This window comes from Callorhinchus milii, unplaced genomic scaffold (assembly GCF_018977255.1).
Source record: "Callorhinchus milii isolate IMCB2004 unplaced genomic scaffold, IMCB_Cmil_1.0 Scaffold19, whole genome shotgun sequence".
In the NCBI taxonomy this organism is placed as follows: Eukaryota; Metazoa; Chordata; class Chondrichthyes; order Chimaeriformes; family Callorhinchidae; genus Callorhinchus; species Callorhinchus milii.
The window spans coordinates 10,764,038-10,889,683 of record NW_024704760.1 but is presented as its reverse complement, the minus strand read 5'-3'; the positions used below and the strand labels follow the sequence as shown (position 1 = coordinate 10,889,683).

The window sequence follows — 125,646 nt, the reverse complement described above, 5'->3', positions numbered from 1 at the left end:
CATCCTTCTCTCCTCCACCAAGCCCTCAACCATACTCTACCGTCCCTGCGAAAGGTTACCCCCTGAGACCCTCGCAAAGTTGCCCTCACATCCTCAAAAATCCTAGCCCTCTGGCCTTCCACCCACAGAGATCCTGAAGCAGCTGTCCAGCTGCTCCATGATTGCCTTTCCTTCACCTTCAACTCCCTTGTCCCCCTGAAATCCAGGACCATCTCCAATCCCACCCGATCCGCCTGGTATAACAATCATCTCCGCTCCCGTAAAACCCAAACCCGGCTGCTTGAGCGCAGTTGGCAGAAAACTGGCCTGACAGTTTACCACCAACTGTGGCTCAAGCATCTCCACAGCTACCGCTGTTCTTTGACGCGGGCGAAAACGGCTTCTACTCCAACATCATCTTGGAGGCAAAAAACAATCCCAAATCCCTCTTCCACCACCCACTACCTCCTCCGTGCGCCCCCTCAGGCCTCCTCAATCTTCACATCTATTGCCAAGTGCGAGGATTTCATGGACTTCTTTTCATCCAAATTACATAACATCTTCCAGGCAACTTCATCCGCCTGCCTCTTGTCACCCACCACCTCTCGGTCTCCCTCACCCTCTCCATCATCAGCCCCTATCAATACCCCCATCCTACATTCCTTCCTCCCCATCGCTCCTTCCTCCCTCTCACCCACCATCAATTCAATGAAACCCACCACCTGCTGCCTCGACCCCCTCCCCACCAACTTGCTGGTAATCCAGCTCCCCCTCCTCTGCCCACTACTGGCTGATGTCATCACCCCCCTCCTCAAAAAACCTTCCCTAGATCCCTCAAACCCCAGCCACTACTGCCCTATTTCAAACTTACGCTTCCTCGCCAAAGTCCTAGTACGTGTTGTTGCCAATCAACTCTGTGCACACCTCTCCTCCCACTCCCTCTTCAAACTCCTCCAGTCTGGTTTCCGCCCACAGTACAGAGACTGCGCTTGTGAAAGTCTCAAACGACATCCTCTCTATCTGTGACCAGGACTCCCTCTGCCTGCTCGTCCACCTGGACCTCTCCGCCGCCTTCGACACAGTTGATCACCCCATCCTCCTCCGTCATCCACCTCAGTGGGACCGCACTCGCCTGGTTTAAGTCCTACCTCACGAACCACCAACAGTACATCTGCACAAATGGCTTTTCCTCCCGCTATCACCCGATTACCTGCGGGGTACCCTAAGGATCCATCCTTGGCCCCCTCCTCTTCCTAATCTATATGCTCCCTCTTGGGGTGTCATCCACAGACATGGGGTACACTTCCACATGTATGCGGATGACACCCAACTCTATTTTTCCACCTCACTTTGCGACCCCCAGTCCCCTGATGTTCTGTCAGCTGCCTGTGACACATAAGGAGCTGGATGAGTGCGAATTTCCTTCTTGACAAGACGGAAGCCATACTCTTTGGCTCTCGTCAATGTCTAAAATCACATGGTTCTCACCTCCTCCACCTACCTGACCTCCCCCTAAAACTCTCCAACCCTTACGCAACCAAGGTTCAACCCCCAATTATCCTTCCTCCCACACATCCGGTCCCTCACCAGCACCACTTTCTTCCACCTCCAACGCATCACCCGTCTCCATCAATACCTCACTCCAAAAGCTGCTGAAACCCTGGTCCATGCCTTTGTCACCTCTCGGCTGGCCTATTCAAATGCCCTCCTTGATGGTCTCCACTCCACTGCCATTCACAAAATCCAGGTCATCCAGAATTCTGCCGCCTGCATTCTTACCCGCACCAAACTCTGCTCCTCGATTACCCCAGTCCTTGCCAGACTGCACTGGCTGCCTGTCCCTGAGAGGATCGACTTCAAGATCCTCACTCTTGTCTTCAAATCCCTCCACTCCTCTGCACCCCCCGACCTCTCTGACGTCCTCTCTTCTCACAGCAGTGCCCGTTACCCTCGCTCCACTGGGTCTGGTCTCCTCCTTGTCCCCCGAATCCTCCGCTCCACCATCGGCGGCCGTGCCTTCAGCCACTATGCCCCGAGGCTCTGGAACTCCCTTCCTCACTCCCTTCGTCTCGCTCTGAGACGCCATTCGGCTTAGAGGGAGCTATATAAATCCAAGTTGTTGTTGTTGCTGGTACCTTTGTTGCTGTCATTGAAGTTGTTGCTGCTGTTGTTGATGATGATGTTGAATTTGTTGTTGCTATTGCTGCTGTTGTTGCTGCTCTTATTGTTGTTGATGTTGTTGAATTTGTTGTTGCTGTTCCTGCTGTTGTTGTCGTTGTTGTTATCGTCATTGTTGCTGCTGCTGTTGTCGTTATTCCTGATGTTGTTGTCATTGTTGCTGTTGTTGATGTTGGTGCTGTTGTTGTCATTTTTGCTGCTGTGTTGGTGCTGTTGTTGTTGTTGCTGATGCTGCTGTTATTGATGTTGGTCCTGTTGCTGCTGCTGCTGCTGTTGTTGCTGCTGTTTTTGTTGCTGTTGTTGTTGTTGCTGATATTATTGTCATTGTTGCTGTTGTTGATGTTGTTGCTGTTGTTGTTCCTGGTGCTGATGTTGTTGCTGCAGTTTTTCATGTTACTTCTATTGCTGCTGTTCTTATTGCTGCTGTTGTTACTTTTGTTGTTGCTGTTGCTGCTATTGTTGCTGCTGATGTTGATGTTGTTATTGCTGCTGCTGTTGTTGATGATATTGTTGTTGTTCCTGTTGCTGTTGTTGTTGCTGATGTTGTCGTTGTTGTTGTCATTGCGGTTGTTGTCATTGTCACTGCGGATGTTGCTGCTATTGTTGCTGCTGTTGTTGCTGTTGCTATTGATGCTGTCGTTGTTGTTGCTGGTGTTGTTGATGTTTTTGCTGCTGGTGTTGATGTTTTTGTTGTCGTTGCCCTTGATGATGTTGTTGTTGCTGCTGTTGATTTTGTTGTTGTTCTTGATGTTGATGTGGTTGATGTTGCTGCTGCTGCTGTTGTCGTTGTTGTTTCTGTTACCGATGTTGTTGCTGTTGATGTTTTTGCTGTTGCTGGTATTGTTGTTGTAGTTGATATTGTTGTTGTGGCTGTTGATGATGTTGTTGTGGCTGTTGATGATGTTGATGATCATGATGTTGTCGCTGCTGTTAACGTTGCTGCCATTGCTGCCATTGTTGATGTTGTTGATGTAGTTGCTGGTCTTGTTGGTGATGCTGTTGTTGTTGATGTTGTCGCTGCTGTTAATGTAGCTCCCGCTGCTGTTGATGCTGTTGTTGATGTTGATGCTGTCTCTTTGCCTTCCCTCACCTCTACACCACCTCTCCCCCAGGGCTCGGGCCCCGACAGCTGACTGTTCAGCGACGTGAAAGGCGCTCTCAATAAATGTCATTTTGTTATTGTTGCTGTCACTGTTGTTGCTGTTGTCGCTGTTGCTGTTGCTGCTGTTCTTGTCGCTTTGTTGCTGCTGTCGTTGTTGTCGCTGTTGTTGTCGCTGTTGTTGTTGTTGTTGTTGTCGCTGTTGTTGTTGTTGTCGCTGTTGTTGTTGTTGTCGCTGTTGTTCTTGTTGTCGCTGCCGCTGATTGGCTTATATTGCAGCAGCAGGTGGGGCACCTGCAACCTGCCTGAGTCCGCTCAGCCAATCAGAGCTCCGTCGGCCCGACGGCCGTGGAGCCAATCGAGAGGGGTTTGGCATAAGGCGCGGGGGGAGTCGAGCCAATCACAGGTCCCGTAGCTCCCGAGCCCGGCCCGGCCCGCGCGCGCATGCGCCCGACAGTGGTGGTAACAAGATGGCGGACAACAAAGGTGGGAATGGCGGCGAGGCGAGCGGCGCCGAGGAGCGGAGCGCTCCGCCCGACAAGGACGGCGACCACCGAGACAACCCGCAAGTCGACGCCGAGGCCGCCGGGGCGACGTCCGTGACCGTCAGCGCGGCCCCCGCGGTGCCGGCTGCCGCTGAGCCGCCTGGGCCCGGGACCGAGCCCAGCCCGGGCCCTAGTGTCAGAGCGGAGCCGAGCCCCAGCGCTGGTCCCGCGGCGGCGGCGACAACGGCGCCTGGTCCGAGTCCAGGAGCTGCAGCTGCGGGTCCCGGGCCGAGCACAGTCCCCGGAGCGGGCCCGGAGAAGGCGGCGGCCATGCCCGGGGCGATGGCCGGGGCGGCGGTCACCGAGGCGCTGGTGGCGGAGCTGAGCCTCAGCCTGAGCCTGAATCTCCTGGACGAGTGCGCCGTTTGCCGGGACAGCCTGCAGGGCCGGGAGCCCAAACTGCTGCCGTGCCTCCATTCCTTCTGCAAGCGCTGCCTCCCCGAGCCCGAGCGGCAGCTCAGCGTCCCCGTCCACAGCAGCAGCGCCGCGGCACATAACGGGGAAGCCCCGGTCATCCAGCAGGGTAAGCGACCCCTCCCCCCGGGGCAGCGAGAGCGGCGCGGCGCGGCACGGGGGGCGGGAGGGGGGCGGCTGGAACCCCATCATCTTTGCATTTGATATAGAGACGTCTCGAAGCGCTGTGTGTTTTGGGGGCGGAAACGCGGCGCCCAACAGCGTCCCCACAAACGGGCGTGAGTTGAGTGACCGCGTTATTATTATTTTTTGAAGGGATTATTACTCCCGGAGAAGGGATCCGCCAACCGACTCATAACCGGGGGTTCCTACTCACTGCGAGAGGTAAACACAGGCGTCAGTGTGGAGTCAGGGAAGTGAGCCTATGTGCTGCTCTGCCCGGGAGCCGAGCCCAACCCTGTCCTGTCCTGTCCTGTCCTGGGGAGCGCTCTGACCACTGAGCCACAGGACTCCACAGCGGTCTCCCAACACTTGTCACTCTTCACTTCTCTGTGAAGTTTTTTTTTCCGGCGGGTCTGACACCTCCAAAGATGATCTGTCTCACTGAAGGGCTGCCCCGGGGTCTGTCTTAATTGGGTTTGATGCCTAATAGAGTGACACGTTCAAGTGGATTAATAGATTCTCTGGAATCTGAGAGATTTAGTGTCAAACCTTCACACAGGCTTCAGATTTTCCTGAACTCCTTGAAATTGGAGCGGAGAAGTCAAGAGAGAGTTTGATTATAGCTCTGAACCTTGGGTTGTAAATGAAGTGGCTTTTTTTTTGTTTGTATTTGCAAGTGATGTGGGTTTTTCCTTTGTTGATGATGTACTGGTGAATAACGGGATTCAGCAGCTGAACAAGAGAGGCAAAATTCTGGTCATGAGGGGAGAAAGGTCAGGGGTTGAGACTGCAAGCTGGTATAACAACTTGCTAATATAGTGGTGTAATAATAATAAGTGTAATGTGAGGTCACATGAAGTGAATGACTTCATAATACAGGCTGACCTCGGTATAACAACCGCTAGTTATTATGATCCCTCATGTTATAGCAAACTCAACATTGAGACCTGTTTTTAGTAAAATAGTTTTTAATTATCACATCATTAATCAGAATTTTGCTCTGTAATCGAGTGAAAGTGTACTGAACTTTTCTGCAGTGAGGTCTTGACAGGTTTTGAAGTGCCTTCACATAAATTTTCCCATAGGTGAGTGCTAATGTTATTGTTATTCATAGATCCATCTGATTAATAACACTTCTGTCTAGAATGTTGATAAATTTCTTCTCGTTGGGTAATTGCCCACTGCTATTCTTACCTTTTCCTGAAGGCAGTGACATGTACTAGGTTCAGTGCCATCACTGCCATGGATTCTCTGCTGCCTTGCTAAAGGATTGGTGTTTTAAGTATCTGAATGTTGACAGGCTATTCAACTATCGGTATCTGTGGTTTGAAGCTTGGCCTGTTCTGAGTTAACTGCTGTCAGCATGGGTGGCACTTGGGGTGCTACAAGGCGATCAGTGCTCTTGGTTTTGCAGGGAAAAAATTGTGGTTTTAATCACTACCTCTGCTGGAGGTATATGGATGTCAGTTTAGGAGACAATAACAGACATTTTTTTTCTATCCCCCTCCTCTATCCCCCCGCACACACACACACACACTCCCATTAAATAGTCTGTCAACAATGATTGTGACATGAATACTGGTCATCTCCTTGTGGGCCCATATCTCAGTAGTGGAATCAAATATTGTTTGGTTGTGGTCAGGGATAACTGGAGAAACACTTCAAAAATGGGTCTGTGATCCTCCTATGCTTAAACAGCCTTTGGTTAAATGTGTGTATCTTTGCAGTTGAGGGGAGATTGACAAGCTCAGTGCAGATTGTTTTTGGCTTCTTTTGGCTAATTTTGTACACATTCATCAGGTGATCAGTTACAGCTTTGAGTGAAAACTTCAGAAGTGCAGTAAGGGGAGATAAGGAATTAGTATTTTGATTAATTTTAACTTTTCCCAGGACGCATCTCTAAAATGAAATTATTCAATTTTCCAATGAGGGATTACCAGTATTTACATCACTGTCAATTGGGAATCTTTATGGGTGTTATATGCTGTAAAGGCTTCATTGAAACTGCTGGGAATTGATTGATATGTAGAGAAGTCAAATAGACACTCTTGTGTAATTTCAGTGCAATCTATACTAATAAAGACAAAATGTCTGTCTCTGTGTATCCGCCAAGCAATAAGCGATTGACGTAGAGACATGATTTATACCTCATCAGAAAGGTCTTGAATGGGGAAGTGTCATGGGCATATTTTTTCTGCGGGCATCTCCTATTGTAACCTAAACAAGCTCATCACACACACACTCCAACCAGGAATCCTCCAAACCAGGAGACCTCCCAAAAGGGTATGTGTGTAAATATGTGAACAAGGGGTGCTAATGAGTTCAGTAGCACATTTTCTTAATCTTATGGGATAAAGAGCCTAAGAACCGAAGATCAAGCATATCAAGGACAAATAAAAATGCCAGACGAAAGTGAGAAGGCTGATTAAATGAAACTGGTTGCAAACATAACTGCAACGGGTACAGCTAGTATGATTATAAAAGTAATTTTTCTGTTTTGGATCGATGCTATCACAAATGTGTAACACTAGCAGTCCAAGGTCATTTCAGGTCTCGCTGACTGTCAGATGTGACTCTTGACGGACTGTCATGGTTGACATTGAACTGGTAGTTGTCAGGGAAACCAATTCAAGGTACAGGGAGGACCGATGGAGATTAAGGGGATGAAAGACAACTTTGTCATGATAGAACCCTTTTCCAAAGGAAGCAGTAAAAATGCAGTGTGCCAGTATAGTTGATGAAGAAAGTACATTTTTCTGAATTTGGGTTATCATAAACATAATCATGCTTACTAAAAAGTGTTTTTTTAGAGCCTTTTATTAAAAACCTCTCTCAAACCAAAAACAACAATGACAACAACTTGTATTTATTATGGGGCCCTTCATAGGTAGCATCACAGAGTGCTTAACAGTGGTGTGGTTTGATGCTAAGATGAAAATGGGCGAGGGAGAGGTGATCAAAGGCACAGTTAAGAGGAAAGGTTTCAGATGTGATATGAAGATAGGTAGAGAGAGGGAGCAAGATGGAAGGATTGAGGTAAGGAGTTCTAGAGACTGAAAGCACGGCTGCTTGTTGTGGAGTAGGGGGGATGAGGGACCTGCAGCGCAGTGAAGGCGATGGGTAGAGGAGAAGGATGTGAGCAGATGGGAGAAGTAGGGAGGTGCCAGGCGTGAATCTTGAAATTGATGTGTTCTGCCACAGGGAGCCAGTAGAGCCTGGCAAAAACTGGGGTGATGAGAGTGCAGAGCCTGGTGTGAATGAGGACACGGTGGCAGAGTTTTGAAGGATTTAAATCTTGTTAATAGTGGGTCTGGGGGATGGGTCCCCAGTGGAAAAATCAAGGCGGGAAGTGACGAAAGCATGAACGAGAATTTCAACAGCATTTGAAGAAAGATGGGGTGAAAGTGAGCAATCGGTTAAGGAAGGCGGTCCTGCCAAGTGCTTGAGCAGAGTGGAACCCGGACTGGAGGGGCTCAAGAAGGGAGAGGGAGGAAAGGTGTAATCGAAGTTGGGTGGCAATGATGCATTTGAGGACTTTAGAAAGGAAGAGCAGGTTTGAGATGGGCTGGTAGTTAGTGAAGTTTGACGGATCAAAGTTTTTTGAGGATAGGGGTGATGATGGCATTTATTGGGAGGGGGGGGGGGGGAATAGTGCCAGAGAAGAGGGACATGTTGATTATCCATCAGTAGGGTGAGAGGAGTGGCATTTGGTCAGCAGTTTATTAAGGATGGGGTTGAGAGAGCAAGTGGTAGATTTCATCTGATTCATGAGGGTTTTGAGGGATGAGGTAGAAATGGAGGCAAAGGAGTGTAGGTTGCGGCAGTGGTTGCGGCAATAGAAGAGGAAATAGGAGTTCTGGAAGACAAGGATGTGGCGGGTGAGGGGGAGAAGAGGAAGCAGCCAAGCAAATGTGAAGAAGTTCAGGACTTCTTTGCATTTGGTTTCTGAGGTGAGGATGGACATTGCTTAAGGAGGGGCAGGAGCTTAGGATTGTTCTTTGGCCATCAGGATAATGTTGGAGGAAAATGTGTTTTTGGCTTTTTTCAGAGAGAGAGAGAATAAGTTCAGAGGTGTTCAAGCCAGGTCCAGTGGTGAACTATGAGGCTGATTTTGTGCCGTCTGTGCTTGAGTGCATAGGTTTGGATTTAAAGGATCAGAGGGAAAGGGGATGTGGGAAGAGGGGGAAACGAGGAAATGGTCTGAGATGTTCATGTCCACGATGGAGAGCTCAGAGATGTCAAGACCTTGGGTAATGATGAGATTGAGGGTGTGTCCTTGGTTGTGGATGCGGGCGGAGTCTATGTGGATATTAAGGTTAAGGGAGGTGAGAAATCGGAGGAGGTGGGGCAGGAGGACTTAAGCGTAGGTTGAAATCAGCCATTATGAAGTGGTGCTTGGTGTAGAGGAGAGAGGAAATATTTGAGCCAGGTGCTTTGGGGGGTGGTAGACTAGGAGGATTTTGAAAGAGAAGAGAGGGATGGTACATACTGATGTACTCAAAGGAGAGAAAGGAGCCAGAAGAGTAGGGGGATAAGCCGAGGGCAGTTTGGGAGAAGATGGAGATCAAATGGAGATCTGTTTCAGTGAGTCCAATGAGAAAATTTGACTTGTTCCGAAGAGGTTTGTGGACGGTGAGAGCTTTGTTTTAAAGGGAATGATCTTTTGGAGGGAAATGTGATAGAGGCACTGGTGGGGGAGGGACGGTGGTAGGGGATTGGAGGGGGGTTGGATTATGGGAGGGAAGGCCACTGTGGAGTTAGGGGTAGGAAGAGAGTTGGGTGTGGTGTGGGTGAGGGAAAGTGGGACCTTGTGAAGAGACGGAGAGTGCCACTATGAGCCGGCTGAAGGATGCCCAGCCTGGAATAGAGGGAGGTTTTGGAAGGGTCCAGGAGGGAGAGATTGCAGAAAGGTTGATAGGAGAGAAGAACTGAGGAGTAGCGAAGGGTTAGGAGTAGAAGTGGGGGGAGGGGATAGTTTGGGTTAGAGGCAGTTGTCGAAGCTCATAGGCTGAGACAAAGAGCAAAGAAATCAGTGGTACATGGTCTGCCTGTAGTTAGGGAGGGCGCTGGAGGAGATGGTGTAGACGGGTGAGAAAGGGATGTGGAGTGCTGGGAACGGGGGAGAACATCTCTATTCTTTCACTCCTCCCCCCAACTCCGGCTACCTTGGTCCTGAATCTTGCCCGAGGTTGTTTGGTTACATCATTGTGGTGTCTTGTGGCTCCGTTGAGTTTGATGGATGAGAGTTGAGTTTGGACCAGCCTGGGAGCCTTCCAGAGCCTGCTGACCCTGGGAACTACAGCACCAGCTGGGTGTTCTGGCATGGTTGACAATATTAATTTCCTGGGTTGGATCCTTTAGGCTACTTGCCTGTTAAACAAAATTGTTTGAATGCTCCTATTGGCCTAGGATAGGATGATGTAAAAAAAAAGTGAGGAATTCCTTGAAACTTACATTCCCCACTCCCCCCAACACAAACACTGCACACGCACACACCTAGGCTGGGAGAGTGGCAGCAGCTATAACGGCACAGAAAAGCTCTATAACTATACAACAACTGAGCTTGATGCATCTTGCTTGCTAACATTCTCCTATTCCTGTGCTGAAGATGGTGGTTCTCTTTAAGGTTCAGTAACACCTCTTCGAATAGTGGAATCTTTAATGTCTACCTGAACATCTCATCCTAAGAATAACACCTCTGACTATGCAGTGGTCCCCCAGCACTGTATTGGGGTGTCAGCCTACACTATGAACTGCAACCCTGAACCAACAACATTCTGACTCTGAGGCGAGGGCGCTTTCCATGAGGCAGGCTGAGACCTGTTCAAGTATACAACAGACAGAACTTGTGACCTGCACTGCTGTGTTGTAGCTAGTGCTAATTGTGTAATTGTTTTTTCTAAGTTTATATCTGTGAAATATTGTGAAGAAATGGGCACAAATAATAGTGTTACAGAATGATCCAAAAGTGGATGCCTTTTTGAGTGCCACTATTGGTGTAACAGGCAGCAAGACCAAAGTCTACCATAAATTGAACCTGTATATGTTTTATATTAAAGCAGGCAGCGTTTTTGCCCCTGGAGACATCAGCGGAGCTGATTCAGAAATACTATAGTTACATGGAGATGAGTTGAAAAATGTACTTTTCTTTGGTACACAGTGTAATACAGACCTAGGGCCTGCTGGGGTTTGTTGAAGCAATGCGACTCGCCGAGCTGTAAATAATTCATCAGGAGATAACTAGAATGCAGAAGTAGGGATGGTGCTGAATGGTATTAAACTTCATAGTACATGAAAGAAAAGTGTATTCTAGCCCAGTAGGATGCGGTTTGTGAGAGAACTTGAGGGGTAATGTGTAACTGCGTGAGGTGTAGCAATTTAGAATATTGGACTCTGGTGTGAAATAGTGCTTCAGTTTGGAAAACGAGATGTGAAGTGTGTGATTAATAAAACCTGATATTTCTTGGCTGGTAAGTTGTCTCCCACATTCCCAACCTGTCAGTCAAAGTTTGCAGACATGTAGCCCATACTGTAGTTTTGGTATATAAACCCAATGGGCATGTTTTTTGCCAGTGCAGTTTTTAATCATGTGTAGCATGAAACTGGGAGACGAATTAGATGATGGACAGAGACTCTAATGATCTGGTGAGTCATTGAAGCCTGGAGTGTCACTCTCCCACACACACAGAACAGTGGGCAGCTGTGGCACTGGGGGTCTGAACTGTGCTCTGCTGTGATCACACAAGTCCTCACAATTTAATCATGATATTAAGCTTTCAATATTTAAAAAAAGGCCAAGTCAAAGCTGAAATGTTTTTTTGCTTTGTAATGGATTCTCAATCAACGTTTCGGTGAGGTCTGAGGTTCACAATTCCCATAGTATTTTCGACTTTGAACTGATTGAATTGTATATAGTATTTTAACAACGATGATGCTGGAAACTGTTAAAAGTGTGATCGTCTCACCGCCACCTGTGTGCGCACACACACTATGACCTCTAGCACAGGACTAAGCCGTACAGATTGAACCTTCACCAATGCCGTTAGATTAGGTTGAGGACGTATCAAGTTCGTCTGTGGTGCTCCATGAGGTTGAAGATCTTGCTGATGCTCACGCATGATTTGTGGCCACTTGGGAATTGTCAGTCTATGTTAAGGATATTATATTGGAGGGCGACTGCAAAAAGAAAATTGCATCTTTTTGTAGCATGGCTTCTGTCTTTAGGAGTGGAAGTGGCAAGATGCTTCTCAATGGAAGGAAAACCTGAGCATGAGAAATCTGGTGGTGTCATCACTGATTTGCCAGTGGCTGACTTGAGAGAGTTTGGAAACCTTTAATTAGGCTGATGAATGGCACATTGGTGTGGAATGATGGAGAGGTTGAGAGAGAGAGAGAGCGTAATGTAACTTGCATTTATAACTAAAAATAACTTTTGCATTTGATATAGTGCCTTAGCACGTGTTGTGATATCTCAAAGCGATTCAAAGAATATACTATAAAGTGAATTTACTGTATATTTTGTGAGCAAAGCCCACCACCCAACTGTGCATAGCAGTGTCCCATAAACAATCGTGAGTTGAATGACCAAATTATTATCTATATACTATATATTTTTTAAAGGGATTTATAACTTAGCTTTCATACAGCTGACTGGAATCCCAAGCTTTTTGGAGTGAGGACTGGCCAAATGTTGCTACTAAAGTCGGTTTTGAATGCATAGGGAAAGGGGCAAGGAGGAGGGACTTGTTGATGGAGCTCTTGAGAGCGGTGGAATAAAGTTTGAGAACATCATCTCTCATTGACTAGAATGTAAATCAGTTACTGTGGCCAAAATATTTTTTTCCTATTTTATCCATCAATTGTAATTCTTCTTTCAGAGGCCTAATGTTGTTGACATGTTGTCTTTCAATAACCTACAGTGGTAGGACATACAGCTGTGTTTCTGGTTGAGGGGGTTTTATGGAATCTGCAATAGATTAGATTTAAATGTGTATGGACACTGTGCAGCAGTCTCTTTGTCAATATCACTGCATGTGGTGTTTTTTACATTTGGGTTCCCTATAGACTGTTTTGGGCTAAACCCACTCCCTCATCTTCATCCATTAATTATATTGGCTGTTATGTTCTCATGTATTGTTGTGTATTTCTCTGCTGCCCTTTATGATTCCCTTGCTATATTTTTTAAGGAACCACAGGGAATTCCTGAAGCCAGGATGGAGGTACAAATCAGTATTTCTGCTCAAGCCTTTCTTAGTTGTGAAATCTGGATGATAGAAGGATAGTTAGTCGAATGAATCTTATCACTCCAGTACATTAATACAATCAGCATCTACTTGAGTTGAATGACATCAATGTGTTCGGTCGGCTTAGATCATTCCAAACATTTAAGTCTTTTCAAAATAATTTTCTATTTTTTACCTTTCTTGGCTTACTTTGAAGCCAAGAAAGGCCAAGTCCACCTTCTGTCCCATTTACTATTGTGTGCATTTTGACATCCTTCTAATCTCTTCCTTGAGCTGTTGCAAATGTTCTCATCTGACAGTGACTTCAGCTCATTCTGTTGGCGAGTTCTGCAGCTCGGAGACCATCTAATTTGGGTATTTCTGAGTGTGAACTGTGCTGCCTGAAGGAACTGAGGAGACCTCGTCCATATATTGTGCTGGTTTTGTTATGCAGAATAGTCTTGCTGGAATGGTCAAGTTTGCAGTTTGCACAAAGAGATGCGTGGTTGTGTCCTGTTCTATACTAATAAAGACAAAATGTCTGTCCGTCAAGAACGCAATAACCAATTGATTTATATCTCATCAGAAAGGTCTTGTATGGGGGAGTGTCATATGAATAATTTTTTTCGGGGATCTCCTATTGTTGATGGGCTGTATTAAAAATCCATTAAATAAATGCTTTAACTAAGTGCCCAAAACAGTATGCATGGTATTTTGCAACAAAGTAGGAACAGAGGTCACACACCCTTCTACAGAGATACAATTATACTAATAAAGACAAAATGTCTGTCTGTGTGACTGTCTTAACTGATTGATGTAGAGACACCAACAAGATTTCTCCCACTGAGGCCATCCACTGAGTCCTCCCAGCAGGAGTCCTCCCAGCAGGAGTCCTCCCAGCAGGAGTCCTCCCAAAAGGATATTTTCAAATAACAAGGGATGCTAACAAATTGAATGGCACATTTTCTTAATCTTAAGGGATAAAGATGCCTAAGAAGCAAAGATCAAGCCTTTCAAGGACAAATAAAAATGCCAAACGAAAGAGAGAAGGCCGATTAAATTAAACTGTTTGGAAGCGTAAGTACAACGGGTACAGCTAGTCATAAATAACTGCTCCTGCAGACACTAGGTGCTTCCTGTTCAAAATCTCAAGACAAAAATGGTGCAGTCTTATTGTTCTCTGTGTGCCATTTCTCCACAGTGCAAAGCTAAGGTTTAGGGTGCTATTTCTGAATTATGGTCCTTTGTTCTGAAATTGAATACTGTAATGCAATAAAAGATACATTTTAAAACATTAATATGGAGCATTGCTGGGCAGGATACTAGGGAAATCCCATATTTCTGTTTTGAATACAATCACCGGATCTTCAGCATCCACCTGAACATACAACACCTGACCTCCATTTAATGTCACATTCAAATTAATGGCATCTCCCTCCTTTCCCCTCCCAAAACGATGACAATTTATGTATTGTTAGTACATGTTCAGTTCTATGCACTCAATGGTCGAGAATTGTTGCAATTATTGAAGACCTCTGTCCTCCTTATTTTCATCCATATGGTTTGTTCTGCATGCTGGAAGATCAGGATTATGATATGACCTACACAATAGCCTGAAATTAATCTGAAAAAAAAGCTTCTTTTGTGTGTACATGACAGGAAAATTCAATGCAAGATACTCAACCTTGTTCCAACTGGATTTTGTTTGGGTTGTGAAGAGCTGAATCTCCAGGGTTTACATTGCAGACTGCCTTGACTGCAGTTGGATGGCAGGGGGTATTAAATTACCTGTCTTGAGTGCATGCACTGAATCTTTATTTCCATCTGAAGTCGGAAGGAGCTTTGCATTAGATCTTTGTACTAGCTTGATTTGAATCTCCTGCTGCTTGGTTCGAGGCTACTCTGAGGTCGAGCAATGGACATTTTGCTCAGAAAGGCAATTGCGACTAAATGATTCCGCCATTTATATTTGACCGAATGCTATGATTTTACTGCAAATTTGCCAGAAACATGAATAATTCACCACTGGAACCTGGGTAAATGATTGCTTCAAGGGTAATACAGTTGATGGAGTTTTTAACTGATTCTAAAGAGTCCTTTAACCTGGTTTTAATAATGGAATGTCAACAATTCAAATCAACATTTGGAAAAATTGAAGATTTTGCATTATTTTCTTATTCCCTCATGGGTTATCTCCACATGCTATGTCTAGTACTTATTGTGTGAGATCTTGTGCATTGCATACCTTTTGGTTTATTTTACCTGTCAGTTCTTCAGTGTTAGATATGAAATGAATAATACATATTGGATTAAATTTAAGATGGGGACTTGCACATTTTTATTGGAGTCTTGGAAGCTGAAATTTGGAAGATGGATCTAAAGGGAAAGATTAAAAAAAAGTTAATCAAAGAATCATATAATTTTTACAGCACAGAAGGAGGCCATTCGGTCCATCATGCCTGTACTGGCTCTTTGAAAGAGCTACCAACTAGCCCACTCCCCCATTCTTAACCCATAGCCCTGCAAATTTTTCCTTTTTGCGTACCTGGAAGTACCCGGTACCTGGAAGTATGTGTACCTCCAAATTGTTTGTAGGGTCCTGTAGCTCAGTGGTTAGAGCACTCGCCTCCAAGTGAGTAACCTGGGTTTGAGTCCCGGCAGGGCGAAATGTTTGTGAAAGTTTCCTTACTCCACACCTAATAATAATCGCACAAGAAAGAAAGCAATAATAATTTTGTCACTCAATCCACGACTGTTTGTGGGACACTGCTGTGCGCAATTTGGCTGCCGCGTTTCGCCCACAAAAATACAGTTGATTCACCTTATTGTCTGTTCTGTGAAGCGTTTTGAGACATGTCGAAGACGTGAAAAGCGCTATATCAAATGCAAGGATTATTATTATCTATCTAATTCACTTTTGAAAGCTATTATCAAATTTGCTTCCACCACTCTTTCAGGCAGTGCATTCCAAACCATAACAACTCTGGGTTGAAAAAATTATCTTCGTCTACCCCCTGGTTCTTTTGACAATTATCTTAAATCTGTGTCTTCTGGTTACCGCGCTCCCTCCCAGAGAAAATCAGAATCTTAGTTGCATGCACGTTGTTAGAAGGCTAGACCAGCCAATATTTGAATTGTGTTGATAAATGAATTGGACAAGATTGAACCTGTGATTAACAGGGAAGAGGTCACAAACATCCCAGAAATGTGATTGAAATCTATGAGTATGGCAAAAAAAGGGGGCAATAAGTTGGTTTTGAGCTGAATGCACTTGAAACTTCATTTTTGATTCCTTCCGGTGTGGATGCTTTAGTCTCCACTCCACATTATAATAATCCCGCATTTGATATAGTGCTTTTCACATCTTCTACACGCCTCCATTACATCTCCATTAAATTGGAGTGCTCGTGTGGATTAAAATTAAAATTTATTTAGACCTTTGAATCTGGATACTATATCAGTGTTCTCACAATCTTCAACTAATTAATATAATAATTATCCTTCCATTTTATGTAACATTTTATCGCTGTTGAGACGCCTCAAAGCACTTCACAGGATTTTATGGTAAAGTCCTGTGACTGATATTGCAGGTGAATGTGGCAGCTACTTTGCACTCACAATGACCCACCACCGTCATGAAGTGAATAACCAATTCTTGGCCAGGAGACCTGGAGAAGCTCTCTTTGCTTTTCAAATAGTGCCATGGGATCTTTAACAGTCACCAGGACAGGCAGACGAGTTGTTGGTTCAGTGTCTCATCCAAGGATGGAACCTGCAACAAAGCAGCTCTTCACCAGAATTCACTGGAATTCAGCCAAGGCTGATGGTGAATGTCTTGTGAGGAATATTACAGCGTTCTGTAACGTGTTCTAAAGGCTTTTTTTTTACCTCTTGGATAAATATGTGTTTATACTGGTGCCAAAAGCAATGCTGCAAAATAAACCCGTCATGTGGGGGTTTTAGTCTGCTTTACCACTGATCATTTGTTAAAACGTTAAAGCTGGATTTCCTGTAGTTGTCAGATACTTGCAGTTCTCATTTTTTCCAGAAAGGCAAAGGTTCAGATAATAGATCAGCATCTGTTTGAATTAATTTGGGACTTCATTGTAGATGGTGTTTGCTGATGGGTATGTGTTTAATTACTGTGTGTGTGTATGTGTGTGTGAGAGAGAGAGAGAGAGAGAAAGAGAAGATATGGAAGAATGGTGGATTAGGATGATTATGCTTGTATATAAAAGCTGAGTTAATTTATACAAAAGTAATAAACTAATTCTTACATTTGAGTAGTGCCTTTCACATTGATTGTTTTGCCTGATTTCTATTGTCATAGTATCTGGAAATGGTAGATCACGTATGGTAGTAACACTGATAACAAGAGGTTTAAACAGCTCCATGTTGGCCTGTAATCCAACCACCAATGTGTAATTTTCACTGCAAGTTGCACTGTTGTTCCAGATAAGCAGAAAATGAGCATTTGCACTCGCACACATGGGCAAATATAAAGTACTTTTGATAGTGGTAGAATTAGGAGGACTGTTGGCTGACCATTTGTTTTAGCTGCCATGGACTGCGTTTCCTGCTGCCACAATTAACAATAGCAGTATAGTATGTCTTCTGACAATTTCTGGAAATCAAATTCTGGTGTGTTATTATAAGAGGAACCAAACGGTTACAGTAAAAGCTGCAGTCTTTGCTGCTGTTGACCCAGTTGAATTGTTTTCTTTCATACTTTCTTACTTAGGGTCAAAGACTTGGATTCTTGGTCTTATGGTCACCAAAAATATATATTTTTTTGGTCAGCGTAAGCTCATCTCTGTGCTTAAGAGTATCCAAACCAAACTAAGATTTCCATGCATTCCACCTATACGTGGGAATCCCAGAGATAGATTGTTGGAATGGATCACTTTACAGCATATTCTGTGAAGCGCTTTGAGACTTCTAGAAGACATGAAAAGTGGAGTGGAGTCCTGTAGCTCAGTGGTTAGAGCACTCGCTTTGCAAGTGAGAGACCTGAGTTCAATTCCAGGCAGAGGGCGAAACCTTGGGCAAGTTTCCTTACTCCACACAGAGCCTAATAATAATCCCTCCAAAACAAAAAACAATAATAAAATTGGTCATTTTCAATCTACGACTGTTTGTGGGACATTGCTGTGCACAATTGGCTGCCGCGTTCGCCCACAAATATACAGTCAATTCACTTTACAGTCTATTCTGTGAAGCGCTTTGGGACGTCCTCCCGACGTGAAAAGCGCTATATCAAATGCAAGGATTATTATTATTATTATTATTAAAAGTGCTATATCAAATGCAAGGATTAATGCGCACTCTCTCCCTGGAGGGATGCATCTTGTTTACCTAATTCTGGAAAAGTGTTAACTGCAGGTTGGCAAGAGCCAAGCCTTGGGGACCCCAGAGAGTGCATTGAGGTACTGCTGGCACCTAACCAGTTAAATCCACATAGCTTGCCATTGATAACACTCTCTGACAAGCTTTCCTGCTGCTTGGGCCCATTTGGGCTTTGGCTGCAGGGTTAACAGGAGTTGAGTGGGATGACTCCCTGCCCCCAGTGACTGGTCTGCCCTTCCAGGTCCTGCCGATAGCTCAGGGCAGACATGCAGTTCATCAGTCTCTGGTCGATTTCAAGATCCTCACACTTCTTTTCAAATCTCTTCAGACACTGACACCTTCCTGCCTCTTTTGCTTAGCCCCCAATCCACAACCTGCTGCCTCCACTGGACTGTCTCCGTCCTTCTGCATGTCCCTCGTGCCCTTAGTTGCCCTCAGCCACTATGCCCGAAACTCTGGAATACTCTTCCTCTATCTCTCCGCCTTGCCCCTTCCGTTCCCATCTTCAGGTCCTTCCTATTCAACCCTGCCTACGGTCACCTCCCCCTGTCTTTGATTACTTTGAAAAATATTTTACTCCAGTGTGTTGGAAATAAGAATTTATGATGCAAAACTGATGAGATATTTTGGGTAATCCTCGCTGAAGAGAATTAATTGCGTGTTCTGGGTATACCAGAGGTAAGTTTCCCTGGGCGCTCCCCGGGATCTTCACAAAGTATGTGGCTGTTCTCGATTTTGTAAGCAGCAGAGCCGAGACTGACCTTTTCTAACATACGGACTGCAGCTGGGATCACTGGACGGCTATCAGGTAGGAATTTTGTAGGAATAACTTGAACCTCGCTCTTCGTGCTTAAATGCCTGAAATTACTGTAATTTGTCTTACTAAATGTGAAGAAAGGAGAGGGGGCAAGTTATTTAAATTTACCACAACACAAAACTGGCCTCAGGATCCACAACTGGCTCAACAAACAGAAAAGCTGACGAGACTTTGCACGTAAGAGTGGACTGCATAATGTATTTGCGCTTCTGCTGTAATAAAACCTTTAGTTGTGTAACAGTATTCCAATACGACATTTCCCCTTACGCTGTGAGTGATGTGACTCCTAATATTTTAACATACGTGGGTAGAGTTCACATGACTGTTGGGTGTTGCTCAGTTGGACTGTTGCTGAAATTGAGCCTGTTGGTGATTCGATTGCACAAAACTATTGTAGGCCTCATTATCTCACTCTTGATTCCTGTTTCCTCTCTGCAGTTACAATATTAATCAGCAAGAGAACAAGTGACCAGAAGCTGCTGGATCCCGACTGAACTGGTTCTGTCTGGTTCTGAATGTAGCCATGCTTCGCTGGTCTATGGTAGATCCCCCCCAACCCCCCCAACCCCCCAGTACTGTATGGACTAGAGGAACTAACCGGAGGGAAGTGATACAACATAATACAAACCTAAAATTGGAGTGTAGAAGAAGTGGAAATTAACGTTCGACTTTTTAGAAACCTGCGTGATATGCTGTATTTGGGTGTCAGTTTGCCTCAATTGATAGCCCTTTGGGTCAGAAGATCGTGGGTTCAAAGCTCCACATTGGGACTTTGATCTTATAATCTAGGCCTCCCCTCCACTGCAGCGCTTGGGGAATGCTGACTGGTCAGAGGTGCCAGAGACGTTAAACTGAGGTGTATGGTCAGGATTCCATGATGCTAGTCTAGAGAAGAGAATTTCACCCAGTGTGACGGCCAGATGATTGATTATTAATTTCATGGCTATTTGTGGGAGTTGCTGTGTGTGAATTGGCTGCTGCATTTAGTAATTCTTGCATTTAACATCTCAAAGCGCTTCACAGGATTTTTATTGTGAAATAGTGACTATTTGTAAGCTAACATAACAACCAGTTTATTCACAGCAATGTCTGAGCAACAGCCATGATGTGAATGACCAATTTGGCTAGGGCGTATTGTTGGTTAGAATTGTTGGCTAGGGCACCCCAACAACAACGTGGATTTATTTTGCTCCCTTCATGTGGGGAGCCTTTCAAAGCAATTAACAGTGGTGTGGTTTGGGGCTGAGCTGGACAGGGAGGGGAGGTGAACAAAAGCACAGTTGAAGAGGAAAGCCTTCAGTAGTTATTTGAAGACAGACAAAGAGGGGCCATCCCAGTGGAGAACCTGTTTTGTGTTGGCATTGTGCCAGGCGATCTTTAATGTCCACCTTGTCAGGCAGATGGAACCCTGATTAATGTCTCATCCAGTTAGCTAGCTGACTGTTGCCTGACAGTGTATTCATTATACAAATGTACTGTCCTTTCACCAATGTGACTTTTTATCCTCCATCTGAAATAATGCCTAATGCCTGCTGGGAGGGCAGTACACTGTTTTAGTAATCTGATCACGCATTGAAATTGAGGAGTGGTGTGTGTACACTTCATCAATTCCATGCATAATTTTAATTTTCAAATATAGGAGGAATCTGAAAGCTTGTCAGGTTTGATTGGCTATCATAGATATTTACTGGAACGTAAAACTTTTTTTTACATAGATTTAGACTATATTTAGCCTGATGACATACCATGAGTCAGTCAATAGTTTAGTGAAGAGAAACAAGCATTCCCAGAGCTAGTAGTTTGGTCGGTGACTATATAGACTGTTATAAAATGTTCAATGAGAGAGGCCAAATCAGCAGCACAGACAGACTCTTGAAATGATGAAGATCATCCTCCAGGTAGGTTTTCTATAAATGAATCGCAGTAAAGCATTTAATTCAAGAAGCTGTTATTTTAAAATGGAAAATCCAAGCTTTTGCATCTTCCTCTCTCGTCCACCCCTGTCCAATTGGTTCTGTCCCCCACCAATAATTTATCTGATCAGTGTGAAAACTGATGAAACGTATCCAAACTACAATGAGGACAGTTGAATGACAGACGTACTGTGGGCTACTAGAGCTTCCTTTGAATGAAGTACTCAGTTGCTTGAGTTATTTAGAAGCAGTATATTCTTTTGAAGCTTGAATTCTGAATGCCAAATTCATCTTCAAAAAGAAAGTTTGGAACTCGAATTCTCTGAAGAATCTCCTGAGATTGCTAGTGAAAAGATCAAAGTGGAAACAGTTGGCAGCAGGCAAAACTGGAGTTTGGAAATCTTGTTTCCATTTGAATGGTTGAATCCTAATTATTCTTTAGTACTGTGAAGGCGATGAAAAGAAAGAGTTAACACGGAGAAGTCATACCATATGAAGTACCAGTTAATCTAGTAAAATTCTATGGACATTTCGAGATACAGATGGATGTGTTATCTCTTTCTTATTTAGTGGGATATCATCGCAGGGTCCACAGCTTTGGCTGAACGTGAAACAAGATGGCACCTGTAAGTCCTAAGAATGGGTCTTTTCTGTTTATCCATGGACCTGAAAGGATGGCTCTATGAGCTCAGGGGCTGTTTTAACACCTTTAAAGAATGGTTGATGGATTCTTAACTGTCACGCCGGTGATGGATCTTTGACCTTACCTTCTGACCTCACTTTGCCATCACACTAAGTATTGGTGGCCATCAGAGAGAGACGCCTGAAAAACGCAGGTGAAGATGACATGTTAGAAGCTTGCTAAGGCACCAACCTCTCCCAGAGAAGGCAATTGATCACTACTAAACTCTCTGAGTTAATTGCTACTTAGTTTATATTTTTAATCTAATTTGTTGTACTGTATATGTTTGAAACCCTGCTGTATGAGGTCTTGGTTTTCCTTAAGTAAACACTTATTGAATTGAACCATTACTGACGTGGTAGTTGTGTCATAATGAATCCTACAGCATGGATCGCTTATTCTTTAGGCCTGTGCAGGTGGGTATTTACTCAGGCGGAAGTGAGATTTCCAATTTTCTTGAAAAAGTGCGACCACTCGACTAACACCATGCAATCGTTTCTCCAGAGAACTTGTGTACTCTGACTAGGTCATGTCAGAGGTATTTTTTTTGTTCAGACAGCTGTCTGCCACATGCAGGAAAAACCCTATCACCATGCATAAGAGTATCAAAACCAGACATTCTTTTTACATATGAACATATGTAACTGGCCAGACACAGACAGCTAATACATAGAAGTTGAATGGTTGGGTGGAGTAATAACCCTCTTTTGAAATTGTGAAATTTTGCATTGGAGCTATTCAATGTGATGGTGACTTGTGGAGTTAAAATGGTCACTGACCAAACTACTAGCTCCGGGAATGCTTGTTTCTCTTCACTAAACCATTGACTGACTCATGGTATGTCATCAGGCTAAAGCACTGACTCATAGTGTGGATCATAGGCTAAACCACTGACTCATGGTATGGGACTACATGACTGATGCATGGTGTGGGATAACAGACTGAGCTATCGACTGATGGCATTATAACTGCGGAGCTTAACACTGACTTGATTGTAACCAAGGCTTTTCTGTACAGTTGTGCAGTGTTTAAATGGCCATTTTCACATTTGGGCAATTGTGAATGCTAGGAAATTAAACATTATAGGGTTAATTCTCCTTGGGTCTGATGCCAGATGTAAGAATGATGACTTACAGACAGCAATAGACAATGGAAACATACGTTTTAGCTCATGGTTAAATTATCTCTTTTGTAAACATATTTTACAAACAGAACATTAGATAAGTGCTTTGCAATCCAGATTCTCTCATATAAGTGAGTTCTTACAGTTAACTTCAAGGACAGCTATGGTGCTATTGTGTATTGAGTGGAGGATAAGTGTAATGAATTCCCTTTCATGAATGTGAAGCTTTCTTCGGCATAGACGGCGGGTGGGGGCTGGGGGGGGGGGGGGGGGGAGTATTACAATAACTTTACGAATCACACAGTAATAATCCTTGCATTTGATTTAGTGCCTGATCACATCTTCGAGATGTCGCAAAGCGCTTAAAAGTATACTGTAAAGTGAGTTGACTGGATATTTTGTGGGCGAAATGTGGCAGCTAATTGCACACAGCAATGTCCCATAAACAGTCATGGATTAAGTGACCAAATTATTAATTTATCAATTTATTTTTTAATTAACATCAAAGAACTTCACCAAATGAAAATAATTGGAAAAGAAGTGAATGGTATATAGGTGAATGCTGCGTTTAATTTGCACCAGCAGCGTCTCACGATGGGATGAGTAGCCATTTAACCTGTTTTTGGTGGGGAGTGGTTGAATTTTAATGTTGGAGCAATATTTGCCTGGATAACTGGGGGAAACACTACTTTTCTGGAAATAGTAACAGGGAAGTCCTTTAATACGCATGCAAATCACAAAGCAGACAGAAACTAGACTTAGGAAGAGAGATGATTAATTGTATAATAACTATTAAATATGAGTGTTGCACACAAACACAGCAGCTAGTGTGTGCCAACAGAGCCAGAAATAATGAGATGCATATCAATTTATTTGAGTTTTTTTCCAGATGAATTTGAATAAGGGAATTACATTTACAATTAAATTTTCATGGAAGTAAAGGGAAATTTAAAATATTTAGAATGATCTTGACATTTTGATACTTCATCTCATCTTCCTTTCTCATTAAACTTTGCACTTGGTGCCAGAAGTAAGAGAACTGTCCTGTGCTATTTTTGAGTTACCGCAAGGCTATGTTGTAATCAGAGTGGGTTTGGTTATGTATGTTGTAGAAGGAATTTAATGCAAATCATGTTTCGCCCACAAAATACAGTCAATTCACTTTCTAGTATATTCTGTGAAGCTTTTTGAGATGACTCGAAGACGTGATAAGGCACCATATCAAATGCAAGGATTATGAGACATTTTAATTTCCTAAACCAATTTGGAAACAAGAATCTTCCAGCAACTTAAAATTGTGAGCATAACTAAGTTCTTGAATTGCATTCTTTGACCTACATCTTTGGTCTGTCGTCGTATTTCCTTTGTGACTATAGGTGCATTGATGTACACCTAAAGATGAAAAAGCAAAACACAATTTCATTACAAACATTGGTTATTTGTCATTAAATGAGTTTGTTGATTGCCAACCTTTCTTGTCATAAAGATTATAAGGGAAAAGTCTTGCTTAATTCGCCGACAAAACATCCAGTCAATGCGCTATATAGTAAACTAGCTGTACCTGTCGCAGCTATGCTTGCAACCAGTTTCATTTAATCGTCCATCTCTCTTTCACTCGGGAATTTTATTTGTCCTTGAAAGGCTTGATCTTTGCTTCATAGGCATATTTATCCCTTAAGATTAAGAAAATGGGCTGTTGTTCACATATTTGCACACATATGCTTTTAGGAGGGCTCCTGTTGAACATGTAGATGCAATGGGTATGCATAATTTTTTAATATAGCTCATCAACGATAGGAGATTTCCCCCCCAAAAAATATGCCCCTGACACTCCCCCATGCAAGACATTTCCGATGAGGTATAAATCATGTATGGTTATTGCGCTATTGGCAGACACACAGACATTTTGTCTTTATTAGTATAGATAGATTCTGTGAAGTGCTTTGAGACATCATCATCGTCATAATAATAATAGAGCCTTATCACTGTTGGAAGCACGCTTCCAACTTCCACTGGCTTCCTATCACTCAGAGGATACAGTTCAAGATCCTGGCCCTCACCTTCAAAGACCTCCATGGCCTTTCTCCCCTCTACCTCTGCGACCTCCTAACCCCCTACTATCCTGCCTGCTCCCTCCGCTCAGTGGGCTCCAGCCTGCTTCATGTCCCCCGCCTCGCCTGCCCCACCATTGACGGGTGGGTCTTCTGCCACTCTGCCCCCACCCTCTGGAACTCCATTCCTCAGTCCCTCCGCCTCGCCCCCTCGCTTGCCTCCTTCAAGACCCACCTGAAGACCGTGCTTTCATCACTGTCTTCCCCACTTGCCCTCCACCCTCCTCAATCCTGACTCCCAGCTCGGTTTCGAAACACTGACTGTCCAGTGCCTTGGGACGTCCTCCTGACATGAAAGGTGCGTTATAAATTTTGTTGTTGTTGGCTCAAAGCGCTTCACAAGAATTAGTGTGAAATGGTATGACTGTATGCTTGTAGGCAAATGGGGCAGAACTATTGCACACAGCAATTTCCCACAAACAGCCATGAAATGAATGGCCAATTTTTATTTAGGGGATTGTTGGCCTGGACACCAGGAGAGAAACACTCTTTTTAAACAGCGACATGGGATTTTTAACGTCCACCAGAACAGGCAGTTTAACATCTCATCCAAAGGACATCGGTTCAAGTTACTAGCATTTAACTGTCGCACATTTATAATCGAACAGAGTAGAGACATCATGAGGTGCAAGTTATATTCATTTAACCACATGGAAAACAGTTCCTGGGCATAGTGTGTTTAATATACACATCTACATCATTATGTTGTCACTCAAAAAACATGTAACAATTGAGTATACTTGTTTTTGATGATTCAGATGAGTAATATTTTAGATGACCATTTCAAGTGTGACTAGAGAAATTTTTACATATAACATGTTTAAATAGCCGTGCACACATCTCTAAGCAAATTGTCAGCGGACGCATGCTTTCTGCTGAAGCTGAGGTGCATTTGAGCCACACCGAGACCCTTCATGAGCCATATGTGGGCTCTGTGGTTCAACACTGCTGTTCAAGCTTTAGATAGCTTGCAGCTATGGTAAAAGGAAATACAACAAGCAACTTCTGGATGAGGATACTTGATAGCTGCCCTTAATTGTGTAATTACCAAACAATGAAATGGAATACTGGATCCTTAATGTTAATTACATAATTAAGGGCACTTGTAATTCCCTCTTTACATGTGTGGTTAGACATGGTTAGCGAAGCTTGCAAATTAGACTCCAATATTTGAACAGAAATTGTACATCCTTGTCAGTGATCAAACATAATTAGTTTTACTTTTCAGAGACGGAGCAATGAATTGCAGTGTGGCAATCTACATTGATTACCCAAATATGTGGAGTCGTATAGCTCAATGATTAGAGCACTCGCCTCCCAAACAAGAGACCTGGGTTTGGTTCCCGGCAGGGCAAAATGTTTGAGAAGGTTTCCTTACGCCACACACCTCTGTTTACCTGGTAGTAAGTAGGAGCCTGGTTGTTAGTTGATTGGTGGATCGCTTTTCCGGGGATAATAAGTCCTTATAAAAATAATAAATTGGTCACTCAATCGACAACTATTTGTGGGACACTGCTGTGCGCGATTGGCTACCGCATTTCGCCCACAAAATATACAGTCAATTCACTTTACAGTATATTCTGTGCCATGCTTTGAGACGTTTTTAATATCAAATGCAAGGATTATTATTGTTGATGGTATTGCGATAACAACTTATATAGTGCCTTTCATGCAAGGTGAAGTCTCAGAGCATTTAGCAGTAGCGGAACGTGACACCAAGCCAGGGAGTGAGGTGACTGTAAGCATAGTCAAATAGTCACAAGTTGTTCATTCAATATCTAACAAATGTAGATTTGTGCCATCACTGGGTGGCATAAGGCACTACTTCTGAGCCTCTTGGGGTTATTGGTGTGTGTTTCTGAGAGTGGTTTCCAGATAATGCCTTCCAGCAGCTGTTATCCCAAACCTCAGAGTTTATTCATCAACTATTCAACATTCATTTGCAGAAGGCTAGCCATTTGATATTCTTGAAGTCCATATCCGTTGCTGTGAAGAGGTCTTCTCAACATCAACAGTTGAAGGATTCTGAGATGCTACACCTGTGAAGGGTGCTATATAGATTCATAGATTCATAGAATGTTACGGCACAGAAGGAGGCCCCTCTCGACTCTCTTCCCCCTCCTCGCTCCCTCCCTTCCCTCCCCTCACCCTGACCATTTCCCCCCTCCTTGCTCCCTCCCTCCCCTCCCTCACCCTGACCATTTCCCCCCTCCTTGCTCCCTCCCTCCCCTCCCCTCACCCTGACCATTTCCCCCTCCTCGCTCCCTCCCTTCCCTCCCCTCACCCTGACCATTTCCCCCTTGCTCGGGTCATGACCCAACTGTGCAGCGCCTTGGGACGTCCTCCTGACGTGAAAGGCGCTTTATAAATGGAATTTTGTTGTTGTTGTTGTTGAGGCCATTTGGCCCATCGAGTCTGTGCCGGCTTTTTGACAGAGCGTCACTTTCACTAACCCCAATCACCAGCTTTCTCCCCATAACCCTGCAAATCCGTCTTCTCCAGATACCTATCCAGTTCTCTCTTAAAAGCTGTTATCGAATTCAAGTCGGGTCTCCTTGGAGCTGAACTGGCTCTAAGGCGACATGCTTGGCACTGGAATGTCGGAATCGAATCTGTTCTCTGTCTCAGTAGTCCGATCCTGAGCCAGGCGGATCTGCAGCATTTCAAAGCACTACTGATGACAGCACAGCCAGCCCGGCTCATCAGTGGGACCTGGAATGGCAGACCAGTCACTGGGGCAGGGAGTCATCCCACTTAGCTTCTGCAGTTAACACTGCAAGCCAAATCCCTAACAGGCAGGGTTGTCCTAGCTGGATAAGCAGAAGGGAAAATTTGCTCGACAGCAAGATCAATGGCACACTATGTGATTTTAGCTGGTTAGACTCCTGCAGCACCCCAACCCACACTCTGGGGTTGGCTCTTGCCAACCTGCACCTAACACTTTTCAGGAATTGGGTAAGCAGGATGCCCCCGTCCAGGGAGAGAGCGCACTCCATTCCAACAATCTATCTCTAGAATTTCCATGTGTAGGTGGGAGGCGTGGAATCTCAGCTCGGTTTGGATACTCGTAAGCACAGTGATGGGATTCCGCGTATATCAAGCATGCGGCTGACCAAAAAAAAGCAAATTGTTGTTATCCAATCAAGCTCCTCATATGGCTTGTGCTCACTGTGAAGCTGATTCTACTCCAGGGTGTTGAGCTACAGGTTAATGCAGGCCAGGCTGGAGCCCACCATCCCTGCAGCTGCTTCTCTTTATTTTGATCATGAATCCAGAGTTACTGCTACTTTTCTAGCCACTGATTTTGTTGGTAGGAATTGGGAGCTGAATTTTCATGGATTGGTGTAGGAGACTAGAATTCAGTAAGAGCTGGTAGTATTGTAATTATGATTTATTATTCTTCCTGAGTGGAGTTTGATGATTTCTGATTTGATAAATATTATAATAGGCAAATCTTTGTCAAGTTTCTGCTGTCTGAAGTCTGATTGCGTCTTTCGATGAGAGAAATACACAATGAGGAATCCATAGAAAGTTGCCTTTGTTTCCCTTTCTCAACTGGAGCAAGTAATTCAGTTCCCATATGCATGCTCTTTAAATCCATTTATATATTTCATACACAAATGTACAGTCAGTCCACTTTACAATATAAACAGGAGTTGCTGGGAACACTGAGCAGGTCAGGCAGCATCTATGGAGAGAGGAAAGTGAATTAGTGTTTCAAAATTGACCAAAGGTCATCGACCTAAAATCTTAACTCACTTTCCTCTTTCCGTAAATGTTGCCTGACCTGCTGAGTGTTCCAATGACTTCTGTTTTTATTTCAAATTTCCAGCACCTGCAGTATTTTGCCTACTTTACAATATATTCTGTGAAGCGCTTTGAGGCGGGTCAACGATGTGATAAGGTGTTATATCAAATGCAAACATTATTATAATGATTTTTTTAATGCATTTACTAACTTGGGAATTCTACTCAATAACTTTGGCAACCTGACATCTCCACAATAATGTGTTGTGGCTGCATACCATTTCTTTGAGTGATTTCTCTCTTGGCAAACTGAAAACTTCTGTGTTGACATCGTGCTAATTTTTCTGGATGAATATTAAAACGTGGGTGTTGCTTTTATAAGTGAGATTTTATTCATTAGATTCCATGGCTGGATTGAAAATGGATCTTCTTCAAGTCTGAAACTAACCCAGTGATTATGCGAGAAATACAATTTTAATACTTTGTTAAAATATTTTCCAACAATTATCACGTACATTTGAAGTGCTGCTTCTTCGGGCTAAAGTTTGTTTGTTTTTTTACAGTGGGTGTAATTCGCTGCCCAGTGTGTCGACAGGAATGCAGACAAATCGACATGGTGGATAACTACTTTGTGAAGGATTCCTCGGAAACGGGGAACAGCAGTAATGAAAAGTCATATCAGGTAGGACTGCCCTTTTTCATTCTGATGTAGAAACCCAAAACTGATTCAACAGAAAGCTTAAATTAGTAAATAGGAAATTGGTAAATGGTTGGGATTGACTAATCAAATGTAGTTTGGACATTCAAAATGAAGTCCTCAGTAAATTAAACAGTAAATATTAATTTGAATGAAATTAACTAATCTTAATTTAAAATGTATGCTCAGTAGATACCAGCTTGTGCTTGCTGAGGGGTGGGGTACACTGTATGAACCGTATATATAGAATTGCCAGATGAATTTAGTAAAGAATAAGGGTAAGTATTGTGTGAAATATTTTTACTTCCTCCTACCTTTATAGATGAGTGTTTTGTACGAATAGGCATAGCTTCCCGTATTCCTTGGCAAGAGTTAAACTGGTTTGCAACTTACCTGCAAAATGGTAGGTGACAGTTGAAAGTAATTGTCAAAATACATCATCTGCAGAAGAGCAAAAAGCTATGGAAAGAATACTGACTTCAGTTTGACTTTCAGGCAGTTATGTCTGAAAGACATTGCTGCCAAAGGAAGTATTTTCTTATTGCGTGCTGGGGATATCATGACTGCTGAGATGGATCAGACATGCTGACATGCATGATCAGACATAGAATACATCAGGGCATTGATGAATGCTTTTCTCAGGCTGTTGCTTTGACATTATCTCCGACACAAATGCGTGAGTTGGAGAAAGCTGTAGATCTTACCCTCTTCTAACTCGTGCCCTTGCTCTTCCAGCTGATAAACCTGGATAGCTCTTTTACAAATGTAGAACCTTGAAAATTCTCTCACCACCAACTGCAGAGGCAAATACTGTGGAATAGGTTGCATAAATCTTGTCAATTGTGCGAGGTGGTAGAGTTGCACTTGTGGTATCACACTTGTGTTAGAGCCAGCTCTAGCCTTGATTTCAGCGGTGTTCTCTGCAGTGGGGTAGAAGATTCCCCAAGAGGGATTTTGTTCAGCCTAAGAGAAAAGGAGAAACTTCAGCTAGGTGCTTACCTGTTTGAATGATACAATTTAAACCTTTTAAAGAGTTAATTTTTATGGCGAAACATTTAGTCCTGAGATGCAAAGGCAATTGGCCATTTTTAAAATAAATTCCCCATTTCCTCCTGGGTAACAGTGAAGAGAAAAGGTAAGACGAGGAAATGTTGTGCCCGCTGACTATGGAAACTTGTGTTCTGACTAACATGCTAATGAGATTGGGCAGCTTGTTAAGTATACCCTAGTTAGGCATCTTCGATTGGCTACAAATGCAGTCCCTAAACTTCACAATAAACTCCTGTGAAGTATTTAAACATCTCAACAGCTTGATCAGGCTATATCATCAGATGTTAAAATTATCATAATAATGCATGAAATTGGCTGATATCTTAGAAAGATTAAGTATAGAATTCCATTCAGAGAACCAAAGTCTTTTACAGTGAAGACTTGGAACATTAGAATATTTTCACTGAATAAATGGAAGTGACTTGCTTTATGTAGGATGAAAGACCTGCTTGAACAAGATGCTGACTCCTATCTCCTGGAGATATGTGATAGCTGTATATGATTTCCATGGAAATGAAATGATTTCCATTCTGGTTATGGTGGAACATTCATTTGTATTGCTCTTTGATCTTTCTCCCTCTCCATATAAGAGGTTCTGATCTCGCCTTTTCCCTTTTTGATAATGAACAACTCAAGGTGATTTCCTTACCTTCAAAACTGGCACAACTTGAAGGTTTCCTGTGCACAAGTTTCAAGTCAGAAAGCAAGGGCTGCCAACATTGCTTCTTGCGTGATGCAAGATTATGCACTATTCCCTGTCTCCACTATTCATTCCTCACCTTCTTGGGTAACCTTTTCCTAGTCATTGAAAAAATGATCCGCTTGGAAGTACAAAGAAAACTTGAACAGCGAAGAAGTCAAATGAGAGAGACTGAAAAAAAAGTATAGAAATATTCCCCCCTTTTGATAAAATCATGAAAGTGTTCTACTTGCAACTTGCTTGTGAGATCTGAAGATCTCATACTAGTGTGTGAGATGGCCGCGGGACCTGTTCAATAGATAGATCTTTCCCAGTGACCTCCAATCCATCCTTGTGGAGAAAGATACATTTTCCTTAAGAGGACCATCTCTGGTGTTAACTAAACTGAGGAAGCAATCGTGCGTTAATGCTGCAGCATCTGTTACATGCTAACATAAGAAATGCTAGACGAAAAAAAAACAAGGTCCATCTAGTTTGCCTTCCATATTCCTGGCGGTCACACGCACATATGTCCCGAACTCCCTATGTACTGTATCCCATAATGTTATTTCCTAAAAGCAAACTATCTAATCTGTGTTTGAAAGAATCAACACTTCAAATCTGCTAAGATCTATTCATTAATTGGTCCTTGGAATACTGATATTTAATTTTGTGTTCACAGGTATGCACAAGCTGTGAAGATAATGCAGAAGCTATTGGATTTTGTGTGGAATGTGTTGAATGGCTCTGTAAAACTTGCATAGAAGCTCACCAGAGAGTGAAATTCACAAAGGATCACACAATAAGAAAGAAGGAAGACGTTTCACCAGGTGGGGAATTAACTCGACCAAACAGCACAACTTTAATTCTGGTCTTCACATGAATCTTCAGCCTAAAGCTGATTTACTGGAAGATACAGTGAAGTTACTGACAGAATTACACCAGTAAGCATAATACACATTCAGAGGCCACAGTTTAATAGTTAAACTTCTTAGATCACTAACTCAAGAAGACTTGCTTGAAGGCCAGGACAGACTGCTGTCAACGTACAATACCACATTCGTTATTAGTTAGATATCCAATAGTGGATACTTAACATTATGTAGAGTCCTGTAGCTTACTGGTTGAAGCATTTGCCTCGAGAGGACATGGGTTCGATCCCTGACAGGGCGAAATGTTGGGCAAGTTTCTGTTTGCCACTGTTTACTCAGCAGTAAGTAGAAATCCAGATGTTAGTCATTTGGCAGATTGCTTTTCCGGGTGTATTAATGCAAAAAAAGATAATAATTTGGTTACTCAATCCATGACTGTGGGACACTGTGGTGCATAATTGGCTGCTGCGCTTTGCCCACAAAGTATATAGTCAGTCCACTTTACAGTATATTCCACAGAATGTGTTTTGAGACTTCTCAATGACGTATTGAGGCGCTATATCCAAATGCAAGGATTATTATTATCACGTAGTGAGGCACTGCAAAGTGCTTCAGCTTTCTAAATGCATTATTTTCATTAGCTACAATGAGCCCATACACGGTCTCTAACTGTGAAATTTGTATAGTCTTATTTGGGTTAAGTTTTCTCTCTTGAACAATTGGCTGGATGAGAGCTAACTTTCTCCAATTGAATGTCAACAAAACAGAGGCTTCCCTGCTTTGCTCCTGTTAATGCCTTGACACCTCAGGCGCTGATGGCATCACTATACTTGGATGCACACCAACTCACTAAACCAATATGGAACCTCAGTGTTTTGTTCGACTCAATTATCCTTTAAACCCCATATCCATCCCTTAACCAGTTCAGCTTTCCCCCATCTTTGCAACAATGCTTGCCTCTCTCCTCGGGCTGCTGAGACCCTTATCCATGCTTTTGAATCATCTCCAGGCTTGCCTATGCTAACTCTCTGCTCACTGGTCTTTCTAACTCTTCCCTCCACAAGATGCTGATGACTCAAAATTCTACAGCTCATGTCATCTTCCCGAACCAGGCTCTGAGCCTATCACCCCTTTCCTCGCCTGACCACACTGGCTCCCCATCCCCAATAGGATTGAGTTCAAGATCCTTGTCCTCATTTTCAATGCCCTCGACTGTCTTGCCCGTCCCTACCTTTGTGACCTTGTAAAACCTTAGCAACTTGCCCTTTCCCTCTGTTCTGCAGACACAAATCTGCTTCACATCCCACACCTTGCCTGCCACACCTTTGGTGGTCGTGCTTTTAGTCTTTTTGCCCCCACTCTCTGGAATTCCATCCCTGAATCCCCTCGTTTTGTCCCTTCCCTCGTCACTTTCGAGGTCCGTCTTATGATCTTTAACCATGCCTTTGGTTATTTTCCCATCTCCTTGGCCCCCACCTCTCTTGTATCCAATCCCCAGCTCGGGTGCAAACGCTCGATTGACCTGCCCCTTGGGAAGTCCTGATGTGAAGGACACTATATAAATGTAATTTGTTGTGGTTGCATCTATAATTGTGTATAATCACTTCGATACCCAGAGGTAATTTTGTCAAATGGGAGATCACAAGATTGAAGGCCCTTTGTCCAATTGGACTCATCCTTCCAGAATATCATCCCGACCATCGTTCCATTACAGCATCAATCAATCAAATCAATCCTGGCCTTTATTTTTATGTAAAGAAATACTTTCTGATAAAAAGTTCATGTTCCATCCAACTAGTGTTGGTGTTTATAACTCCACATGACCCTCCGTCTCTCCTCATCCCCCTCAATAACCCCCTTCCAATATCCTTCTATTCTCTTCGCCCTCATGTATGTATTAAGAATAATTGAAAGGAAACGTATCTCCCATTTCCTCAATTTCTTAACTAGTTTCTTTTTTAAAAAAAACTCCTCTGCCATAACCGTGGCATTACTAGTAGCTGTGTTATCTTTAGACAATTGTTCTATTGTCAGGTGCATGTTAAAGATCCTGTGATACTACAAGGAGTTTCTCCAATGTCCTTGGCCAATAATCTCCCAAATAAAATTAGTCATTCGCTGATATAAAAACAGAATGTCCCTGGGAACATTCAGCAAATCAGGCAGCAATTATGGAGAGAGGAAAGTGGGTTAATATTTCAGGTCGATAACCTTTTGACTTCTGGTTTGATGTCTTATTCTACGTTCAGTTGACTTGGAGAACCTGTCATCATGGCCTAATCTGACAATGACCTGGAATTTTTGGCCTGAAATGAACAAAAAATATATTCAGATGTGCAACCCTTGCATCCCACTTCTATACAATGAGTTTGTAAGCAGACATTTCTCTTAAATGTGGTGAAATGAATCTTGAATGCTTGTATCTTGGGTATGATCCTGAAGAAAAAATAATTAAATAATAATTTGGTCACTCAATCCATGACTTTGTGGGACATTGCTGTTCACAATTGGCATTTCGCCCACAAAATATGATCTGTGAAGCACTTTAAGATGTCGCTAAGATGTGATGCAAATGCAAAGATTATTAAGAATACTATCTCACTATTAGAATACATTAACAGGAAATAGACTTTAAGGTCCTTATTCTAATGTGAGTCAAATAATTTTTATAGTTACTTGAATTATTATTAAACTGCGAGGCTACATTTTGCTGGTGAATACGTAGGGATATGCCCGATGAGGGCATCGCTGGAATATTTCTAAAAGTGTCACTGATCATTTGAATTCTTGGGGAAAATAGATGCACTCAGAACTGTGCATAATACTAAGAAAAAAAAGGTATAATAAGAAGTGGCTAATTATGGTGCATTAACTTTGAACGATATTTTGATCGAATAGAACATTATTGTTAAATTATAACTATAATTTGTCAGGTGCTCCAAAGCCTCAGTTTAATGTCTGAGAAGTAATTGATGCAGTTGGAGAGGTGGGGAAGGGGTAATTTAGCACCTACACAATATTTGATTAAAATTTAACAGCAATTTGGGGTGAACAATTTGCATGAGGCCAGGTCTGTGCCGAGGTGTACCCACTGTGATCAGCTGGCTATAGCATTTGTGCAGAATGGCTCCTAACATGTTATTGATGTGCTGATTGTGTGACTGAAATGTCTTTGGCTAAATATTTTTAACAAAAAAACAAATTTATTTAAAATTTATGGTGTCAAAAATCAAGACAACATCCAGCACAAAAAAATAAATTTCATTCAAAAAAAAAACCTGAATAGAAGAGAATAACATCATGTGGGATGTGGTGATGGGATTGGGCCTGGGGTAACCTATCTCTCTTCAATTCCAGAGGTGATGGGGGTGTCCAGCCAACGACCTGTATTTTGTCCTGTCCATAAACAGGAGCAGCTGAAACTCTTCTGTGAGACCTGTGATAAACTGACGTGCCGGGACTGTCAGTTATTAGAACACAAAGAACACAGGTATGTCGCCATTCATTGCTCCACACTGAGTTTGTTAACGGTTTCTTAAGAGATGGTTGTGCTTAATTGTTAAGTCTTTTGTAATCGTATTTTTGAAACTTAATGTAAGTATTTGCAGTATTTGCTTCAATAGTAGCTAGCTTTCCCAGGGGTGACTTTGAACCACGATTCATATTGAGAAGAACTATTTTTACTTGAATTTGCACGGTTTGATTTGCAGGAGAAAATAAGGAATTGAGTTTGACAATCTATGAGTATCAGTATATTTGGAAGTTAAAATGTGTTGTACAAGGCAATAGGCACAATGGGAGGAAGTAATTCAATTTGAAGCAGTGCTTTAATTATGTAATGCAAGTAGATCTTTTCTAATCTTAAATGTTGATTATTTATTGTGTGTCATTTCTGCACTATGTTCCTGGACTTTTATATGGAGAGAGAATTGATTTGATTTGGTTCTGCACAATCTTTATTCGTAGTATTTCATTCTTAAGAATTAGAATTTCTTAACCTAGAACAGCCTTGTCATTTTATTAGTTTTAACACTAAGAAAGGCTTGCTCGATGATTCAACAAATGGGTAGATATTTGCATTTTCAATCCTGGAGTTGCCAGTGGCGCATACAAGATTATTTTATTCAAGACATTCTTTCCTGTCACAGTATAAAGGTACATAGATCCTCTTTGCCTCTGACAATCTTGTCTCCTTGGTCTCCTTAATCTCATTGCTGCCTTTGACACCATTGATCACCCCAGCCTCTTCCACCTTGTACATCCGTCTGGGAGACCCTGTCATTTCCTAGATTCAGACTCCTAGACTCCTGCATGTTTCAGCGTCTTCACTTTGTCTCCTCCAATGGCTTCTTCTCCTGCCCAACATTGTCACGTGCAGCATTCCTCAAGACTTTATCCTCGAGCCTTTCCTTTTCCTCTTCTACATGCTACCCTTGGTGACTATGTCCCTTGGCATGGGGGACTTCTGTAAGTATGTGGATGATGCCCAACTCTTATCTTTCTGTCTCCACCCTCAACTCCAGAACTGCTGCCCTTTTGGCAGACTGCCTGTCAGATATCAAGTCCTGGATGAGGCTGAAGTTTCTTCAACTCAACATTATCAAAACCAAGGCTGTCTGGCTTGGCTCCCGTAAGTGCCTCCTCAGCTCGCTTGCTGACCGTATTCACCTCCCAGTTGCTCACTTCCAACACACGTGCAGAACCTCAGTGTTTTGTTGAATCCTCAACTCTCCATTAAACCTTTTATCTGGGATTCCTCCACCATTACCTCAGCCACTTCCCTCTCCCACCCTCCACACCGCCCAAACCCTCTTCCACATCTTTGTCTTCTCCAAATTCAATTTTTCGAATACCCTGTTTGCCGTCTTTCTCAGTTCTACCTGCCAGCATTCTTTCCCCTTGTTTATTACTGGAAATAGCCTAGGAGAAAGTTCTGCAATATTAAACTACAGTTTTTTTAGTAAAATATTAAACTATTATTAAACTTATGATGTTTTCTCTTTTGTTTTAACATTTAACATAAATTGGAATAAAGAAGCCTTCAAAGCAATGGGTTTCTGGTTGCGTTCTGAAACTCCATCAAACTGCCAGATGGTATATAAATGGACTATTACATTAGGTTTGCATTAGCAAATACTGCACATATTCTTACTTACAAGACAACAAGGCAGCATGCAAGAGGGCACAGGTTCAGGAGGTGAAGTGCTTTCAGGACGGACACCAGGCACAAAGTATAATTAATTAATTAATACATAATACATAGTCAATCCATTTTATGATATATTCTGTGAAACGCTTTGAGAGGTCCCAACAATAAGGCGTTCATAAGACTCTTATCAAATGCAAGGATTGTTGTTATTAATGGCTGGAATGGGGTTACCAGGAAGTATGGTTGGGGCCAGGATCTGGACTCATTTCAGAAATAACTTGATGTTGTGATGGGGAGATGGTAGAGTGAGTATTCTGGAAATATACTTTGTTTGATAAAGTGCTACATAAGAGATTTGTAAGGGCAAAATAGAAGTTCACGGTATTAAAGGAACAGTGCAGCATGGATACAGAACTGGTTGGAAGACAAAGCAGAGAGTGTGGTGCACAATGTTTTCTGACTGGAGGGAAGTGTGCAGTGGTGTCCCCCAGGGATCAGTAGGGATCAGATCTATATAAATGACCTGGACTTGGGTATAGGGAGTACAATTTCCAAGTTTGCAGATAATGCTAAGAGAGGAAAAGTAGTAAATGGTGAGGAGGATAGTAGCAAACTGCAAGGGGACATAGACAGACTGGTAAAATGGGCAGATGTGTGGCAGATGAAGTTTAATGTGGAGAAATGCAAAGTGATGCATTTTGGAAGGAAGAATGAGGAGAGGCGATATAAGCTGATGGTACAATCTTACAGGGGGTGAAGGAACAGGGAGACCTGGGGGTTCATATAAGCAAATCTTTGAAGGTGGTAGGACAGGTAGATAAAGCTGTTAAAAAAGCATGTGGCTTTATAATAACAATAATATAATAATCCTTGCATTTGATATAACGCTCTTCACGTCTTCGAGATGTCTCTAAGCGCTTCACAGAATACACTGTAAAGTAAATTGATTATATTTGTGGGCGAAACACGGCAGCCAATTACGCACAACAGCGTTCCACAAACAGTGACCAATTTATTATTTTTTTCTTGAGGGATTATTATTAGGTGTGTGGAGTAAGGAAATTTGTCCAAGGTTTCACCCTGCTGGGAATCAAACCTATTTATTTATAAATAGGGGTATAGAATACAAAAGTCAGGAAGTTATGATGAACCTTTAAAAAAAATACTGGTTAGGCTTCAGCCAGAGACTGTGTTCACCTCTGGACACCACACTTTAGGAAGGATGTCAAGGTGTTGGAGAGGGTGCAAAGCAGGTTTACCAGGAATGAGGGACTTCAGTTATCAGGAGAGGCGAGAGAGCTAGGATTATTCTTCTTGGATTAGAGAAGGTTAAGAGAAGACTTGGTAGAAATTTTCAAAATTATGAGGGGATTCAATAAGTGAACAAGGAGAAACTATTCCCACTGGCGGGAGGGTCGGTAACCCGAGGACACCGATTTAAAATAGTTAAAAGAAACAGAGGGGAAGTGAGGAGAAATTTTTTCACAGAGCGAGTTGTTCAGATCTGGAATACATTGCCTGAAAGGGTGGTGGAAGCCGATTCAATAACAACTTTTAAGAGAGAAATAGATAACTATTTGCGGAGGACAAGTTTGCAGGGCTATGGGGAGAGCGCGGGGGAGTGGGATTGATTTGGAAGCTCTTTTCACAGACAAGATGGGCCGAATGGCCTCCTTCGGTATTGTATATTTCTATGATTCTGAGTATGAGATCAAATGGGTTATAGTTTTTTGTCACTCAATCCGCGATTGTTTGTGGGACACAGCTGTGCAGTATTGGCCCGTGTTTCGTCCACAAAATATAAGGTTAATTCACTTCACAGTTTATTCTGTGAAGTGCTTTGAGACTTCTCAATGATGTAATAAGGCACCATATCAAATGCAAGGATTATTATTATTAAAATGTGTTTATTGTGGTTTCTTTAAATAAATTATGTGCATATAAATGTTATATTTTGTTGGGGTAGGGGAGTGGTACATTTTAGAAACGGGTTATACACCTGAGCTGCACTCTGGTAAGATTCCCATCTGATGGTTTCTACAAGTATCGACCCAAAGGAGCGCCAGGCGGTTTTAAAAACAGGTCTGAAAGGGTAGTCTGCATGTTCAGAGAAAAAGGCTTTGAGGGTTTTTTTTAATGAGAGTACAGAATACAGAATGTGTGGTAATTGCTTGAAGGACTTAGACCAGAGTTGAGAGTGAAAATCGAGCAATAACTGCAGGAAGAGGCTTAGCAACAGGAGAGATATGCAAGGTAAATCCCCAAACCAAATTACAGATTAAGGACCTTAAGCAAATCTGCCACACATGTGAGTCATTTTGCCGTGTTCTTGCAGTCCTTTCTGCATCCAAGTCCTGCTAGGCTGTTCTTTGAGCGGGCAATTAATTTTGCCGTGTGCTTGCATGCCTTTCTGTGTCAAGAGTCCAACTGTGCTGTTCTTTGTTCTTCAGTTTCATTTAATTGGCCCTCTCTCTTTCGCCTGGCATTTCTATTTGTCCTTGAAAGGGTTTATCTTTGCTTCTTGGGCATCTTTGTCCCTTAAGGTTAAGAAAATGTGCTATTGAACTTGTTAGCAGCCCTTGTTCACATATTTGCACACATCCTTTTGGGAGGACTCCTGTGGGAGGACTCCTTTGTTGAGAGGACTCCTGTGTTGAGAGGACTCATGTTGGTAGGAGTAAAGAAATAGGAATAACCTTTCTCCAGTCCCCAGGCACTCTTAAGTATTTGATGATTTCTAAAAGGTTTGTGCCAGAGTTCCTGCAGTTTCCTCCCTTAGTTCCTTAAGGATCCTTGGATGCAATTTATCTGGCCCTTGGGATTTGTTTACCTTAGGTTTGCACAGCTGTTCAGCAACCATGTGATGTGACTCGTGTCGCAACATATCTCTACAACACCCTTGAGTTCTCTTTCCAGAATTGCATAAGTTAGTTGTCTCCTCCTTAACAAAAACTGAGGCAAAAAACTATTCAGTACTTTTGTAGCCTGTGTAGCATTATTTGTCATGTTCTCACCCTTCAATGGGCCGATTCCATTCATCGTTTTTCTTTTTCGTAACTAAAAAACACTTTTTATTGTTAACCTGCAAATCTCTTGCCATGTTCAGTTCAAAACTTTACTTTGTCCAGCGCCTTGGGACGTCCTCCCGACGTGAAAGGCGCTCTATAAATGGAATCTTGTTGTTGTTGTTGTTTGCCTTTCTTACAATCCTGGCATCGCTTCTGGTAATGAGTCCAATCCTTCTTTCCTCTGCCATTTTCCTTCATTGCCTAAAATGCCTTTTATTCCCCTCTTTATAAGTTACTTGGTGGGCCTGCCCAACCAGGCAGGCGTGCCTTTCAGCTTGGTACCTTTACCTTGCATGGGTACAAATTGGTCCATTATGTATAGAATCAACCAATTCCATTTCACATTGGGAGGACATCTCAAAGCACTATTCGTCTTGACAGCTTTACACTTGAGCTCGATCCTGGCCATTCCGTATACTTGCATGTTCTTTTCAGCAATGGTACGGTAATTGATGTTTCTTTTTTTTTCCTTCTTCTTTTCTTCCAGCCACCTTTAAGTCACTTTACAGCACTGAGATGTGTACAGATTATGGATCAAACCAGGGCCTTTCATCCTCTGGTTCAGCAGCAAACAAAGGAGCAACTTCACTAACAATCCACTAACATTGTTGAGCTCCTCTCGGTTTCCTCTTCTTGTTTTGATGGTGTTTTTTGTAGGATGTTTTGGGGTTACTTTGCTAATTCCTCTTGATGAATTTTCTCTTCCATATTTTATGCCTGTATTCCTTGATTTATTTGCCTTTTCACAAGTTGAGGTAGTGGCAGGTTGTGGTCTAATTCAGATGAATAGAGGCAGTTTTTTTCATACTCCATTACAAATGAATCCTGTGTCTAATTGTTCCAGAGGTCACTCACACCGAGCAGTATTAAAGGGTTACCACTGCAGCTATCATAATGAAACAAGCTCTTAAACGTGATCAGGAGAGAGAGGATGTTAATGGATTTCATTTCTTAAAACTTTCAGGAAAACAAAATCAATCTCACAGTCAAAGAGAAGAAACACCACCATATGGTTGATGAACCACTTGATTAAAACAACTTAGGGCAATATCACAGAGCTGTTTTTCAATGGGTTATTTAATAATTATATAGCATGTCTTTCACAAGATGTTTGTATTGCTGAGTGACAAAGTGCTGATTTTTGTTTAAACGTTTTCACATGCCATTTCTCCTAGAGTTCCCTGGTAAAATATCCTTTCTTCATGTTCTCTTGAGATTTGTGTTCTGAATAGAGGACTTGTGCCTCCGCACACAAAACCTAACCGCTAATCTGCCTGACATGTAGTTTTAGGGCGAGTCCAGATGTTACACATTAGGGTCTGTTCCTCTGTTTGCTTATTTTAAACCGTTGGCCTTGACATTATATTTGGATTTTCTCTTGCACCACATTCATAATACCCAGCGACTGACTCCACACCTGACTCATACATCGTGCCTTCCCATTGATTCTACTTAAATAATAGAACTAGGTAAAAAGTTGGGTGTAAAGTTGTCTGATATTCAGGCAGCCTATGTGTCACGGTTATTTTGGCATTGGTTGATTGTGGAGAAACAAAATTTATTCAAATATATGTATCGTCAGCATATTATTTCTTTAATGTTCCTGCAAATTCCGTGCAGGTACTGAAAAACGATGTGGATTATATATACTGCAGAATGTCTTCCGAACGTGCTGAATTATTGAATCAAATGTGCAGTAGTGGGGACATAACAAACCGAATGCCCTCATGGATTGAGCAATGTTGCAACAGTATAAAAGCATGTTTTAGTGCTGGGGCATTCACCACATTAGGGTTAGAGCTTCTATTTAATTTCTTCTTATTTATTTGTAATAGATTGATGAAAACCAGTTAGTGACAAAGGTGAACCTTCTTAACCACCCCCCACAAAACCTTTTTACCAGGGCTAATAGAAAATTATGGCAAAATTGTGGGGGGGAGTGTGTGTTTGATGTTATTGAGGGTATATTTTACTGCCAATATTGTACTACATGTTTTCACTTTATTGATAAAAACTAACATGAAGAAATAACACACATTAAATTGTTGTTAAAAAAATTATTAATGCTTTCTTTAACAAAAAACGAGCGGTCCATTGGGGTGGGGGTGGGGAGAAGGACACCAGCATAACCAAAGCTCTGATACAAGTCAAATGATTGAAATAATCAGGTGTGGAGTCAGATGGTAATATGAATGTGCTACGGCAGAAAATCCAAACACAATGTAAAGGAAAACGGCTTAAAAGTCAAACACTGAAGATAAGCAACACAGCAACCGACCCTAATACGTGTTGTGTACTCTTTTGAATCCGGCTATAAACCTGGTCAGAATTTGCATTCTAATAAGTATATGCTTTAATCCATTTTGTTTTTATTTAAAATCTAACAATTGAAGTAGTTGGCCATGTGCCTGCGGCTGTTCACACAGAACCCCAGAATAACATTGCCAGTTGGACTGTCAGACTTTGCCAACATGTATATTGACCATTGAATCGATTGTAATTTGAAATCCTGTCGTGTTTGCCAGCAAGTGAACTCCTATAGTGCTTAGGTATGGTAGCTATCAGAAGGCCTGCCTGCTCTTTGCTTCATCATTTAGTGGCTTTTCAGTCTGGTCAACTGTCTAAAAGCTGATGGTGCTTTGGTGTAAAGAAGTCAAAGATAAACTATTTTTTAAAACATTCTCATGGTGTTTTCTTCCAAAGAAATGCAGTATTATGCTGTGTATCTGCACAATGACTTCTTGCACCAATTCGTGCACTGACCCACACCGACTGACCGGGCTCTGCAGGAGGAAGTAATCTCGGGGCTACAATAGTGGCAAAAGTATTGGGTGATTTGAAAAGTTGAGCAGGGACGGCTTACAGGGGTTCTGATTTAGCTATGCAGAACGGCCAAGCCAGGATCGCAAAGATGAGCGTTTATGTAGCAGTCTGTGCCAGGTATGATGTAGGCTGACAGTCAGAGTCATAGTGGGAGAAATTCAGCGAATGAGATGGGTATGTCACGGCGCAGATGAGGGCAAGTCAGAGGGAGGACATCTGAGAGAAAATCCTTGTGTCAGAGACAGTCAGAAAGAGAGAAGAGTTGGCACAGTGTTGTACTACAGTGACAGGATCACTTCTGGTTGAATTCTTTGCTGATCATTTCAGATGGAAGAGTTCAGTCACGATGGCTGCACAGTTAATGTAGAACGTCATCTTGTCTCTGAAGTTTGAGGTTCACAATGTGACAGATACAGACATTGTAACCTCAGTTACTGAGCTCGAGATGAGTTTTTGTCACTTGTTGGACAGTTCAGCTCAGTGTTGCATGCCTTCTGCCAAAAGTGGAATAAAGCCTTGTGTAAGCAGAGCGCCATGTTAGGTTCGGAGTCGGCAAATTCGACAAACGCACGACTAAATTCCAATTTAGTGAAACCAGCTCTTAAACGTGATCAGGAGAGAGAGGATGTTAATGGATTTCATTTCTTAAAACTTTCAGGAAAACAAAATCAATCTCACAGTCAAAGAGAAGAAACACCACCATATGGTTGATGAACCACTTGATTAAAACAACTTAGGGCAATATCACAGAGCTGTTTTTCAATGGGTTATTTAATAATTATATAGCATGTCTTTCACAAGATGTTTGTATTGCTGAGTGACAAAGTGCTGATTTTTGTTTAAACGTTTTCACATGCCATTTCTCCTAGAGTTCCCTGGTAAAATATCCTTTCTTCATGTTCTCTTGAGATTTGTGTTCTGAATAGAGGACTTGTGCCTCCGCACACAAAACCTAACCGCTAATCTGCCTGACATGTAGTTTTAGGGCGAGTCCAGATGTTACACATTAGGGTCTGTTCCTCTGTTTGCTTATTTTAAACCGTTGGCCTTGACATTATATTTTGGATTTTCTCTTGCACCACATTCATAATACCCAGCGACTGACTCCACACCTGACTCATACATCGTGCCTTCCCATTGATTCTACTTAAATAATAGAACTAGGTAAAAAGTTGGGTGTAAAGTTGTCTGATATTCAGGCAGCCTATGTGTCACGGTTATTTTGGCATTGGTTGATTGTGGAGAAACAAAATTTATTCAAATATATGTATCGTCAGCATATTATTTCTTTAATGTTCCTGCAAATTCCGTGCAGGTACTGAAAAACGATGTGGATTATATATACTGCAGAATGTCTTCCGAACGTGCTGAATTATTGAATTTAATGCAAATGTGCAGTAGTGGGGACATAACAAACCGAATGCCCTCATGGATTGAGCAATGTTGCAACAGTATAAAAGCATGTTTTAGTGCTGGGGCATTCACCACATTAGGGTTAGAGCTTCTATTTAATTTCTTCTTATTTATTTGTAATAGATTGATGAAAACCAGTTAGTGACAAAGGTGAACCTTCTTAACCACCCCCCACAAAACCTTTTTACCAGGGCTAATAGAAAATTATGGCAAAATTGTGGGGGGGAGTGTGTGTTTGATGTTATTGAGGGTATATTTTACTGCCAATATTGTACTACATGTTTTCACTTTATTGATAAAAACTAACATGAAGAAATAACACACATTAAATTGTTGTTAAAAAAATTATTAATGCTTTCTTTAACAAAAAACGAGCGGTCCATTGGGGTGGGGGTGGGGAGAAGGACACCAGCATAACCAAAGCTCTGATACAAGTCAAATGATTGAAATAATCAGGTGTGGAGTCAGATGGTAATATGAATGTGCTACGGCAGAAAATCCAAACACAATGTAAAGGAAAACGGCTTAAAAGTCAAACACTGAAGATAAGCAACACAGCAACCGACCCTAATACGTGTTGTGTACTCTTTTGAATCCGGCTATAAACCTGGTCAGAATTTGCATTCTAATAAGTATATGCTTTAATCCATTTTGTTTTTATTTAAAATCTAACAATTGAAGTAGTTGGCCATGTGCCTGCGGCTGTTCACACAGAACCCCAGAATAACATTGCCAGTTGGACTGTCAGACTTTGCCAACATGTATATTGACCATTGAATCGATTGTAATTTGAAATCCTGTCGTGTTTGCCAGCAAGTGAACTCCTATAGTGCTTAGGTATGGTAGCTATCAGAAGGCCTGCCTGCTCTTTGCTTCATCATTTAGTGGCTTTTCAGTCTGGTCAACTGTCTAAAAGCTGATGGTGCTTTGGTGTAAAGAAGTCAAAGATAAACTATTTTTTAAAACATTCTCATGGTGTTTTCTTCCAAAGAAATGCAGTATTATGCTGTGTATCTGCACAATGACTTCTTGCACCAATTCGTGCACTGACCCACACCGACTGACCGGGCTCTGCAGGAGGAAGTAATCTCGGGGCTACAATAGTGGCAAAAGTATTGGGTGATTTGAAAAGTTGAGCAGGGACGGCTTACAGGGGTTCTGATTTAGCTATGCAGAACGGCCAAGCCAGGATCGCAAAGATGAGCGTTTATGTAGCAGTCTGTGCCAGGTATGATGTAGGCTGACAGTCAGAGTCATAGTGGGAGAAATTCAGCGAATGAGATGGGTATGTCACGGCGCAGATGAGGGCAAGTCAGAGGGAGGACATCTGAGAGAAAATCCTTGTGTCAGAGACAGTCAGAAAGAGAGAAGAGTTGGCACAGTGTTGTACTACAGTGACAGGATCACTTCTGGTTGAATTCTTTGCTGATCATTTCAGATGGAAGAGTTCAGTCACGATGGCTGCACAGTTAATGTAGAACGTCATCTTGTCTCTGAAGTTTGAGGTTCACAATGTGACAGATACAGACATTGTAACCTCAGTTACTGAGCTCGAGATGAGTTTTTGTCACTTGTTGGACAGTTCAGCTCAGTGTTGCATGCCTTCTGCCAAAAGTGGAATAAAGCCTTGTGTAAGCAGAGCGCCATGTTAGGTTCGGAGTCGGCAAATTCGACAAACGCACGACTAAATTCCAATCATTGAATTGCAGAGTGAAGAATTTGAAGGAAGCTTGAAATGGAAAAGGTTCTTAGTTGAACAGCGGCGAGTTGATTGTGCTTTAGTTCTTTTGAGGTCCAGGTTTCAAAATAGAATTTATTATGAAGGCGCCTCTTTTCTGACAGACTACACGCCGATCAGAATGGTGACCAGATTTTGCAGAAATCTTTCAGAACTAAAACTTTCAGTTAAATTAACCACTTATCAAGTGTGTGCATTCCGTTTCATTGGATATTGGCTATTGTGGATCTATGACACAGCTCCTCCTGTATAAAGCCTTAGATTGTATGGGCTTTGAAACTTGTCATTCGAGAATGTGGGACACAGCACAGAAATTAAATTAAATTAGGTAGTTCTGGTATAGTATTATAATGTGCATAATTGTACTGGTTCATTGACCCAGCATTTGAGTTTAGTCTGTGGGATTAACAACAACAAAATTACATTTGTAAAGCATCTTTCACGTCGGGAGGACGTCCCATGGATTAAGTGAATCATTCTGCTCCAAAATGAATTTACCTCTGCTCGTCTCAAGAGTAAGGTAACAATAAATCAATCCCCTTCACCAGTTACAAATCCAAATAGATGAAATAATAATGTAAAATAGTTCTTGCATTTTCACATCAGGCAGCCTTCACGGGATTTACTGTAAAGAGGAGTGCTTGTATTTGGAAGCGAACATGCAGCCAATTCACACACAGCGATGTCCCACAAACAGACCTAAACTCCATGTCAGGATACTGGTTTCACATCTCATCCAAGGACGGCAACAAAGCACCACCAGCCTGCAATGGAGTGTTAGCCTAGACAATGTGAGCTCAAAGGCCCAACGTGGGGCTTGGATCATCTATATCCAAATAGATTAAATGTTTTAAATGTCATTTTGTGCTCTTTCTGTGAGATTTCCATCTTTGCTGCTCACTAATCCATAGCCCTGTATCAATGCCTTTTCCATTGACCCGGTGAGGGGATCGAGAGATTCGTTTATTTTTGGGACTAATTGTTCCTTTAAAAATTTCCTCAGAGATTCTCTCCGCGCACAAATAAGTCATCAAACAATCCAGTGAACAGGGAATCATCGGGGGATATCTACCACCTTACTCTATTGTGGTGACACCAGTTCCCTTTTTAAAGCTGGAGTGGTTATGGCATCCATCACATCCATGCTGTGTATCTTTTGACTGCTGTAATCAATGTGCTGTAAAAGCGCACTGGGATGATACCCTGCATAAGAGGCTCTATATAAATACAAGTTGTTGTTAATTCTTGGTATAAGTAGGAATTTCCCTATAGTGATTCCACACAATAGATATGTGCTTCCTTCTCATCAAGGGTTAAAATATAGGCCAATTGCTCCTCTTAGTAAACACTGTAGGAGCATTTTGTTACTAAATTCCTCCAGTTCTTTAATGCCACTTTTTTGCCAGTGTTTCTGGAGGTGGAGATATTGTGCACTATTTGTTCAGTACAAATATTTTTAAGAAACAAATTCTACATGAAATCCTTTTTATCCAACTGTTGCTATCCAGTTGTTACATAGCACTTTGTGCTTTAACAAGGACGTTCAACACCAACAAGTTATTTCCATGTGCACTAGAGTTGAGTCTTGCATTCGGTGCACGTCATCTGTTTAAGTCTAGGCCTTTGAGAAGATCCTCAGACAAGTATAAAATGTTTTCAACAGGAAACACGACTATCCTAGCAATTTTCAGTGCAGTTATAGTGTAAGCCAAAAATAGTAATCCTTGCTTTTATGTAGCATCTTTCCCATTAGGAAGATGTCTCAAAGCGCTTCATAGGATCTACCGTAAAATGCAATGACTTCATATTTTGTAAGTGAACACCGCAGCCAATTTGCACACAGCTGTGTCCCACAAACACTCATGAAGTGAATGACTTTTTTTCGGGGGGAGGGAATTGTTGGACAGGTGGTAATATCACAAATCTTCAAGTTCTAGGAATTGATGCTTTGGAGCTTTTGCAAAGGTGGAAGATGTAACCCATCAAGTGGTTAGAATTCTACTTTAAAGAGCTAAAATTACTAGCCCATCAGCGCTGGGAATGTGTATCATTGTAAACCGTTCCTACCTTCAAGGTCCGCCTTAAGACCTTCCTCTTTGACCGTGCATTCGGTCATCCTCCCACCTCCAAACCACTTGCCCTCCATCCATCTTGACTCCAACCATAGCTTGGGTGAAAACCCTTCACTGTCCAGCGCCTTGGGGCGCCATTCTGACGTGATAGGCCTGATATATAAATGTAGTTTGTTGTTGCAGCACCATTCTGTGGGGCTGTGGTACTCAAACTTTCAGAGTTCAGTCTTTGATGTGCAAATTAAATGTAAGAAGCATGAATTGAGGATATTTGTCTGATTGAATACATTGTAGTGCATTGTGAGGTCTTTAAATGATTTGCAACATGTAGCTGGAGATTCACTGTTTTAATTACCTAACTGAGCTTTTTAATATACCTAAAAGGAGTGTTCAGTACTGGAGTTCCACAGTTAATACTGTGAAACATGCCTATGGCGATTACCTTTGGGACTGGTTTAAGGTTCTTATAGTCAGCTTCCTGCAGATCTCGAGTTTGAAAGCCAATAATTTATTATGGATGCTATTACAGCCACCTTTTCAACAGGATCATACACACACATATATATATGTTATATATGTATAATATATACCACTTTGTTGCATGAACAGAACAAGGTATATTTTCTTGCAGCCGCTTATAAGTTATTCGAACATTCTGAAGTAGACTTTACTGTTCCTTGTCTTATTGGGATGAGATATGCAACATTAAATCAGTGATTGCTTCAAATCTGTTATGAAGTGTTGCACCCCAGGTGTTTACTGGGATCTTTTCTCTCCTCGAGACAACCGTTTTTCCTGTTTATTTTATGAGAAGAAATTATAGTTAATTCTTTTGTGGCAAACTCTTCAACTTCTCCTTCACAGGTATCAATTTTTAGAAGAAGCATTTCAAAACCAAAAAATCATCATCGAGACGTTAATGGCCAAACTTCAAGAGAAGAGGAATTACGTGCAGTACGCAGCCAGTCAAGTTCAGAACAGGTAGGGCCACTCACAGTCAGCTACCTCAGCTCCTGGGCTGAACACGATAAAAACACATTCCAGAACAAGAGCCTTGGGACGTCCTCCTGACGTGAAAAGTGCTATACAAATGTAATTTTGTATTGTATTGTAAGGGGGCACCATCTTAAAATTAGAGCCAGTCCACTTAGGAGTGAAATCAGGGGCAGATTTTCACCCAAAGCGTAGTGGAATTCGGGAACTCTCCCCCAAAAGGCTGTGGATTATGGTTGGATCCATTCACATTTTCAAGACTGAGGTAGTTAGATATTTGTTAGGTCAGTGGATCAAGGGATATGGGGCAAGGGCAGATAATTGGATTTGAGGTACAGGTCAGCCATGATCTTATAGAATGGCGGAACAGGCTTGAGGGGCTGAATGGCCTACTCCTGTTCCTTTGTTCCTAATTAAGATCTTCCTTTGTAAAACTGTCAGGGAGCAGTGGTCACTTTTCTGGGCTAAAAGGGGATTCCTCTGGAGCGTCAAGAAGTGACCCCTGAATATTCACATGACTTCAGGTAAGTGCGTGTTCGATTAATCGATAGTGTGTTCCCAGGTTTTTCTTGGTTGAATATTTATTGTGTTAATCAAGAAATATTCGGTCAAGAAAATGTATTTTGTTGACTGATAGAAACAGATTGGCCACCACTATAGAGGTTATCTACGGGCTTCTGCATTACTGTGTTTGAATGCTCATGATGGGGAATGTTTGTGTTACATGTATAACACCTGAATCAGGGCCCTTCCTCCAATCCTTGGGCTACTTGTAGTGAAACTTTAGGTGTGCAGGCTCTGGGAGTTGGAAATGAGCGTTGGCAGCCACTCGACTATAGAGGGTGTCACAGCCGAGCCTGACGTCTCTCCGTCTGGCTGCCAAATGCACACAGCCATTAGAGAGTATTCAAGCAGGACCAGGAGCCAGAACGCTGGCTGCTTCTTTCCCTAACGCCGAGGCCACTTTCGCTTCCCGATATTGCCCCGGTTGAGACTGGCAAACTCAGTACAGAACAAGATTTGAGCCGGCAATCTCCTGGTCTGCAAATTGCAGTCTTCTCCATTACACCTTCAAGGCTGCCCCTTGTTAATTACTTTTGTCAGTGCTGCCCCTTCTTGCAACAAACTGAATGGTATCGTTTGCACTGTAGTGTGAGGATGGTCACGTGGGTTTTCAAGGTGAAATGTTCCTAAAGGGGCATTCCCTGGGTATTTCCTGCATACTATTATGTTAAAGGTTGAATTTCAGTAAAAGAATGGGAGGTTGGTAATTGAGCAGGGAACAAGAAGCATTTTATAATTGGGGCTCCAGTGTGTGGAGTCCTGTAGCTCAGTGGTTAGAGCGCTTGCTCTGCAAGTGAGATACCTGGGTTCAATTCCAGGCAGGGCCAAACCTTGGGCAAGTTTCTTTACTCCACACGCTTAATGATAATCCCTCCAAAACAAAGCAATAATAAATTGGTCATTTTCAATCCATGACTGTTTGTGGGACACCTCCGTGCACAATTGGCTGCTGCATTTCGCCCACAAATATACGGTCAATTCACTTTACAGCATTTTAAGTGAAGCGCTTTGAGACGTCGAGAAGACGTGAAAAGCGCTATATCAAATGCAAGAATTATTATTATAATCATATGCTTGTATCGATCCTTAACATCGATACAAGGCACGGTCCTCCTTTCTAACTCCTAGACCGCTGGAATTAGAAAGGATTACGTAATCTTGCTGTATAAGTGTGCTCATGATGATTCTAAACAAGCTACGATTACATTTTAAAGGTTATAATAACAATCCTTCAATTTGTTAAAGTGCTTCCATCACCTCCAGAATGTCGCCAGACTACGGCACTACCTCACCCCTCACGCGGCTGAAACTCTGGTTCACGCCTTTATCACCTCAAGGCTGGACTATGGGAACTCTCTCCTCGCCGGCCTTCCCGGCCCTCCCTCCACACTGCAGGTCATTCAGAACTCTGCAGCTCCTGTACTGTCCCGCACCAGGCTTCGGGACCACATCACTCCCACCTTCACCCTCACCCTCGCCCTCGCTCGCCTCCACTGGCTCCCCATCCCCCAGAGGATCGAATTCAAGATCCTCATCCTCACCTACAAGGCCATTCACGGCCTCGCTCCCTCCTACCTCTCTGACCTACTATCCCCCTACCTACCTGCCCGTACCCTCCGTTCCTCTGGCTCCGGTCTGCTCCACATCCCCCGCCCCGACCGCCCTACCATCGGTGGCCGGGCCTTCAGCCTCTCAGCCCCGAGGCTCTGGAACTCTATCCTCCAGTGCCTTCGCCGCCTCCTCCCTTTCCTCCTTCAAGGCCGGTCTCAAGTCCTTTCGCTTTGACTGTGCCTTCAGCTCTCCTCTCGACTCTCTACCCCCTCCTCGCTCCCTCCCTTCCCTCCCCTCACCCTGACCATTTCCCCCCTGCTCGGGTCCTGACCCAACTATACAGCGCCTTGGGATGTCCTCCCGACGTGAAAGGCGCTCTATAAATGGAATCTTGTTGTTGTTGTTTATCATGTCTTCGAAACATCTCAAAGTGCTTCACAGAACATACTGTAAAGTGAATTGGTTGTATATTTTGTGGGCAAAACACGGCAGCCAATTGTGCACAGCAGCGTCCCCACAAACAGTTGTGGATTGAGTGACCAAATTTTTTTTTTTCTTGAGGGATTATTATCGGGCGTGTGAGGTAAGGAAACTTGCCCACGGTTTTGCCCTGCCCTGTCCTGAGCTACAGGACTTCAAGGTTAACATGTATTTTTTTTTTCAGGTTAAATGAAGTCTCGGATACGAACAAGAAGGTGGAGCATGACATTAAAGTTGCCATATTTACACTCATCAATGAGATAAACAAGAAGGGCAAGAATCTGTTACAGCAGCTGGAGGTATGGTACACAATGACTTTGCATAGATACAGCCCAGTGCTGCTCTAACGTGCTTTATAATTTACTTTCATGACTTTGTTCTTTGTCTGTAGAGTGTAACAAAGGAGAGGCAAATAAAATTACTGCAACAGCAGCAGGATGTTACCAGCCTTGCCAAGCAGGTGGAGCACGTGATGAACTTTGCAAAGTGGGCCATTTCCAGTGGCAGCACAGCTCTACTTTACAGCAAGAGATTGGTAAGGCACAGCTACAGCAGCCTTTCAATGAGATTTGTTCAGTAAAATGTGTAGCTTTATATTCAGCGACAAACTTCTAGCGTTAAGAGAATTGATACTGATGATTCATTCCACTGCTTGGAAAATTGGTAACAAGAACACGTGTATTTAGAGTGGGGAGGAGGAGAGGTTCGAAGCACCCTCATGTGGAGGCAAATCAGAGTATGGAATGCCTGGCCACATGCAGCAATTGATGCTGAGACCGTTACATTTACAGGCTGACCTTGGTTTAACGAATGCCCTGGGGACTTGGGGGAAAAAGAGCATTATTTTAATCCACCTGGGTAATGAGTATTTCTATAAATTTGTACTCTTCCATTGAATCAGCATTCCAGAGAGTCCAGTCTCACAAACAATGCTGTGGCCTTGATTATAGATTATATTATAATATTGCCTATACATTTGATTATTTGATTATTATATTATTCCTTTATACATTTGAGAGAAAAAAATTCTGTCCGGTGAAAGATGGCCAGGAGCTTCTCAAACTATTGAGGATATTGTTGCCATTCTAAATCTAATCCTGTGAGCTGACCTGTAGTCGGGAGCTTTGAAGATGTTGGAAATTGATTTTGCTCTGCAAATTGAGATCGGAGGTGTGACTGATGACAATATTCAACTGTTGCGATACTCATCTGTTGTTTGCATATTTGTTTTTCTATTGTATATACAAATGTAATCTTGTTGTTGCATATAAACCTGAGTGGATTCGATACCTATATCCAAGTTTTAATAGATAGCTGCAACTAAATCTAGAAACAAGGTAGTTCCAACTCAACTAATAAGCCGTACATTATAAAGACAGACTAAGTTGTAAACTAGATTATGGTGTGATGTAAATTGGTCACCTCAATCCATGACTGTGGGACACTGCTGTGCGTAACTGGTTTACCGCGTTTCATCCACAAATATACCAAATATACAGTCAATTCACTTTACAGTCTCTTCTGTGAAGCGCTTTGAGACGTCTAGAAGATGTGAAAAGTGCTATATCAAATGCAAGGGTAATAATAGTAATGAAAAAAAGTGCTATTGTCTATGTATACCCTTAGTTGAGAAATGACCCTATCTCTGATGTTCTGTAGTTACCCCAACACTGTAATTGTATGCTGGCTTTTCTATTGAAGTATATTACATGATGAATCTAACTACATTCTACAAAGCATCTGATGTAATTGAAGGGCATTTTCATTATTGTAGAGTCAATTTCTTATAATTGTTATTGCATTTAAATTAAACATTTTTGTTATTGATAAGCATTTTCAGTTAACTCGCTTCACTTTACATCAATTCCTTTTAATGTGCTTGAAGTATTAATATGAGACCCTCCATCAAATGCAAGGATTATTATTATTCTGGTATAGAATAGATATATAGACATAAAAGGGAAGAGTGGCAAATGGGGATGTTTGGTCTCCCAATGACAAACATTATAAGCATGAAATAGTTCACCTCTGCTGTTTATGCCAGGTTTCCAACATCGGAATTATGTCTGAAACAACAGCTAAGTAAAATTGAAATGGGTTAATTTTTAAGGTAAAATAAACAGGTTGTGTTTTAGTTGTAGGAAAGAGAGTGAAAGCGAGTTTATGATGCACCATTATGCTTCTAGGATAAGAGTGGTAATAAGGGACCCAGATTGGTAGCGTCTGTGTAGATGTTTGCAGACCACTGTCCAAAGCAGTTTAGGTGTTTAGTACAGCTCCTGACCGCAAATCCAGAGAAAATGTGAATGTAATGCTTGAAGCTATAGATTGATTGCTGCGGTAGTATAGGTAGGTTTAGTTACATCTAACTTGTGGATTATTTGGGGATAAATTGGGCATTTCCTCTGAAGAGTAGCACAAAATTGCATTTGTTTCCTTTCCATAATCCAGGGTGAATTAATATTACAGAGGAATAAAGCGTATTGGGAGCTGCTGCCAGCAAATAAAATGAACATGACCAATCTTTCTAGGGTGGATCGTTGTAGCACTATTCCCCCATGCTCTAACTTTGGCTCTTTACAGCAATCTATTATTTAATGCATCAGTTCTCAAATTCACAGAAATTTCTAAATTAAGATTCCAGAAATGTTTCTGCAGCAGAAAAATGTAACTGCAGTTTTTGGAGGCTGTTTATAATGCTGCTCTTGAAATATGCTTTATGATATTAATCTTTGCACTTGATTTTGTGCGTGCTATTGAGTGTAGTGGCTATGTATTTGTACCTGGTAGCCATTTGTACACAGCGATGTCCCACATTGTGACTTATTTCAAAATAGCGGCGTGTATATAATGAACCTGAATAAGTTATTGCATTGCGACTTAAAAAGGAAAATATATGGATCAATAAAGCAATACATATAGGTAGAAGAAATCACTCATTGAAGGTATCAATTAGCTGCTGCAGTTTGTTCATGAAGTATACGGTCAAAATATTCTGTGAAGCACTTTTGAGATGTCTCAACAATATGATGAGGACTGTATCAAATGTAAGTATTATTATGATCTATAAGACCCATTAGCATTCGCAGAATTCGATCCATCGTTATGTCTAGAGTGTATAATGCCGATCTGTCTCCTTGCACATTGTTCCACATGTACAGCCCAGTGAAAATAATCACATCTAATTGCTAGCAGATGTAAAATTCACCGACCGATAAATGTGATGGTTAACACTTATTTCTGAGCACATCCCTCACAGGAGTGGGAAGTCTACACTTGTCCTTCATTTGTAGTAGCTGGCCTTCTTCACCTTCATTTGATTGATTTCAAAACGTACAATGAAAAGCGGCAGTCAAGTGCACCCAGTCCTTTGTGGGCTGATGTTTGAGACACAGTGGAGAGTGACCCAATTATAATGCATTGTAACACTGGAGTATACTGTGTATACTCCTGGCTGTCTGCACCAAGCATGCATGTTATGCACAGTCAGTGTTGCTGACATCACTTTGCAAATGAGCTGACATCAGTGCCATTTCCTGTGGATACCGTGCAAGCCGTAGGAAACTTCAGGGACAACCACGGGAAAGCTGACCGGGAGCCCTTTCTTTCAGCAGCCTCTTTACAATGGGGGCTTATGCACCTAAACCTCAACTACAACAACAAATTACATGTGTACAGCGCCTTTCACGTCGCAGGCTGCCCAAGGTGCTGGCTGGACAGTCAAGGATTTGCACCCGAGTTGGGGGCAGGGAGGGTGGGGGTAGGAGAGTGACCGAAGAGGAAGGTCTTGTCGATCTTTTCAACTCTATAACAGGCTCAGCCTGCAGCAGTGTCAAGCTGCTTTTGAACATGTCGGTTCAGGCATTCCTGGTAATTAAAATTTGATTTTATTTACATCTATTCCTTTGAGTAGAAATAGAAGCTTGAAGATGCATCTTATCTGTAGCTTGAAGATGTACTTATCTGTACGAGGATCTAGCTCATTTTGGGTACACAAACCTTGGAAGAGTGTGACACACTTCTAATGTCTGTTATTAAAGAGTGCACTGACGCGTGTTTGACTGAACTTTTCTATCATCTTGTCTAGTTTTGTCTGTGAAGTACATTAGTCAGATTGGCAACAGTATCACGGAGAAATACACTAGAATGTCAGATTTACTGCCACCTCCCCTTCACCCACCACATAACGCAAGATGACTGAGGACTTTGTGTTTTTTATCACCAGCAATAACATTGCATTTATATTGTGCCTTTCATGTCGGGAGGACGTCCTAAGGTACTGTATAGTTAAGGATTTGCACCCAACCTGGGGATTGGAGTCAAGGGGTGGAGGGTGGGGGTTTCAGTGAAACAATGACTGAAAGCACGGTCAAAGTGGAAGTCTTGAGATGGGCCTTGAATGAGGCATGAGAGGGGACAAGGCGGAGGGATTCCGGGTTGGTGTTCCAGAGGGTGGGTTGGGGGTGTGCAGAAAGGCTGAAGGCCCAACCCGCGACAGTGGATTGGGCAGGGCGGGGGAGATGGAGCACGCCAGTGCCTGCTGAGCAGAGGTAGTTGACAGGTCGGTAACGTTTTAGTAGGTCCCAGAGGTAGGGAAGAGCAAGACCGTGAAGGGCTTTCAAGGTGAGGATGAGGATCTTAAATTCGATCCTTGTGTGGGATAGGGAATCAGTAAAGCTGGGCGAAGGTCCATAATCGGCTCATGGAGCTTAGTGTAGGAGGGGACACGAGCTGCAGAATTCTGAATAATTTGCAGCTTCTGGAGGGAAGAGTTGGGTAGTCCTGCTAGCAGGAAGTTAGTAGAGAACCTGTGTGTAATGAATGCATGAATGATGGTCTCGGCAGCCTGAGGGAGAAGTGATGGTGGAGGCAGGCAATATTGCGGAGGTGGGGAAGGCAGAATGGATCATGTTATACGGATGTGAGGTTCAAAAGACAGTTGAGTGTCAAATGAGACACCAAGGTTCTGAACTGGTTTAATTAGGTGGAGAGTGCATTACTGAATAGTGATGCTGTCAGCGCCTGAGGTGAGGAGGCACTGCTGGGAGCCAAGCCAGAAAGCTTCTTATCGACATTCAACTGGAGAAAAACAAACTTTTAATGTGAATAGTGTTAAACTATTTTTGCAGGCTGAGCAAAGCGCTACTTGGTGAATATTTACAGGGACAAATTGAATTATTTTTATGTTACAGATTACATTTCAGTTGCGCCATATTCTTCGAGCTCGGTGTGACCCGGTGCCGGCTGCTAATGGTGGAGTCCGTTTCCACTGTGATCCTACATTCTGGGCAAAAAATGTTGTGAATTTAGGTAAGCAAAGCTTAATAAAATAATTATTTTTGTCTTGAAAAATAAGTATATTTCTCTTATGTTCCTTCCCATCCTTCCTCCCCTATTCCCCTCCCGCTATGAAGAGAGGGGATAGAGTTGGTTTTACAGATGCATGTAACCCTTAGTAGCTATACAGGTATCTAACAGTGAATTACACTGTGGGGTGGAATATCATAGATCTGTATTTGTCCTAGTAATTATGATCAGGAAGCCTGGCTTTCTAACCTGGGAGGTGTAGTTCATCTCCTTTAATTATCCATTACCTGTGTGGTATTCTTGTGGCTGTTTTCCTGCTCTTGACATCGCTGACTGATCTCCTCTCAATATATTACTCTTATCTACAGCTGGGCTTTATACCGCTGGCCTTTATTTCCTGACATCATTGATGTAATTTTAGAGTTGGATATTGTTTCTGAATAAGAAGGGCCAGTGGGGGCAGGATGTTGAGCATTGATGCAGCGCTATGTTTCAATGCTAGAGTTAGCGCTTTCTACATCCCACTCACTTTAAAGGCAATTTCAACATTGTATCTTGCATGTATTTTTTCGATGGCCTCTTCTTTTCCCCCTATAATTATTCAGTCTCTTCCTTATATTTTTAATCTGGGTGAATTTTAACTCAAGCTACTGTTTAGAGCTGTGGGGCTATGCTGGGTATCGGACAACGGTCACCTTTGTTTCTCAAATTGTTCGTTTGAAAATAAATGTAAGACTGCAATCTAGGATCACACCGTTGCATGTAAGATGAGGGAACAAAGCTTTTGTCCTGTGTCTTGGCCAATAGAATAATGATACTGAAGCCTTGGATTGCTTGTGAATGAGTGTACTGGCAATCATTGCACTTTGGGCACTTAGTCTGAACAGTTGCTTGGGGTCTTGTTGGGACTGGGAAAGACAGTATAGGTTATGTTGATTGGCATCCTAGTAATGTGATAAAGTACCTCTTAAAAAGTAAATGGCTTTATTTTCTCTGCCTCTCTAGGTAACCTTGTGATTGAAAACAAGCCAAATCCTCCAACCTACACGCCCAATGTAGTCATCGGGCACAGCACCCAGGTGCAGGTGCCAGCAAGTGGGAAACCGCCGGGGCAGATTAACCTCGCACAGCTGCGTCTGCAGCACATGCAGCAGCAGTTTGCACAGAAACAGCAGCAGATGCAACAGATGAGGTTGGCTCACCCAACCTCACAGCAGACCCGAGTGCCCACAGCCCAGCAAATGGTTCAGCAGCAGGTACACCTCCTATTAGTTTAATGAAATATACCACATCTATTTTATTCAACGAAAAATAGGCTATTACACCAAAAAGGTAAAGAACCCTACTGCAGCTTTTTATACAAAGTTGAGGTTAAAATATTTTATGGGGCAAATAATGTCAGGCAGACAGTTGCATCTATTGAATTCTTTGGTGTCTGAATGCATAGCCCCAATAATGGGGCAGAAAGATGGCTGTAACAGTCGGATTGCCGCGTGTTCTGTACAACTCATTTATCTTGGATATATGGAGTCCTGTAGCTCAGTGGTTAGAGCACTCGCCTTGCAAGTGAGACACCTGGGTTCAATTCCAGGCAGAGGGCGAAACCTTGGGCAAGTTTCCTTACTCCACACAGAGCCTAATAATAATCCCTCAAAACAAAACAATAATAAATTGGTCATTTTCAATCCACGTCTGTTTGTGGGACACTGCTGTACGCAATTGGCTGCCGCGTTTCGCCCACAAGTATACCGTCAATTCCCTTTACAGTCTATTCTGTGAAGCGCTTTGAGGCGTCGAGAAGACGTGAAAAGCGCTATATCAAACGCAAGGATTATTATTATTACATATTGAGTCCTTGTAATCACTTGTAATGCAAGTAGGAATTTTATTAATTATTGCAGCCTCATTTGCAAATAAAACACAGTACAGGACTAGACAAGCCCAAAGGTATAGAATTGTAAGTACTGAAGAGGTAATTCCCTCCTCATTCCCATTCTTATTACCTTCAGTGTTATAATAAAAATAATCCTTGTATTAGATTCGCCCACAAATATACAGTCAATTTACTTTACAGCATATTCTGTGAAGCGCTTTGAGACATCTGGAAGATGTGAAAAGCGCTATATCAAATGCAAGGATTATTATTATAGATATAGTGTCGATGTCTCAGAATGCTGCACAGGATTTTACTGTAGTGACGGTGCATTTGTAGTTGGAATTACATGTTTCGTGCAGAGTTAGTACTGTTATTTAGCTGGCTAAAATTGCCATTTAACACTTCCATGTCTGTTGATAAATTCTCTGCCTGGGGTGAGAACCAGTTGGAATACTTCTGAAATGAACTTAGCTCTGCTTTAATTGTCTTTGAGGGACCTCACTGTGTGCAAATGTAAAGGCTGCATTTCTCTCCCAACAGATGCACTTAATAATAATTACGATAAAGCTCTTAAAAGATGTTTTGACCATATACGGTGCGCTGCAAATGCTAAGTGAGTCTAGATTCTGCCAAGTCTGATTATTGTTATAACTCTTTCAGCCTCCTCGGTTGATCAGCATGCAGACCATGCAGAGAGGGAATTTGAATGGTGCTGCACTTCAAGCTCACCAGGCCCATCAAGCCCATCAGATGCGAATGGTGCAAAATGCTGCTCGCATGGCAGGGATGACTCGTAACAATGGGCACCAGTATCCAATGATGCAACCACAAATCCCAAGACAGGTAAAGAGATTTACAATACTCTAAAGCTACAGGTTTATCGCCCAACACCCCAATCCTCGCCAGGCTTCCTGTCTCCGAATGCATCAATTTCAGGATACTCATCCTCATATATAAATCCTTTCACACTGCAGCACCTCTGACCTATTCGTATGCCACTCCTCTGCCCACCGCTCAGTAAACACAGGCATGCTGCACGTCCCCTCAAACCCTCCCTGTACCATTGGTGGCCGAGCCTACGATCACTGCGCCCTAACCTCTGGAACCCCCTGCCACAATCCTTTTGTCTCTACCTTTAGATCCTACCTGAAGACCTACCTCTTCAACTGCACCTATGGTCAACTCCCCCTTACTCTCTTGTTTGCATCCAACCCTGCCATTGTGCAGTGCTCTGAGGTGCTATCCTGTGGATGCAAGTTGTTGATTTTGGCTGCCATTGTTATTCTGGGGACGACTGACATTACTGTTGGGGACTGGTGTTTTGCTATGATGGTTGGAATACACACTAAGCCAGGCAACAATGCAATTTGCCTTTATTTGAGCATTGCAGATGGTTGCAGTGACTGTGGAATTATAAACATAACCAGACTGGCTCTTGGAAGCTTGTTGTAGCCTTTTTCAACCTCTTTCAGTATCACTGAAGAGCAAATTCAAAAGAGTTTATCAAGTGGGCTGTTACTAACCCAATCTGTTACTTCTGTTTTCTAACAGCATTCAAATCCTGGGCACACGGGACCCTTCCCTGCGACCACTGTGCACAACAGCATTCCCAACCCCACCAGCCCCACCACTGCCAGCTTAGCAATTGCCAACCGGGGGCCCACCAGTCCCACAGTCGCGACCATAGAGCTGATTCCTTCAGTGACGAACCCAGAGAACCTGCCTCCGCTTCCAGATATCCCTCCCATTCAGGTCGGTATCATTTAATTTCTCAGGAGTATAACGGACATCGCCCTGTAATGTCAATTAGTGGCCATTTTACCAGCAATCAAAACAGCTTCAGCTAATTACCGAGCTTTTGCTGTCTTTATAATTTATACGACTAGTGGAGTTCTGCAGCTCAGTGGTTAGCACGCTCGCCTCACAAGCAAGATGACCTGAGTTGATTCCCGGATGGGGCGAATCCTTAGGCAAGTTTCCTTACTCAACACATTGCAGTTCATCTAGCAGTAAGTAGGAACCCTGTTGTTAGTTGATTGGCCGATCGCTTTGCGGTGATGATGATCCATTCAAAAAAAGTGCCGTCACTCAATCCACGACTAGAACACTGCTGTGCGCAATTGGCTGCCGTGTTTTGTCGACAAAATACAGTCATTCCACTTTACAATGTAGTCTATGAAGCGCTTTGAGACGGCTCAACACTGTGATAAGGCGCTATATCAAATGCAAGGATTATTATCTGTGATCTGTGCGACTAGTGAGGGATTGTTCCTGCGCAAAATGACTTTGTGCACCACTTGTTTGAATTCCATAAAATGACAGAGACTGAATTTTAAGAGATGTGCGATAAAATGTTTAATTTCTGATTTGTAAGTGTGGTACTGAATTCTCCATTGATGTGGGCATATCTCTTGATTTGGTTCTGTGCTTAAGCGCTGTAATTGTTTTTTAGGGAGGGGGAAGCTGAGGGTAGTCAGTGCACCACCCAGGATTGTTGGAGTTAAAGTAAGAAAATATTGGGGTATGGAAGAAGAAGGTTTATTTTATATTCTCTCCCCCTCCTCCCATTCTGCAAAGGAGCACTGTGCCAGCTGAGATCAAGACCTAATCCTTCACTGTTAAGCACCTCATTTGCACCTTAATCACCAGTTATTCTCAGTGAGGCTCCATTTGCACTAATTAATTATCACACTGATTAATTATCACCGTGATTAAATCTCACACTGATTAATTATAGGTAAAGGCTGAATTAAAAATAAACTAATTGGTGGTTATTTATTGGGCAGAGAACTTTGTGCTAATAATCCTTACATTAGTGTAGTGTTTGTCATGTCAGAAAAACATTTCAAAGCACGTCATAGGATTCATTATAGTGTCTGTTACATTTAGGCAATTGTGACAGCCAATTTGAGCACAGCAATGTCCACAGACAGCCATGGAGAGAATAAACAGATTTTATTTGGGGATTCTTGGCCAGGACACCAGGAAAAACTAGTTTCGAATAGTGTTGTGGGATCTTTTAACATCCACTGAACAGGCAGACAGGAATTTGGTTTAAATTAAATTAAAATCAATTTGCCCACCTCAAAATCTTCCTCGTTGATCGTGGTTTTGATCACTTTATTTGTTTTTTTTGTTTACTTTGGTTACTCTCCTACCCCCACCCTCGCTGCCCTCCACACCTCCTGATCCCAAATCCAGCGCAGCACAACCTTGACTGTCAAGCGCTTCCTGAGGGGCATTGCTAACAAGTCATGGTGTAACCAGAGTAGAACTTCAGTGATACACAAGGGTTAATTCTCTCTATGTACATATTCGATTGCTCACAGACTGGCTTTAACCAGCACCTCAGTGGGAAAGGCTACGTTTAATCTACAAATATTAAGGCGTGTCACAGTTCAGTCAAGGAGGCTTCTTTTTTACGTGCACGCACTTCAATGGAAGACATGATGTAGATTTGCTACTTTTGTGAAATTGACATCTGTTAATTATGTGAGTTCTGAGACTTGCATTCTGTCAAACTGATGCTAGTGAAGCCCTAGGATCTTGCCAAAAAATCATACTTGACTTTTAGTCGATATCTCAGTGCCATTCTGTTATCCTTTATCCATCCACATACTGGAGGCAGCGTAAACATAAGAACTTGCTGGTGACAGAAGACCAAGGTCCATTCGGTTCACCTTCCACCATCCTGGCAGTCGCTTGACACATCGTGTCCTAAACTATTTACTGTATCCTGAGATATTATTTTCTAGCAGAAATCTATTTAATTTGTTTGTGAAACAAAGAACACTTTCTACTTCCACTGACTCCCTGGGGGGCCTGTTCCATAAGTGTTTCCGCAGATTGGTTTTGAATTTACCCCCCTTCAATCGCAGGCTGTATTCTTTGGTTTTGCTGCTCAGTACAAGATAAAACAACTTATCATGGTCTACAATATCTAATCCTTTCAGAATCTTAATGACCATAAACGATTCAGAGTATTAAAGTTTTAATTCTCATCTCCCTGGAATGCTACATCAGTGGAAGCTGGATTCGAGTTGTTTCATGGCTTATTTTCTTTCATGTTATGTATGTTTGCAGCTGGACGATGCTGGATCAAGTACGTTAGACCATCTGCTGAACAGATTTATCTCAGACAGTCATCACCAGCCACCTCTGCCACCATCCTCTAGTTCCAACCCATCCCCTGGACCCTCCGCACCATCACCTGGACCAGCAAGTAAGTGCCCGCAGAAACCAACACGCTGGGGCTCTCTGCAACCACACTGATGCACAAATGTAAATTAAACTAAGATGTTTTCTCAGAAACTCGGGTAACTTAAAGTGATGGTAATATACTATAGTTACATAGTGCTTATTTATAATATTTTAAGCTATGTTGATTACATTTCGGGTCGTTTATGAAACTTCAAGATTTGCAAGGTTTAATTGTCCTTAAGCCCAGGTTATTTGGCTATGATTAATGCATTAAGTTGGCAATTAAAATATTATTAAAAATTGAGGGAAATTCATAGCTAAATTATTTCCTTATTTCTCTTACTGTCTTTTTGCGACTTGGTATTTTGATGATGAAAGAAAACTGATTGTATGAAACTGGAAACCCACACAACAGCAACATTGCATTTATATAGCGCCTTTTGTGTCGTGAGAATGTAAGAACATAAGAATTAGGAGCAGGAGTAGGCCATTTGGCCCCTCGAGCTGCCCCGCCATTCGATAAGATCATGGCTGATCTTCTGGCCTAACTCAAATTACCTGCCCTATCCCCATATCCCCTAATCCCTCTATTTTTAAAAAATCTATCAGTCTCAGCCTTGAAAATGTCCCACGGCACTGGTCAAATCTGGTACACGTGTTGACTTCAATAAGGTTTGTGCTCCAGGAGATTTGAAATTGAATGCTTACGTTTATTCCATATTAAATATTCATGTAATCTGAGGATGGTTATTGGTGATACTAACATCATCTCAGTTTCATAGATCTAATTGGATTTAGAGGTGGAATTGACCAGTTTAGCATAATCAGCCGAAAAGACAGTATCTGTGGAGTCCTGTAGCATATTGGTTAGAACACTTGCCTCGTGAGTGAGAGGACCTGGGTTTGATTCCTGGGCAGGGTGAAACCTTAGGCAAGGTTTCTTACTCCACAAGCAGTAAGTAGGAACCTGGTCGATTGGTGGATTGTTTTTCCAGTGGTAATAATCCCTTAAAAAAATACTAAAAATATAAGAATTTGGTCACTCAATCCACGACTGTTCGTTGGACACTGCTGTGCGCAATTGGCTGCCATGTTTCGCCCACAAAATCTATGGTCAATTCAATTTACAGTATATTCTGTGAAGCGCTTTGAGACGTCTTGAAGACTTGATAAGGCGCTGCATCAAATGCAAAGATTATTACGTATTTACTGTTCCCCCCCAGGAATTCAACTCCCATAAATCTAACCTGGCATTTAAATGCAGTACTGGGTTGTGCTGCATTGTCAAGTGTCATCTTTCGGATGAGGTGTTGAACTGAGGGCCCTGTCTACCTGTTCAGGTTGACATTGAAGATCCCATTGAAAAAGGGAAGGGAGGTTTTGCCAGTGTCCTGGTCAACAATCCCCCAAATAAAATTAGTCACTCACTTCATGGCTATTTGTGGGACATTGCTGTGTGCAAAATTGGCTGCATTCACCCACAAAAATCACAGTTGCTGCACTTTACAGTATATCCTGTGAAGCACTTTGGGAATGTCCGCCCAACATGAAAGGCCTTATACCAAATGTAAGGATTATTATTATTTATTATTAAAATGCGCTTGTGTTAGTTCCCTTTGCTATCACTGCTTCCATAGAGCTTTAGAGTGAATGAATGCAAACGTACTAAGGAATTATTTGATGTATTTCATTTTCAGCCATGGTAATGCTTAACTCCCACATGCCAGTCAGACCGTCAAGTACCTCCAGTACTGGTAGCAGAGGCAGGTAAGTGCTTTGCTTCAAAAGAAAATCCACATAAACAGCACTTGTGGTATTAAGTACATTTTCATATCTTGCTGGATAGCTCCTTGCATTAAATTACAAGGAAAAATGAAAATTAGTGGTGGTGTTCATGATGGTTTAGTAGGTAAAGAGAGTGCTCAGCCAGTCGTAGATTCAATACCTCACCCTCACTGGATGACAGTACAGAGCTGATTATCTGCATTAATTGGAAGCAGTCCCAATGTGCAAACAGTGCAGACTTGGCTACACTGAACTACAACATTGTTCCATCATGCTTTATACAGACCCCTTCCTTTCCTTTTCATTCTAAAGACTTTGCACTACACAGGAGCTTACTTGTCATGTGAACCATGGAAATCATGTCCCTAGTAATCCATGTGCACAATAGAATGCTTTGCTATCATCGTGCAACTACCTGCCAGCTGTCACACTGGACCTCTGTGTGGATAAATAGGCATGCAGATAATCAGCATTGACCCAAGTTGGTCTCAGTTGGGAAGGTACAACTGGTCTTGAGGCCTCTGAAGTAGGGAGAGAAATAATCAGCTTCGGTTAAAACTACAGATCGCCATCCACTGATGTTTGATGTAAAGTGGATGTTGCTTGAGTTCAGATTTAAAGCCCTCCACCTCCACTGCCTGTTGACACTGTGTGGACATGATGTGAAAAGTAGCCATTTGGGCAGTGTGCTGGAGGACTATTGGCGCTGAGAGAGAGCACCCCATTTGGTGGTTTCGAGAGAAGGGGAGAAAACTCACACAATATTTGGCACTGAAGATATTTTGTATTTTTATTTTAAAAATTCAGTCTGGAGTAGAATTGGGAGCGTATGTTCAGACCCTGTACCTACTAGCACTTTCAACCATAACCAATCCGTGGATTTCTTGATTTTTCAACTTTACCTCAGCACTTAATTGTGTGTGTGCTTCCTTACAGCTGTAGCTCCTCTGGTAGAGCTCACTGTACAGAGAGGGGAGTGTCAGTCTTCCGACCAGATCAAGTGAAGATCAAGCAAGAGCCGGGCACAGAGGAGGATGTGTGCAGCTTCTCTGTGGCTACTGTAAAACACGAGCATTTGGAAGATGGTCGGAGAAGCGCCTGTATGGTAAATTTGAAGATTTGCAGCTATTTAGTTACATTTTCTGGTGGATAATCTGTGATCAAGGGTTAAGTCTGGTTAATTAATGACATTACTTTTATAGCCGATGCATAGAATTTTAATACTGGCGAATTCTGCGGCATTGTACCATTGACTCCCGACGTGAAAGACACTATACAAATCTAATTTGTAGTTGTTGTTGATAGCGAGTTAAATCTGTGACAGATGTAAACCATGGCATTTGCCAATGGTGTTGTATAGTTTCAGTACAGTGCTAACTATTCGGCCATAATAAAAATTCTTGCATTTGATGTAATGCCTTTCACGTTGGCAGAATCTCTCAAAGTACTTCACAGTAATTACTGTAGTGTAAGATGTAGCGACTCAGTATTTTGTAGGCAAACATAACAGCCAATTTCCTCACAACAATGTTCCACAAACCATGAAGTAAATGAGTAATAGAGGATTCTGTTACAATGGATACATGTGTGGACTGAGCAGAGTGTGGGGTTGATAAGCTCTTGCATCAGGTATCACTGGAATTCAGTAATTCAACCTTCAAGTGTAAAATAGAGGGAAGATGAGCTGTGGACTTATATAAACCAACCATATTCATCAAGAGGTGTTCTTAGGCCCAGTTTCTCTTTTCCCATTTTGTTTACACTTACAGTCGGTAGTCTGATATTGTCTTGGTTTCTCGATTGTACCAGAGTATGTTTATATAATAGGCCGCAGGAATGCACATACCCAATCCTAACCCTCCCATGGCAGGACGGATCCCAGTGACCTCTTCTGTCACCCCATGGTATTGTTATAATGATAATTTGGTCACTCAAACCATACCTGTATGTGGGATATTGCTGTGTGCAATTGGCTGCTGCATTTCGCCCACAAAATACAGTCAATTCACTTTACAGTATATTCTTTACAATATATTCTGTGAAGTGCTTTGAGACGTCATTGAAGTTGTAATATGGCGCTATATCAAATGCAAGGATTATTATTATATTATATAATTTGGCAGTAGCATTTGTAATTTGTTCTCCCAAACTAAAATAAAAAGAGTGACAATTGAAACGTATAAAGTAGGAATAAGTTACAAAGGTGTTACCGAATCCAGTAGTTCAGGTGACCTTGCCTTCTTCCCGTGGTTTTGAATGCAACTCGAGGTTTTAGATTAGCGTTACAGCCATGTAAGGAACTCCTTGATATCAGTTATTCTATATAATCCAGGGCTGTTATTTTCAGGATACATTTCATTATAGTTTTTTTCACATTCGGATCCCACCTAGATGAGAATTTAGTTTCCTGAAGGCAATGAATATTTAATGGGTCATGAGCTCTGGAATGGTTAAAACTTATTCCAAGAGATGGGCACATGCTTATTCCCTGATGTTCTGATCTGAAGATCCTGGAGATATCGCCACACTCTGTCTTGGGCTACTTTGCAGTCTACAAAGAGACCTACAATGAAGACGGTTAAAATATATCACTTGTCAAAATTCAAATAATGTTTAAATATAGTTGGAAAGAATTTGGGGGAAGCGGAGAAACCGATTCGAGAGTTGATGATGTGAGAAACAGGATACTGATTTCTGTGTTTGTAACAGGGTGGAACAACACAATGTTTGCAAGTCTTGACAATCCACACTGTCACTGTCAGCCTGGCTCAGTTGGTAGCTCTCTTGGGTCAGAGAATTGTGAGCACATACGCCACACCCACTTCTGACAGTACTTTTGTGGAGTCCTGTAGCTCAGTGGTTAGAGCACTCGCTTTGCAAGTGAGAGACCTGAGTTCAATTCCAGGCAGAGGGCGAAACCTTGGGCAAGTTTCCTTACTCCACACAGAGCCTAATAATAATCCCTCCAAAACCAAAAACAATAATAAATTGGTCATTTTCAATCTACGACTGTTTGTGGGACATTGCTGTGCGCAATTGGCTGCTGCGTTCGCCCACAAATATACAGTCAATTCACTTTACAGTATGTTCTGTGAAGCGCTTTGGGACGTCCTCCCAACGTGAAAAGCGCTATTATCAAATGCAAGGATTATTATTATTATTATTGTGACAGGGTCACAGAGTAGGATGAACCTCCAAACAGCACTGAGTAAGGCTACATTTTGTGAGATGCTACCCTTTAGGTGAAACATTAAACCAAGCAGGGTTTAATGCCTGTGTGTGCAACTAGGTGTGACTGGGTGTTAAAGATCCCATGGCACTATTGGAGAAGGGAGTTTCTCCTGGTGTCCTGGCCAACAAATTTCCAGATAAATTAAATAATTGTACATGAGTCATGAGATAAATTAAATAATTTATGTGTCATGTTTGTGGGACCTTGGTGTGTGTAAATAAGCTGCCACATATGCCTACAAATGCACACTCACTACACTTGACAGTAATTTTCTGTGAAGTGTTTCGAATGTTGTATCAAATGCAAAGGTTATCAATTCCCATTGTTATTTTGAAGACCAAAAACAGATCATCCTTTAACGTCCGCCAGTAAGAAAATTCCCACGGAATATAACCTAAGGCTCTTGAAGTGGGTTATTGGATTTTAGGAATTGGGTTCCACAGTGTTACTCAAGGCTGAGGAATAGTGATAGGATGTTAGAAATTGCCTTCTCTGCAGGAATGGAAGGGAAAATCAGCAGGTTTTTATCCAGGTCCAGGTGTGAGTGAAAAATTCCTATTGTCGTGCAACAACTAGAGAATGGTTAATGGGTTGTGGAGTTCTGGTACAATATAAAAATGACAACACAAAATTACATTTGTACATTTGTTCACGTCGGGAGGACGTCCCATGGTGCCATATGATGAAAAGGAAAGCCTTCCTTTTGATCAGCCGGGGAACTCATGTGGAAACCCATCACTATTCTTAAGTATATTCAAACCTGACTGAGTTCCACATATGTACAATGAAATTTCTCTACGTCTGGAGTGGAATGTGCACTCTCTCTGGAGGGACACAACCTGCTTACATAATTCTGGAGAGTATAAGGTTTTGGCTCGAGGGTTGACAGGAGCTGAGCGGGAAGAATCCTTGCTCCCAGTGACTGGAGTACTGCCGATGCTCAGGATTACCGGGGCTGCCACAGAGGATTGGCTTGATTTTGACATTCTGTTTGCCAAACATGTTACCTCAAAGCTAGCTCAGCTCCAAGGGGACTGTGCTTCTGTTCCCCCTGAATCTCAGGAGAAAGCTCACAAGTTCATCATCTGGTGTCTTAAGTGCAGGCCTGAGCCCTCACTCCATGTGTAGTAGTGAGGTGGTGAAAGTCTTAAAATCTAAAAAGTTTATACTGATAGCTTAAACCGTTACGAATGCACAATAACCATACGTGAACAAACTTGCTGTTGTACAGATGAGCAGCCCTGAGAGCAGCCTGACGCCTCCTCTCTCCAACAATTTACACTCCGAGAGCGAAACCGACATCGAAGGTCTACGCAACCTTGAAAACCACGTGAAGATTGAGCGCACGGAGAGGACCGGGAGCTGCAAGCAGTCTGGTGTCAGCACCTTTAATGGCAAGTCGCCCGTCCGCAGCACTGCGCACCGCTCGCCACGGACCGCGGGGGACAACAGCAACAAGGACGATGACCCAAACGAGGACTGGTGCGCAGTGTGTCAGAACGGAGGGGACCTGCTGTGCTGCGATAAGTGTCCCAAGGTTTTCCACCTGTCGTGTCACGTCCCCACACTGCTCACCTTTCCCAGGTAAGTCTGTGGCCTCCTTTATACCTGAGTAGTGGTAGGAGCAGTGTTTTTCGCACATAGTACAAGACCATTGACGTCCACTAGGCTCAAACTTAGATGAACTGCATTTATCGTGGGGAAAATTCACGTAATCCCTGTTGAGCCTGTTATCCAGTATTGTTCTAACATTAAATATACTTCCCAAGATTATTCACTTTTGCTGAATTAATGATATTACTTCTGAACTCTGGGGGAAATGACTTCTCTTTTCTAAACGCAGTATCAGCTGAAAGCTTTATTGATGTGAGCCGAGTCCATATAATCTGCAGATGCTTTGTGCTGCATTTAATCTGTGTAGTAAGATATTGGTGCACGGCTGTGTGTATGCCTGGTGTACAAGTTTTTTTGATGTTCATGTTATAAATTATGCAATGATACCTTTCCTGAAAGCAAAAATAGTTCAGTCTTACGTCTTAATAGTGTTAAACTGTAGTAAGGTAATATAGCCACCGATGAATGCAGTTTGCCCTCTACATATTAGAGAGAATGCTCCTGAAGTCACTGATGCATTTTGCCAAACAGTTGCATTGAAAACGCAGTACGCAACAACAGTTTATATTTATGTTGCACTTTTCATATTGAGAGGACGTCTCACAGAGCTACACAGAGCTGACTTTGGGGGGGTGGGCACGGTTGAAAAGATAGATCTTACTATCTTACTTACTGAGGGTGTGGGGGGGGGGAAGACGGGGCAGAGGAATTCTGGAATGGAGTTCCTGAGAGTGGAGGCAGATTTGATGCCAGGACTTTAATAGCTCTCAGCACCGGGATAGCACAAACCTCAACACTTTCTTGCACAACAATAGTGTATTATAACTTTTTTCATTGGTTCAGCTGCATTGTGGCTTTTCGATGTGGCAGTGGGGGAAGTAAACAGCAAAAAAAAGAACACAAGAGCAGCTGAAAGGAAGGAGAATAAATACAAGCAGAGAGAAACCGGTAAGAAAAGAGAAAATGTGGCTCAAAAATGAGAAGTGAAGTAAGGAAGAAGGGGATTTTTTTTAAATCAAAGAAAAGCAGAAGGCAAAAAACGATCATATTCAGTTCGTATCTTCAGAGATCTTCACCGAAAATGAAGTTTTTTTTCCATTTCTCTTTTGGTTGCCTTCTGCTTTTCNTTTTTTTAAGTAAAATCCCCTTCCTCTTTTGCTTCATGTCTCACTTTGGGACCACGTTTTCCCTCTTTTCTTACTGTTGCTGAATTGGTCAGGTTTTTGACATTTTGCACATGTAATAAAGGATTCCTGAGCTTTCAGATCTGTCTGATTATCTGTTTAATAGTTTGTACATTGTGTATCTAGTGAGCGGGGAGGTGTTCTATAATAATCCTTATAATCATCCTTGTATTTGATATAGCACCTTATCACATCATTGAGATGTTGAAAGTACCACAGAATATACTGTAAAGTGAATCAAATGTACATTTTGTTGGCAAACCGCCGCAGCCAGTTGTGCACAGCAGTGTCCCACAACGGTCATGGATTGAGTATCACAAAAATATTTATTTATTTATTTATTTATTTATTTGAAGGGATTATTACCCCCAGAAAACAATCTGCCAATCAACCGGGTTCCTACTACTGTTAGATAAACAGGCTTGTGGAGTAAGGAAACTTGCCCAACGTTTCACCCTGCCCGAGAATCGAACCCAGGTTCTCTCGCTTGCGAGGCGAGTGAGCTAACCACTACACTACACGGCTTTTATAATGGAGCATTGACTGGTATTGATGCGCATTGCTTTTTCTGGCATGACTAATAAAACTATTTTTGGCTCCTTTTTCTTCCTCTCGTTAAGCGGGGAATGGATCTGCACATTCTGCAGGGATCTGTCCAACCCTGAAGTAGAGTATGATTGTGACAACCTGCATCATATAAACAAGGGAAAAACAGGCCCAAGCCTGATCCCAGTTGACCAAAGGGTGAGTTTTATTTATACAAATTTAATAAAAGGTTTGTTTAAGTGTTTTTATTCCTCTTACAGTTAGATTACCTTAGCACTTGGCACCAGGTTGTATTTAAAACACCTCATATCGGTTTCTGAAATATTTAAGCATTGAATTGGAACATCAGAATAATTTTTAATGTGAAGTGTTAGATCCGCAGTGTAGACGTTTATGTTTTTTTGCCCTATTTGTCAAAATGACTGTTTTGTCGTATCAGCTTTGCTTCCCCCCACCCCCCCGACCCAGCTCGGGTCTGAAATTCTGTACACTGTCCAGCGCCCTGGGACGTCCTCCCGACGTGAAAGGCGCTATAAAAATGTAATCCTGTTGTTGAGGGATTTGGGGCTCAGTGTAATTACAATGGTGGTACTGGCTATTTTCAATGCCAAAAAATACCGACCGGCAAGTGCCGGCACCGGCTTTGTAATTGTTTGAATCCTGCAAGCGGAAGATATCCAATAAGCGGATTCAAACTGAGTCAAAGTTGTTATGCCCGGCCACTGAAGACCAGCGAGAGTGGTGAGGTGGGGGTAAGAGGGTGGGCCAGTGGGTGGTTACACGCGGGCAGGCTGTGCAATTTTACACGTTTTCCTATTTCAGGCGTGGTATGAATTTCGGATACCCAGAGTCTCTCTGTCCCCACCCTTTGGAACTCCATCTCACAGTCCCTTCACCTCGCTCCGCCCTTTGCCTCCTTCAAGGCCCATCTCAAGACCCTTCTCTTCAACCGCGTCTTTGGTCACCCTCCTACCCCTACCGTCCCTCCAGCTCGGGTCCAAATCCCTGACTGTCCAGCGCCTTGGGACGTCTTTCTGATGTGAAAGGCGCTGTGTAATTGCACGTTGTTTTATTATTTAATGAATTTGCAAAGTGTTTTGAGACAGGATGCTACAAAGGACAGTTTCTGAGCAATCAGCCCTTAGGGAGAGGAGGAAGAAAGAAAATTGGCAAAAAAAGATTCGGTGTTTGCTTTATTACAGGGAGATTTTAGGTTTGAAACATTGAGTCAGATGTAACTCAGCCCTATAAGATGCTATAAATCATGTCTGCGTGTGCATTCACTTTCCTGTTATGTGCTGTAAAATTTCATGTTGAATGCAGCTTTATTAACCAGTTGTTTCTTTTATTTACTAGAAGTGTGAGCGCCTCCTACTGTATCTCTTCTGTCATGAAATGAGTATTGCATTCCAGGAACCTGTACCTTCCTCTGTAAGTGCCTCAATTGGGACATTCTCCTGGACCTGTATCCTGTTCCTCAAATCCTTTTGCCATTTCAGATTATCTTCTCTTTTATGTCATGTTCCGTTGCAAAGTAACGTGCTTATGTGTGTTATTGGTGTAAGCTCCTCAAACCAGTGCAGAAACTATCGCAGAAACTGTGTAATACTGGTTCCCCATCAGTGTTGACGTGAAGTAAACATGACCTTTGTTCACCTTTGGTCATGATTTATCCCTCAGCAAGTGACTTGTGCAACCATTCCCTGTGCTTGTGTACTTTGAATCTGAGCTCTAAATGTATGATCACTTCAGCTATACATCGAGCGAGGTTTAGCTGTACATGAAATAGCTCTACTAACATTGCTCTAGATGGATGTGAGCATTATACATGTATTGCCGGCATATCGCAGTAGAGAAGGAATTATATTTGCTGATGACAAAGTTTAACTTCCTGAAATGAGTATCTTGTGCTTCCGTTTGATACACAGCAACTCGAATCCTGCTTCTTTGCAGGTTGAATTTCAGCACATTCATGGCTTTTATTTTTTCCGTTTTGGCTGGATTTAACCGAGGGCAGGGGTGCTGCGCAGTGTATGAGTTCAGCTGCACAAGATGTAGAGTTTATCGGGGAAAAAGGTCAGGCTCCACTGATCAATATGCAGGGTAAATACAGCACCTATTGTCATCATCCACCGTAAAGCTCAATACTTGTCAGGTCCTGAGCTTGATTCCTGGTCTGGACTGACTCAGGACAGGAGGAAACAGACCCTTGTAAAAAAATTGTACACTTCGCTTCCTCTGGTCCTGTACTGCATTCTGGGATGCTACCCTGCGTGAGGGGCCCGATGTAAATGCAAGTTGTTGTTGTTGCACCTCTGGCTGGATGGTCTGGCTGGTTTACAGGTACTGAAGTACTGTCAGTACTTCAGTACCCCTTGCGATTCAATGATGTGAAAGTGATTTGGATTATTTGGTTCCTTGAACGAGCAATTTTAATCTGATCAAATACTTATTCCACCTGTGTTCTAGCTAATGTCACCTGCTTTGCTTCCATTTCTAGGTTCCAGATTACTATAAAATTATTAAGAAACCAATGGATCTATCCAAGGTGAAAATGAAGTTGCAGAAAAAACACTCAGAACATTACCAAACGGCCAAGGACTTTGTCGCTGATGTGAGGCTCATTTTCAAGAACTGTGAAAAGTTCAATGAAGTAAGTGGCATTTGTGAGGTTATCTTTCTGGCTGCTGCATGTGTTGCACCCAACGCCTGTGATCTGAGTGCTGATGGGTTTGGTGATCACTCTGAGGGGATTCCAGACAACCTTAAGCACATCAGGAAGAGTTTAATTTGAGCTTCAGGGCTGAGGTTCACCCTTTACTGAAAGAGGTTGTGAACAGGAATACATCGCCCTTTGGTGACTTTGTTGTAATATTGTTTAACTGCTATAAGACACCCCACCATTTTATGGTCTCGTTGTCTACAATAGACCGACCACCTGATCTCAAAATTAAACTCTTTCCTGGACTTTGTACCGTCTGAACATTAGTAAATCTCACCTCTGCACCTCTTTATTGTATAGTCTTTTCTTTCTTGGATTAATTTGCTGTATAATGCAACTGCATTGGTGCCCCCAGACCGGTGCAGTGACTCCCATAGCAGTCAGGTCACCCCTGTCTTTTCCCACAACATTTCCAAACATGTTCAGGCAGACTGCTTGTAACTGATTGTATCGCCGTCATTGGCAAAAGTGAAGGGTACAAACCACCAGACACCCACTCAAATGAGAGTGAACATGATTAAATGACCCGTGAAAATATCAACTCTAGATATGTAAGATATAAAGTAAAATGGAAAGGGTACGGACAACAATAATAATCCTTGCGTTTGGTATAGCGCCTTAACACATCTGGGCTTCACAGAATATACTATAAAGTGGAATAACTGTATTTTGTGGGCAAAATGCAGCACCCAAAATTAAAAGTAAAGGTTATTCAACTAGTGAAGGTGCCCTCTCATTGCTCCACTGCCCTCTCTTACCCAATACAGTACCCAGCTGCTTTTCCTTTGTTCCTAACCTTTCTGCTATCTGATCCAAACACGTGTCTCTGACTAAAGCTTTGAAAGTATTTTTCACTATTTTTAACTTGTATTGCTTTGCCCTACTTTCCTGTTGGGTTTACCACATCTCCACCATGGGATTATATTTTCCTCTATAAGGTGGTGCCTTCTCTCTAGATAGTAGAGACTGAGTTTCTTTAGTGTTTCCCCTTAGTGTGACCCTTTTACACTGGGAGCACTCTTGCATTTGATTTAAAGACTTTACAAGCAAGTAGGTACACGTCTTGTGTGCTAGGAACACAAAAGTGGTGCAGTTTATTCTCGAATTTCTTTCCATTAACCGCTGTTCTGAGGGACTGCATTGAGAGTCTCCTGGCTGGATTGCTGCTTTTGTCTGCTTATTTTGCTTCTGTGTGATGTTGGTTGTCTGTGGGGAGCTTTTAGTGGTGTGAGATCCTTTTGTGTATGCGTGCCATCGTGGCTGGCTTCAAAGACCTGTCCATCTACTCCATCAATGGGATTCTGTTGCTATTTGCACCATAACAAAAACATGACAAATCAACAAATCACTTACAAAATTCAGTGCCAGAAGACTTGGTTTATTTAATGGCTTGCATGCTGCTAATAACATTAAACTGAAAATGATCCCAAGGCACCGCCATCATCAAGCAAGCTTATGGCATTGGTGCCAAGTGGTATTATCTAAAGATACCTCAAGAGGTAATATTAAAATAATTTGTGTGCATTTTGTATCAGTTTCCCTCCATTCAGTCAGAGTTGAGTTGTTTGAGCTGGAGGTGCTGCTTTAACCTCAACCAAATTCCACATCAGTTCTTGAATTTTTGCTCCTAGATAACTTTGGAAAACTATCTATTGAAGGGCAAAGCTAGGTGTGCAGCTAATTTATTATAGTATCAGAAAGAGTGGTCTATAGGCATCTCGAGATTCAATTTAATTCACTTGTGGAGGACTGACGTTTCATGTCTGACTTCACTCCCTGAGCCTGGTTCAGGTTACAGGTAAGGGCTGAGTGAGCCCTGTTAGTGAACTGGAGATCATTGCTTTTGATCTGCTGAAATATAAATCTATAAGTTGTCAACTCCAGAGAAATTGATGTTTGAGGGTATAGCAGTAGCCACATGGTTTAAACGCTGTATTTCATGCCCCAGCAGGCTGTCAGATCATCTTGTGGGGAAGCTAATGTACACTGCACCATTGGAGCAGCAGTGGATGCAAGGCGCGGTTTCCATCAGAGAGAAATCAGTGATTTGGTTGAAATTGCAGATATCCTGAAGATTGAAGCATGAATCAAACACTGTTCAAAATTCAGGAAGTGCTGATTGATGCTTTGAGGTCTCGATCTGGCTTGTGTAAAATCTGCAGTTCCTTAATGGCTTGATGCCTCAAGCTCACTCACTGCTTGAGGTAGCACTAGCCAATACCCATCAGAAGATTGCAGATTTAATTCCTGGCCAATGCTGAGTTAGCTGATCTCACCTGGGACTGTTGTAGGAGCGCTACAATTGACTCCAGTGCCCCTGGGCTATGGTTCCTGCTCCTGGCTTCTGTCAGTGATTCCTGTGGGAAAGGAAGGTATGAGGTGATGCAGGTGATTTTGTCTGCAGTCAAATATTCTTTCACTGTCTTGGCCTAACTCACACATGATCAATGGCCAGGTACTGAGGTACTCTGAATGCCTGTGGGACTGCACTCCAACAAGACTCAGCACCTTCAGGAAAGGGAGGAAGAAAATAGGTTCCCATACAAAGGCTTTGCTTTCATTCTCATCTTTGTTCTATTGTTTGGATTGCTTATGTGGAAAATGTTTACCATTTAGTCTTAAGATCATTTTTCTGGGTTATTTCATGGTGAAAATACTCCAGGTTGTGCGCAAAGATTTTCTGATATTGGAGAATGTTTCAAAGTGCTTGACTGAAGTTGAATTTCCTCCAATGCGGTGTAATGTGTAATGGACAGGCCTGGCTCCATCACATAGGCTCAATGGCATTTATTTTCCCTTAAGGTTCAAAATGAACTGTTCCTTCGCTATCACAATCAGAATATTTAACTTACGAGTTGCTCTCAAAGATATTTAGCAGCACTTACAATTATCCACTCGCCAAGGAACGTAGAACTGGAACAGGAGGATACCATTCAGCTCATCCAGTTTATTACATTTTGGCAGATTGTTTTTAATGTCCAGTCATTTCGTCACACCTCTACAGCCCAAGGTACTAGGACTGAGGGACAGTGATTAACATCGAGTACAGCGCCCTTCGTTCAGCATATGATTGATATCCCAAAAGCATCTTTCTCCATTTTGTTTCCCTCCCTCCCCACGTGCTGGGCTATGGCTCTATGGATTTATTTTAGCCTCCTCCCCCCCTGGACAAAAGGTGTTGAGATGATGGCACTCCCTCACCCAATATCCACTCAGCTCCAGCCAAAACTCACTGGCTGGTGGGAGTGGAACCTCGAGCAGCCATCCCGCTTCCCATTTTCCCTTCTCTTTCCTCCCCCCCTGACCCGCACCCCCTCCCACTCTGATCCACACCCCCTCCCCTGGATCCCCTCCCCCGCACCGCCTAAGTATTAAGTGCCCAGTACTGCTCCAATGAAGATGAGAGATCAACTAACTTAACATAGGCCAAGGATGAACATCTGACACGTTCCTGGTTTGTTAGACAGAACACCCACAATCTATGTCTCTAATGAACAATTGGAGGGTGGTGGGAGGTGGGAGGACTGACAGCACCCCTGTGAGCAGTAAGCAATGGAGCTCATTATAAAATGCAGTCTAAAAGCTCTGAGAAAAGGGCTATTTTTCCCTTTTGCAATAATGTGCCAGTTGATTGCGCTGATCGCAGCAGCGTTTCTGTACAAATTGCCGTGATTATTAAAAGTGGCAAATTTTCACTAATCTTTACATTTTGCGCTTGGGGGCACGTTCCTAAAAGACAAAAACCTTCATCGCACATGATGGACCATCGTTTAATGCACCAGGAGGCCACGGATATTTGTTTCCATAAGAGAGAACGAGAAGATCAGCTCATATCAAAATTACACTTCAATCAAGAGATTTCTGGTCTGGATGTTTGAACGAGTGCAGATGTGGAGTAAACTGACGATCTATTAAGAAAACGTTATGGATGTCTTTACATCATTCCGTGCAGCATATACCAAATTTACATTATCCATTTTATTGTCTCATTAAGGTTACCCTATTACCAGGGGTTCAAAGTGGTCCTCACATCCTCATGAGGACCAGAGACAGTGAAATGAGAACCAAGGTAAAAACCCACCCCTGCTATTGACAGACCTTTTTCTCTCTGTTATGTATATCAGTTGAATTTATTTCCAAAAGCTCCACGTGATGGATAAGGACCAAAAGACTTGTGCCTCACTGAAAGATGTACTTAAGGTTCTTGTTGAATTCTGCCCTGTTTCTAGCACATCAGCAACGTTTTGAACAGGACTAGGTGCCGCAGTAGCTTAGCTGTACAGTGCATGCTAACTCTCACTTGGGTTTAAATTCTCCTCTATCCAACAGCTGTAAGTTTCTTATGTATAGTGAGCTTGAGCTGTGAGTGTGGGCAGAGGCTTGCTGTGATAAGCCAGGAGAATGTCTGGTGTGGGAGATAGAACACATTAATATGGTGCAGTCAATGTGATATACAGACGGGTGGGGAAACGCAGGACAGATTAGACTGAGCTTTTGCTCTACATTAATTGTGCTGCCCGGAAATGGCAAACATTTCCTCTTTCCAGCATTATCATCCCTCATGATAATAAACACAATGTTGTCACCCAAAATATACTGAACTCGATTCCTTAAATCTCAGGGGAAGTCCCATCGACCTGCAGGAATAGATGTAGGTTGGGTTGGAGCAGAGTTCTGTACTCCTGGTTAAGAAATCTATTTAAAAAAATGAGGCAAAGTTGACCCGTTTGTTTATTATTCCCTAGAGACCCAGTACAGCAACAATCGGAGCATTCTGCTATTTGAGTTCTAGCCAATGAAGTGCCAGCCTGATTGAGAGTATTACCAGTGTCGGCTGCTGGTGTGAGAGACGTGAATAACAAAAGTAGATTTCTCGCTGCGAGCCCTCCTGTCTGCTGCTTGAGCTGAATTGGTTGTGGAGAGAGAGAGAGAGAGAGAGAGAGGGGTGTATACCTGGGGAGAGGGAAAAGCAGAACAGAAAGGCATTGGAGTATGGAAATTGTGCATGGAAATGTTTGGCAGAAGCCCCCAAAATGTTTTGATATCAACATTTAACATAGTCCATCTGAAAATGTGCCTGAAATTGTGTGAGTAATTAATGATCGAAGATGATTATCATAAGAATCCTGTTGTTGCGTGGATGTGTTTCCACGTTAGTTGCGCCTGCTTTCTTTATTATTACTGTAAAGCATGAAAAGTATTCTGTGAAATGAAAGTTATTAAGACGATCCTCTTTAGATGAAAATGTTTAATTGGTAAAATTCTCAACGGTTCTGAATATCCCTGTGTAATGATACTTTAAAATAAATCAATGCTTTAAGACATGATTTTGTGTCCACCTTGTATGTGGACCTGTCACCTCGGGCGTCTTAAATCCAGGTTCAAATCCGTGTTTAGAGTGGGCGCACTTTTGATCATCCGCTGCTTATTGAGCATGTTTCCCAAGGGCTGGGTCCTGTTCCTGAGCGTTTCAAAGGAATTGTGATTGTTACATATCCAAGGCTGCGTAATCAGATGTGTCTGAGGCTGCTCTTTGGCCAGTGCCAAATAAATACTGTGATGGCTCTCATTTTTGTTCTAGGTGGATTCGGAAGTGGCTCAAGCTGGAAAAGCTTTAGAAATCTATTTTGAAGAAAAACTTCAGGGGATTTACTCAGACCAAACCTTTGCACCTCTGCTGGAGTCGGAATCTGACCACGAGGAAGATGCTCGTGTCAGCGAGGATTCGGACGAGGACTTTGTGCAGCCCAGGCGAAAGCGCCTAAAGTCAGAAGACCGGCCAGTGCACATTAAATAAAGTGCAACCAAGTGGCTTCTTCGAGGAGAAAATGAACTGATAGAATTCTCCCTGTTTTGTGTTCACAAGAACGTGAGCAATACTCCAGTGGCTAATCTGGTTGTTGTAAAAGCCAGTACCCACGACACACAGTATTTATTAGTTTTAACAATGTTTTGTACAAATGAGACTCAGTTTGATTTGATCATTTCCTGGATATTCTTTGAGTTCCTTGCTCTCTTTTTTTAAAAAAAAACTATCCTCGCCTTTACTGGTATGACTATTACCAGATCAGTTCTTTTGTGTGCTAAACGTTGTAGATGGTATATATTTTATTGGCATGCACAAGGGATTATTTATTAATTACATAAATTTTTAATTTACATGAAGTTTAATTTGTGCAAACTTGGATATTGGGCAACTTGGTTATCCATTCAAATCTGCACAGGACACAGCTTGCCTTCCGTGCTCAGAGATCTAATCTCCTTCAGCTGATGCAGTTGCCTTCAATAGGCCAACCCACCTTCTGATACTCTCCACTGAACACTGCAGTCTCTGACCAAATATCCTTCCTGGTAAGGAGTCCGTGCACTGCAATAATTAGCCGACCAGGGTTCCATTTGTGAGGACAAGAGCAACGATTCTTCATGTCTTTATAGTACCCGATTTGCCTTTTATTGTGTGTTTATTTTTTGTACGACTACTGTGGAGGCCTATTCCACAGGCCTGTGCTTTTCTGTGTTTTTGACAATTGACGTTACAATGATGTCCAGGGATGTGGCCACCAAAACCTGCCCACGGCACAAATGCTTACAGGGCAGCATCATTTGTGTGTAAAGACAGGACTATCTCTCAATCCTCATTACCACTAAAAACACACTGCACCGGTATGGAAGAGTTGTAGAGCAACCTCGGGAGCCCTTCACTGCTTTGCTTTTATTTGGCGAGTGATTAAAGGGGTTGAAAAGAAAATAGGAAGAGTGAATTCTGAAGCGAGAATCCTTTACCGTGCACCTCGGTACGGTGTGGTAAATGCTGAGTGTGCTGTCAGCCTGTCGTGAGCACATTGCGGAGGTATTCCCAGGTGCTGGATGATCCTGCCCGGTGACAAGTGGGAAACCCAAGGACCTCGTGAGTAACAGTTGCCTGGTCAGTTGGGCAATGCTGTGTTAGCCAGCCATGGGATGTGTTGTCAATAAGCTGTAGCCGCTTGATATAAACAGGTATTTGATGTAATAAAGGATGAATTTGTACAGTGTTGCAGACTTATTTGTCCGTACCTTACAATGATCAGGACTTCACATTGCAGCTCATTTCTCACATAACCACATGTTGTGTTGATTGTAAAACACATTTTTAAACTGTTAAAAAAAACAGGAAGTGGATGTTTTTGAAAGCCCAGGAACAGAAGCCCATATGGTACCATTTCCTAATCTTCGAACTGTTAACTAGTTCATTCTCCAGTACAATAGATAGTGGCTCATGTGCCTCTTTTCACCTTCTCATGTACTCATTTCTTTGCGTTTCTTATTTAAAAAGAGAGTACGAAACTCCAAATCAACTGATTAAATATTCCAGAGCTCAAAAGTGACGAGGGAGCACTTTGGTGACACTTTGTGACTTGGAGATTGATTCGATGGAGCTATAAATAATAATCTTTGCATTATAAATTAATAAAGATCCTAAACAGAATGTTGGACAGTATTAATGCAGTTCTTGGGCACCCACAGAATGTAACTACCTATAATTTACACAGATTAGGGACCAAACTCGCTCAGGCTTTGGAAAAATGGGTGTTTGCAGTCGGACTGCTTCATGTTCTTATGATGAAGACAGACACAATTCAGTTCAGGGCACATATAACTCGATATCCAGTGACCACAGTCTGTGCTGCAGAAACAAGGAAATCTTGCATAGGATGTTGAAGAAAATCCTATCCCATCCTGTTTATGTTCAAATACTTCTGGTCAGTAAATTGTACATTGTTTGCAATGCTGGGCTTGTGTGGAAGGCAAGGAACTGATCAGCCCATCAATTTTATACTGTTAATGAATAGGTTTGGTGTTTGAATGTGGAACAGTCCCTGATACCAATGCCGAAGCAAGCTTCACTCCAATCGATGCTGATGTGTGATATGTTTTAGCAAGCACATGACTCAAGTGAAACGGGAACTCTGTATTCATATACTGAGTGCTTTGTGTTTCATGTAAACTGTAATTAAGTTAGGGTTTGAAGCATTAAAAGTGGTTGCTCTACTTTGTAACATTACAAGGAAGCTCCCTCCTGGCGAGAGTGGCTGCTCGGACACTATACTAGTCCCATAGAGATTTAGGCTCCGTCCCATGGCTGGAAGGTCAAACACATGTGTGACTTGTCTTCCATCTCCATCAGAAAGGGCAATAACTGGTGGGAACATTTTGAAAGCAAAAACATCTCGCAAAAACAGTTAGTGAAAGTGACGCTCTGTCAAAGAGCCGCACAGACTCGATGGGCCGAATGGTCTCCTTCTGTGCCATAACATTCTATGAATCTACGTCTAAACCTGTCAAGCCATGGCTTAGATTAGCATTCTGGTTAGTTGGTATTCTGGGTATGTGCTGAAGTCTTATGTATGTATATAGCACCACTGAGCAGCTATGTTAAATAGGGAAGTACGGCTGATTTAACACCACATTGAGAGAGAGAAGTGCTACTTCTGTACCAGCTACAGACAGATATAAACACAAATATCGCCACACTCACAAATTTAGATTTCCAACAATCATTGGATAGCAACCCAGTGGCTTACCTCTTGACAATTTGAATTTTCTGTTTTTTAAAAAAATTTTTTTAGCACTGACGGACTGCGATCCTTCACCACTTTGAAGGTCGGTCAAAACGCCAGTAATCAAAATGCCAACAAATCGATCTTAAAAACCTGGAGGGTTTCACAGTTACTAATCTGCAAAAAAAAGGCAGTTGGTTCCATTAAACAGGAACAGCTAACACTGCAATTGGGAAAACCTCTCCTGGGGGAGAGAGATTCAGACACACGGACAAAGTCTATGTGTAGATGATGTATAGAAGTGGAACTCTAAAGGCAAATTACTATAGATGCTGGAAATCTGAAATAAAAACAGAAGTCACTGGGAACGCTCGGCAGGTCAGGCGGCATCTAAAGAGAGAGGAAAGTGGGTTAACATTTCAGGTCGATGTCCTTAAACATTATCCTACTTTCCTGTAGCCCTGATATTACTTTAGAACTTGTGAAGCTTTTTTGTCTTATTGTTTACTTTGGAAAATACAGTCAACAGAAATCTCTTAACAACAACAACAAGATTCCATTTACAGAGCGCCTTTCACGTCGGGAGGACGTCCCAAGGCGCTGTACAGTTGGGTCAGGACCCGAGCATTGGGGGGAAATGGTCAGGGTGAGGGGAGGGAAGGGAGGGAGCGAGGAGGGGAAATGGTCAGGGTGAGGGGAGGGAAGGGAGGGAGCGAGGAGGGGGTAGAGAGTCGAGAGGGGAGCTGAAGGCTCGGTCAAAGAGAAAGGTTTTGAGACCGGCCTTGAAGGAGGAAAGGGAGGAAGCGGCGAAGGCACTGGGGGATAGAGTTCCAGAGCCTCGGGGCTGAGAGGCTGAAGGCCCGACCACCGATGGTAGGGCGGTTGGGGCGGGGGACGTGGAGCAGACCGGAGCCAGAGGAACGGAGGGTACGGGCAGGTAAGTAGGGGGACAGTAGGTCGGAGAGGTAGGAGGGAGCGAGGCCATGAATGGCCTTGTAGGTGAGGATGAGGATCTTGAATTCGATCCTGTGGGGGATGGGGAGCAGTGGAGGCGAGCGAGGGCGAAGGTGAGGGTGAGGGCGAGGGTGGGAGAGATGTGGTCGCGAAGCCTGGTCCGGGACAGTACACGAGCGATATTCCGGAGGTGATGGAAGACGGTGCCAGTTGTGGTGCGGATATGAGGGGGAAAGGACAGCTCAGGGTCGAACAGAACCCCGAGGTTCCTGATGGCTTTGAGAGGTGGAGAGTGCAGCCTTGGATGCTGATGCTGTCAGCGCCTGAGGTGCGGAGGCGCTGACGTGAGCCAATCAGGAGGGCCTCAGTTTTTCGCACGTTGAGCTGAAGAAAGTTGTCTCTCGTCCAGGACTCGATGTCGGACAGACAGCTGTCAGGACATCGGGGGTCGTGGAGTTGAGGGTAGAGGAGGAAAGGTAGAGTTGGGTGTCATCCGCATACATGTGGAAGTTAACCCCATGTCTGCGGATGATGTCACCACAGGGGGAGCATATAGAGGGTGAAGAGGAGGGGACCGAGGACAGAGCCCTGAGGGACACCGCACGAGACAGTGCGGGGGTGGAGGAAAAGCCGTTCATGGAAACAAAGTGAAGACGGTGGGAGAGGTACGACCTAAACCACTCAAGGACAGGGCCTTGAAGGTTGAGGTGGGAGGACAAGCGGTGGAGGAGGATAGAGTGGTCGACCGTATCGAATGCTGCCGATAGGTCGAGGAGGCAGAGGGAGCCCTGGTCACAGATGGTCAGGATGTCATTGGTGACCTTGACCAGGGCAGTTTCTGTGCTATGGGCAGCACGGAAACCCGACTGAAGGGGTTCGAATAATGAATGGGTGGAGAGGAAAGAGCGCAGCTGGGAGGCGACAACTCGTTCCAGGACCTTGGACAGGAAGGGGAGGTTGGAGATGGGCCGGTAGCTTGATAGCTGCGACGCATCAAGGGAGGGTTTTTTCAAGGTGGGAGTGATGATGGCAGTTTTTAAGGGAATGGGAACAGAGGAGAGGGACAGGTTGACGATGTCTGTGATATGTGGGGCAAGGAGGTGGAGCTGGGAGATAAGGAGTGGAGTGGGGATGGGGTCAAGGGAGCAGGTGGTGGGTTTCAGGGATAGGATGAGTTTGGTGACAGAGGGTGGGGAAACGGGTACGAAAGTGTGTAGGGGAGGATGGGTAGGAGTCGGAGTGTGGGAGGGAGGGGTGGGGGGGTGGGTGGATGTTGGAGGGGAAGTGACCGCGGAGCGAATTCCCTTGATTTTGGATTCAAGGAAATCCAGCATCTCCTCGCAGTGAAGGTTGGAGGAGATGACCTGCGCGGGGTGGCGGGGGGACGGAGGAGTCGGGATGTGGTAGAAAACAGTAGCCTGGGGTTGTTCTTCGCCTCCAGGATTATCCTGGAGTAGAAGGACGACTTGGCCGAGGCTAGAGTGGAGCGGTAGATTTTGAGGAGGTCCAGCCAGATTTGTCGGTGGACCGTTAGGCCAGATTTGACGTAGGTGCGTTCAGCGGCCCACACCTGGCTCTTCAGTGAGCGGAGGTGGGTGGTGAACCAGGAGGAGGAGCGGGAGTAGTAGACAGTACGGAAGGTGATGGGGGCAAGAGTATCGAGTGTGGAGGAGAGGGTGTTGTGGAGGAGGGTGAGAGGAGAAGAGGGGTCAGTGAGGGTTGAAGGCCAGAGGGAGAGGAGTTCAGAGGACTCCAAGGCAGCGGTTAGGGATTGTGGGGGTAACTTCTTCCAGGGGCGGTAGAAGATGGTGGTGGGTCTGGTGGAGGTGGGGAGGGGGTGGAGGTGGTGAAGGAGATGAAGTGGTGGTCGGAGACGGCCTTGTCGGTGATAGTGACATCCGAGACACTGAGGCCCCGGGTGATCACCAAGTCGAGTGGGTGGCCGTGACTGTGAGTGGGGGAGTTGATGTGGAGGGAGAGGTTGAGTGAGGAGAGCAGGGAAGAGAAGTCTGAGGAGATGGAGCAGGAGGGGGTGAAGTGCAGGTTAAAGTCGCCCAGGATGATGAGGCGATCAGAGCAGAGGCAGAGAGATGTAAGAAGTGTCGAAATATTGGAGATGAAGGTGGGAGAGGTTTTAGGGGCCGTAGAGGAGGAGGATTTTGAGTGAGGGGAAGGAGGGGTGGGAGAGGGTGAGGTGCTCGAAAGAGGGGAAAGAGCCAGAGGAGTAGGGGGATAGGGCAAGTGGTGTCCTTGAGATAAGGGCTACACCACCGCCACGGCGGTTGGGGCGAGGGATGTGGTGGGAGGTGTAGCCGGGTGGTGTGGCCTCCGTGAGGGGGAAGGTGTCGCCTGGGGTGAGCCACGTTTCAGTCAAGGCCATGATGTCAACGTTCTCATCAAGGATGAGATCGTTGATGACCAGGGCCTTGTTACAGAGGGAGCGGACGTTTTGTAGTCCGATGTGGAAGGAGCGGTGGACAGAAGGGTGTGTGGGAGGGGAGGGGGGTCCAGGTTGTGAGGCAGGGGTGGGGGGAATGGGGATGAGGGAGGCGAGGTTGGCTGCCCGGGTCTGTGTCCGGGGTGGCTGGCGAGTGGAGAATGGGGTGGAGAACACAGCAGCCAATTGCGCACAGCAGCGTCCCACAAACAGTCGTGGATTGAGTGACCAAATTATTATTATTAACTTTTTTAAGGGATTATTTACTGAGCAATCCAAAAACCATCGCAGCAGGGTGTCATCCGATTTACATTTCAAAAAGGGTGGGGTTGTCTTGTTTTGTCACCTTGGTTGCTGTTTACCCCAAACATTGCCCTCGTTTGTGTGGACAGTATAGAACAAAAGTCATCTTGATTTTACTGGTTCGATCGGCATCACTGGAGGAGAGGGTTCACAAACCAGTTAAACCAGTGACTGCCTGTATCCTCCAAACTTCACAGGTGCTTTGAGTCCGTCCTCCCGATGTGAAAGGTGCTATGTAAATTTAATTCATTGTTGCTTTCTGGATAATTGCTGTCAAGTCTGACCAGTGACTGTTTTTGTAAGAAAATGCAGCAGCTGTTTGGCAGCGATGTCCCACGAGCAGCCGTGAGGTGAAAGACCAATGGCCAGAATGCCAAGACGTCATTTTCAAACAGCCTCACGGTACCTTTAACATTCACCAGACGGGCAGGTTGGTCCTTGTTTAATATCACTGACCAAGCCACGGACTCCGAGAGCTGCTCTGATAGTGTCAACGTAGATAGTTACATCTGACATCTTGTTCTCACCAGTGTTTCTAGGAACAGGTCATCATTGTGTCCTGTAATTGCGCAACATGTTTTATAACCTGTCCCAGCTTCATTTCCTTCCTCCCTGCCCCTGGGTTAGAAGGTTGTGGGGTGAGGCCCCACATCAGGGTTTCAGCTCACAGTCTCGGCTGACTCTCCAGTACAGTCTACTACAGTATTGGGGAGGTCTCTCTCTCTCTCTCTCCCAATTTTTTTTCTCCAGACTGGTATAAACCTCTCTGCCCCTGGTCTGGGCTCCTCTCACCGGGGTCCGGTTGCTCTAACCACGGAGCTTCAAAGCTTTGCTCCATAATAAAATGGGGACAATAGTTTTCTTTCCCTATTTTTATTAACTCGCTTTTTCTTCGCTGCAAAGTCGCAATTTGCTCTTGTGATGGGTGCAGGTTAATTCCCTGAGGTCTCCGGGTATGAAAGCCCACTTTTGTCACAAAGAAAGCAGCTATTTTGTTGTGATTTGGGGGTGGGGTCAGGGGTGAGGGGATGGTGTGTAGGGGAATGTGGCCAGGACAGATGGCACAGCTGCAGGATTGAGCAGCTGGCATGATTTCCACACAAGGACAAATCCCAATGTTTATGTGTATTGAGTTAGCTCAGAGAAGCCAACCTGGTGCCTTTGCCTTTGGGTGTCTTGAATCCTGGCCAATTGTCTGTTGTCTGTCCAGCTGTAATACACCACAGCGAGAACACGAGAGCCTGAGAACAACGTCGCTTTGTTAGGTGGGAAAAGACCACAAAGGAGAATGGTTTGGTTGACGTTTATTCGAGTGCAGAAGAGACGACTGAAAGAAATGAGAACTAGAGGAAGAGCTGAACGAGATAAAGAGGACATTGTATTGGAAGGAAACCAGCAATCCAGGCCTTTCCCCTTCCCCTCCGTTCTCTTCCTTCCTTTCATTTGAGTTGTGAATAATCATTGTCCTATTTTCCCTCCCTCTCTTGCTCCCTCCCTCCGTTTTTCCCTCCGTGGTCTCTGCCAACTTGGCCTAAATGAGATGTGCAAAAAAAAGGCAGTTGGTTTCATTAAACAGGAACAGCTAACACTTACTGATGTGCAGATGGCATTGGGAATGAGAATGGCAAACACAGGCAGCTTTGGCTCAGGCCAGATTTGGACATGGATGGATTGTCCAAAAGAAACCACCAAGCCAAGTTAAAGAATAAGGTCCATTGTCCAAACTGCTCACGTCAATTGGCAGAAGAGGGTCAGGGTTTGCTTTGATGAAACTAATTTGATCTCCTGCTCTCTTCCCTTTTATCCTCCCACCCCCTCCCCTCTCCCTCCCACCTCCTCCCGCTGCCTGGTTTGTGTGCCTGTTTACATATACAGTTCTAACACAGGACAGCAATTCCCTGCACAAAGCTTTGATATGTTTTGACGAGACAGAGGCACTGTGGGATAGAATTCCAGAGTGTGAGGGCAGAGGCTGAAGGCCTGCCCGCCAACGGTGGGGCGGGCAAGGTGGTTGACGTGAAATAGGCCGGAGCCCACTGAGCGGAGGGAATGGGTTAGGAGGTCGCAGAGGTTGGGGGGAACAAAACCATGGAGGGGTTTGAAGGTGAGGACCAGGATCTTGAACTATATCCTTGTGTGATGGGAAGCCAGTGGAGTTGGGCGAGGATGGGGGTGATAGGGCACGGAGCCTGGTGGAGGAGAGGACACGGGGCTGCAGAGTTCTGGATGATCTGCAGCCTGTGAAGGGTGGAATTGGGGAGGCCGATAAGCATGGAGTTTGCTTTGCATAGTCGAGTGGTAACAGCAGTGAGTTTGTTGTAGTTAAAACTTAACCGGCTTCTGAGTGGTGTTTGGCCAATGCTGGAATAAACACTGAGCTGCAATGACCCTCCTCCCCCCTTCCTCCCTGCCCCACTCCTTCCCCCCTTCCTCTCCCTTCCTCCTCCCCCAAAGCCTGAAATTCTGCCTTGGTTTAGCCTGAAATACAATTATCTTGAATTTTACGACTGCACAGAATTGTGGAAAATGTTTGCGTTCTCCTGGACCTTATTGTACTCCAAAATAGCTCTTATTTGCCTACAAAATGGAGTCCTTCAGCACAGTTGGTCAGAGCACTCGCCTCACAAACGAGTGGACCTGGGTTCCGATTCCCAGACAGAACGAAGGCAAGTTTCCTTACTCCACACATCTTTGTTCATCAGCAGGAAATAGGAACCCAGTTGTTAGTCAAATGGCAGATCGCTATTCCAGGCATAAAAATTATAAAAATACACTCAATCGACGCCTGTTAGTGGGACCAACGCTGTGTACAGTCGGTTGCCGCATTTCCCCCATAAAATTCCCTTGACAGTATATTCCGTGAAGTGCTTTGAGACGTCTCAACGACGTGATAAGGCGCTATATCAAAATGCAAAGATTATTATTATTAAAATAGCTTTTATTTGCCTAGAAAAGTTAACTACTAGTTCAGGGGTATATTTAGACCAAAATACAGGCTTTATTCTTCACGAACTTGCTCTCTCTCTCACACACACACACAATTTTGGTTGATGAAACGTTTCTGAACAACTTTGGTTTATTTCTGAATTTCTGGTTGAATGTTTATGGGTTTTTTCTCTGTTTATTTAAAGCACTTGGTTTTCCCAGAGAGTTCCTGGTGCTGTTCACATTGTTTTCTGGGATTTTTTTTATTGGGGGTGGGGAGGAAGAAATTGTTAGGGGAATTCTACCCAGTTGACAGCTTGGTTCAGTCGACTGCACCTCCTGCTTCTGAGACAGAAGAATGTGGGCTCAAACCATAAGATATTGATAAGGCAAGGATTTTTTTTATTAGTCCCCGCATAGGGAATTTGAGCTCACAGTCCAGGCGGATACCCCAGTGCAGTGCTGGGCAAATGCATTGTCCACATTCTCACCAGCCTCTGAGTAAAGAGGTTCCTCCTAAACTTCCTTTTGATGTGGAGTCCTGTAGCTCAGTGGTTAGCGCACTCGCCTCGCAAGCGAGAGGACCTGGGTTTGATTCCAGGGTAGGGCGAAATGTTGGGCGAGTTTCCTTATGCCACATTCGTCTGTTTACTTAGTGGTAAGTACGAACCTGGTTATTAGTTGATTGGTGGATCACTTAATGGCAACCTGTGCGATTTTAACTGGTTTGACTCCAGCATTTACCCCAACGCACCCTCTGGGGTCCCCAAGCCTTGGCTCTTGACAACCTGCGCCTCATACTTTTCGTAATTAGGTAAACAAGATGCGTCCCTCCACCGAGAGAGAGAGAGAGAGAGAGAGAGCGCATTCCATTCCAATAATCTACCTCTGGGATTTCCATGTGTAGGTGGGAGGCGTGAAATCCTCAGTTTGGTTTTGAATACTCTTAAGGATGGTTATGGGTTTCCACATGTGTCAGACACCCGGCTGACCACAAAAAAATGCCGTGTCTGTTGAGCTCTATGTTGCATCAGTATATGAAATCCAGAAGTCAGATATACTGTACTATTTTTTCCCCCTGAAAATTTTGATACATTTGATTTAATTCTTTGGACGCACTGAGCCAGAATAATCCAACGGTTGGGTTAGTGGGAGCTCTGTCGATGGGTTGAATGGCAGACTGAACGGAGTCTGCATTTCCCAGTGTATCCGCTTGATGGCAGCACAACCTAAAACAATCTCAGCCGTAGACGTACAGTAATGGTCTGATTGAATGAGCGACTGTGTAAATGTCAGTGTTTCACTATCTCTCGTGTTTTAGTGAACCAGGCGTCTGACACGTACACGTGGACATTCCATGCTATTCCAAATATAATAGAATGGAATGTGTTCTTTCTCTCTCTCTCTCTCTCTTTCCCCCACTGGAGGGAGGCCTCCCGCTTACCTAATTCTGGAGAGTATTAGGCATAGGTTGGCAAGAGCCAAGACTTGGGGACCCCAGAGTGTGCGTTTGGGTAACTGCTGGAGTCTGACAAGCTAAAACCGTGTAGCTTGCCATTGATTGCACTGTCTGGAAAGCTTTCTGTTGCTTGGCCAGCTCGGACCACCCCACCCATTAGGGCTTTGGCTTACAGGGCTAACAAGAGCTGAGTGGGAAGAGTATCTGCCTCCAATGTCTGGTTTACCTCAATGAGCCAGGCTGGCTGTGCTGTCACCAGTAATGCCCTGGAGTACTGCCCTCCTGGCTCAGGAATTGGTCTCTTGAGAGCGTTACGAGGGTTGGCTCGAATCTGACATTCCGTTGCCAAATGTATTTTCTTGGAGCCTGTTCAGCTGGTTCAGTTTACAATCTCAGCTCAACTTACGCTGCCTCAAGTCCACTTCTCTCTGTAATATTAGGTTATTCTCCGGGGAGAAATTGCTTCCACTTGTAGGTGGGTCGGTAACCAGAGGACATAGATTTAAGGTAGTTGTCAATATAATCAGAGGGGAGGTGAGGAGAATGTTTTCACACAGCAAACTTGTTTGGAACTGGAATGCACTGCCTGAAAGGCTGGTGGAAGCAGATTTGATAACAACTTTCTAGAGAGAAGTGGATAAATATTTGTGGAGGACAAATTTGCAAAGCGATAGGGAGAGAGTCGGGGAGTGGGATTGATTTGGATAGCTCTTGTACAGAGCTGGCGCAGGCACGATGGGCTGAATGGCCTCCTTCCGTGCTGTATAATTCTATGATTGTATCTTGTTTGGGATCAGACCCTGGAACTCAATAGATCACAATCATTCAATGGAGCTGAGACGTTCACCTGAGTCAGATCTCGCTAAGACTGACGAGGCCCATTTCTATTCCGTCATTCCTCCAAGCTTATGTCTCTAACACTGGGGACCAGCCTCACGGCATCCTAGGAGAATCCGTTGAGGGTTAGCAACCCCAGTCCAGGTGGATGTTAAAGATCCCATTGGCACGGCTCAAAAACAGAAGTAAGTTTCTCCCAGTGTGCTAGCCAGCAATCCCTCCGCATAATAAATTGATAACTAAATTTTTGACAACAGAGCTGGTTGTGGGTCCTTACTGTGTGTGAATTGGCTGCAGCGTTCATCGACAAGTTACTTTATTGATTGGGTTGATGTTGCTGGCTTGTTTTCTCACTGGGATCAATTGATCTTGTGGTCAGAAGCTGAAGGAAGCCTAATTGAGATTTAAGTCGAACATTTTAACATCCATTTGAGCTGAGAAGTCGATCCAATTCTCACCAGACAGCGGATTCTGTCTCGCTCACTTTGTGCTCTTGAAACCCCAAACCATCAATTGTCGTTGACTTTGTTCCTCGCCTACACTGTGATCGCTTGTGTTGCAGTTTCTTTGTAGGTTTCAGGTTGAGCGGGTCAAGCTGTCTCCAGCTGACACGTGAACAAGTGGTGAGACAGACGAGAGGCTGATCTGCAGACAGTCAATTGGGAACTCTTCAGGGCCACCCCTCGCCCTATCTGACCTTCCTACAACTGTCCTGGTCTCCCACGTTTCTCAACCTCTTTCATATTCCCAGCGTCTAAACGTATCCTTATTTTATTTCTGCTTAATTGATTTTTTCGCATAAACTTAACAATAACAAGTATAAGTCATCCAGTGCTCCCAATCACTATGCAAATGTGAGTTGTTGTTGTATAATATCATAATGCTGTTGTATAATATAATCCTTCTGTTTGGTATAATGCCTTATCAAGTCATTGGATGTTTCAAATCTCTTACAGAATATACTGTAAACAGCAACAACAAATTACATTTGTATAACGCCTTTCATGTCGGGAGGACGGCCCAAGGCGCTGTTTTATAGTTTAATGGTGTGCCTGTGTATTTTTGTGTGGCCGAATGTGGCAGCCAATTTGTGCGCGACAAATTTTCCTGAACAGCCAGGCTAAAGATGAAAAAATATTGAGGTGGAAGAACGTGTAAGGTAACTGCTCGCCTGTCACGAATGCTGGCAAGAGCAGGGATGTTTTTTCATCTTTGGCTCTCCAGTGTAGCCTCCATCCAATGCATCTCATGCTCTCTCCTGTTCTTTTCATCTGGGTTCATAATTATTAATGACTCCAATCTGCAAAGTGCCTTTCATGTAAAAATACATTTCCAACCTTTCTACAAGACGTGTTTATTTAGAAATGAAACAAATGTTCTCTAGGCAGCTAATCTGTGCCCGGCACACCCCATAAACAAGGACATGAGTGGCCAGTTAATAAATAATAATTATAATACTAATCCTTACATATGATATAGTCTTTCATGTCAGGAGGACATCTCAAAGCTCTTCACAGGATTTACTGTGAAGTGTAGTGACTGTGTATTTTGTCGGTGAACGCACTCAGCAATGTCTCACAAGATATGGAGTCAGTGACCAATTTTATTCAGGGAATTATTGGTCAGGACACCAGGAGGGAGAAGCTCCCTTCTCTTTTCCATGATTTTTAACTTGCACCTTAATAGCGAAAGCCTGGATTAAGGACCCGGTATCCTGGCCAACAACCCCTCCAAATAAATCCAATCAAACAAAATTGGTCACTCATTCCACGGCTGTTTGTGGGACACTGCTGTGAGCAAACTGGCTGCCGTGTTTTGCCCACAAAGTATACGGTCACTCACTTTACAGTGCATCTTGTGAAGCGTTTTGAGATGTCGCTACGATGTGATGAGGTGTTGTATCAAATACAAGGATTAATTAATTAATCAAAAAAACTGCGCCTCTGACACTGCATCGCTCCCCTCAGCACCTCACTAGAGTGTCAGCCTGGACTGTGACCCCGAGTTCCTATCAGTGGGACTTGAACCCACAGCCGTCTGACCCAGCGATGAGAGAGAGAGAGAGAGTTCCCAAACTGAGAACGTTGACAAGAACATTCCCTTTAAAAGGCTTTAAAGAATCTTTCCGAAAATGCCAAACAAAAGTATCAGGGCTGTGGGGTGGGGTGGGGGGAGCTGAAGCCATGGGTCAGATTTAATGTGTTGCCATTTAACAACGGGGATTGCGAGTCAAAATCCCAAACCACGAGGCAATTCTAAACGCCGGTGAGACCACCTCTGTGCGATGGGATTGATTTTTCGCAAAGGGTAATTGTCGCGAAATGAAGTGAATTTTTTTTCGATGGCTCGAGGGATACATTATGAGGCGTTTGTCAAAAGAAATATTGGCACATGACATTATATTCACTAATTGTTAGAATACCAAGCAGGCCTTCCGAAAAGGTTTGAGCCGCAGTGTTTTTCCATTTCCCGATAATTCATTGTTCTCCTTTTGCTTTCAGCATCGAGTTCATTTCAATCACAATAGTTTCCATCCCCAGCACCGAGACACACAGCCCCACCGCACTAAGTGCTGCCACTCATCCCTGAAGTCCTCTTTATCTTCTCCACAGTCACCACAAGAATCCTGTTTGGAGGTGATTTAGGTATCAGCTGCCTCATCTGCTTGCGTCTCGCCTCTGAGTCAGAAGGATGTGTGTTTCAGCCCCATGTTGAGTCTTTGAGCTTCTAGTCTTACCTGATCATGCACAACACTATCAGAGGTGCCGTCCTTCACCTGAGATGTTAAACTGAGGCCCCAGCTGGCTGGCCAGGTGGAAGTTAAAGGTCCCATACCATCATTTGAAAAGAGAAGGCAGTTTCTCTTGGTGTCCTGGCTGACAAGGTTGTGGGTTCACAACAAGATTACATTTGTATAGCGCCTTTCACGTCGGGAGGACGTCCCAAGGCACTGGACAAGCCCCACATTGGGATTTCAAACTCACAAGTCTGGGCTGATGCTCCAGTGCAGGGGTGGGGGTGGGAGGGGTCGGAGGTGTCGTTCTTTGGATAAGAAATTAAACCGAGGTCCCCTTCGCTTGTTCAGATGAAAGTTAAAGATCCCACGGTGCTGTTCGAAAAGAGAAATCAGACTGACAGAGAGGAAACTAACTGTCCAACAGCTTTTGATGTTGAAGAAACTCCCAATGAAATAATTGTTCAAAAGATCTTGTTAATCTCTTAACTCCCTGGATTACAGCCTTGTGACATTTGACCCTTTGTGAGACTGAGATGAAGCATCCATGGATGTGATTTACCAGATGGGATTAAAAACCGGGGAGGAGTGTGGAGGGGATGGGGGGGTTTGTGGAGTGGGGGGAGATGCAGAAAACCATAAAGAGATGATTCAACAGAAACAGTAACATTATTATCAGTCCAGGATATCCAGAGTAATGTTTATCGGATTTCAGCACCAGAAAATATGCTTTTGATTGTTTGCCAGGTAATTGTTGGTTCACGTTATTGAGCGGCTCAGGAATGTGGCCGGGGGCAGTATTGATGGGCTGGTTAGCAGCAGCTGCACTGAGTCTTTGACTGGCAGTTTCTTCCACACTTTGGCCTTTATCTTGCACTGTGATTTCCTTCCAGCTCTGAAACTCTGGCTTAGAGTGAGGCTCAGCCAAGTAGACTTTAGTAATAATAAATAATAATAATAAATAATAATAATTATCCTTGCATTTGATTTAATTTTTTTTGAGGGATTAGTACCTCTGGAAAAATGATCCGCCAATCAACTCACAACCAGATTGCTACTTACTGCGAGGCAAACAGAGTCGTGTGGAGTAAGGAAACTTGCCTAAGGTTTCGCCCTGCTTGGGAATTGAACCCGGGTCCTCTTACTTGCGAGGCGAGTGCTCTGACCAATACAATACAGGACTCGATCTTGTAGGCAAATAAGAGGCCTCTTGCCTGTGGGTCAGATAATAATAATCATCATCATCATAATGTAACACCGTATCACGTCGTTGAGACATTTCAAAGGGCTTCATAGAATATACTGTAAAGTGAATTAATTGACTGTATATTTTGTGGGCGAATCGGAGTAACCTTAGGTTTCGCCTCACCTTGGAGTCCAACATGGGTTCTCTCGCTTGCGAGATGAGTGCTCTAACCAATACGCTACAAGACTCCACAATTAATAATAAACATTGCATTGCCTGTAATCTCAAAACCTCTTAAAGAACTCCACAGCTCTTAAACGTAGTGACTGCCAAATGCAGTGGCCAATTTGCCATAGCAATGTCCCACAAACAACTCTTGGATCCCCAAGCCTTGGCTCTTGTAAACCTACGCCTAATTAGGTAAGCAGAATGCATCCCTCCAGGGAGAGAGTGTAGGTGTCAGATATGTGGGACACTCAGTCTGGTTAGTAACTAAAAAGGTGTAAATTACCGGGAAACGAGGGAAAAGGTGGGTAATGGGACTGAAACGATTGTTCTTTCTCCAATGGCTTTCTTCTGTGCTGTGTATTTCTATGGTTCTTCCCGTCTCAAGACCTTCCTCTTTGATCGTGCCACCCTTGCATCTCCCCTACCCTCCACCCCTAATGATTCCAACTGGGTGCAAACCCTTAACTGACCAGGGCCTTAGGACATCCTTCCAACGCGGACGGCGCTGTGTGAAGGTAATTGTGTGGTTGTTGTTGGTGGTGGTTCTCTTGTTTGGATACTCTTCAGCACGATGATGGGTTTCCACGTGTATCAGACACCCGCCTGAACAAAACTAAATGTTAAGCGCACTTTAGTGCTTCCTGTGGCTTTTCTCTCTGGCATGTCATGTCCATGGAAGCAGATAGATTTCTATGAGAAAATAATATCTCGGGATACAGTATATAGTTGGAAAATGACATGTCAAGCGATTGCCAGGATGGTGGAAGGTGAACTAATGGACCTTGGTCTTCTTTCGCCAGCAAATTCTTATGTTCTTATGTTTTTATTGTCAGATTGATGGAGGCCTGTTAATGTCATTGTAGGTTGGGTGGGTCAAGACTGTGAGGGGGTTTGAATGTGAGATGGGGAGTCAGTGGAGCCGGGTGAGGAGTGAGTAATGAGCTTGTGGAGGCTGGTGCGGGAGAGGACACAAACTGCAGAGTTCTGGATGGTCTGAAGCTTGTGTGAGGGGGAGCTGGGGAGTCTGGCGAGCAGAGCGAAATTAAATCCAATAGAAATTGAATCAAATGTTGGCTGTGCTATAACTTGCGCTTACACAGAACAGGAGACGTCTCAAAGTGCTTCACAGTGATGGACCTGGTGTCTGGGGGTTGGGCGGAAGAGAGGGGAATAAGGAGGGAAAGGGAACAAAACAATCTCCTGACTTGAAAGCAGTTGCCTGTGAGCTGCTGGGAGACCTTCCCCGTGACAAGACGATTTAAACCACAGGTCTCTCTGCTCCGAGCAGGTAATTTGCTTTGTGTGTCTCCGGTTGTGTACAAACTCCTGGTGTCAGCCTTTGTTTCTGAACCTGTTGTTAATCTGCCTACACTGTCAGTGTGCCTTGCCGAGCTGTGGTGGTGTATAAATGATAGAGGGCTTTGAGAATAGAAACCTCTTATTAACATGTAGCCTCTTGAGATGACTGATTGATGGTTTCAGTGGGAGAAGGCGGGGTGACGGAGGAGATTGCAAAGTAAAAAAGTAAAACTATTTGTTTTATTTCCTCTCTAACCAGGCAGAACACTGGATGAAAGAAGGGATCGTTACTCCTGGGAACTTGGGAAGTTGCTTTTCTGGGGATAATCCTTCAAAAAAAAATTGATTTGAGGAAAAATTGATAAACTGTAAATTTTCCCAAGTCAATTATTTTATACAAGGTTGAAGTTTCATTCGGTTTCAGTCTGTAAGATCAATGTCACTGATGTGTACAGAAGGAGGCCATTCAGTCCATTGAGTTTGCACAATTTGCCTTGAGGCTTAAGCTTTTCATGTTGCAAGTTGTGTGGAACAAGCTTCCAAATGAATTATTAATAATTATAATAATCCTTACATTTGGTAGAGTACCGTTTACGCTGCAAGGATATCCCAAAGTGCTTTACAGGATTGATTCACTGTACAGTGTAGTGACCTTGTCTGCTTTTTAAATTAAGACTGAATTGAAGGATCCTCCACAATTCTGCACTAACTTAAATTTCGGGAGTCGATCAGCCTGGCAGGCAAAGACAGTAATGCAGTTGACAAAATGAGGACCAAAATTGCACTGAATCAAGGTGTTTCCTCTTGAGCCGAAATCCAGGCCAAATACAATTTTCAAATTAATTAAAAAATATGAATGAAACCCAATGTGCTTCGTTCCACCGTATGGAATAAGAAATTGTTCCTTTCCCCAAGGCCCGGACATTTAAACCGGTAAATGTTTGCCTGAAATTATTAGCGAAGATGGAATTGGATTAATTTGTCTTTTGATGCCTTAATGTGATCAACCTTTGCTTCGTTTCAGATTAAATTTGACCTGAGGAGAGGTAGGTACACTCCAATTATCTACTTTCAGTGCAATTTAATTTTATTATCGATTATGTTCTGGTTTAAAATAAAAATGTTTCCAATTTACATATCTGTTAATTCACTGTTTGGTTCGGATGAAGAAGACCCTTCGGCCCACCTGATCTCATCATCCAGAACACAGGACACCCATGATCCGGTCCCCCGCCATCACAGCATCAGTGGATCCCCATGTCCTGGTCTCAACCACCCTTCCTGGCAACCTGTTCAGTAAATACATTAAGTAAAATAAAACTTCCTGGTGTGTGTCCTCAAATTGCCCTTTGCAACTCCAAACCTGTGTCGTCTTGTTCTGCTGTGTCTTGTTTCACCTTAACCTAAAGTATTGATCTGGGTTTCCATTTTCAATCTTATCTAAAATTTGATATGCAACAAATTGTATTTATATAGCATCAGGGGATAGTGAAGGGTTTGCAACCCCCGAGCTGGGGGTTGGAATCGAGAAGGGTGGAGGGCAACGGGGGTGGGAGTGGGATGACCAAAGGTATGGTCAAGGGTCTTGAGAACGTTATACACCTTGATAAGGTCTCCTTTGAGTTGTTTTCTCTCAAGGCTAAAGAGCCTGAACTTGTCTAATCTTCGCTCACAGCTCATTCCTCTTACACTTCGCTGCTCTCCTCTGCATTTTCATTGCCTTTATGTCCTGGGTAGCCCTTTATGTCTTTGTGCTCCCTGGTCCTAACCAGCAGAGAGAACCTCCTTTTAACATCTCATCTGAAGGACGGCACCTCCGAAAACACTATTCTGGGGCAGAGCCTCAACTGAGCTCAAAATCCCTATGTAAGGCTTGAATGTGTCAACCTTGTGAGTTCTCCTCAGTGCTGATCACTGAGCGGAGTGAGGCGTGTTTGTGTACACATACACACCACACGCTGACAGTAAACACGCAGCCCCATGTGTTGATTGTTTACAGGTCTCAATGACTGGAGTGTGGCGGTGACTCACACATTGGGCTCAGCTGTGTGAGCTCAGAACTTCTCTCTGTCAGCTAACACCAGATTCCACCAGCAAAACCTCCGGCTTCTTTACCAAACCAAACTCCAGCTATGCCATTTTGATTTAGCTGGTTAAAGTCCATCAGTTACCCCAACGCACACTCTGGGGTCCTCAAGCCTTGGTTCTTGCTGACATGTGCTTAATACTCTCCTGAATTAGGTGAGCAGGGTACGTCCTTCCAGGGAGCGAGAGAGAGAGTGCACATTCCATTCCAGACATGAGAATTTCCGTAGTTTGGAGACTATTAATAATGGGTTTCCGCATGTATTAGACACCCGGTTGACCAAAATACGGGCTCCTATATGAGTGAGCAGATCAGACCTTTGTGATAGCGGGTTGGGAAGGTGTGACTGACAGTGCCAGGATAGTCCTACATTGTTGGGATTTTGGAAGAAAAGCATCTCATCTCATAATTGCGTCTCTAAAGCGTCACTTTAGAAACGCAATTATTATTGATTAGAAACACACATTTGATAGACTCCGATCGATCTGTGGCCACTTGAAGTGAGATGTAATGATTGTAGTTTTGAGCTTGACTGCAATGGTCAGGGTGTATCGTTCCCTGCGGTGCTGTCCAACCACATTGTCTCGGTCCCAGCTCCTTCCCTCCTCCGCCCCCTCCAACTGGGCCAACTCACCGGCCAACCCGAGAAAGGTAAGTGCACAGCGCCCTCTAGTGCACAGGGTCAGAATTTCAGAATAATCCTTCCATTTGATTTAGCGCATATCACGTCTTCGAGACATTCCAAAGCACTTCGCAGAATACACTGTAAAGTTAATTGACTGTGTATTTTGTGGGTGAAACGCGGCAGCCAATTGCGCACAGCAGCGTCCCACAAACAGTCGTGGATTGAGTGATCCAATTAATATTATTATTTTGGGGGACGGATTATTACCCCCAGAAAAGTGATCGCCAATCGACTAACAACCGGGTTCCTACTTACTGCTAGGTAACCATCATCATAATACAGTAAACTTCTGATAACTTGTCACTCCAAGGGAAAAGGGCTCAGTTATCTGGAGTGGAGAGTTAGGCATAGGTCCTAAGACAAAGACATTGATAGCTGCACAATTGAATGCTCAGACAACCTGTTCATTGGCTGTGCCATCACTTGTTGAGTGCTGAAAGCAAGAGAGAATTAGGCCCTGTGGATTTCTGAATCCACTAGTCCGTCCCAGACGCAAATGTGTGACTGACTGAGGCAGGCTGGGAGCTTATTATCTGGGTCAGATAATGGTAATAATAATAATAATCCTTGGATTTGATATAGTGCCACATCATGTTATTGAAACGTCTCAAAGCGCTTCATAGAATATATTGTAAAGTAGATTATATTTTTATGGGTGAAACGCAGCAGCCAATTGTGCACAGCAGTATCCCACAAACAGTCGTGGATTGAGTGACCAATTTTTCTGGGTGGGGGGGGGAGGGATTATTACCTCCGGAAAGTGTTCCGCTAATCAACTAACAACCGGCTTCCTACTAACAGCTAGGTAAACAGAGACGTGTCAAGTACAGAAACTTGACTAAGGTTTCGCCCTCCAGGTCCTCGCTCTTGTGAGGTGAGGCGAGTGCTCTAACCACTAAGCGCCAGGACTCCACAAGGTATGCTGGGTTTGGGTCCTACGTTCAGGCATTGAGCTCAAAATCTAGGCTGACTGATATTGCAGGGGAAGGTACTGTCTTTCAGATGAGTTAACCTGAGATTGCCTGTGGAAGATCCTGTGACATTGATTGGAAAAGAGAAGTGAGTTTCTCCCAGTGTCCTGGTCTGGCCAGCAATCCTGTAGATTGTGGACCCTTGTCTTCACCTTGGTTCTCATGATCCCAGGGTCGGTGGGATGAGCGATGAGGGTGTGGAATAGGATTGAGAAAGCGTACCCAGAGCAATACACCAAGAGTCACCAAGACAAGTAGGACAAGAGGGCATTGGTTCAGGGTGTGAAGAGCAAGTTCAGGACAGACACCAGGAAGTGTTTCTTTAGTCAAAGGGTATTTAACAATAATAAATTACTTTGTATAGCACCTTTCGCGTTGGGAGGACGTCCCAGGTTGTCAGGAAGGGGTAGGGTTGAGGCCAGGACACTTGGTCTGGGACTCATTTAAGAAACAGCTGGATGCTGTGATGGAGGGACAGTCAAGTGGGTGTTCTGGAGGGATAAGATCAGATGGGCTGAAGGGCCTTCGTCATCTGAACCGATCTTTGATCAATAAGTAAAAGATCCGGTCTTTAAAGCTCCCCGAATAGAATAGAAAAGACCGTGACAAACTGAACAAAGCTCATCTGTCTCCTTCAGTAATGGTACGAGTCACGTTGGGCAGTGAGGGGGATCTGTAATCACTCGCTCTGGCTTCCTATCAGTTAAGAGCGACTCTTCCCACAATACCAGAGGCATTCACAGCTCTCAGTACTAACAGCCACTCACTGCTGCAGGGAGTCAGTACAAACCCAGGCGGTGCAGGTGTGAATGAGTTTCTTATTGTTCTGCGGAGGAGGCAGTGGATGGTGACTGTCACTGACAATAAATTGCGGCAGATAATGGGCGGAATAATTTACCCCAAATGCCGCCATTTACTGGAAATTGCTTGGTGACAAAGGCCTTTACGTGTGGGATGAAATATTAGGACTAAGGGTTGAGGGAGGGAATTTTAGGATCACTTGATTTTAATCTTTGGGGTGCGGAGTACGGCCCACGGTAAATAGAGGAATTTGGGAATAGGTTGGGGAAACCAATTGCACACCACAATGTCCCACAAGCTGTCACGGATTGAGTGACCAAATTATTAGTTTTTTTAACAATTTTTTTTGAGAGGTTTATTACTCCCAGTAAAGCAATCTGCCAATCGACTAACAACCAGATTCCTATTTATTGCTGGGTTAATAGAGGGGTGCAGAGTAAGGAAACTTGCCTAACATTTTGCCCTGCCTGGGAATCAAACCGAGTGCTATCAGCGAAACCCTGCAGGACTCCACAAGTGGTTTTATCGATAATACCCCGCCCTCCATCACTTTGCAGTAATCACTGCCAAGTGTAGTGACTGTGGCAAATACAGCAGGCGTTTTGTGGTGGAGGCTAACCTGGAGGTTTGTTGACCAGGGCACAGGGAGAAACTCCATTTTCTTTTTTGAATAGTGTCACCGGAATCTTTAACATCCACCCAAAGAGCAGGTTAATGTGGTCTTTGAGCTCACAATCTTGGCTAACACTCCAGTGCAGTGCTGGGGGAATGCTGCATTGTCGAAGGTGCCGTCCTCCGGCTCAGATGTTAAACCGAGTTCCCGTCTGCCTGTTCAGGTGGATGTTAAAGATCCCGTGGTGCTATTCGAAAAGTGAAGGGGATTTCTCTCTCTTCCCCCAGTGTCCTGGCTAACAATCCCCTAAATAAAATTGGTCGTTCATTTCATGGTTGTCTATGGAACATTCCTGTCTGGCGAGTTTCACAGCCAATACACAGTTAATCCACTTTACAGTATATCCTGTGAAGCACTTTGAGACGTCTCAACATCGTGATGAGGCGCCATATTGTACCCAAGAATTATTACTCTTATTATTTTTAAAGTGCTTTGAGACATCCGCCCACCCTCTGACAGTACTGCAAATAGAGAGTGACGCGGGGCTCGAACCCACAATCTTCTGCCTTTAGAGGTAAGAGGTAAGAGTGTTAGTGTTTAGCGAACACTTGGCCAAAGAGCTTTACCCTCTGAACCGATTGCTCTGCCCGACTGTGTGCTCAGTGCCTGCGCAAGTCACAGCGACCTCACTTGACCACCTGCTCACCTCCTCGTCCTCATTAGCTCTCTCACTTCTGTGTCAAATGAAGGAAAGCACCGCTTCTAATGGGAATGGAGTGAAAAGCGAGGGGTTAATTAGCCTTGAGTCAGACATTCGCGGCTGATCATTACGGAAGGCAATTTTCTTAACTGAGATTGAATTGCGTCGGGTAATTAGGAATCGCCGAGAGATCATAGCTTTGTGTGAAGCTGTCCACTTCAGCTCACTGTATAATTGCTTTTGCTAATTCCAAGAATATAACACTAAGTAACGGCAGAACGAGATCGTTGAGCTTCTGGTGTTTAGGCCACTGTGTACGATGGTTACATTTATAATAAACTTGCATTTGATATAACGCTTTTCACGTCTTCGAGGCGTCTCAAAGCGCTTCACAGGATGCAATGAAAGTGAATTGACTGTGTATTTTGTGGGCGAAACACGGCAGTCAATTGCGCACAGCAGTCGTGGATTGAGTGGCCAAATTATTATCGTAAGAAATTTTTTTTCGAAGGGACTATTACCCCCGGAAAAGCTAATTTCCAATTGTTAATTGGCTAATAATGGAGTTCCTATTACTGCTCGTAAACAGAGACGAGTAGAGTAAGGAAAGTTGCCCAACATTTCGTCCTGCTCGAGAATCAAATCCAGGACATTTCACTTGCGAGGTGAGTGCTCTGACCAGTTAGCTACAGGACTCCACTTGCTTTAGCAAGTGACAAGGATGAGGACTATCTGCAAAGCGATGTCCTGTGACCCTGCAATGAGCAGGAGCGAGAGTAACGGCTGTTACCGACTTGCTGTCTCTCTGCGGGCTCATCCGTCACTCAAATGACTGGACTCGGAGAATTAATTTTGGGCTTCAGTTCTCTGGGAGCACATGTTCCTTCCCTGTTCCTCACAGGGAGCAGGAAGCCATTAATATTTAGCAGCTACACTGAGGTTTCCACTGTGCGGCACATCTGTGCGGCACATTCCCACTGGTGACAGCCACTATTTTGCTCCCGGGGAAGAAAAGATTGATCCAGTGAACTGAATAGCTCCACTGTCATACAACAATAACTCTGTAAAGTGTGTTCGAGGGAGAACAATGCAGCTGATTTGCTCACAGCAACATCCACACAAACAAGCCATGAAGCGTGTGACCATTTTATCTGATCCTGTAATGTAGTGGTTAGAGCACTCGCCTCGCAAGCGAGAGGAGTTGGGTTTGAATCCCGGGGCAGGGCGAAACCTTAGGTAAGTTTCCATACTCCACACACCTCTGCTTACCTAGCAGTAAGTAGTAACCCGATTAGCGGATTGCTTTTCCGGGGGTAATAATCCCTCCATTCAATCCATGACTGTTTGTGGGACACTGCTGTGCACAATTGGCTGTCACATTTTTCCCACAAAACCTACAGTCAATCCACTTTACAGTATATTTTGTGAAGCGCATTGAGACGTTTCAATAACGCAATAAGATGCTATCGCCAGACTACGGCACTACCTCACCCCTCACGCCGCTGAAACCCTGGTTCACGCCTTTGTCACCTCAAGGCTGGACTATGGGAACTCTCTCCTCGCCGGCCTTCCCGGCCCTCCCTCCACACTGCAGGTCATTCAGAACTCTGCAGCTCGTGTACTGTCCCGCACCAGTGACTACATCACTCCCACCCTCGCTCGCCTCCACTGGCTCCCCATCCCCCAGAGGATTGATTTCAAGATCCTCATCCTCACCTACAAGGCCATTCACGGCCTTGCTCCCTCCTACCTCTCCAACCTACTATCCCCTACCTACCTGCCCGTACCCTCCGTTCCTCTGGCTCCGGTCTGCTCCACGTCCCCCGCCCCAACCGCTCTACTATCGGTGGTCGGGCCTTCAGCCTCTCAGCCCCCAGGCTCTGGAACTCCATCCCCCAGTGCCTTCGCCGCTTCCTCCCTTTCCTCCTTCAAGGCCGGTCTCAAAACCTTTCTCTTTGACCGAGCCTTCAGCTCCCCTCTCGACTCTCTTCCCCCTCCTCGCTCCCTCCCTTCCCTCCCCTCACCCTGACCATTTCCCCCCTCCTCTCTCCTCCCTTCCCTCCCCTCACCCTGACCATTTCCCCCCTGCTCGGGTCATGACCCAACTGTGCAGCGCCTTGGGACGTCCTCCTGACGTGAAAGGCGCTCTATAAATGGAATCTTGTTGTTGTTGTTGTTGTTATATCAAATGCAAGGATTATTATTATGGAACTCCCATAACTCCTTGTTCAGGTGGACATTAAAGGTCCCGAGATGGAACCTTGCTGATGGAACAGGGAAGGGATTTTCTCCCCTTGTTCTGGCTGACAATCCCCTGGATAATTTGATCACATGCCTCTCTCTCGCTCTCCTGTTGATGGGACTTTGCGATGTGCAAGATGCTGGCTTTGTTTGCCAACAAAAACCTCAGTCACAAGACGTGACTGTGACTATTTGGAAAAGAGAAGGCAATTTCTCTCTCCCAGTGTCCTGGGTGACAATACCTCAAATAAAATTGATAACTCACTCCATGGCTTTTTGCGGGATGGTGCTGTGCGCAAATTGGCTGCAGCATTTGTCATCAGAGTAAACAGTCACTACAGTTCACACTAAATCTTGTGAAGTGCTTTGTGAAGACGCTGTGTCAAATATAAGCATTATTATGTCACAGTAATTCCTGTAATCATTGTGAGCTATTCGATGACCTTCCTATGAAAGTTCTTATGTTAGAAGAAACCAACCAACTGAGCAATGGAGAATGACTGTTTTTAAATCTTTTAATCCCATGTCTGAAGTTGCATTGTGTGCTCTTTCCACTATCACACGGTTTACTGTACAGAGTGGCACAACGCCGTCTATGCATTAGAAGCAGGTGCACTTTATCTCAATTCATTCTCTTTCCGAGGCAGGACTGCAATATAAATTATCCGCCAGCAATCACAGCGAATGTTACTGAGGGCCTCCTGTACTGTCTTCCTCGCTCTCGCTCCCCAGTTGGAGTTTTGGTGGTGGAGGACGCACAGTTCTGCTATCAGACCTGCCCAGGTATCAGCTTGGCTCAGTTGCTCGTGCTCTCACCTCCAAGTCAAATGGTTGTGAATTCGAGCCACACTTCGGAGATTGAGTTTGCAATGCTGACGTTTCAGGTACAGTGCTGTGGGGGTGGCTGCTTTGTCAGAGGTGTCGACCTTCGGATGAGATGTTAAACGAGATCCTATCCGTAGCTGTTCAGGTGGACATTGAAGATCTTGAGGCGCAATTTGAAAAGAGGTGGGAGTTTCTCTCTCCCGGTGTCTTGGCCAACAATCATCCAAATAAAATGGGACACTCACTTCATGGCTGTTTGTGGGACATTGCTGTGCGCAAACTGGTTGCCGTGTTTGCCTACAAAACACACAGTCACTCAACTTCACAATAATTCCTGTGAAGCGCTTTGAGACGTACAACCGATATAACAATTGAGTTATAAGGATTATTATTATTATTTGGGAATCTTCTCAATTATTTATTTTCTTTTCAAGGCTGAGGCAGGCAAACAGATTTGTCTTGGAGAGGTGGCAGTGATTGCAGTGCCCGGGCTGGTCAACTTCAGTTGCTTCTAATAAATGTTCAAGTGATTTTGAACCGGGAGTTGGTGACAGAAGCCTATTGAATTTCTGAGTGGCACTGAGCTGAGTGCTTTGAATTGCTCAATGTTCCCAGACATCCATTACACACTCTCATTTATAGCCATTAACACACGCATCATTCCTTTTGTACACGTATCAGCCGTGCTCCAGGTCTCCCGCTGTCTCCCTTCTCCGCTCGCTAGCATGTCGCCCATTTGTTCAATATCTGTCACAGTCGTCGTATTCGCTGTCAAACCGCACAATACGCATTAAACCAGAAGAGTCCATGTTCAGACACTTATGTTTGGCTTGGTTCCTGCTCTACAGACGGATGTTAAAGGATCCCACCAGGCTACTGTTAAGGAGAATTTTCCTTTCAATAGTAGTTAGAGCACGCGCCTCGCAAGCGAGAGGATGAGTGTTAAATTCCCAGGCGGGTCAAAACCATAGGTAAGTTTCTTTATTCCACATGCTGTTATTTACCAGCAGTAAGTAGGAACCCGGTTCTTAGTTAATTGGCAGATCGTTTTCCCGGGGTAATAATCCCTCTCCACAAATAATAATTTGGTGACTGAATCCACGACTGTTTGTGAGCTGGTGCTGTGCGTAATTGGCAGCCGCGTTTCACCCACAAAATATATAATCAATTCACTTTACTGCTCCATGTCTCCCGCCCAACCCGACCTACCATCGTGGCCGGGCTTTCAGCCTCTCTGCCCCCACACTCTGGAACTCCATCCTGCTGTCCCTTCGCCTTGCTTCCTCCCTTGCCTCTTTCAAGGCCGGTCTCAAGACCCTTCTCTTCGATCGTGCCTTTGGTCGCCCTCCCCACCTCTCTGCCTTCCCTCACCCCTATCCCACCCCTCCCCCATGCTTGGGTCCCAACCCCTGTCCAGCGTCTTCGGATGTCTTTCCGACATGAAAGGCGCTCTGTAAATGTAATTTTGTTGTTGATATCAGTATATTCTGTGAAGTGTTGATGTCTCAATGATGTGATAAGGCACTATATCAAATGCAAGGATTATTATTATTATTTCCCCGGCCAGTGTCCCAGCCTCCTGTTCTCCAGATTGTTGGGTTATTCACCTGAGTGGGAGGGGTTTGTGGGATTTTGCTGGCTTCCATTTTTGCCCACAAAACCAGTCACTACATTTAACAGCTTCCCTGCAGGCTGCTTGGTCTTGTCCTCCAGTTAGGGAACCTGATGGATAACACAATGAGTGCCCACCCCCCTCTCCCCGCTCTGTGCCACCCCTAGCCCCCGTATTCTTCATGCCTGTGGGCTGACTATGCATCACTAACCACCTGCCTCATTCCCCACATATCACCATAAACCCCACCAGACCCAGACCCCAGGGCCTAACCACCCTCCCTGCCAATCCTCCCACCAACCACTTCCGTCTCACACATTCCTCTGCCAACTGTCCACAAAATGTCCAATCCCTTTCTAACATCATCTCGCCATGAGGTGAGCTGTGCTGTGCTGGTGTGTGAGCGATCGTGACAATCCTGATGAAGGAGCCATGGGCAGCCTGGGCTGGAACCTCACAGCACATCGGGGGGTGGGGGGGGGGGGGGAGCTGTGTGTCAGCCATCTCCTCTCCTACTGTTCCCCCTCTTCCCCACAGCTGCTATTATCACAATGCAGCAATAGGGTGATTGATAAAGGGCAAAAAGAAAGAGAAACAGGAATGAATTATTCACACAATGAATATATCCCTGGCGATTGGGACACATGTGTTGCCTGGGGATGTGCCAGGAGGAGCAGATAACAGCAGGTATCGCTCAGTGATCTCTCCGGGGAACAAAGGGACAAGGATGGAATGTCACCGCATTGGAACCAGACTTGGAAACGGTGTTAAATCCTTGTATTTGATACAGCACCTTTTGCATTGCGAGGACGTCTCCAGGCATTTGGCTGCTGAGAAATGTGTGCAGGCCGTTAAAGCAATATTTTATCCTGATTGCTTAAATTCACTGTGCAGTATATTTTGTGAAGCACTTTGAGATGCCTCAAAGACATGATAAGGCGCCTTGGCATGCTCTCCCATCATGAAGGGCACTTTGTGGAGTCCTGTAACTCAGTGGTTAGAGCACTCACCTCCCAACGAGAGATGGGTTTGTTTCCCGGGCAGGGGAGACATTGGGCAAGTTTCCTTACTCCACGCGCCTCTGTTTCCCTAGCAGTAAGTAGGAACCTGATTGTTAGCTGATTGGCGGATCACTTTTCCGTGGGTAATAATTCCTTCAAAAAAATAATAAATTGGTCATTTCAATCCACAACTGTTTGTGGGACACTGCTGTGCGCAATTGGCAGTTACGTTTCTTCCACAAAATATACAGTCAATTCACTTTACAGTTTATTCTGTGAAGCTTTGGGACATCTCGAAGACTTGATAAGGTGCCATATCAAATGCAAGGATGATTACTGTCATTATTATTGGCTATTCCGGTGGCCGGACGGAGCCTGAGCCTCTGGTGACCGTTCCTGATTGGCTTGGGGCCTCTGTATTGCCTGTGTTTGGTCGTTGGTGTCCTGGTCGAAGTTGAAAATGGTTTGCAAGTTGGATGAAATGATCCCCTGGTCCGGATATGGCCCGTGGGCCGCAGATTGTTGTAGATGAGCTCTTACCTGCTGTAGTAGAACGGGGTAGGAGGTAGGAAGAACCAGGGAAGGTGAGGGGGCGGCGGAGGGGAGAAGAGAAACCCAGTCTGAAGAGAACAAACAGATTGTGTTGCAATCCACAGCTTCTCACACAGACACATTCCTGTCCAGTAGTGCGGTGGGGGAGGGGAGGAGACCAGCAGTTTTCAGAACAACCTTAAGTTGGGGGACGACAAAAACTCCAAGGTTGTGTCTATTTGAGGTCTGAGTGTGATGGGCTGTGTGTATCGGAATAATTATTACAAAAATCAAACTGTGGCAGGAAACAGCCAGATCCAGTGTGTCGCTGTGTAACTGATGTGACCACATGGCCAGACTGAGTTCATGAATTAGAGTTCACATTGCCTTGAGGGATTCTTCACACTCAGCTCCTGTTAACCCTGCTCGTAAAAGCCCTGACAGACAGAGTAGTCCTCATCCCTTTTGTTACATTTGATACAGTGCTTTTCATGTCAGGAGGACGTTTCAAACCCTTTTACTGTGAAGTGGAGTGACTGTGTATTCTGTAGAGACAAACATGGCAGCCAATTTGTGCACAGCAACACCCCACGAACAGCCATGAAGTGAGTGAGCAAAATTTTAGCTGAAAAGTTAATGTCTCATCTGAAGAATGTGCGCCACCCCTCCACCCCCCAACAATGCAGCACTCCCCCAGCCTCTGTATTGGAGTGGTAGCCTAGACTGTGAGCTCAAAGTCCCAGTGTGGCAATTGAACCGAGAAGCATTAGACTTGGCGAGATCGCTATCGACTGAGCCAGGATGGAATGGGATCCTGGCTGGATAAGCAGTGGCAAGGTTTCCAGTGACTGTTTGAAATTTTTGGGTTAAACTCTAGCAGTTAGCCTGATGCACACTCAGCGATCATCACCAACTCAGTCCTCTTTCCAAAACGCACCAAAATTATCCAGGATTAGTTGAGGAGGAGAGAGATACAAGGAGAGTGTATGCCAGATAGATGGCAACCAGACACGTGGTGCTCTCAGTAATTTGGTCTGGAAACTCTTAAGTGAGGTAATGATTCTCAGATGTAGCAGACACCTGGCTGGTTTGTTGCTTGCCTGGAAAGGGTTTGAGTACAGAGATAAGACGGTTCATGAACATTGTGTCTATTATTCATATCTCTGGGGTTAAAGAAGAAAGGTCTGACTCTCCAATCCGCCTACATTTGCTTGAATACATCCAGTCACTTCTAAGAAGCAGAAACACTTCCCTGCAGGTTCACTCTGTCGGATCACACATAAGGAGAATGTCTAAACACACGTATACAATATATATTATTAATAGTCGCGTTCAGTCAATGCTAATTGCTCCAGTGTCAAAGATGGACAGCTTCAGTGTTGAAGTTTAATGTCAAACCACAGAATCTTGCAGCACAGAATCAGGCCATCTGACCCTTCACGTCTACACTGCTTGTTTTATTGGTTTTTTGGTCAGCCAGGTTTTTGATACACGCAGAAGCCCATTACCATGCTTAAAAATATCAAACCAGATTGAGAATTCAACGCATCCTACCTACACATGGAAATTCCCTTATATTGGGAACCCTATCACCCCCATCCTCGCCCAACTCCACTGGCTTCCCAACACAGAGGATACAGTTCAAGATCCTGGTCCTCACCTTCAAAGCCCTTCATGTTTTGCTCCCCCTACCTCTCCGACCTCCTAATCCCCTGCCAGCCTGTCCGCTCCCTCCACTCAGCAGGCTCCAACCTGCTTCACGTCCCCGCCTCGCTCACCCCCACTATCTGCCCCCACCCTCTGGAACGCCATCCCTCCGTCTTGCCCCCTCGCTCGCCACCTTCAAGACCCACCTCAAGACCCTCCTCTTTGACCGTGCTTTCGATCTCCCTGCTTCCCCCCTGCCCTCCCCCTCCCCTTCCCCACCCCACTTCCCTGCTTACCTAATTCTGGAGGTGCAGGATGGCAAAAGCCAAGGCTTGGGGACCCCAGAGTGTGCGGTGGGGTTACTGCACGTCCTCCCGTCATGAAAGGCGCTATACAAATGTCAGTTTGTTGATGTTGATAAAACCACAAACCTTGCCATTGATATCGCTGTCTGGCAAGCTTTCCCTTTGCTTATCCAGCTAGGACCACCCTACTCATTAAGGGCTTTGGCTTGCGGGGTTAACAGGAGCTGAGTGGGAAGAGTTCCTCTCCTGATCGCTCCCCAAACCCTCTTCTAATGTTCCTCTTTTTCAGGCAACTGTTAAATTCTTTGATAAAGCACAACCAATGCTTCCAGCCACGCTTTGGTGGTTTAATCTGGTTAGAGACAAATGTGGGCATGGCTCTGTTCAATGGATGATTTTATAACAGCTTTGATCCGTTCTAACCCAATTTCGGAGACCAGAGCGCGGTGACACATTAATTTCTCTTGGCTTTCTTAATCTATGTGATGTTATTTTTGAAGTAATTGGAAAGCAACGATAGAGCGTTTTAGTTGTTCATTGTGTCATTCCCTGTTTGACACAATGATGTTAATCTACGCTCCGCAATACAGAACAAGCTGACATTTCATTAATTGTTTCATGTACGCTTCATATCTAGCGGCAACTTGGCTCAGTAGTAGCGCTCTCGTCTCTGAGTTAGATGATTCGAGCCTCACGTCAGCATTTTGAGCTCATGGTGTAAGGCTACTGCTCTGCAGGGCTGGGGTGTGAGCTGCATTGTTGGAAGTGCCACCTGAGGTCCATCGGCCTTTTCAGGTGGACATTAAAGATCCCGTGACACTATTTCAAACGAGGAGGGAGTTTCCCCTGGTTTCCCGGCTGACAATTCCCACCAGAAACAATTAGTTATTCTCTCGGTGGCAGTTCATGAGGCCTTTTTTTTGCGCGCAAATTGGCTGCTGGGTTCACCTACAAATACACAGTCACTACACGTAACAGTAATTGCAAAATGCTTTGAGACCATTTCGGTGTTATATTAAATGCAAGGATTATTGCTGAAAAGTCCCCATATTTTCTCCCGTTGTCTTCTTCCCCATTATGTAAAAATAATACGAATAGAAAATCCTTACATTTATTACAACAGCTTTCACGTCGGGAGGATTCACTGTGAAGTGCAGTGACTGTGTATTTGTATGGGAATGTGGGGGCCAATTTGAAAACAGCACTGTCCCCCAAACGGCTGTGACGCATGTTATGTGAGAGGAAGAGAAAGCAAAATGATCAGCAAATTCCACGGTGGGGGAATGGATGGTTTTAAACATCATAAAAATAATAGGAGACCCCCCCCACTCCCCCTTCACCCCACACACACCTGCGCATACCCATAATATAACCTAACTTTGTGGATTTGTGACACCACAGTTAGGGAGTTTCTTCCCATGTCCTGGTTGACAAATCCCCCAAATAAACATTGAGTCACTCACTTCATGGCTGTTTCTGGGACGCTGCTGTGTGCAAACTGGCTGCTGCATTTTGCCCACAAAATACACAGTCAAAACCACTTTTTACCACGAGGTCTCGACTACATCAAATGCAAGTATTATTATTATTATTATTAGACAGGTTTCTGCTGGATAAAGGCTTAAGACAATAATCTTTGCGATTTGGTAACACGCAGCCAAACACAGCAAGCTGCCACAGTGCTGCGTCTCTGTAAAGGCAGAGTTTAAATGTCAGACGTCCTTCTGTTCCTGTCAGTAATCAGCAGCGAGTGCGTTAAAGCCGGGTCTGTCATGGCTTTCAAATGGTAAACTGGACAAATATTTGAAATGGGAATGTGTAGAGGCTGCGTGTGTGTCTGTGTCTGTGTGTGTTCGTGTGTGTGCGTGTGTGGGGTGGGGGCGGGGGGGTGGGGCTCTCACAGAGAGGCTGAACAGCCTCTTAGAATCAAGCGCTTTGGGACGTCCTCCTGACATGAAAAGCGCTATATCAAATGCAAGGATTATTATTATTGTTATTATTATAGAGTCTTACAGGACAGAAGGAGGCCATTCGGCCCATCATGCCTGTGCTCGCTCTTTGAAAGAACTGTCCAACTAATCCCACTCGGCCATTCTTATCTCACAGCCCTGCACATTTTCCTCTCTCTCTCTCTCTCTCTCTCACACTCTCTCCTGTGCTGAAATATTCTGGGATGGTACATGTATCCTGTTCCCCCCCCGTTGCTGAGTGCTGCCTGTGACTTTGAAAGTAGCAGCAGCAGCAGCACATCACGCTGAGAGCTGAGCTCTTAACGAACAGCAGGACCTTCCGCACATCAACCACTGCCTTTTCATCAGAGTTGAACTGGGAGTTGCTCAGCTCAGCTGGGGCTTCAGGGGGTGGTGGGGTGGGCATTGGAGTTGAGGTACAGATCAGCCACCTGAGAGGCCTGTTTTCATAATTAATCATCATAATAATCCTTGCATTTGATATAGCGCCTTATCAATTCATTCAGACATCTCAAAGCACTTCGCAGAATATACTGTAAAGTGAATTGACTGTATACTTGGTGGGTGAAACATGGCAGTCAATTGCGCACAGCAGCGTCCCCACAAACAGTCATAGATTGAGGTGACCAATTTATTATTGTTTCTTTTCTTGAGGGGTTATTTATCAGACGTGTGCAGTAAGGTTTGCCCAGGGTTTTGTCCTGCCAGGAAATGAACCCAGGTCTCTCACTTGCGAGGTGAGTGCTCTAACCACTAGGGTTGCGTGTTTTGAAGAGACTACTAGTTGTCGTCTTCAAAATTCACAGGGAATTGTTGAAGACGGTGTGTTTGTGGGCAAACACAGCAGCCAATTTGCGCTCAGCAAAAACAGCCATGAAGTTCATGACCAATTTTACTGGGGGAATGTTGGCTGGGACACCAGCTAGAAACTCCTCTTCTCTTTTTGAATAGCTCGATGCTGTGATGGAAAGAACATAGGATGGATATTCTAGAGGGACGAGATCAAATGATCTAATAAGCCTTTTTCCAACATTCTCTTGATCCCACTCTCACTGAATAAATATTTGTCCCGGATCAGGATAAGTTTAGACTGGAGTGAAGCTCAAGTGGAAGATTTCTCGTGGGGTACATTGACTACATCCACACTGTATCTTCTCAGGACACTCCAGATGATAAGAATGTACAGCAGTTGCCATATTTGGAAAAGGAAATATTTGGCTGAAACCCTACGCATTCTCTTTTTGAACAGAGTCGCAGGATCTTTAACGTTCTCCCAATATAAAGAGGACAATTCAGCGCTGGCCTGGCATCGCACTGGAGGATTCAACCTGGACTATGAGCTCAAACACCCAATGATTTTCTCTCGTTTTCCTCTTGAATGTGCAGATTGTTCATTTTCTGTTATTGCTCCCTCTTCAATGCTGTGCCTGTTTACTCTGTCACTCGTGTGACAAACCACTTTCACTAAATTGAAACCACTTGCAGTTGACACTGTGAAACCCTCAGTTGTGTTGAAATTGCTCAGTTGCTCTCTAATCTGTTACATTTTAGATAATCGTCTGTTTGCAGAGAAGAGTGGGGTGTTACAGTGGCTTTAGTTATCAGCCCGACTCAGTCACGAGCACTCGCGTCTCTGAGTCAGAAGGTTGTGGGTTCGAGCCCCACGTGGGAGCTTTGAGCTCACAGTCCAGGATAACTCCAGGGCATTGCTGCATTGTCAGAGGCAGGTGAGACATGACTGCATTGCTGGAAGTAGAAAACCGCATCGGGAAAATGCCAGGCTGTGTGAGGTGACTGATCAGCTCTTAACAAGGACATTTCCTAAGGCTGGTGTCCATTCCCATCGATCAGGGACGGGTATTTAGAGACTTGTATCCTCTGCTTCTCGGCAGCCATGTGACTTCACAAGTGCGGGGGGTGGGGAACGGAGGTTGGCTTCACAATGAAACCAGATGTGAGCAGGAAGTGCAGGAGAAATAAAATTAATACTTTTTAATAAATGGATGATTGCGACATTTACACAGGGCCTTCACGTCGGGAGGATGTCACGAGGCGCTGGACTTGCACCCGAGCTGGGTGTTGGAATCAGGAGGGGTGGGGAGTGTTGCGGTGAGTGTGCGTAAATCACTGCTGTATCGGGGTTGATGTAATGAGATCTTAAATTGAGGTCTGTCTGCCCGTTCAGGTGGATATTAAAAGTGCAGTGAGGTGATTGTAAAGGAGAAGGGTGTTCCTCCCCTGGTCCAGAGTCCTGGCCGATTCCTCCAGGATATTGGGAGATAAATTCACCTCATGGCAACAACAAGCCCTGCCCTTGGCAGCCACAGTGACTGGGAAGCTCTTTGGTGTGTGATACACTATACAATTTCAGGTTTTATAATGAATCCTGTAGCTCAGCGGTTAGAGCACTCATGTTGCAAGCGAGAGGACATGGGTTCGATTCCTTGGCAGGGCAAAACCTTCGGCAAGTTTCCTTACTCCACATGCCTCTGTCTACCTAGTAGTAAGTAGGAACCTGGTTGTTAGTAGATTGGCGGATCACTTTTCCGGGGGGGTAATAACCCCTTCAAAAAAATAAATAATTAAATAGAATAATAATTTGGTCACTCAATCCACTGTGCAATTGGCCTTTCGCCCACAAAATGTATAATCAATCCACTTTACAGTATATTCTGCGAAGTGCTTTGAGACGTCGCTACGACGTGATAAGGCGCTATATCAAATGCAAGGATTATTATTATTATTAACAAAAAGTTCTTGCTTACCTGTGATTCCCACCCGCTGATGGCTGTAGTGTATCTGCCAAAGCTGGGGCCCTGCTGCTCTCATGGTCAGAGATGGATAGATAGATATTTGTCAAGTCAGGGGATCAAGAGATATGGGGCCAGGGCAGGTAATGGGAGTTGAGGTACAGATCAGCCATGATCTTATAGAATGGCGGAACAGGTTCGAGGGGCTGAATGGCCTGCTCCTGTTCCTCTTTTCCTATGTTGGTAAGGTAAGCGTTTTCCACCGACTGTGAAGGAAAGCACAGACAGGATCACTGACAGGGCAGGTGCACATGAAAAGCAGTGTTCCACAATGACAAAGCTTCTTTGAACCTGAGGATGTGCAGCTCCATTCTGTGTGTTCAAAAGCTGTGGTGAATAATGTATCATGACACATGCGTCACTGAGCAGCCAGAAGTACACAAGTCCATCTTTTGTGCAGAGCGTTTCAGACGCAAGTTGACAAACCGATGCACCTGTGATTTATTCAGATAATCACAATCAAAGACTTAATTTTAAACAGGGATTTTCATCATGTCTCTGGCTGAGGAAGGTTTAGTAGAAATATCTTAATAATAATAATCCTTGCATTTGATATAGCACTTTTCATGTCTTCCAGACATCTCAAAGCGCTTCACAGAATATACTGTAAAGTGAATTGATTGTATATTTGTGGGTAAAACCCAGCAGCCAATTGCACACAGTAGCGTCCCACAAATAGTCGTGGTTTGAAGTGACCAATTTATCATTGTTTTTTCTCTTGAGGGATTATTATCAGGTGTGTTGAAGTTAGGAAACTTGCCCAATATTTTGCCCTCCCGGGAATCGAACCCAGGTCTCTTGCTTGCTAGGCGAGTGCTCCAACCACTGAGCTACAGGAGTACAGGAATCTTGTTTTTGAAGCTGCAAATATGGTAACAGCGATCTGAGATGCTAACCCGTGAGAAGGGAGCTGTGTAAATGAGGGTTGTTGTTGTTGACAAATCTACTTTGCCACCTCCAGTACCAACTCCAGGTTCCCTGATGTTCTATCAGCTTATCTGGCAGACATCAGGGCCTGGATGGGTATAAGCTTCCTGCAGCTGAATATGGATAAGATGGAAGCCATATTCCTTGGCTCCTGTCAATGTCTTCACTCCTGCGGATCTAAACTCCCCAACCTACCTGAGCTCTCCCTCAGACTCACCGAACCAGTGCAATCTAGGCATCCGGTTTCGACCCCCAGCTGTCCTTCCTCCCCCATATCCGGTCCCTGACAAGAACCAACTTCTTCCACCTCAGCCACATTGCCCACCCACATACTTACATACTTACATACCCACATACTCTGCCACCCAAATACTTGCCCGGACCAAACTCCGTACCCATATCTCACCAGTTCTGGCCAGGCTACACTGGCTCCCCATCACTGAACAGATGACTTCCCACTTGTGTTCAAATCCATTCACTCTCTGGAACCTCCCTACCTCTCCGACCTCCTCTTTCTCCAATCCACCACCTGGCACCTCTGCTCGACTGGCACCGGCCTCCTGCTTGTCCCTCACACCCTCCGCTCCACCATCGGATGTTGTGCTTTCAGCCGTTACGTCTCGAAATTCTGGAACACTTTCCCTCAATCCCTCCTCCTTTCCCCTCTCTCTTCTTTTTCAAGTGCCGCCTGAAAACCTTCCTCCTCGACTGTGCTTACGGCCACCTTCACCCCCGCCCCAACCATCTCACAGTCAGGCTCCACCACTGTTAAGCGCTCTGACATGCTAACCTGTGTGAAGTGCAAGTTGTCATTGTTGTTCTCTCTCCACATTCAATTACATTGAATATTAATATATATTATTATATCAAATGCAAGAATTATTATTATATTCCACAATCCTCCCTCTTACTGCTCCCTCAGTCGCCTCCCTGTAAAGCACTTTGAGGCAATATTCTAATAATAATCCTTGCATTTGACATCATGCCTGTAGCATTGAATCATCTCGGAGATCAAACAGCCTAGAGGGACTTCTTCATCCAACTGCGTATTTGTAGGCAAACTCTGCAGCCAATTTGTGCAAAGCAATGTCCTACAAACAGCCATGAAGTGAGTGACCAATTTTATGTGGGGGATTGTAAAATCACAGTCACTCCACTTTCCAATATATCCTGTGAAGTACTTTGAGACATCTCAATGATGTGATAAGGCTCTATATCAAATTCCACAACAAATTCCATTTATATAGGCATGATCAAAGAGATTTCAGATGGGATTTGAAGGAGGCAAGAGAGGGGGTGAGATGGAGGGATTGCAGGATAGAGTTCCAGAGTGTTGGGGCAGAGATGCTGAATGCCCAATCACCAATGGAGGGGCAGGAAGTGCAGGGGACCTGAAGAAGTCAGTGTCCGCCGAGGCTGATATGAGGATATGAGGTAGGAGAGGTGGGGGGAGCAAGACCGTGGAGGGCCTTGAAGGTAAGAACAAGGTTTTTTTTTACTTGAATCTCTGAGGAATAGGAAGCCAGTGAAGCTGGACAAGAATGGGGGTGGTAGTTCCCGGAGCCTGGTGCAGCAGAGGACACAAGCTGCAGAGTTCTGAATAATCTGCAGCGTGTGGAGGAAAGAATTGGGAAGTCCAGTGTGCTGGCAGTTGGCATAGTCAAGCTGGGATGTAATGAAAGCGTGGATCAGGATCTCGGCAGCCTACGGTGAGAGGCGGTGGAGGAGACGGGCAATGTTACAGAGGTGGGAAAAGGTAGAATGGGTCATGGCATGAAGGATAGCTGAGGGTTGAAAAGGCATTTTGGATTGGCTTGGTGAAGTGAAAAGTGATAGTGTCAGCGGCTGAGGTGAGGAGGTGTTGCCGGGAGACAAACAGGAGGGCCTCTGTCTTGCCGACGTTGAGTTGGAGGAAGTTATCTCTCATCCAGGACTTGGTGTCAGACAGACAATTAGCCAGGACATCAACAGTCTTGGAGTCGAAGGTGGAGGCAACAAGATAGAGTTGGGTGTCATCTGCATACATGTGGAATTGACCCCATGCCTACAGATGACATTGCCGAGCGGGAACATGTATAGCTTGAAGTGGAGGTGACCGAGGACAGAGTCCTGAGGGATGCCACACGTGACAATGCGGGGGCTAGAGAAGAACCCGTTGGTGGCCATGAAGTACAGACAGTGGGAAAGGTAGGATTCGAACCAAGCAAGAACAGAATCATTGAGGTGGAGGTGAGAAGAGAGGCAGTGGAGAAGAATAGAGTGCTATGTAAGTTCAAGTCTTCATGGTAGCTTTAGCGTGTGGTTCTATATCAGCTCTACATGAGATCGGGTCTTAACCCAAACTTTCCACGAGTTTAGCAATGTAATTGACTCACAGTGTTTTGAATAATTGAAGAACATATTAAAAAGAAGGCAGTCGAATTTCTGTCTGAATACAGCATGTTATATGTGGATGGAATTAGATTAGAGTCAATTTGCTCTTTCAGTGGGAAGCCGAGGCCCAGTAAAAACCATCCCACGATTAAGCCTCTTTGAAAGGAACTGAAAGAATCTTCTGCCCTGAAATCCGTCTAACAACGTAATTCCCTCTTTGACGCTCATTATATAGAACTCCCCAAATGCCCGATGTACTTTAATCAAAAACTAATCCCAGAGAAAGGCAAATTATTTAAACGCAGATTTCCGCAATTCCCATCTCGCTTAAGCCTTACTGACATGCTATTAATCTTCGTGATTACGGCATTGTTTACAGTGATGTTAAATGATTTCATTCAAGAACTGTCAGCAGTTATTTCACTTGTGGTTTGTTTGAAGATTTTGCAGGATCAGTGTGGACAATGAAGACTTTTCAGCCTATTTGATATCATTAGGAATTTCCATCCCTCACCAGCCTCCCATCACAGCATTAAACTGTTTCCTAAATGAATTCCGATGTTCTTGCCTCAACCCCCCTTCCTGGCAACCTGTTCTAGGAGCTAATTACTTCCTCGCTAGATAAATATTTCCTGATGTTTGATACTATCCTTTGCTTCACTGAGCCCATGTCATGGCGTACTGATCTGCATATCTTTATTGACTGAAAATATTGATCTGGATTTACTTTTTCAATTCAAATTAAATTTTCATATACCGTACCTCTATGAATTCTTCTCTGAGTCATCTTCTCTCGAGACTGAAGAGTCTGAGTTTGTCTATTCACTGCTCACAGCTCCTTCCTCTAATACTGAGGATCATTCTCATTGCTCTCCTCCAGACTGCCTCTAGTGCCTGAGCAGTCCCTTATGTCTCGGTGACCAAAACTGTATACCGTATTCAAGGTGAAGCCTACAGAGGTTGAGTATGGGTATAACTGATTTGTTGTGGTATGTGTCAGTCTGTCTCAGTTGGTAGCCGTCCTGCTAATACTCTCTGGAGTTAGGTAAACAGGGTGCATTCCTTCCAGGCATTCTTTTCTAGACACAGGAAAATCTTCATGTGTGGTTGGCATAAACATGTGGAACTCTCAGTCCAGTTTCAAACTCTTAAGCACAGTGATGGGGATCCGTGTGCGTCAGGTACAGGGCTGATCACAGTGATGGGTTTCCGCGCATGTCAGACACTCTGCTGACTCCCCCAAATGGTCACTGCTCCTCAGAACGTTCTTCCATGCCTCCACTCCACTCCGCAGGTGACCGTATTGCATGCCCTTCCCTAGTGTGATGCAATCGAAGTCCCATGCTCACGTTCTCCAGTTAACGCATTCTTCACCAAAGCGTCACGTTCCCGATAATAGGAATTGGGAAAAACTATTTCCTTTACAAGATACAACAACAACAAGATTCCATTTATAGAGCGCCTTTCACGTCGGGAGGACGTCCCAAGGCGCTGTACAGTTAGGTCAGGACCCAAGCATTGGGGGGAAATGGTCAGGGTGAGGGGAGGGAAGGGAGGGAGCGAGGAGGGGGTAGAGAGTCGAGAGGGGAGCTGAAGGCTCGGTCAAAGAGAAAGGTCTTGAGACCGGCCTTGAAGGAGGAAAGGGAGGAGGCGGCGAAGGCACTGGGGGATAGAGTTCTCGGTGTCTGGTGCGGGACGGTACACGAGCTGCAGAGTTCTGAATGACCTGCAGTGTGGAGGGAGGGCCGGGAAGGCCGACGAGGAGAGAGTTCCCATAGTCCAGCCTTGAGGTGATAAAGGCGTGGACCAGAGTTTCAGCCGCGTGAGGGGTGAGGTAATGCCGTAGTCTGGCGATATTCCGGAGGTGATGGAAGGCGGTGCCAGTTGGGGTGCGGATATGAGGGAGAAAGGACAGCTCAGGGTCAAACAGAACCCCAAGGTTCCTGATGGCTTTGAGAGGTGGAGAGTGCGGCCTTGGATGCTGATGCTGTCAGCGCCTGAGGTGCGGAGGCGCTGACGTGAGCCAATCAGGAGGGCCTCAGTTTTACGCACGTTGAGCTGAAGAAAGTTGTCTCTCGTCCAGGACTCGATGTCGGACAGACAGCTGTCAGGACATCGGGGGTCGTGGAGTTGAGGGTAGAGGAGGAAAGGTAGAGTTGGGTGTCATCCGCATACATGTGGAAGTTAACCCCATGTCTGCGGATGATGTCACCACAGGGGGAGCATATAGAGGGTGAAGAGGAGGGGACCGAGGACAGAGCCCTGAGGGACACCGCACGAGACAGTGCGGGGGTGGAGGAAAAGCCGTTCATGGAAACAAAGTGAAGACGGTGGGAGAGGTACGACCTAAACCACTCAAGGACAGGGCTTTGAAGGTTGAGATGGGATGACAAGCGGTGGAGGAGGATAGAGTGGTCGACCGTATCGAATGCTGCCAATAGGTTGAGGAGGACGAGGTCCTGGTCACAGATGGTCAGGATGTCATTGGTGACCTTGACCAGGGCAGTTTCTGTGCTATGGACAGCACGGAAACCCGACTGAAGGGGTTCGAATAATGAATGGGTGGAGAGGAAAGAGCGCAGCTGGGAGGCGACAACTCGTTCCAGGACCTTGGACAGGAAGGGGAGGTTGGAGATGGGCCGGTAGCTTGATAGCTGCGACGCATCAAGGGAGGGTTTTTTCAAGGTGGGATTTATGGTGGCAGTTTTTAAGGGAATGGGAACAGAGCCAGAGGAGAGGGACAGGTTGACGATGTCTGTGATATGTGGGGCAAGGAGGTGGAGCTGGGAGATAAGGAGTGGAGTGGGGATGGGGTCAAGGGAGCAGGTGGTGGGTTTCAGGGATAGGATGAGTTTGGTGACAGAGGGTGGGGAAACGGGTACGAAAGTGTGTAGGGGAGGATGGGTAGGAGTCGGAGTGTGGGAGGGAGGGGTTGGGGGTGGATGGATGTTGGAGGGGAAGTGACCGCGGAGCGAATTCCCTTGATTTTGGATTCAAGGAAATCCAGCATCTCCTCGCAGTGAAGGTTGGAGGAGATGACCTGCGCGGGGTGGCGGGGGGACGGAGGAGTCGGGATGTGGTAGAAAACAGTAGCCTGGGGTTGTTCTTCGCCTCCAGGATTATCCTGGAGTAGAAGGACGACTTGGCCGAGGCTAGAGTGGAGCGGTAGATTTTGAGGAGGTCCAGCCAGATTTGTCGGTGGACCGTTAGGCCAGATTTGTCACAGGTGCGTTCAGCGGCCCACACCTGGCTCTTCAGTGAGCGGAGGTGGGTGGTGAACCAGGGGGAGGAGCGAGAGTAGGAGACAGTACGGGAGGTGATGGGGGCAAGAGTGTCGAGTGTGGAGGAGAGGGTGTTGTGGAGGAGGGTGAGAGGAGAAGAGGGGTCAGTGAGGGTTGAAGGCCAGAGGGAGAGGAGTTCAGAGGACTCCAACGCGGCGGTTAGGGATTGTGGGGGTAACTTCTTCCAGGGGCGGTAGAAGATGGTGGTGGGTCTGGTGGAGGTGGGGAGGGGGTGGAGGTGGTGAAGGAGATGAAGTGGTGGTCGGAGACGGCCTTGTCGGTGATAGTGACATCCGAGACACTGAGGCCCCGGGTGATCACCAAGTCGAGTGGGTGGCCGTGACTGTGAGTGGGGGAGTTGATGTGGAGGGAGAGGTTGAGCGAGGAGAGCAGGGAAGAGAAGTCTGAGGAGATGGAGCAGGAGGGGGTGAAGTGCAGGTTAAAGTCGCCCAGGATGGTGAGGCGATCAGAGCAGAGGCAAAGAGATGTAAGAAGTGTCGAAATATTAGAGATGAAGGTGGGAGAGGTTTTAGGGGCCGGTAGAGGAGGAGGATTTTGAGTGAGGGGAAGGAGGGGTGGGAGAGGGTGAGGTGCTCAAAAGAGGGGAAAGAGCCAGAGGAGTAGGGGGATAGGGCAAGTGGTGTCCTTGAGATAAGGGCTACACCACCGCCACGGCGGTTGGGGCGAGGGATGTGGTGGGAGGTGTAGCCGGGTGGTGTGGCCTCCGTGAGGGGGAAGGTGTCGCCTGGGGTGAGCCAGGTTTCCGTTAAGGCCATGATGTCAACGTTCTCATCAAGGATGAGATCGTTGATGACCAGGGCCTTGTTACAGAGGGAGCGGACGTTTTGCAGTCCGATGTGGAGGGAGCGGTTGACAGAAGGGTGTGTGGGAGGGGAGGGGGGTCCAGGTTGTGAGGCAGGGGTGGGGGAATGGGGATGAGGGAGGAGAGGTTGGCTCCCCGGGTCTGTGTCCGGGGTGGCTGGCGAGTGTGGTGGGGAATGGGGCAGTCGGTGTGGCTGCTGCTGGACAGCCAACGCCGAGTGCCTCGGTGAGCCCGGCCGGCGGAGGATTCCCAGACTGGAACAGAGGGAGGGGGTGGGGGGTCAAGTGGGGATAGAAGGCGAGAGGGACGGAGAGAGAGGAGGACAGAGCGGGAGAGATGCAGAGGGGGGAGGGTTTGGGGGTAGAGAGGAGGGGGGCGGGAGGGGGTGAGGACGTGAGGGCCAAAGCGGCAGCCATAGTGCGCACGCGGGGACCGGGAGTGAGCGGTCAGGTGGATGGCATTATCCCATAGGCTGGGGCTGGGGCAGCCAACCCAACAGGACCACGGTGGGCTCTGATGTGAGCCCTGGGGGGGCGCAGAGGTTTCTTTTTTTGGCGCGCGCACACTCCTGAAAACTAAACTATGACGTCAGCGGTTCCCCCACTCGTTCCCTCCTCAGCCCCCCGCACCCCCCAGCTGCACTCCCTGCCGCCTCGTGCTTAAATACCTGGGTAGGTAGGCCCAGGCTCCTCCCCGCGCTGTCCTGTCCTTTAGTTGAGGAACGGGCGATGATGGGATTTAGGATTTCCTCTCATGATTTGGAGGAAAATTCAGGGTAGAGGTAAGTTTGATACATCATTCAAAAGCATCCTGGATAATAATCCTTACATTTGATACAGCGAGTGACTGTATAGTGAAAATGTAGTGACTGTGTATTTGCGGGCAACGTTGCAACCAATTTGTACATGGCAATGTCCCACAAGCAGCCATGAGGTGAATGACTGATTTTTATCTCGGGGAATGGGGAGTCCTATAGCATATTGGTTAGAGCGGACGCAAGTGAGAGGACCCGGGTTCGATTCTCGGGAGGGTGAAATCTTAGGCAGGTTTCCTCACTCCACACGACTCTGTTTACCGAGCAGTAAGTAGGAGCTCGGTTGCTAGTCGATTAACAGATTGCTTTTCTGGGGTAATAATCCCCCCACAAAATCTACAGTCAATTCACTTTACAGTGTATTCTGTGAAGCGTTTGGGACGTTTCAATGACATGATAAGGCGCTATATCAAATGCAAGGATTATTATTGCAGTGCAGATTTTCTCAGTCTCTCACATTGCCGAAGCCCAAAATTCGTCATGGTTCTAGCCTCAAACCCATTGTCATAAAACATAAGATTGTGCACTGAAATGAAGATATGTTTGTGAGCCTCGGGGATGGTGGTGACTTGAAGGCACAAGCGCTTGGTGTAACAAACACTACCTGTACTGTCTCCATGAGGATTCCTCCAGTTATTATATCCTGAGATTTGTTCCTGCCAGAGGAACTGCTGTGAGCAATGATTAGACAACCTCATGCTCTTTAGCCTTGAAAAGAGTCATCTCAGAAGGGACCTTATAGAGGTTTATATGATTCTAAATGGGATTGAAAAGTAACCTCAGAATAATACTTCTACATCTCCACATATATTTATTTCACATATGTTAAGATAGCAGGACAAGAAGACACAGGTTCAGGATTGCAAAAGGCAATTTCAGGACAGGTACGAAAAATATTTCTTCATACAGAGAGTATTAATGATAATCTTTGCATATGATAACAATGCCTTATTATATCATCAGAATGACTGTATTTGTGGCCGAATGCAGCAGCCAATTTGCGCACAGCAATGTCCAACAAACAGCCACGGAGTGAGCAACCAATTTTATCTGGGTGATTGTCAGCCAGGACGCAAGAGAGAGAAGCTCCTTCTCTTTTCAAGGAGTGGTGTAAGATCTGTAATGTGTCCACCTGAACAGGCGGATGGGACCTTGGTTTGACATCTCCATCGAAGAACGGCACCTCTGACAATGCAGAGCTGCCCCAGCACTGCACTGGAGTGACAGGTTAGACTTTGAGTTCAAAGCCCTGACGTAGGTCTTGAATCTAGAACATTTTGTCTTTCAGATGAGAAACTGAGGTCCCATCTCTTCAGGTGGATGTTAACGATCTCATGGCACTATTGGAAAAGAGAAGGGAGTTTCTCTCTCTCTCCCAGTGTCCTCCCCAAATAAAATTGGTCACTCACTCCATGGCTATTTGTGGGACACTGCACTGCGCAATTGGCTGCCACGTTTTGCCCACAAAATACACAAAATCTACACTTTACAGTATATCCTGTGAAGGGCTTCGAGACCTCTCAATGACGTGATAAGGCACCATAGCAAATGCAAGGATTATCATTAAAACTTAGAGGTAAGAACACAACCAACAGAGTAATAAACGACTGGAACAGGATTTTAAGAAAGGCTGGTTGACGCCAGAAAGCTGGACTATTAAGTAAATCGTGTGATCCTGCAATGCGAGGTAGGTAGGGTAGGTATTTGGGTAGAATGAGGTCAAATGGGCTGAAGGGTTTTGTTCAACTGAACCAATTTTGTGATAGATCTGAGCT

General features: G+C 44.3%; 1 protein-coding gene across 2 annotated transcripts; it reads left to right on the top strand.

Moving 5' to 3' along the window:
* The first annotated feature begins 4,042 nt into the window (after positions 1–4,042).
* Positions 4,043–80,987, top strand: trim33 (tripartite motif containing 33). 2 transcript variants are annotated; one of them, XM_007909374.2, is made up of 20 exons: positions 4,043–4,324; positions 28,902–29,020; positions 31,447–31,594; positions 34,994–35,126; positions 48,764–48,880; positions 51,672–51,786; positions 51,879–52,022; positions 56,680–56,797; positions 57,800–58,050; positions 59,331–59,513; positions 60,222–60,422; positions 62,754–62,892; positions 64,568–64,637; positions 65,592–65,760; positions 69,119–69,471; positions 71,306–71,429; positions 72,588–72,662; positions 73,732–73,884; positions 77,948–78,022; positions 79,535–80,987. In XM_007909374.2, exons 1-20 carry the CDS (start codon positions 4,072–4,074, stop codon positions 79,748–79,750), a joined length of 3,156 nt encoding a protein of 1,051 aa, XP_007907565.2. In that variant the 5' UTR covers positions 4,043–4,071; the 3' UTR covers positions 79,751–80,987. The 2 variants fall into 2 exon arrangements, with proteins under 2 accessions (XP_007907565.2, XP_042197957.1); XM_042342023.1 differs by lacking the exon at positions 77,948–78,022.
* Positions 80,988–125,646: the final 44,659 nt, after the last annotated feature.

Bases quoted from the DNA above. Each gene is read 5' to 3' on its own strand.
- trim33 (XM_007909374.2), top strand. From the start codon at position 4,072: ATGCCCGGGGCGATGGCCGGGGCGGCGGTCACCGAGGCGCTGGTGGCG. The intron at 59,514-60,221 runs GTAAAGAGATTT...GTTTTCTAACAG, and splicing joins AACCACAAATCCCAAGACAG to CATTCAAATCCTGGGCACAC. The intron at 65,761-69,118 runs GTAAATTTGAAG...GCTGTTGTACAG, and splicing joins GTCGGAGAAGCGCCTGTATG to ATGAGCAGCCCTGAGAGCAG.